Source organism: Pezoporus wallicus, unplaced genomic scaffold, assembly GCF_028554395.1.
Source record: "Pezoporus wallicus isolate ANWC-B61680 ecotype Strahan unplaced genomic scaffold, APGP_CSIRO_Pwel_v1 scaffold_3294, whole genome shotgun sequence".
Taxonomy (NCBI): Eukaryota; Metazoa; Chordata; class Aves; order Psittaciformes; family Psittacidae; genus Pezoporus; species Pezoporus wallicus.
Window position 1 is genome coordinate 13,116,162 of NW_026635478.1, and position 124,629 is coordinate 13,240,790.

At 38.6% G+C, this 124,629-nt stretch overlaps 2 protein-coding genes and 2 long non-coding RNA genes across 6 annotated transcripts; 2 read left to right on the forward strand and 2 right to left on the reverse strand.

The window, feature by feature from the left end:
- Window positions 1-10,946: 10,946 nt before the first annotated feature.
- On the reverse strand, window positions 10,947-18,473 carry LOC130607418 (uncharacterized). Its single transcript, XR_008974262.1, has 3 exons — window positions 17,898-18,473; window positions 13,980-14,167; window positions 10,947-11,059 (listed from the first exon to the last, which is right to left on the reverse strand). It is a non-coding gene; the product is annotated as an uncharacterized LOC130607418 (long non-coding RNA).
- A 564-nt stretch (window positions 18,474-19,037) lies between these two features.
- On the forward strand, window positions 19,038-65,643 carry INTU (inturned planar cell polarity protein). 2 transcript variants are annotated; one of them, XM_057428346.1, is made up of 16 exons: window positions 19,038-19,279; window positions 28,897-29,483; window positions 38,342-38,427; window positions 44,657-44,860; window positions 48,855-48,973; window positions 50,393-50,482; window positions 51,043-51,120; window positions 51,904-52,093; window positions 54,966-55,019; window positions 55,971-56,033; window positions 57,084-57,305; window positions 57,566-57,988; window positions 58,503-58,600; window positions 59,335-59,524; window positions 63,345-63,499; window positions 65,272-65,643. In XM_057428346.1, the coding sequence occupies exons 1-16, from the start codon at window positions 19,191-19,193 to the stop codon at window positions 65,381-65,383; spliced, it is 2,760 nt and encodes a 919-aa protein (XP_057284329.1). In that variant the 5' UTR covers window positions 19,038-19,190; the 3' UTR covers window positions 65,384-65,643. The 2 variants fall into 2 exon arrangements, with proteins under 2 accessions (XP_057284329.1, XP_057284318.1); XM_057428335.1 differs by lacking the exon at window positions 19,038-19,279 and adding an exon at window positions 24,887-24,999.
- Window positions 65,644-77,608: 11,965 nt separating this feature from the next.
- LOC130609402 (uncharacterized) lies at window positions 77,609-79,808 on the reverse strand. The gene is made up of 2 exons (XR_008974778.1): window positions 79,598-79,808; window positions 77,609-78,200 (listed from the first exon to the last, which is right to left on the reverse strand). It is a non-coding gene; the product is annotated as an uncharacterized LOC130609402 (long non-coding RNA).
- Window positions 79,809-80,521: 713 nt separating this feature from the next.
- HSPA4L (heat shock protein family A (Hsp70) member 4 like) lies at window positions 80,522-105,136 on the forward strand. 2 transcript variants are annotated; one of them, XM_057428490.1, is made up of 19 exons: window positions 80,522-80,711; window positions 84,712-84,769; window positions 86,161-86,301; window positions 87,357-87,479; window positions 88,974-89,073; window positions 90,745-90,878; window positions 91,786-92,030; window positions 92,120-92,196; window positions 93,391-93,542; window positions 94,045-94,151; window positions 94,610-94,743; window positions 95,991-96,193; window positions 98,671-98,772; window positions 99,279-99,416; window positions 100,384-100,509; window positions 101,625-101,732; window positions 102,651-102,770; window positions 103,218-103,379; window positions 103,818-105,136. In XM_057428490.1, the coding sequence occupies exons 1-19, from the start codon at window positions 80,605-80,607 to the stop codon at window positions 104,010-104,012; spliced, it is 2,532 nt and encodes an 843-aa protein (XP_057284473.1). In that variant the 5' UTR covers window positions 80,522-80,604; the 3' UTR covers window positions 104,013-105,136. The 2 variants fall into 2 exon arrangements, with proteins under 2 accessions (XP_057284473.1, XP_057284482.1); XM_057428499.1 differs by lacking the exon at window positions 98,671-98,772.
- The last annotated feature ends 19,493 nt before the right edge of the window (window positions 105,137-124,629 follow it).

Consider the following 124,629-nt stretch of genomic DNA (forward strand, 5'->3'; position numbering starts at 1 on the left):
GAAAGAACAAGCCCCAAGGCTTGCAGCTCTGAAAGTGACAATGAGTTACAGCAGCTGACATTTTAAAGTGAGTAGAATTTCAGAGGTACACTTAGAGATAATTTTCTTAAAGCCTTTTTAATATAGTCAATCTCTAAACTTGCAGGGTTGATCTCAAGATTGACAGTCTCTTCAAATGCATTTCTTTTGTTGTCTTGAGACACGTTTGATAGTTTTTTACATTCCTTTGCATAAGATGTGTGCTGAAAATATTTCCCAAAGAGCACAACTGAAAAGCACTTATCTGAATGACCACTTTCCAGAGTTATTCTGAGTGAATTCTTTGTTTTCAGTCACTTAACCAAAAATATCCATTGTTGTAGCTACATTTGGTATCTACTTTCACCTATCTTACTCTTCTGATGCAGCTCAGTAAGAACTACCTTGTAGTATGAGTTTTATTCAATACTTCCTGTATCTGAGCAAGGACTTCAGAATTTGTTAGTCATACCATCTGTAAACACAATATCCTGATAGGATTTGATTGAGAAAGCTGCTGGTTCTTTGCAACAATATCAAGCTTTAGTATGTTAATTCAAGGTTCTCAAATATCTAAGACATGTTGTTTCTTCCTTAAACTTCCTTTTTGACCTTTTCACTGGCATATCCCTTCGCCTTACACTCTTTTCCAAATAATCTCAACTTTTTCTTGACTCACATCCAAAATATTCTTTTTGAACTCTCTAAGCAACAATCCCTCCTCCACACAAGTTTGTGTTATCTGCTCAGTTATTCTTGTTTTCTTTGACATTCAGTAATCAGCAGGCCTGGCCTGCGATCAAATAAGTGTTAGAGCTGAGTACCCTTGAACACATGGAGTGGCTGCTGACATCATAGGGTCAACTGTGGGATAGATTTTCCTGAAGCCTTTGGTATAGGGTATCCTACAGACTGTTAATTGCTGTTGTTCTGCTAAGTTATATCCATATTTGTCCCAGTAATTTCTCATAAGGTCCTTGAAAATTCTGTGGGATTAAATTGATGGAGCAAAAATATTTAGCAATGGAAGAAGTCAAATTACTGAAGTTTTTCATTCCCTAGTTCTTCAGACTGAAGATTTTAATTCTAGTCTGATGAGAGCAAGCCATATTATGACAAATTGTTACGTGATGCACAGTATAGGGTCTTGACCCCTTCTCCCCTACACTTGCCAACACATGTAAAGGTACAGTATTCACCACATAAATCTGCCAGTCACATTTCCTCTCAAGATTATCTTGTCCCAGTCGAATTGTAAACATTCAAGTGTCAGAAAGTGTGATCAGTTCTAATTAGGAACAACTTGCATCTTAAAATTATTTAAGGTCTCATTACTCTGCATATACAAATCAATAGCTCTCCATGGTCAGTTTAAAAACATCCGGAAAATCATCCAACCCAAACAGGCTGAGAGCCTGAAAATTTGCGAGCTAATGTTTTTTCTCCTTTGTTTATCAGGAAATTAGGATTATTTATGTAATTCAAATTTAGGCATGATCAGCCTTTCTGTATACATAAAGAATTAGATCCAATATCCCAGTGGAGCCAAAAGAGATCACATCTGTTTTGTAAAATAAATACATGGCCATTGTATTTCAGTAATAATACAATTATGATAAGGGTTTTCTTTTGCATACACAATAACCATACCCTATGGAGCTACTTTCAGGACAGCTCAACCATAAAAACAGCCTGACAAATTAAGAACTAATGATATTGCACTACAATGAACATCACTGGGAAAGTTTAGGGTGTCTATGCACCCATATTAGAGACTGCAAACTACAAGGAAGGATAGGAACAGTTTAGGTTAATATGGGACACTGTAAATCATAGTTATTCTTTGTTTTATGTAACAGCACCTAACTGCCTTAAACTGTAGGAAGCTGAATTGCTATACACTATCCAAACACAGCACATCTTTGGCCTATTGAATCAGATTGGATGTTGAATAGGAGACATAACAAGTGAGAATAGCATGTGGTAGAGGCTTGCAAAGACAAGGGAAGTGTTACAATAAGGCATACTGCTGTGTTAGCTATATACATATAGACATGCTTCTAAATCATATACAAATTTAGTGAAATGCTATCCCTCTTGTTGATAAATCTGGATAGTAGAACCCCCCACAGACTCCATCTTTTGAAATCAGAGAAGAGAGATAGGGATGGCATAGAGGAAATATTTTCCAACTGTGACTTCTACTGGGAGATTAAATGCTCCAGCAAACAAAGCTAAGGATATTTTTATTCCTCTGGTCATTTACACTGAAAAGAAACTATAAAATATTTAGCAGTGGACAACTGGGAAGAACACAGAGCACAATATTTAATAGGACCTGTTATTAGCCTGGTACTCTCAAGAGTCATCTTAATGTGCAAGAAAGGGGAGCTCTAGTAAAAGATAAAATGAGAAATGGGAAGGGCAAATACTGAGTGTTAGAACAACAAGGAATGAAGATGTGCCAGTAGCACAGTGCAAGAAGTGAATAGAACGGAGGGAGACAAGCTGTTAAAAACTCTGCAAAGGAAGTGAGGGAAGAAAAGGAATCAATACTGAGCCTGGAAGAAGGGTCAATGGAGAGGGGATGGGGGAAAAAAGGCATCTTATTTTTTAGTAGAAAGAAATACGTTCAAGGTTTGGGGAGGAAGGAATAGTCTAGAATAGAAAGCTATAAAATTATGAGTTATGGTCTGGAATTTCAGCTAAAGTTTTGTGACTGGAGTTTCACTGTTAATAAATTAACTTAATAGACCCACCCACTATATTGATAGAAAAATGGCCCCTCAATTTATACTGAACTGTTTATTCGATATTTAATACTCCCTGTAGGTGATGGAACATTTGAGACTGCTGACTGCCAACACAGCAATCTGGCATTTAGAGTTAATGAGTCAATAAATATGCCCTTTTTGTTGTGTACAAAGGCCCAAGATGTTATTCTGTCTTTGATTTGTCCTATTCATTAAAAATACACAGCCTTTCAAAGCATTCCCTGTCAAACAGAGATAATGGAGGTTTCATTGGCTATTGCCTTCCACATGCTGATATATCTTCTAAACAAAAGTGTCAGAATGTTTACACAGGAGGAACCTGGCCAGATGGAGAGCTTTATTGAATAATAAAATGTAAAATTAAAACATTTTTAACTATTGCATATAACATTAAAATCTGCAAAAAGTAACGACTGGATGGATGGGTAATTTAAAACAAAAGCACCAGCAGTCAGAGAATTATAACTAAAAGTTAGCAAGGGGGATTCTTGTTCCAGATCTCTGGAGAGCATAGTTGGAATAGGGTGTGTATGTTTTCAATACAAAGCAATTATGGGCATCTCCAAATAATAAAAATCCATAATGTGTTCTGGTGTTTTGATTCTTTTTTTTTTTCTCATTAGATAATGTTGAAAGGTTACAGGATTCCATTGCATGCCAACAGCTCTCCACATCTGAGAGGCACACTGGGGAGATATAAGTGCTTATGTAATGAAATGCTGTATATATATTTTTAAATGTACTCATTATGATTACTACAGCATCAGGAAAATGAATATATGAACTTGTAAAAACTGAGAACTGTATTTATCCCTTAAAAAATCAAATCCAGTGCCTGTGGACATGCTGAAACAACTCAAAATGTGGCCAGTACAAGATGTGAAACATCACAAAATAAAACTTGGCGTGTAATAAATCATCTAAATTGACTTTTGCAACCTACTGTCAATGGTGACCACATCCCCCATTGTGGGAAAGTCATTAATTTTTTCTTTGCATTCTGACGAAAACTTTAAATTCACATAAATTTGAAAATAAAAAGGATTTCCAGTTATTTTGAAGACCAGCATGTCCTGCTTCCACACTCAGTCTATAGGGGCTAATCCATAGGAAATGCTACTTCAAATCTTAAAAAATTTCTTCCCATTCAAGTTAATCAAGATGGGTTAAGCTGTTTAACAAAAAAGCCATGGCATGGACAATGGCTGAAGCTGAATGAAGACAAACATAAACTGGACACAGGGCACAGATTTTTAATTGTGATTAACTACTTGAACTGTTTATCCAGGGAAATGGAGGAATTTGTATCCCCTGATATAGTTACCCTAAGACTGGAAATGATGGTTTGACCAAAAACATTATTTGGCTTGGCATGTCAGTAAAACAGAGAAATGAAAAGGACAGTGGTATGTAGAACAGACTGAAAGATGCAGAGGAGTATTCTAGAATTAAAAATAAAAATAGAAATCTCTTGCTCTGTCCATACTAGAATGACTAAACCTATGAAACATCGTGGCCAAAATAGGGAACACAACTGCAGTCACCACTAGATAACTGTGAGCCCAGTCTGCCCAGTGTTCTCCAGGGTCTCAATCGGTGTGGAGGTAAAAGAAGCACAGAGCTAAGGTGATCTGGCACAGCTGTGGCAATTCACACTGTTTTAGCAGGGCTCCCTCAGCAACTTCAGAGTACATGGCAGTTGTAGAAATTGCTGTGCAGTCAGAGATGCGTCTTTCTCCTCTTCAGCAGCTTCCACATCCCAGTATCGGGACAAAAGAGCTTAGCCTGCCCCCACTTCAAAACTGAAGTGTATCTGTGCCTCTCTGCCTTTTATCAGTTTTATTTCAGTGTTTTAATTTTTAATGGCTTCAATACTAAGTGCCAAAATAATTCTGAAGATTAGACTTCACTGTCTGTTGCTGATCAGAAAGACATCTAGACCAAGAGAAAGCAGAACTTTCACAATTCCTTAGAAAAACTGAGGGAAGAGGTTGAACATCTTAAAATATCTATAAAATCCTCGCCGGAGGAAGGAATTAAAACACATAGCATAATGTAAAAGTTTGTCATTCTGTCTCATTGCTGTCTTTTAATACTTGTTTTATATTTTGCTATCTAATAGCATCTCACGTCTTGATTACATGTTGTCTCTCATAGCTAAAGGAGTATTTTACTACAATGATATACTGAGTGAGCTCAACATAAAGAATGTCTAGAGCAGAGAGATGCCATTCCTTAAACTTACTTGCTATACAAGATGCATCAATTCTTCATCTGTAGAATTTGTACAAGTTGTTCTGCCTCACTCAGCTCATACCTCATTAGTTCACAGAATTCAGATATAAATCTTCCCACTGGAAAAAGAGATTTCTATAGTATAGTAGTATAAAATGTAATGCTTTATACTTATTTTGGTGGAGGAAATACAGAAATTTTTATATACACATCTGAAAACTTTTGTGATTACTTCATAAACACTTGAGAGTACCTTTGTAACTTTCTGGTTTAAAAATACGTATTGCTCTTTGATAGAAAACAACTTAAAATAAATGTGAAAACAAAATATCTACAGTGGAAGCACAGATACCAATCCCACACATAACATGCTCAAATTAACTGGAACTGATTGTCCACTAATATCCCAAACATGGTCTGTATACTTAACACAATTGAAAAAATTCATAATCTATCAGTTTTATATATGTTTTCTATATGTGCTTCATAGCTTTAACAGTGATAGGCTCAGCAATTATAAAACATACTTCATAACACTAATGAGTTTATTATTCTTAACTGTATAAGGGCAGGAAGGTAAAAGTATTGTTCTATTTATTTTCTTAGGAGTTCTTAAACTGCCGTTTTATAAGAGTTAGAATGCCAGCCAGCAACTAAAGGGATAGCATATGTGTAAATCAATAGTAGGACATAGTGCATCCCTGGCCTCATAGACAAAATGTTAGAGAGAGAAAATTGCTTCAAAAGCTAGTCAGAATTTCCAGTGGGAAAAGGTGAACATACCCAGACAGAGTAGCCATAACTAACGATAAGAACATGGGAGTGGGAATCAGATCTCCTGCATGATATTCCCTGGTATTGAGGAGCATAAGCAAACATTTTGTTTTCCCTTAGCCTCATTTATAGATCTGAAAACTGTAGAGCTGGATCATTTAATACAGCCAAGGTGCTTAAATAAAGGGAGCACTATGTCCATTGCTTTATTCTGGCAAGATATTGCTATTAGTGTCCTATTCAGCACAAATAACTTCTGATATGTTAGGCATATTCCATTACAAAGGTCTGTGCTTGTGCTCCCAAAACTTCCACTGCAACAATAAAACACTTGCCCTTGGCTTCAACAGAGGTACAAATAAGTTTGATGTGTTTTTTCTGACAACAAATAAATATTAAATAATATGGGATTAGGCATGTAACAGAAGTATTCCATGGGCATTTTCACTATTAACAAGCACGCTGCTTTTGCAGGATGCTCATCATCTTTTATTCCTGCTGTACTGGCATGAAAAGTCTTTGGAATAAGTGGAGTTAGTTAAAAAAAAAAAACAAAGAAACAACACTTCTCATTTTTAATTCACTGCTAGGCAAGATAGAGGTATCTTCATGTTGTTTTACTAAAATAAAATAGTCTAGAGGTGAGAAGGAGGGTTAGCTTATTTTGGGAGGTTTAGGATAATTTTACATAATTAGGTAAAAAAGACACATGTTTTGAGTTCTTCCAGAGGAAACCATCTTAACACTTCTACCAGGCAGATAATTCTTTCTTTTGCTCAGAAAGCACTGGTCCACGCAACAGCAGTGAAAGTCGCTGTTTCAAATCTTGCTTAATGACCCACAGCACAGAGAAAGGATATCAGGAACTCGTTACTGTCATTTGTATTGCAAAAATAAACTTTAACATATGAGGTGTAAAATAATTCCAGGCAATTCTTGTTGAATGACAATATACAAAACAATTTGCAGCCAGTTGTTTCTTGGCCTCTCTCCTGGCTCGGTACTCAAGCAAAGTTCCCATGATTTCTGGGGAAGCAGCTAGCTGGGACTGCTTGCTGTTCAGATCTGCAGATTAAGCAGAATTTGCTCCATTAAAACCTGTACTTGACAAAACATTAATACTGAGTGCAAAGCACAAGCTGGAATTTTTTATTTTACTTCAGATAAAAACAAAACTTTTCATATACAGAAATATTATTTAGAGCTCAGGGATACTGTAAGTTGTTGTTAGGTATAATGATTTGTAAAAATAAAAATAATTAATTTTAATTAATGAAATAAGTACCATTTTTAAATGCTCACTCTAATATAGATTCAAACTGCACAACAGAAATTTTTTCTTTAGTCCTTTGTAAAATGGCATTGTCTGCATTTTTCAGCCTTTAACCAGTAACACCCTGCTGTTACTATTGGCCTCTTTTGTGAAGAAGACCAAACTGGGATTCCCTCCAGAAACAAAATTCCTTAACCTTTGCAGAATTCCATAACCGTCTAGAGGGCAATTCTTACTGTTCTCCCTTTCCAGAGCTGAAAGAGCTGCCTCTGTTGCCCTGCTGAATGATAAAAGGGATCAGGGTACAACCACAGCTCAAAAGGATTCTGAAAAGTAACTTGTTAGTATTTTTATGTTCTTTTGGGGGTGCAAAAGTACATCCTGATCTTTCTCTCTCACTCCATTCCTCAATGCTTAGGATGAAATCAGAAAAATCCTTCTACAAGCCCTATCTGTTAGTCAGATTCTGATCTACTGTTTAAAAACTTGCACAGATTCCAAAATTTTACTTAGTACGGAACCGAAGAAACATAAATTACAAAGTTTTCTTTCTTCATGGCAGACCTTAAAGCTGAGAAGCCAGTTCTCCAGGTTTAAGAATGTCTTTTTAATTGCACCCACCAGTGGCTGTTTTCACAGATCTTTACCTATTTCCCTCTGTTCTCAATACATGTGTACAGTGAGATAAAGAAGAAAACTGGGTATTTTAAGAAATAAATAACCGAAGGCATGCACAGCACTACTGTGGTACTTGTCAATTAAACAAAAGGTTCCAGAGCTAGTAAGATCAGGGAGTTTTAAAGTGTTCATACACTAAATGACTTTTTTTTTATTTAGAAGCATTTTAAAAAACAATATCCACTCGTAATACCAACAGAAATAGTCTAAATGCTTTGAATAATGCTTCAGGAAAAAAAAACAGGTGCACTTTATAGTTTACTTTAGGATGGAAATAGTGCATAATCTAAACAATATGATTACACCTTACTCTTCTAGTGATCACCGGTAAATTCATAGTCTGACTCCATAGGTTACCCATCAGAAAACATAACCCTAAGCTACAGCACAGCCTTTATTGCATACCTCGTCACTGATTTATTATAATCACCAAGGCCTGTTACGCATCTTGACATAACTGGGCATTAATAAAGGAGAGCTGCATTAGTCCTGCCTTTATAAATGTTTCTGGAATGCACTGGTATTATTTTGGCATGCTGTTTCAAATTGAAGATATGTGCCCTGCTGTAATGCAGTTGAGCTTTTCTTCATATAAACCACTTGTGCTTAAGAGAGCTCTAGCTGAACTTAAGCTGGTTTGTGCAGCAATTACCAGATATTACAGACAGTTTTAAGTCAATCTCTTTCAAGTCCCAAATTAACAGAAGATTTTTCTTTCTCACTATACAGATCATGCCAGTCTTCCTCAACACACCGTGGAGTTCTCATATTGCTTTCCTGTTTGGCAATACGCTGATGTGGTTTCGCAAAAGCTTCCCTTTTTCCTCCCTCAATAAACTACTGAATATTATCAGGCGGTCAGACAGGTCTTTTGCGCACGTTAAAGATATACAAATATTTTGCAGATTCCAGCATTAAAGGCCCTGTCTTAAGATTCTCCTGAAAAGGAAATGAGGCTTTATCTTAATCATCTAAAACTATAATTACATCTGCATTATGTACACTATAACTTTACTGTTCAACTCATTACACATCTTTTCCTAGTGACAATGAAGCTATTATAATCAGGTTAGAGAGCAGCAAGAGTCAATATAAAACGTTTTACTCTAATTAATTATGGCTAGGGTCCAGTTATGCATCTGCCTCTTCAACCTGGCTGCAAATACTTGTTCCATGTTTTACTTCATCTGTGCCACTAACATGCCAGAAACCCCGCAACAGCGTGGCTCAGAGAGAGTAATACTATGTCTCAATTTACCACAACAGACCTTGAATGACAGCTGCAGTGTCCCTTGATATGGAAGTCTCTAAAATTCCTAAGAACAGTTCAGGTGTGACAGATGTCAGAGCTACGTGGGCTGGGTAGTTTAACAATACACAAAATGACTAAGGAAAAAGCTCACACTTAATAATTTTTTATTAAACACAGAACTACATACAAGTAAACCAGCAATAAATGTCAATATTTTGGCCTCTGGCCTGTGATGATGGAGTTTCGCAGAACTGATATGAATCAGAGAAGCAGGACAAGGGTGCATCACTTTGCATCATTCTGTCAGACATTGAGGCAGCATTTTCCCTGCCATATACAGACACATACAGCCATCTAAAACAGATATAAACATAAGGGAGGGTAAGTAACCCTTCTCCTCACCAGAAGATACTCCTCTGTCGTAACCTACACACACAGTTCTGTCTCAAGAACTCCTTGGAATTTTTCCTGCACTATTATTTCCAGGAAGAAAGATCAGTGGCATCCTGAATTACAGGGCAAAGAAGTTTCTGAAGAGCTTGCATTTGTTGCAGGAAAATCAAAGAACCATCTTGCAAATTCTGCTCCTGTCACTGACGACTGACTACTGAACTACTCCTAAAATCCTCCCTTTGTGTATGCTCATTCTGTCTTTACTTTCCTTCTCTCTTTATAAGAAAACATGCAGTTTAAAACTCACTTAAAAGAGACCCCAGTAAAATTATCTGTATTTTTGTTAGTTTGAACAAATTTATACAATGCATGCGGGAGAAACAGAAATATTCTGTTTCTCAGACCAGAGATAGGCTGGAATATATAACCCTACCAGCTGCCAGCACCAAATTCTACAACTCCTTTTTCGCAAATGACTGTACCTAATACTGTCCGCTTTGATTTTCAGAGAAACCCATGTAAAACATCTTATGTCGGTTTGCATTGTGTATGCTGCATGTGCTTGATGCCCAAAGCAATAATTGTTATTTAAGTGCCAGAAGGGGTTGGGATTTTTTTCAGTCTGCATATGGTCTCCACAGCTTTTTCCATCATGTTAGTAATCTCATATTTGTTAATCACGTTGAGAAGACTGCAGTTAAAAGCAGAGCACTGTGAAGTTATCAGAAGTATGTGCACAGAACTTGCAATGCCCTCTAGTGTTTCTTGCTTGCAAATCAAAATTTATAGACTGCAAATTTGTTAGCATGGTTGGTTAGTTGGATTTGTAAGTCCCCCTGTAGATACTGAAAACAAACCAATTGTAAATACAGCCATACCATGAAACATAGAAGTTTCATAGAAGAACTGTCCTCAACTGAGCTAGGCTGCAGAATTTTTTTGGTGTTTGAAATTAAAACAGTGAATAGCAGGCCTCCTGACTTCTCTTGCAAAGACCCTGTTTACCGGATAACCCATGCATTCATGACATGCCAGCACAAGAAATGTGATGTATCAACAGTCACGCAGTGAGAAAGAAGCCATGACACTACCTATAGCTAAGGAGTGGATCTTCCAGGGGGTTGGGAACAGGGTTAGACAGCTTTGTCTCTGCAGTGCTACAGTCTTTCAGCTCTGCGAATCTAGGCACTGGATCAAGATGACCAAATGCACCTGCTGTACAGAAAAAAACTGAGGATGTAGGAGACTGTCAGATCAAAGTGACTTGATAAGATAGATGGCAAACAAATGGCTGAGGTTTCAGAGACCAGAAGAAACTAAAGTTACACTACACTAAGATTTCATCAACTAGTTAGCAACTTAAAAAAAAAACACTTATTTTTAGAGCTGTGAATGCTTTGATTTCCTGATACGTTGCGCCGCAACAGTAATGTATCATTACAGCCCTATGCCCAAGCTAACCAGCTTTGATCATATTTTTAGGGTCAAAGAGGTATCTCATACAGTAGAACTTTTATTGTGTAAGTTTTTTGGTTTGGCAGCTGAGAGATCTGTACCCTCCTGCTGTGGGCACTCATGAAGATATGCCCTCAGTAACTCCTAAGATGAACTTCCGGGTCAGCAATTTCAGATCATAAAGCTGCTTAGTTCTGCCTCATTAATCTGAAAAAATACCAATTTTAGATGGTTTTAATACTTCAAACACATACAATGAAAACAAATAAAAAAAAATCCAAACTAATCTAGTGACAAACTCATAAGTAATCATTCATGTCCCAGAATCACATACAAATTTACCTAGCTACTGGCTTCTTTATTTTATGAATGTATCGGTGTTTATTTTACAAATGTATTGAGTTTATGAAAATAATTTTCTTACTTTAAAATAATTCTAGACAAGCATCTTTGAAAAGTAACATAATCAAAACAGTGACACAAAAAGTGATGTTTAATGGACAAAGTGATCATAATGTTACTATCGGTCACCAAGGAGGAATGAATGTTAAACTGCAACATGCTCTTCACAGTAAGTAAAGTAACAGTCACCACCAGTTAACCCTTTTGGCAATATATAAAGTTTTATGGCAATTTGTCATTCAATAGCTTCAGCATTCAACAGTTTCAGCAGGAATAAAACTAGGCTCAGTGTTTTTCCCAAGAGGTTTTATTTACTGCTAAAGGGAAAGGTAGGTTAGGAGAAACACAGCTAAGCTGTGGGGAAAGGAATTTCTTTTTTTTTAGTTTTAATGCTGAGATGTCAGTTTCCTTTTATTGTTTGTGCAGTCCTCAGAATCAGAAAGCCTTAAGAGTGACAGCGCAGCTGGAGACTGAAATCTAACCTGTAATTCGAGGTAGCTTCGAGATGCAGCTGGAAGTTAGGCTTCCTCCTGGGATGTCACATACAAAGGAATTTTTATACTTTTCATGGGCTTCAACGGAGGACTGTATAAATATCAATCAGGAAACAGATGACTTAAATACAAGATGCTATCTTTAATTCTTTTATTTGCAGAAATAAATATATAATGCCTAGAAATTGAGTTCTTGGGGATACACCCTCAGGCACTGAACTTCCCATTGATTCTGACAGGTTTTAGGCATCTGAAGTATTTTCAGTATGTAGGTCTTAACCTCAATTATGCTTTCAATTCCAAGCACCATGAGGAAGGGCAGAAATAATCAGAAACAAAGAAAAAGAGCAATGAAGTTCACTTTTGGGTGTAGTTCTTCATCATCCTTAAATCTACACCAGCTGAGGAAAAGTCTAGAAATCAGATTTTAATTGATAACTTTTTACACATGCCCAGAATTTTTAAGTTCAAGAACATGTTTTAATGTCCCTAAAACTCTGTAAATAATAAATATTTAGAAAAATAAGAGCCTATAAGAAAGAAGGGTCAGGAAGCATAGAGACAGTGAAAACGTTAAGTCCTTAATCATTTGACCTCAAGTCGTGATTCTGAAAGGTGGTAGTTTATTTATACATCAATAATGTCCAGAAAGTGATTGGAAATGATCGTTAAAACTCTGCTCAGCACCAGGTGGTGCTATTCTGCTTTTTTTAAAACTTCCGAGCTACTAAAATATTTACATGCGAAAAGAACAACCTCTGATGAAGACTAAATGAGTGAGAAAAGCATGTTTTCTTAAGCCAGAAGTCAATTGTGACTGCCTTCAGTGTTTACACTGATTTACACATTTAAGAAGCAGAGGATACTCAGCACACCTGATAGGAAAATTAAAAAGGACTTTAGCCTTTAAAATAATCCTACTCACCTCATGAGTAAACTGGTTACATAAATTGTTTAATCCATAAAAAACTCTACATATGCTTTCTTGAGAGTCTCTCACAAAAAAGAAAATTCGCTTTAATCCAAAAGTGCTGCCTGTGAGATGGCACATACCAAGTACGTGATTTTTTTAAATTACAGACAGGCTGTCTAATCAATGTTCCAGGATTTTCCTTTCCTTTAGAGTTAAATAATATTGAAATGCAATCTCAGCATTGCTATTACATGAATATATGACAGAACGGCTTTTGCCGGGGGTTGCTGCCAATGATATACTGCAGTGTCAGCCCCAAATATCAATTACCGTAAGTCAGACCATTAACCATTAGGTTTTAATTATGAGATCTGAAAAAAATATAAAAATATGTTTTTGCCTTCTCAGTAGAATCAATAATGTTGAATTTTCATGTTCTACTTTGAAACCAATAGGATTAGTTACAGGAACAATATTCTTCAAAATAATTTTCACGTCTCTGGGAGCTGGACTTGCAAAAAAAAAAAAAAAACTACTTTTGTAAAAACAACAAAAAATCAAGAACAAACACTCAAAAGAAGTTTTTGCAAACAAAACCACAATGCAACACCATACTGCTTGCCTTGGGTGAGACAGGCAAACAGGCCTACTTGCTGCTTGAAGGAAGAAAAGAAGATGGAAGGAGTGAACGAAGCTTGAAGGAAGAAAAGAAGATGGAAGGAGTGAACGAAGTCATTGCCTCCAGAAACTAGACAGGTTCAGAAGGTGGGGATAAGAGGCAGAGGGAGCCTTAAATCAATTCTAGAAAATAAACCTGAGGTCAAAGTTCAAGGATTTATTTTTAATTTAGCATGTTTGCCAGACATTCTTATACTTTGCCCAGATGTTCATATAAAACATAAGTTGCCCCTTTTTATGGCTCTCATCTATTTCTCAGAACCAGATGGTCACAAACCATATTTATAGACAAATTTACAAGAACTTTACCAGCTTCAATTTAACAAAATCTAATTATGTTTTATGAGACTTTGCAATAAATCAATAATCTAATAATTTTTAGGCTAGCTTTTTTAATGAATTTAAACTCCTCATTTGTACCAAAAACTTTCTTAAAGGAAGTAATAAGAACCCAGAGAATTATTTTAAAGGTCATGAAGTAGGCACATGTTGCCACCCTACTCCCACTGTTCTGCATACTGGAAAGCCTTTGCACAGAGGAACTGAGAGACTGATATGAAATGAGTGACACCATCCTATGCTGCTCTTCAGTTCATCACTCTTTGGGCTAATGATTTACTCATGGACTATTAAGTCTTACTTCCAGGGGTTCTTGTATTGCTGAGTCCTTCAGGTTGTCAAAAGCATTGCCTTTTGTGGCTGGCTTTGCAGAGATCTCAGAATTACAGCAAATTTGTTTGACAGATAAACTGGATCTTCTCTCTTGCTGCTAGAAGGCTGAACTGAAGGCAGACTTGACAACTGCGCATAGTGTTTAGTGCCCCTGCACTAAAGAAGGACAGATCATTAAACCCAGCATGGCTGTGCTAAACATCCTGCTCTCTGTAGTGCAGAGCTGGTACAATACAAGGGATCTAACAGGAGGACAACAGCTTGGGGAATCAAGATAGAGGCAGAAAAGAGTTACTGATGCAGTAACAACAAAATCACTGTTTGGTGAGCTTGGGGGTTTGTTTTTTTTCATTGTTTTGCTGTTGGTTGTTTTTTTTAGTATGCATCTAGCCTCGATTAGAATGAAAAGCAAATCCAGAGCTGGATGTCCATATTTGACCCTGTCAGAAGTGAAAAGTATAATATTGCCTCTACATCCTGTAACCCTGATAGCTGGTTGTAGAAAAGAGGCAGAGCCTGGAATCATCATGGCAAAAATACCCTACAAACTCCATCCCTCAAGCATTTACACACAGCAACAGACAAGCAGCAGCAGCCTTAGTATGCATCTTCTGGTGAGAGCCTACCCTGTTATCTAAGAACAAATACTCAGTGCACAAAATTGCCATCACTCTCCATTATTAATCAGGAGAAGATCAAGTAATACTAGAAATAAACCATTATAGGCTTGAAGAATGTTTCTACACAGAATGGCAGAATTTACACATATTTGTTCTTTATGGGTCATGATTCTGAAGAACTATATTCACTAATGCAGATCACTGCTTTTGACTAATCTTTGCTGTTATTTTTCAGTTTTAAGACAGTGGAAGCAGATTTGTTAATGAACCCACTTACCAGAGAAGGTAATACAACACAACACAGGCCAAGCCAGTGTCAATTGAGCAGTTTCTTTTATGAGTTTTCATCCTTTGTGGCAATGTGGAGCCCTGCTTACCTACTACTTCCAAAGATAAACAACATCCTATTTAAAAGTAAAAGGTAAACTACACATGGCCCTGTCAGATTAAAAAAAAAATAAATAAATAAAAATCCTTAGGATGTCAAATCTCTGTATTTTCAGATTAGTAAAAAATGTGGTTCATCATTCCTGGATCCTTTCAGTTACTGTAGCTTAATGCAACAGATATGTGAACTTGACACTCAGCTGTCAGAGTTCATAGCTAGGCATAACAAAATAAATGGAAGTAGACAGGGGTTTAAGTTAATACGTTGGAGTATGAATTGCAGCTGGTAAGATGCATTCTCAGTGGCTGTTCTGCTGCCTCTCAAACAGGGGCAGCTTCAGAAGCAAACGGGTGAGGAAAGATAGAACAGCCAGGACTTGCACTCAAACAACAATTTGCCTTAGCCCTTACTTTGGACACTGAGTACATTAAGACGTGGTCTCCTTTACAAGCGGGGGGGGGAACAAACCACCCACAGAAAAAAAGCAACTTTTTATTCAAATTTATCACCAGGACAAAAAATGTCACAGGCAAGAATGATCTATAAAACAAATACCTCCCTTTGTTTTATAAAACAAAGCCTCCCTGCTCAGCACTCCTAATTTCCATTAAATTCTTACAATCTTCTCATGCCTTTGGTCTTGTTCAGTTGGAATCACAGTCAATTCACTTTCATTCAAGCCTCATACTTAACCCAATACTTGGCAAACAACAGCCCCCAGTTAGCTACTACCAGGGTATTGGACTAGGAAGTATGTGTTGCCTCAAGAGGAGGGGACTGATAAATAATTATCTAATATTTCCCCTTCCAAAATTCAGTGGAAGGACCATCTCATGGCTAATGATATAAATGACAAATCATAAAAGTGAAATAATGATAACCGGATTTCCATGTTGTGCAGCCAGTGAAAGTGGGTTAGTCTTTGATTCCTAGGCATGATAAAACTTACTAGCCAAATCAAGGAAGTCAAAGGTCTTCTAGTATAGCAAAAGTAGCTTTACTACCTTTTTTAGCCTTTTCCAAAAGGGGATTATGATTCAGAAACTTCTCACCCTGTCAGCATAGGAAATAGTTTCATAATTCAGAGCCTAACAACTGCTTCTTTAAGAAAAAAAAAACACATTACGATCTCAGAAAGAGATCTCTGTCATATATCACAGCCTCACAATACTTTAATTTTTTTTTCTTCATTTTACATTAGAAACTGTTCTTCAGCAAAGCAGAGGGCTTTCATAAGGCAGTTCAACTGGCAGGAAAAGCACCACAAATGGAAGGGGAGCCCAGGCATACTACAGTTATTTGGTGTGCAGGGTGCCTGTTTTTTGTTTGTGGGGGTTTTTTACCATTGATCTGGTTTTAACCTGGTTACATTTCCTTCTTCCCCAGTCACTAAAGGTTTTCTTTCTCTGCACTGCAGAACCTTTTAGTCTTTCTCCAGTTGCATGTATTTCATTGGATTCAGGAAATATGCTCTAATGCCATGTTCTCTATAAGTCAAAGTTAAATACAAGAGCTGACAGACTTCAAATGGAATGGTGACATTCCTTTTGCTATGGCCTACTGCACCCACACTAAAATCCTGCAGAAAATACAATGAAATGGCACTTTGTCTTTTAGTGAAACTTCAATCTGTAAGACTTGACTAAAATAATTTTTGTAAATGTCAAGGGCTGGGGGATTTGCAGAAGCTGAGTTAGAAGATTAATGCTAGCTCAGTACTCTTTCTTCTGTGTGGTTAAAGTAACAAATACATTCAGGAAAAAAATATACGGCTCTGAAAGTATCACTTTTGATTTTCTGCTCCTTTTCATTTCCCAGTTGTCATCCACAAACATTAAGCCTAGGCATACTAAACATGTTAGAAGTTGCAATTCATACCTAGGAAAACATTCTATTTGATATTAAAAGTAGCAATTTTGTCTGTTTTATCAGCAGCATGGTGTTGTTGGATCTGCTATTTCAAAAGCTGCACAAAACCTAAATCACCTTTCTTCATTTGGCACATTTTGAGGCCCTCTTTATTTATGTTTACATGTTCTAGTTTTGCTGAGCTGTAAATAATTCTAATAAAGATCTTCACAATCGATGTGAAACCCATGTAAGAGTATCGTATTAGTACCAGATATCATTAAGCTCAGCATTAGGTCAGTAGTTGAAAGGAGCACCAAAAAACCTCCCCTGAGAAAGAACCCAGGGACAAAGAAAAGCTGACATGCATCTTGGAAAAGCCTTCTGGCAATGCACTGTGATTTCGATGGTAATGTTTGAGGGTTTTGTTGTTTTCTACCAACAAACGCCAACCCTAGAGATGGGTTTTGTGTTGTCCTAAGCAAGCTGGGAAAACACACCCCTGTTGTGGCCAAAATTACACATCTCTGCTCTCTCAGGGCATAAAAATAGTACTAAGATTGAAAAAAAAAATAACGAAGTAAACCTCTACAGCGTTTTGCCCTGCTGCTGTGACATAATGCTGTTCTGAAAACCACATTGTACAGGACTGACGCAAGTCAAAGCCATCCAGATAAACTGCTGAAGTGCCAGATCTGCATGAAATTCTAGCCTAAAATTTATAGTTTCAGTATGCATGTGTAGGGACTTTTGCCTCTCATTTGCATAAGGAAAACACACACAGCACTAAAAGGTCTGGCTAGAAGTTCTTCACTCAGTGCCCACTGCGGAAGCATTATGCTTATTTTGATACTGTACACCTCAAACCCCTCCAGCTACTCTCCATTGCTCGTTAGACACACAAAATCCTGGTATACCTTCAATTTCCCTGGCACACCTTAAGTTTCCCTGCCACCATAGCCCTGGCACTACAGATCTTCACAAAGGTTTTATGGTCATAATCCTTGATAGTACTGCTTCTGTTACTCACCTCAGTGGCTGGTGGTGGCTCCCATGTCTTTGATAGGAGTAAAGTTTAGAGGAGACTGTCCTTCTCTTAAAATTTCTAGCTGCACCATAGAAAGCAAGCAAGCAAAATTTGCCAAAGGAAAAATGTCAACACATCTAAATATTAGAGACACACTACTTAGTGAGAATCCCAGCCACAGATTCGTGGTGATTCTGCATTCACCCCTTCCAAACCGAGCTGTTGCCAATGTCTACTCAAGTCAAAGCCTTCAAGAAAGCTGAAGCTTTTATTCCATGTAATGGCCAACATCACATGGAGTCGGGTGCTAAAATATTCAATGGCTTCCAATTTGTTGTCCATTCTGTATTATGCTAATTGTCCTCCCCTTATGGGTCTTTCCGGTAAACAACTTCATTGATGTGTTGCTAGAATTCTCAGACACGATGACTTGAAACTAAACCTGACGCTTTTAATAACTGATTGCAATACTTCATTAACTATTGATCTTAAATTACATATAATTTGGAGGAGATCGATAACCACATCATGAAAAATTCTGAACATTAGAGAAAACACATTTCTTTGTAAAAGGGAGCAGAGAAAATAAATTATGGCAATCCGTGGGTAAGAAATAAAAATGAAGATATGGGTCACACCACTTTTACGCACTCACATCCCTAATCATTCAATGTATTGTGCCGGAATTTTACAGATGGGAAACCAGTAGGGAGTTCTGTAACTCAGTAATGATCTGAAAGCACTTGTTAATTACTGTATTGTGAAAAAGGGAAACAAATACTGGGTGATATTTTGTGGGAGTGATAATTTTTCGTATTAATACTTAAGGAAATAGAATCAACTGGGCAAATCCATTATTTTAGTCAACAGGACAGTAGGCGGGGAAAACTCGTCTCACATAATGGGAGCTGGGGATGGAGCTCTGGGAAAACAAACTACGGCCGCAGTTACGAATGATTTCACTGCGTTTACATGAAACTTGTGTTTTGAGGGTTTGCTAGTTCCTGAGAAGCAATACCGCGCAAGTGTAAGGCAGCCCCCTTCGGCGGCTGGCAAGAAGCCTGGATCAGATCCCGCGGCGGGGCTGGCGCAGCAGACCCCGATCTCTTCGGGACCGGTCCCACCATCTCCCCACCGCACGCCCGGCCCCCAGCGGCGTGAGACGCGCTTCCCCCGAGCCCCGCGGCGTGGCGCCGGTGGGTTTTCGGACCCCGCGGGAGGCGCGGCGGAGGCGGGCGGGTTGAAGGGCTCGCACCTGCCTACGGCCGCCCGCACTCCGGGGCCGCGGGGCAGGCGATGTTCGGGGCGGGCAGGTACAGCATCCCGCGGCCCGTCACTAGGAACCTGGAAGACCTGGACTCGGTGCAGAGCGTCCTGCTGCACAGGTCAGTGGCGAGGACGGGGAGGTGGCTTCTGCTCCGCGGGCGTCGCTGCTGAGGGTAACCGCGGTCTGCCTCCCAGGGGGCCGGCAGCGAAGCCCGCGGGGCTCCCCGCGGGTGCCTTCTATTGTGGAGGCGGGAAGTGAGCGGGGCCGGGTCCAGCCGCCTCTCACCTTCCCCGGGCGCCGGCGGGGCGCGGGCGGGGGGTGGCGGACGGCGAGAGCCGGAGCCGCCCCTGTGCTCATGGGACGGGAAGGGGGGCTGCCAGCCGGGCACCTACTCGCCAGCGGGTTTCCCTCCGTCGCTCCCTGAGCAGCGGGGACCCGCATGCCCCCTGGAAAGGTGCCCTGCAGCCCCAAGGCAGGACTACTGCTGGAGCTCTAACGCGCTCAAGGAAACGGGCTGACAGAAGGAAACTCGGCAGCGTCAATTCCGTAATGACTTAGAACTCTTAGAACCCTCTTTAGGGGGAGAGAAAAGAAATCCTAAGTGCACACAAATTTACTATGGGCAACGCAGGAGGCAGGCTGCATGAGAAGCAGCTTCTTCCTGCCATGCTTCACCGTCCCTAACGTGCAATTCTCCACGGTGTCCCCCTACAAAGACATCTCAACTATAAGACCGTGCCCACAGTCAGTGCCATTTTCTTTGTGCTAGGCGAGAGCCACTTAAACTTGTCAAGGAAAACCCCATCCCATTCAGCAGTGCCCAAGAGAAGCGCATCTCCAGTTGTTCTGTAAAGTGTTCATTTCCTAATGTGTTTTCTCGGCTGCACTGATTTATCTCTCACCCAAAGAAGTATGCTTTCTTTTAGTGCTAACTCCAAACAGCTCTTGCTATGGGAACTAGCAACTATTAACTCAGCTTCTCTCCAGCTCAAAGCATCAAACTGAATAGTCACTTAAAATCCATTCCTGTGAACATTGAGGATGAAAACGCTGAGTACAGCAAGGTGGGCACACCGGAATCGGCCTGTTCCTGCATTCCACTCTGAAGCTGCTTTATAAGCAGTAAATGTGCTCGGTTGCTTACAGGAGACCCTCTGAAGCCCTGTGCAATATGTTTGTCAGTGACTTAACTGAGAATGTTCCACTTCAAAGGAGGATTAAAAACATGCTGACCCATGGTACTGCTTATATTAGTATATTCTCAGTGTAGTATGGTTCTATCATACTCGAAACACTTGTATGTTGACTGACTGCAAATAATGGTTCTCTTTCATGCTTGACATGCTTGCTATGCAGAGCAGGTGATCCTAAAAAAGCCCTGTAGATTTACAATGAAGTAAAAACAGTAGGAAAAAAAAAATCTTACTTGAAATAACAGCTGCTTTTCATGTTAGAGGGAACTCAGCGCTGTAAGGCTGTTTTCCAAAAGAATGGGATGGGTTGAGCTCATCTTCCCAAATGCTTCCTGACTGTCTTCTGTTGGTTCTGTGTTCTTCTTGTAAAATACTTTCTCTCATGCAATTGCATAGAGGGAAGTTCATACAGAAAGCCTGGAAAGTCAGAACAGTATATTTTACATAGTGAGCACTGGAGTGTTTTCTCAAATGATTTCTGTTCCTTTGGTCTGAAGGTAGCCTTTATTCTCCATTTAGTCTGTTTATATGTAAATAACCCAATAAAAATGACAGTCCAGCATCACTATTCAATCATACCATCTTGCAATATTGCATGTCTCTATGCAGCAATGTGAGAAAAGTTGTGAGCAGAAGATCTTTTTTAATCTCAATCTTAATTCATGTAGTTTTATGTAAACCTTGTAATCACAAAATCTTATTTATGAAGGAATGCCTGTGAAATGTGCCTTTTGTCTCTTAAAAAAAAGACTTTGACGGAGTAGGGGAAAGCTGTATGGCTGTCATTAATCTCTAAAAAAGAGAAACTTCTGTCTCATTTTTCTGATGTTGTGCACTGGAGGAATAAAAAAGTCAGTAGGAATCAATGGCTGAAAAGTTCGTAATGTCACTCTTTAGCAATCCAATTTTTTTCTTAGTTTTTCTTTAGTTGTTTGAGTAAATCATGTGTTAGCTGCAAGGAACAGACCTGTTACATAGACATGAAAATATTTTCCTCTTAGTTTTATCTGCTTGTGATATATCATGTTAAATCTGTAACATCTCATGTTCTGTCTGTCCAGTTGTTGGTGGAGCCTTTCAGAAAATACTATCTGCTTGGAAAACAATGAAACAATAAGAAGTCAATTCTTATTTCTTTATCAGTAATGAAGAGCTGTAATTTGAAGTTTGGAAGGAGAGGGAGAAAAGCAAAGGGATGCTTAGATCCAGCCAGTATAAGTTAGATTCAACTACAGTCCAGCTTTATCCAGTGAGATTTGTCTTGCAGTAGTACCGTGGCCTGTTTACAGTGCCTGCACTGTACAAAAGATCTAGAAAGCTGGAAGATCCAGTTGTTGAACTCTCCCTGTTTGCAGCACTGCACTCTATGCTCATCCTCACCCATGCTGGCATTAAGCAGGGGAAATGACCCTGATGAAGAGCGGGAGATTGATGAAAAATGAGAGATCTGATATAGTTCCTGGCTAGTGCATTGGCACCTCACAGGCATAAACCAGGCACTCCTAATTATCAGGTAGCATTCACTTACAGCAGAGGGAGTGTTAGTTTGCCTCAGTGTACCAGAGGTGTAACGCTGCCCCTGTTTTCAGCCATGTTGGGAAGAGGTCAGCTACATCCACGCCTGCTGATTGTGAATCAGTGAAATCAGTCTAGCACATCATCAGTGAATCATGGGTCCCAGTAAGATTGCTAAGATCACGCCTGATTGTACAAACATGACAAGTTAGTCATAAATACTAATCCTAAATTTCCCTGTGCTCTTTCATCAAGCTGCTAGGAAAGACTGTAACTCCAGCCTTGTTTCTTCATTATCAAGTCAAAAAAATCAGCTTTCAGTATGTAACAATATGAAAAATGCTAGTAGCTTAAATTGGACAGTGATTGGAGTAGGGATTCTCAAGTATCCACGGAACAGTGCTAAAAAGTAGAGTTATGCTCTAGTTACTTTCCTCCTTTATTAGAAAGGACCTGTGTATCTTTCTGGTGTGTCCTATACTGTCATCTTTTAACTATGATCTCTTCCTGAATATCAGTGTGGATCAAGGCAGAGTGTTATTTTTAAAATGCACTAGATTCTTGAAGCATGTTAAGCCAAAAAAGTAAAAAGGAACTCTTGTTCTGAAATGAATTTCCACACATGGATTTAGTTCCTTGCAGGAACAGCTGATCAGAACAACCTTAAGGCAAAAGAGAGTGTTTTAATTATCCACTTTTAAATGCTCATTAACCAGTTGTCCAGTAAAGGTGAGTAGCAGTATTGATGCCAATAATGCCTTGTGGCAAATTTTTACCATCTGCTTGTTGATAACAGCAACCTCGCATTGAGAGTTCCTTAGTGAGAAGCATCAGCCCAACTTTTGGACTAAGTGTAAAGAATCTGCCAGAAGACAAATTATTTCAAGCCTTTTTCTAATATTTATGCACAATAAATGAGAGGCTTTCCTCTCAGGAGGGGTTGTGTGGGAAAATCTGTGCCTTCACTAAAATAAAATCCTGCTGTGTGAGATATGTCTTGCAATCTTTAATTGTTCCCACAGCAGCAAAAATTCCACATTTATTTCAGAAGAACATTTAGGTGACTCCCAACTACCTCCCAGAGGACTAGGATCTTCCATTGTCCTTTCCTTCATGATACGGTTATCCCTAGAAAATAGCAAGTAGTGTAATACTGCCACCTCCTTTTTAGAGAGCCTGTTTTTCTCACTCACAAAGCAAACAACTGGAAGCAATTAGCCAACTCTTGAACTCAGTGAAATTTAACATAACTAACACGGGACCATCTGGCACAGACTATCACTTCTCTACAGAACCACTTTAGTGTGCTGTTCAGTGTATCAAAAATGCTTGCAAATAGAAGCAGAATTAGGGAGGGTGGGACTGTATCTCACCTACCTCTATTAAAATTCTAACTCCTGCAGTATTCCTCTTAGAAAATCATAACACGTCAGGCTCTTTGGGAAATGCTGTTCATGCAGACTGTTTTGTTTTCACAAGGTATATTATCTGGGAAGTGAGGGTACTTTAAAATATTTTTTCCACCTGTTCTTCTGGAATCAATAGAAAGAACAAAAGCTGGTGCGTATCTTGTGTTCTGACACTTGGAAACAACCACAGAGCTCTCTTTTCTTAAAAGAATTGTCTATCATTCGTGGATTATATAATCTGTGTGAAATGATGGCTGCCAGCTCAGATAGGAAAAAAAATATCTACCATATCCTGTCCTAAACTGAGTGAAACCATATTAGAACAAACACTTTTTTTTCTTTAGGTAGGGAATGTTTCTGTCTCCTCCTTTAGATACGATTTTAGTCTTAAAATCCACACAACAGCGATTTATCTGTAAAATCAGATCTTTTACAAGCACTTCAGAATGGCCACAAAATTTAATACAGGTGACTCCAGTTGAAGCCTTAAGCACATGGGAATGAGTAAAAACATTTCTGTCTGTTAATTCACTTGAAATCACACTTATTAATGAACGCTTCCCTAAAACAGTTTTAAGCACAGAAATTTCATACCAGATTTCTATGCCTCCTACATAGTGCTGCAGTAGCATAAAACCTCTCTGCTGAAGCTGTGCATATATCCCGCTGAGCAGAGATTAAACCGAACACATTAAAAATGTTCCAACAATTATTCTCCATCCCTTTCCTCGTTCACCATGCGTGTCCTGATGGGTTTACTGACACAGCTACACAGCAAGTTGTCTGCAGGGTTGTCATGGGCTTGTTTTTCAGGGATGTAATTTAAGTCCTGAAAACAGTTTTTTTTCCTCTCTCGACTGTCCATGATTTCTCATTCGTAGGCTGCATCGAGTGCTTTAAGGTGCCAGATCATGTAGCTTGTTTGGGTCGGTCTTATATCCTTGCTTCTCCTCCCTGACCTAACTGCTCTCTTGGCTACCTCAAAGAGAAGTTACCGTAGTGCCTCACCAGTCCTTAAAAAGACTATAGTGTAAAGCACAGTAGTGCATTGCTAACCAGCAGACTTGATGAAAATTACTATTTACCTCATGTTTCCTCCTCCTCATCTTTTTTTTTTTTCCTTATAAGCAATGTTTTGAGGCATTGAGGACCGTGAATTTCATCACTAGTCTCTTTTATGGGACTGTTGCTCAGACCTTGGTATCACACAATGAAATAGTCTGTGCTCCATTTTATGTTTCATATTGGCCCAGTGGAGGATTTTCAAGGGGCAGCTGTTTGTTACGAGGAAGTAAACGAGGTGGTTGGGTACTGCCAAGTGTTTATTATCACTGCCAGCTAGCGGAGGCAGGTGATGCTGCACTGAACACCCCCCCCCCCCCCCCCCGAGCAGCGCAGCGGTAACTGGTGCTCATCGGAGCCCCGTGCTCCGAGGCAGGGTCCCGGAGGAGCCGCCGCCACCGTTTAACGAGACACGGCTCCAGGCTTCCCACTCCGTCTCCACGCAGCCGGGTCGGGGCCGCCAATGGGAAAGGCACGCCACATATCACGTGACCTCGGTTCGCTGGGGTGCGGGTGTCATGGCGTCCGGGGGGAAACGGCGGGAGCGGAGCTGCTGAGAGGATGGAGCCGTCGAGTGTAGAAGACGTTGAGCCTGCGGGCAGCGGCGGCAGCAGCACTGACGGTGGCTCCTGCGCCACCTCGCTGTCCGCCAGCTCCGAGTAAGGGCGGGGCAGCGGAGGGCGAGCTGCGGAGCCACTGGGGCGGGGCCGGTGGAGGGAGGGAGGAAGCGGGCTGGGTCTTTCCCCACGCAGGAAAGGGGGCCCTTGGGTTGCGGCGCAGCGGGACTCTGTCACTGTTTGTTGTCTGTGTCGTTGTACTAGTGGAGAGTACGGTTTGCTTTTCCAGACCGTGTCTCTGTGGTGCAGCGCTGACAGTAACGGGGCAAGCTGTATCCCCTGGGCTGCTTGCTGACACCCAGGTGGGCGCTGCCTGGAAGGGACAAGGGAACTTAGCTCCTGTATTATAAATGTGTTAGTATTTGAGGGGCTACTATTTAAATGGCCTGTCTTTTGGGAAATGAGAGGTGAGAAGAGAACTCTCTAATGCTGATGCGTATTTAGTAATTTATGCAATCACGCGGGATTTTGTTTGGTTTTTAATTTCATATAAAACTCTCTGTTCCTTGCATTAAAGAACTTTGCTTGACAGCTCAAATGTGCGTTTCAAAGTCTATTCAATGGCGTTTTATTTGGCATGTCACTTTCATTGTATAATGCAGTGAAAAAGAACAAGAAGATTTAAATGGGAGAGTTTTGAAGTGTGTTTGAGAATGTGTTTTGTGTTGTAGTGGTCCCATACTTGTAGCTCAGAAGGACAAAACTGTTGGATGTACACCCACCATATTTTGTTCCTATGTTTATAAGTAAGAACTCAACTGTTACATTTCTGCCTGAAGCCATGCCTTATTTATTTATTTGCCTTTCTTCTCCCCCCCTCCCTTTTTTTTTCCTTTTGTGTGCATTAGGGTTTTTTTCTTTCATCAAAAATGCCTATTTATTGGTGGGTTTTTTAAGTGTGTTCAGGGGATAAAGCTGTCTTCCATGGTTTTCAACATGGAACATGACGTGTAATACCATTGGATATATTGAAATTCATCTTTTTTTATCTCTGCACCAACAGAACTGTGAAGCTTTAGTTTTAGGTCCCATTTCTTCTGTTGAACCTGTAAGACTCCAGCTATCTAAGTACAGGAGCAAGAGGTTAAGATGTGATTTGTCATGAGAAGGGAAGGAGAAAGAGTGCAATTTTGTGAAGTAACAGACACAAAGATAGGACTGTTAGTTGTTTCAAGATAATGGCTCTATAGATGATCTGTCATTTTGCAGCCAGCCATATTTGATTAAATTGAAGATAGCAACAACACCTTAGGAAGAGTTTTCTGAAGTAAAAGTTACTGACTTCCAGAATAAACTTCCAGCAGTTGAAACTGTGCTGCTTCAGACCACAGCAAATGTGGACAAACCAGGATATGCCAGAGAACATTCACGCCAGGGTAGAAACAGGGATATGTCAGCCCTGTGATTTTGTGCAAGGCCTATTTTCAGACAGCTGTGAAGTGAATGCCTTTGTGAAAATAGCATGTTTCTGTGTTTGGCTTTGCTTTTTTTTTTTTTTTACAGTTTTGTCTTTTAACAGAGTTTAACATTCACTAACAGTGATGGGTCAGAACCCCTTTAGGAAGCCTTAGCTATTTAGAGGATGGCGGCTTTGCACATTCCAAATAGATGCTGCAATCTGAAGCTATACTTTGTCATTGCATAGGCAGAGGTTGGGAAAGATAAAGATGATGATCTTCTGCAAAGTATCATATGGGTGAAATTTAATCATACAGTTAACCCTTGGTTTGTTGTTGCTTGCTGTAAAACAAGGCTAATAGAGGTTGTTTATTGCTTTTGAGTTTCTTTGGGGGAGAATAGTCTTCTATTACTTAAGAATCAGAAGTTGGATTCTTTGTTTCTACTATGTATTTCTTACATACATGGATGATTTCAGTTGGCACAGTTTTTCAGACGGTTATCACAAAGAAATTCCTGTGTAGGAGCAGTGAAACTGCTCTTAGAGGAATGTGGATTTTCCAGATTTTTATATCCTTCAACTGATATATGCAGAAGCTCAGGTTATTATGTAGGTGCTTGTCTTGGCACAAGGGAAGAGAAATGGGAATAGAGATTTGGGGGGGGGGGGGGGGAATAATTTTTTTTTTTAACTTTGTTTAAATCAGTTATGAATGTAGACCAGCCTTTAGGTGTTGTTATAATTCTGATACTTTCTTTAGTAAGGCACTTAAGACATTGAGTAAGAGGAAACTCTGACTTACCCATGACCATCAAATTACCACAAGTGGTAGCTCTTCTTCTAAAACTATCAACTTGGGCAAAGTAATTAATAAATGAAGAGGAAGTACATGATGTCTGTTCCTGTCTGTAGCATCCCTAGACTTCTCCAAGTCACTGGAGTTCCAGGAAGAGCGTAATGCCAATGTTTTCTACATTCTTAATCCAGCCAGATCCTCTTTTTGAACCCTTAAAGGTGCTATGGTGCAGTGTCTTTGTATAATATTGTTTGTTCAGATAAACTCTGAAGCCGTATCATTTATCTGTGTATTAAAATTCATGCTCTATTTTAGTTACATACCAGTTTTAAACAAAATTTACATCCTTTATTTAGTAGAATTAGCTTGTTCTAGTCTAAAGTATGTCTATTATTTTACACTATTAATGATAATAGTTATGATGTAAGTCTTCATTCTAGTTCTCCCTCATTTGATTTTTCTCAGTGTGGTTTCAGATTGCTAGAAAGGAAGACCTATTTGTCATCTGGTCATCAGTCAGGAAGAATGAATTGGTCTTGTCTGTGCCTGAAAAACCTTCTGGGGTGTAAGGAACACCCCAGGTGTTCCTTACATTGCCTCCTAACACTGTTTTTTGTTTTTTGTTTTGTTTTTTTTTTTGTGTGTGTGTGTGATCAAAAAGCTTTTGTAATTCTTGGCTTAAATACTTCAGTAAATTAAAGCACTAAATAGTTCTGCTTTGACCGTTACTGATCTCACTCTTCTCTAAGTAATTTTCTCTGTGGTTCGTCTTAGGGTGGGGGAGTGGACCACTCGGCCTGTTGTCTCTCAGCTATCCTTTCTTGTTTGTTTTTTTTTTTCTCAGCCAGAGGAGTATGATTTTCTTCAGTCTCCTTCCCTTTAAAACATGTTTATAAACTACTTACTATTTGTTTCTGTGCTCTGGGCTTGTTCCAGTTATTACATCTTTCTTAAAATGCACTATCCAAAACTGGACATGGTTGACATGCTGCCATTGCCAAATTAGGACAAAAAATTTGGTGTGCTGTGCAGATGCTACTCCTGTTAAGACATCCTGTAGTTGCCTTTTCATTGCAGCAGCTCGTTACAAGTGACTTCGTGATCCATTCCAGCTGCTAAAGTTTTTTCTATAGCAGTGCTGCCTCTTTAATTTTTTGTTGTGCATTTTTGCATCTAAGCTTGAGTATGCTGGTTTGAACTTGTCTTTTAAAAAGTGTAGCCTAGATCTTGGTCTTGGGTTTGTTTGCTTGTTTTTGTTATAATGAGGTGATTTTGAAATGTTAATCTTGTCTGTCCAAAGGGCTTGCAGTACAATCTGCCTTACAAATGAATAAGGGAAAAAATAATGGGAGAGAACAACCAAGATGACATTTTTTTTCTCAAAGAGAAAGTCCCATCATGCCCATGAATGTTATTAGTAATTAAAACTTGTATGTGTAAGAAATGGTTTGGGGCTGGGTTCTTGTTTGTTTTCAGAAAAGGGAATATTGCTTTCTGCAGTGGATGTTTTCCTTTAAGACATTTGAAGAAACTATTTTAACATCTGTGAGAGATGATTTTCTTTGCTGTATCCATCATTTGTACAAGAAGAGCTCTTGCCCTGATGGCAAAGTTAAAGCATTTAAGCTTTCAATATTCAGGATGCAGCTTTTTACCCCTTTATATTTTTTTATACACTCTCCGTATTCTGCATTGCAGTCTTGCTTATCAGAGGTATCACTGATCATTCTCCTTTCTTTCCCAGTGACCTTGAGCCTGAATGGTTGGATGGTGTGCAGAAAAATGGGGAATTATTTTATTTAGAATTGAGTGAAAGTGAAGAAGAAACTCTGCTTCAGAACAGCTGTCCAGAAATGCCGGCAGTGAATCATGTCAGGTTTCGTGAAAATGAAGCTGAAGTTATTCAAGAGGGATCACGAAAAGAAAGAAAGTACGAACTGAAGAAATTGACCAAAATGTTAAAAAAGAAGAATCTTTTACCAAAGCATTCTGGTAAGAAAGGCAGTGGAAGCTGCAGTGTGCATTCCACTGGTCTTACTTCCATCTTGAAACACCAATCCGGTCAGAAAATGGGTGTCACTGTTCAGCAAAAGTACAAAGATGTGTATGTTTATGTAAATCCCAGAAAACTGCAGAGTGCTGGAGAAGATGAGCAGCACAGGCTTTTGGAGGCCTTAGTAGGGATTGTCCATCAGTCTTCGTGGAGCAGCAGAAGAACAGAAAAACACGGCAAGAAGGATAAAGTCACCAGAGGAATTGGTGAAGAGAAGCTTGTAGTACATGGATTGGTGCCAGGTAGTTCAGCAATGAAAACAGGTCAAATCTTGATTGGTAAGTAATTGAATGAGTAGTTAACTTCTGCACTCTTCCTTTAAAATAAAGATTTTGGGGGTTTGGTTGGATTTAGTTTTTGAGGCAGTAACTTAAATATTCCTGAGACATAAGCAATTGATTACAAATATTATGGCAGTTCTTGAGGAATTATTTTAAGTAAATGTCATTGCATCTGATGTTTTGTTACCTATTCAGTTTTACTGTGTTAGTGGTTTTAAAAACGTGACAGAAACTAGAAGGTGTTACTGTGGTATGACTATCCTTTTAAGTGTACAGAGAGTGAGCAGCTTGAACTTGGAGCAGCTGCTCCCCCCACCAGCACCACCTTTAATTTAATGCAGAATTTGCTCAGTAGGTAAGCAGGACTGGAGAAAAGCTGTAGTTTTCTAAATACTGTATTTTGTTTTCATTCTGTCCTGTACCATCTCCCTTAAATAAAAAGCTTTACTGTATATGCTTTATATGGATTTTGTACTATAGAAATAAGGAAAAAAATGCTAAGATATATTCATGTTACAAACTTTCTGGACAGCCTTGATTAGCTATTCTTCTGTTTAGCAGGTATAACAGCTGTTGCTTCAGCAGTTGTGATCAGGTAGCCTCCAAATACCTAGTGGGGCTGCAGTTTGAGGAGGCAGTGAGTTAGTGTAGCAGCTCCCCTCTGTGTTTGTTTGGCTCATCAGACACTTCCATGAGCCGATACAACTAAATAACCTGTCAGAAAACTAATGCAGAAGAAAAACTGCCTGTCCAGTTTTTGCTGGTGTAGTAAGTTAACCTGGGTCATGGAAGGTCTGACAAGCACCCAAGTGTGAATAACAGATGGGAGTGAACTCCTGTGGCTGGTAGTGAAGGAGCAGAAATACTTCCACTTCCAGTATCAAGAGGCCATTAAAGGGACTTGGCACTTACAAGACCCCAGCCTCGGAAATGGTACATGTGAGACAGCTATCCTACATCTGTAAAGGGTGAAAGGTTGTTTAATTACCCTTGAATTTGGTCCCTCAGAGAGAGAGAGCAAAGATGTGATGTTGGTTACAAGATCATGAAAAACTTAATACCATAGTAGCGCAAATCCCACAAAGTCAGCATGAGTGCTTTTGAAATTCCAGTGTTGTGTGTGTAAAAAGGCAAATCGTGCTTTGAGTAGCTGATTCTTATAGCACGTGTTTTTGGTAGGGATGCTAAAGAATACTCCAGAGGGAAAATTGGATAACTTTCAAATTTTACCAGAAAGAACTGATTAGTCGAAAAGTGGGGGGTGCAGACTGAGGGGGAGAAGACATGGAGTTTCATCTTGATCTGCTTATGGTATTTAATCTGATTGGTGCAGGAGTGGGAATTTATTTATAACCTTTAAGTTAATTTTGGGACACAAATTCGTATATAACTGCATGTTTGTATGAAGAAGTGTAAAGTCAAAACAGTGTAGGCAAATACCAGATCCAGGGGATAAAGCTAAACTTCTAAATGGAGATGGTTCTTCAGCTATAGCACTTAATGCTTACCGGAGCAGTGAGGATAAAAACTGTGGGGTTCCTGTTTTATTTTAAATAGAAGAACATTTAAATTAATCTAAAGAGTCTAGCAGATTAATATGTCCTAGGCTATCACTGACTTGCATTGCCTTGTTTTTGCACAGCGGAAACAGATACTTTAAAGGATACCCTAGTTACTGATCTCTTAACTGAGAAAATTAGCTGTGTTCTGTGCCAACAGTATAAAATGTATAATTTCCATATAAAAATACTTCAAATTGTGTATCTGTAGTGAACACTGAGTACTCTGGAATTTTTATGTGGTGTCTAGAAATAGGGATGCTTTGCATAAATTATATGCTCAGGTTTCAGTGCTGTCTGCATAGAGAATGTCCAGTTTAAAAAAAAAATAAATGAAAAATCTGTTCCTGTCAAAAAAACTGGTTTACTACTTCTGTATTGCACATCAGAGAGCTGGATGGCTACGGTATACACCCAGAGCCTAATTTAGAAGTAACTAGTTCAATGGATAGCTTCCTCACGTCCTCACAGGATCTGAATTTGAACAGAAAGTTCAAGAAAAATACAAGTAGAGCTTTGTTTGTTGTATATAACAGTAAGTTTTTAGGAATCCTATTGTGAATTGTGGAAATGGTAAAGAGTATTTCTGTGGTCACTCCAAAACAAGTATTTGCACAAAAGTCAGCAGCTTTTGAGCCATAACAGATGAGGAATACCTGATCAGTATGGCATGATGACTGCTGGCTGGTTTGGTTATAACATTTTCATCTTCACTGAACAGCATATGCATAGATATTAACCTGTTGATGTTTTGCATTTTAATATTTTAGTAATCTTCAATGGTGCATACCATTTTTAATGTTTTGTAGTATAGACCTTTGTGAAGCAAATCCTAAGTGTATTTTTAAAATCCATGCTTTGCAATGACGTCACAGTCTTCCCAGTGACCAGTTTGCAGTACGCACTGCAGGCAAACGATCTTGACTCAGTGTTGTTACAGAATTTATGGTTTTGCCAATTAATATAAAACTTCACTGTTCTGGGTATTGAGAAAATGAAACCAAGACCCCAAACACATTTTAAAAAAAAGCCTCTTTCCCTGCCTTCTTTAGGCTCAGCTTCAGCCAAACACATCTCTTTCCCCTTTCCCTGCAGGCTCAGGTACCCTTGCCCTTGAGGTGTAGTTCCTCTCCGTGGGCTGCAGCCCTCCCCCCAGTGACTGCTGCTCTTTTCTTGAATACCTTTGGGCAGAGGTGACATGGCTCCCCTGGCTAGGGGATGTTTTGGTACACAGTGAGCTGCTTACAGCAGCTTCAGAACTGACTGAGCAGTACAGGGCAGCTCATGACCTCCTGCCATGCAGGTCCCTCCTGCAGTACTCTGCTACCAAAACTGCCAGTTGCACCCAACCAAGTGTTTTAATTCTTCTGTCTTTAAAATTTGAGCTCTCCTGATTATTTTTCCCAAGACTTGGGTTTGTTGATTTTAAATGATAGCCAAGTTGCTGATTACTTTGTGTTTTCAGTGGCAAATTAGTTAATCTGCAAATGATAAGTACAGTAGCCACTTAAATGGCTACCAAGGTTGAACTGGGAGACTAAAATCTCTTCATTTTTCTTCATTCTGAATAAACAGTACAAAGTGGTTATTGCTTTAACATATTTTAGTAAAAATAACTGTTCCCCCCCCAGTAATCACTCTCCTCAGGTGGCTTCTTCAGTTTATTCTGAAATGTGTATCCCTTATAGCTTTGAACACTTAAAACATCTGTTTATTATTTGTGCACTACACTTTAATTTTTTGTTTTAAGATTGCATATGGAAGTTGTAAGCCTTGTTGCTGTACTTCATTAACCAAGTAGAATGCAGGCACTGACCATATGAAAGTAAATACAACAGTTTTGCAGGCTAAAAAAACCCTGCCTCTTTGTAGCTCTCTAGAAAGATGCCATTCTATCCATGCTATCCATGTGGTGTTTATCAGCTCCTTTTCCTTCCCTTTCCCCCCCCTTATATTTAGCGGTTCAGTATCCATCTTAAATTTTCAGAACAAAAAAAGCCCTCCTTGATTTTTAAGTCCTTGCTGTCACTTTCATTTTGGTTAGGATGAAATACAGTTACTTTTATCTCATGGCTTTTAAATGTCTTTTGTATTTTTGGCAAAACTTTTTTCTTGCTGGAGTTCATTATTAACAGTATGCAAAGCTTGGTCTGCCGTATAAAAATCTGGCGTCTCATGTTCAAGTGTATCTTCAAAGATAAAAAGCTCCACTAAGTAATCACTTTTAGCTCCAGACAAATAAGGGTTGTGATAGGAAACGCCATTATAACTTTTCCCTCTCTCCTCCCCCCTTCAAATTGAAATGGATCCCATTCACAGCAAGGGATACTTCTAAATATTGCTGATCATCATCTTTACTATAGTGAAAACGAAAAAGTAATTCCAGTGACGCTGAAAATACAGGCAAGCTCTTTTGCAGAGCATCCTGTTGTTACCCTCTTCGAAATTACCTTCTGCTCTTACTGCTCTCGTCACTGAGTATCTGAAGAGTTTGCATGAATTCTCTCTCCTGATCAGTTGGTATGCTACTCATAAAAGTGTGAAAACTACACAGAGGTAGGGATTAATCTTGGATGGCTGTGAAGATGGGCTGAAATAACCCAGTTCTGAGCAAGTACGCCAAAGATGCAGGCTGTTGTTGAGAGGTTCAGTTGAAAGGTCCAATCCCACCCTCATTTACTGACAAGTCATTTTCTGTGGGTTTCTAATCCAATGTAGTGTGTTATGTGGGAGGATTATTTGTCTTCCCTGAGTAAAAATATGTTTAAGAAGTAAACTTTGTTTCAATAGAAAAACACAGATGTTGCCCTTGCAGTTCTGAAGTTTTGATGATCAAGAACATCACTGGTAAACTTGGCTTTTGGTAAACAAAGCCAAGTATATCAGTTACATTTCTATAGCATAGACCACTGGTTTAAAACAGTAATCAATTTAAAAAAATTAAGCATCTTGCAGTCATCTTCCAACAGTCAAAGTAAATGCTGGTTTTGTCCTTTGCAGACCATAGAACTAAAAGTCCTGTCAGAAAAACATCCTTGAAAATACCTAAATACTAGGAGAGTTAGAGATTTTCATTAGGAATTGCCATATACAGTGTACTTGTAGAAGAAGCTCTCCAAAGTAGAGAGGTTGGGCATGCAAGCAAGAAATACACAGTTTGCTTAAGCGTTGCTGTGTTCTCACTGTGGAGTTTGGGATGTTGTTTATGTTCTTTTAATCTCCTCTTGAAGCATAACAGCATTGGTTTGGGTGAAAGCAGCCTGCTAACATATAAAGCAAGTAATTGATCTGGCTTTCTTCAGAGGAATGTGTTCTTTGCCTTTTTTGGAAAGGAGTATGTGAACGTTTGTAAGTACTTCCACCAAGGCACTACCAAGAACAGAGGAAACCAAGTATCAGGATTTAATGAAAAAAGTGTCTTTGGTTGTCTCCCAGTATGGAAGCAGTATTAACTTATCAGGCAGCATCCTCTGGCTTAGTGCAAAGAGGCTCTACTTTCAGAAATGGTGTTTGCAGATTTATCTTTAGGGTATGGATATTTAACAAATCTAAGTCCTGTATGTCCTGGCAAAGTGTCAGGCAGTTCTGGAATAAACGTTTTAGGGATGCCAGCAGCCCCACAGACTCTTCTAAACTTTGTCTTAAAAAAAAAAAAGAGGAATAATTTTATCAGCTGTGTGCAAACTCGGTGTTTGAGATAATAGACACTGTTCTTAACTACTACTGTAGTGGATGGGACCAGTCTTTTCTAATGAGAAGATGGAAAGACAGCAAAGAAAATAGGAAACAACTCTGCCTCTCGTCTCTCTTCAGTTCCATCAGTCTAGTAAAATTCAGTTCTGCTTGGCATTGTGTGGAGAATGTATATAGACATCTTACAGGGTTTTTTTGTGGACTGAAAATATTCTTATAGTAAGTAACAGAATGCAAAAGCCTGATTATTCATTATAAGGGGATTCAAAAGAAAAAAGCATGCTTTATTGCTTAAAGAGAAGGACATGTTTTTTTCTAAAGATAAATCTATTGACTCAAGGTCTGATATCCTGGAGCTGTCTGAAGAAAATTTATTTCCTCTTGCTGTTGCTCACAGTGTTTCTAAAAATGGAATTGAGTGAGACTTTGTTCTAATTTTCTTCACCTTTTGACATATATGCTGGTGACTTTCCTGACAGAAAATAGTGATCTTACTGCTAGTAGAATTGCAAGCCCATAGGAGCACGTCAAGTGCCATTTTGTACAATCAAATTTTTGTATACAACTGTATTGTTGAAAAAGAAAAAAAAATTATTTTACATCAGGCTTGAAAATGACAGTTTATACAAATGTCTGCTTCTTGTCTATGTCAGTATATACATCTACTTCAGCAAAGAGTTCACTTTGATGTCCCTGCTTAAGAAAAGTAGTTGGAGGTGGGTTTTCACCCACCCATAGAGCACAAAAATAACTGAAAAGTGTATTAGCAGTACTATCTGTACAACATTTTTTCTCTCCACTAGTGAAATGTCTCTCTACATCTGAAATTCAGTAATGTTTTAGTTTAAGAAAATTGGGCTTAACTCTGCAAACCATCAAGATAGAGCAACAACTGAAAACACTGTTCACTCTCATTTTATGTAACCTAAATAGATTAAGCATTAAGTGGTATTAGACTAAAATTTACACATTTGTGCTATTCTTTTTACAGACTTAATGTCTGAAGTCGGCCTCACTTTCTGTAAGCTTTTCACACTACTGAAGGGGAAAAAACAATTCTCAAAGCAAGTACATGTGAAAGTAACAAAAGAACACTTACATATTTAAACTTGTTCACTGGCATTAATCATCACACTGGATAGATCCTGCGGTCATGTTCTGCTTCAAGATATCCTGTGTTCATCATTTACATACTTCCTATTGTGTCAATGATGCTTTTCATTCTGTTACTTCATAGTCTCTAGTCCTTGAATGCTCTTGTGTTTTGCAAAAAATCACCAAAAAAAAATCACAGAAGCACCCCATCACTATCTCCCACCTCCAATTCTGGAAAGTCTGTACTGCTAACTACAGTTTACCAGTATAATGACAACATTGTCTCAGTTGTACATCAAGTTGCAGTTCTTTAGTAGTGATACAGCATTTTCTGGCAAACTGAAGGCAGCCTTACCAGCGCTGCTTTGGCTTGGGGGAAAAAGTGGCTCTGTGTCTTTGGGAAAGCTGTTCCATTTATGGTACACAATTACATTTTTACAAATAGAAGGCAATATAAATATTTACTGCTGCAATTCAAGTTTTACCTAGGTACATTAAGACTTGAATAAATAAAACACTTTGAGTATATAACTTGTAAATACTGATTCCTTTCAAAGTGTCCTTATGTAATCCACCCTGGGAGATGCAGTTCAAAAACACCTCTGTAAGCTCTGAAGTGCGTGCCTTGCAGAATATGTGCAGCTCCTTTGAATGGCTTTGTGAATTAGATGACTGTTGTCTTTGCAACAGAACTGTTAAGGTCTCTAGTAAAGCAAACAGAGCACAAGCCACTTAAGTTTAAACAGTGCTCCAGATGAGTACAAGAGCAATTTATGCTTTCTCTGGTAGTTATGAATGATGATCTTTAATACAGTGTTCTTCAACAAAGGACATAGTAATTCTGTTTATAATTTTTCTTTGTATTAGAGTAGCTTGAATGCTCTGCTTTTGATTACTGATTTTCAAGCCCTGGGGCTCTGGCATGGACTTACTGAATTGCTCTTAAATGCTGGTTAACTTTCAGTTTTCCTGTCTTTGAATTATTGTTGTGTTGAAGATTTGATAGGCTAAAACTTTGCTGTGCATCAAGAAATGGAGAGGTTCAGCTACGAATACTTGAGCTAATACAGAGCTACTAATACTTGAAATAGAAAAAAAGCAATTAATTGCAAGGAGTGATAACATTTTTGTGTGTAATAAAATTTAACCATTTTTTTTTCTTGGTTTTGCTGTAAGAAAGAGTAGGAATGAATTTTCCTTCAATGTAAAATAACAGTGAGCAGTTGGTTGTTACCCAGTGTATTAAAGAGGATTGTTGCTTGCATTTGGTGGGAGATTTTGCTTTTCTTTTTTGTCGTGATAGTTAGTCACAAAGAATATTCTTTATCTCATTGGCCTTAATTGTGTGTTACACCAATTTTGAGCTATCAGCCTAGTACCTGGGAGGAATTCCAGTTGTATTTGATAGTATTTAACAAGGTAGAAGATGGAATAATAATAAATAATCAGAATTCTTCTAAACTTTCAGCTTCTATTGTCGTTACGAGATTCTCAGGAAATTGAGAGGCCGTAGAGACACAGATTCTGCTTTTCCTTACTATGCATGTTATTTTCATCCCTGAGTTAGTCTGAGCTGAGCAAGTCTCCCAAGAAAACCTGAAATATGTACTGAACCTTACAGTTGTTCAGTGCTTTATTTCTGCAGTTGAGCACATTTTTGTTGCCAAGTCAAGGCTTAAAGTGTTAGGTATTCAGTCCCAGGTGGCTGGAGAAATACTCTGTTTTGAGACTACAGAACCCTCTGCTTTCTACTCTAGCTGCTTCTGCACCTAGCCATTACTCACCCCATCTTTAACCAGTATACATGGGTTTTCCATTTCCCTGGTCACTGCAGTATTACTTCCATGTATCTCATCACATGTGATTGCATTTTTATTGCGCACAGATGAATAGAATTGTAAGAAGTACTCTGGATGGGATTCTCTCAGGTCTTATACTCACATACATTCAAAGGATATGCTTTTCCTAGTGCATCCAGGTATTGTGTTTTTCTTTTTGTCATGTAGTGTTTCTTGGCTACCTTCTTGAGAATTAATATACTATTAATTCTGTTAATCATGGCCTAGAACTTGTAAGCTGCTACAGGAAGGGGTGAGTTTTGGTGTGCTTTTGGAAACAGTAGTGTTTCAGCGGAGATAGCAGTGGAGAAGGATTGGCAAGTAAACGGGTGGTTTTGGAGGGAAAAAAAGTAAATCTTGGGCATAACTTGATGAGTGAAGTTGTTTTTTTTTCTGATCAAATAACACCAGTGACGTAAGCCTGGATGGAGGGGGGAGGCTTTGACAGTTACTCATGTAAATGATACTAGTGTGGCAGTAAGGCCTTAAAAGCATTGAGGTAATAGACTGTTTCTAAACATACTAAATGTTTCACATAGGAACCATCTACATGTAACAAAAGGACATTTATGATAGTTTGAATGTCATATTTTTAAGACAAAACACTTGGATTTGTATTGTGTAATACCATCTAATTTTCTCATGCTTTTTGTCTTTTTTTTATCTCCAGGAGATGCTCTAGTTGCTGTAAATGATGTTGATGTGAATTCTGAAAACATAGAAAGGGTTCTGTCTTGCATTCCAGGTCCTATGCAGGTACAGTAGTTGAACTTTTACTCCAACTGTCCTCTGTAAAAACTGATATTGTATCTAACCCTTTTTCTATAGGAAACAGAATTTAGGTGGTCTTTTTCTCAGAACTTCTTCATCCACTCTTTGAACACCTTGGTTGACTTCAGTCAAACTTAGAATAGAAATTTCGGAGTTTAATTCTGGTAAGTTTTGTGAAAAATAAGTAAGTGCAAGTAAGTGACTCGAGCCAGTGTCCCATTAAGAGACATCAGGCATAGTCCAGCAGTTACATGCTCTGTCATCAGCAGAGTCAGAAAGTACGTGCAGCATTGTACGAGAGGTAGCAGCATACTTGTAGGTTTAGACTAACTATAACACCTGATTTTTTTTGCCCAGTGAGAGTATCAAGGGATTCTGTGCGTGCAGGATTCTGAGTATTTATGTTTCTCTGTGCTAACTAGTGCATACCTGTGTGGAAAAGTAAGTTTTGTTACTTTTTCTGCTCAGAAAACAATTTGATTATTACATTGCCACTTGCATCAAAATCAATTACTTGTTGTTGAATACAGGGAAATAACTCCTTCGAAACCTGCACAAACTTTTAACCAGTGATAACTTGTAGTTCTGGGTAAAAATGTCAAGAATGGTTGTTTTGAGAGTTGTTCATTCGCTGAGAGCAGAGTGTTCAAAAGAAGGACAAGGTTATCTAATACTATGATGTCTTGCTCCTGGTGGGTAATGAATAGTGCTGGAGATGTGCAGTCTGGCAGCAGCATGTCTGAAACAAGATACTCATGTCTAGCTTAAAAATATGTCAACTGCAGGATAGTAGTGGCTGTTTTTGTCAATTACCATTCTTAAAATAGTAATAGTTGCTATGAAAATACTTCATAAAATAAATATCTCATCATCAATAGAAGAGCTTACAGACCACAGGAGAGTAAAATGAAGCCTGGATTAATAAGTAGTGCTATTAAAGATATTTAAGAGCATTTAAATGGAAAAACTAGTACTGCTTTCTTATTTAAATAGAAAAATAAATTCTTGGATATTTAAAGAGCTTTTAGATTAAATGCTCTTTAAGATCTTTCAAAACTGAAGAGTAATAAAGATTGATAGAACTCAGGATTAAAAATTGATAGGAAAAAAAAAACCAAAACCTGACCTGATGAATAGTGTTCCTTCCCCTAAACCTTCTGCACGTATCTTTTTCTTCTAGCTGAATTGGAGCTATGATGAAGAATTAAGTAATAAAGAATTAGATAGCTAGTTCAGAATTAAACCAGGAGAGTATTAATTACCTTGGTTGTTAGTAGCATAAAATTAAGTCTTTTGAATTACTCTGCTTAAATCCACTTCCTGGATTTAAGGAAGGTAGAGTAAAAGTTGCAATTTAGGAGATTGAGCAGGTTAAAATTATCATGTCTCTTACAGTATGCCTGTAAGCTCATGGTAGTTTTTTTTCAGGTAGAATATATGAGGTGATGATAATAATAGAAATCTTTTACTTTCCAGAAATGAGAACAAGTTTTTTTAAAAATGCTTCCATTCACAACTCACATAGTGCCTGTAGAACTACATCTGCAACTGCAGTATGATTATTAGTATGTCAGGTCAGGAAGCTTTCCAAGATGTTTGACAGTACAAAGCTTGCCTAAGCTACCAGAGTTGTGGTCAGGTATTGGCAGAGCTCCGTGGTAGAAAAACCTTGTCTTGCCTGTATTTGACCAAATATGGAGTTGTTGTAACTGTTATTAAATACAGAATGATTAAAAAAGCAGAGGTTATATAGTTTATGTAATTGTATCTTTGCTAGATTAGAGTATACCTATTATTTGTTGCTAAAATGCAGTGCAACCCTTTATATAGTAGTTACTCTTAATGTAGCATTAATGTTTACATTGTCAGTAAATCTGTCAAGTAGACAGCGATTACTTGAAATGTGTAACTTTGTCATGTTGGCTTTCCAAAGCCTTTTATTAAAGTGCAATTATTCTTTTTTTTTTTACTGTGCAGTTTGAGTCAAGCCAGACTGATTGCTGAAATACACCAGTGAAGAATTTAAATACATAGCTCTGAGAGGGTTTTGCAGTGTAGAACACTGCTGCTGAAGAAAGAGAGGGTAGTTCTTTCTAAGAATTAGTAATAAAGATGGCCTTTATACAAGCAAAATTGTTAATGTATTCTCATGCATCACATGTTGCAAAATATCAAAGAAAATGCAGTTTAAAGCAGTTTTACTGCAGTCAGAAGTTATTTACATAAGTGAAGTGCTTTTCTGGGCTCAGTATTAAAAATTACTGGAAGTAATTTCAGAAACTGACTACCTAGATTATCTCAGTTGCAGTATGTGGCATAACATCTCTCATTATTATATTTCCAGAATATTGTTAACCTTACCTCAGTTTAGGTAGACTAGCTTCTAGGCATGCAAGATAAAGTGATATGCTGCAGTCTATACAGTTTTAAATTCCAGTCATCAAAACAGCTGCTGTTTCCTAACACCACAAGACAGAGAAGACAGCATAGGAAAAGGAAGATATTTCAAATAATATATTTTTCCTTACCCTTACACTTAGAAGTTGCAGAACCATTTTACCCAAAACTTTCTGAAAATACTCAGCCTAAGGCAGACATTCAGAATCAGAAATTTCAGCTTGAAATTTTGAGTTAAGAGTTGTGCAAACCATAAGCATATGGAAAACAGAGACTTAACAACAGGAAATTGCAGGCAGTCTTAAAAGGCAGGCAATGCCACCAGCTCTGGCTGTAATAAAATCCATATTCTAAGACATACAGCTTTCTTGCTGATATACAGAAAGTACGCCTTTTGGCGTCAGACCAAGAGTGTCACAGCTTCGTCTTCTGTTTTCTTATAGGGGCAAACGTATAAGTAAAAATCATTAAGAAACAAACTGTAGCAGCCTTCCAATACCTAAATGAGGCCCACAGGGGTGATGGAGAGGCATTTAGTGACAGGACATAGGGGAATGACTTTAGTGGTGAGGCACTGGCACAGGTTGCCAAGAGAAGCTGTGGCAGGGGTTTGGAACTGGGTGAGCTTTAAGGTCTCTTACAACCCAAACTGTTGTGTAATTCTATGAAATTAAATACAGAGTGACCTTCCCATCCTACTTTTCCAGCTTACAGCAGTCAATAGTTACAGCAGTCAATAGCGACTTGTTGGATCACATACAAGTTTGTACCTTCTCCTTTTTTAATCTAGTTCTTAAAATTCCTTTGATCTTCACAGCATCCTGTAGCTGTGATTTACAGAACTGATTTGTGTTACGTATGTTTTCCTTGTTTTTCAGGCTGCCATCTAATGAAGTACATTTCATACTCCCAGGTTCCTGCATTATGAGTAGTTAACTTCCATTTATCATTCCTTGACTTCAGAAAGCTCTGTCATGTTCTGCTTCTGTCGCATCTTTCCTAAGTAGAAAAATTTCCATCCGTGTACCTCATAGTTTGCTGTTACTGTCCCTTCATCAGCGCCTTCTTTCAGGTTGATTAAATTCTTTTTTACAACTGTTCTAATGTCATAGTGTGCATGCTGCATAGAGTTAGAATACTAATACATTTTGTGCTTCTCCCATTCTTCATTTCCTTTCCTTTTCCATTTTCTGCTGTGCATGGAACTGATTTTCTTTAGGTGAAATGAAATCAAAGTTGTGAAAGACTTCATCATCAGCATTTACAGAAGGATACTTTAGTAGTTATATCTAATCAGATCCAGTGTACTGCTCAGGATGAAGACTGATTTCTCCACCATCTTAAAAAAGTGTGGGGGGGAGGGGGGTGTTAGGATACATAGAAATGTAGTTTCTCAGTAATTTTCTATTGCAGTATTTTCCATCTTAGATTTTTTTTTTTTTTACAGTATTTTTTTAAGGCAGGAAATAGATTAGAACTTGTGCAATAGTAGAGAGGAACAGAAAATGTCATGTTTCAAGCTATTAGAATCAAGATTTGGAAAGGAACTTGTCAAATTGTGGAGAGAGATATTTCTCAAAACACAGCGATTTCCCGTCTGAGTGGGGCAGTATTGTCCACAGAGGGGTGGGAGGCAACGTGGATGCCTGCAGGAGGAGGAAGAGTTAAAGTTCGTTTTGTCCCCATTTGTTTTGAGCTCTTGCTTGGACAGCTATCTGGTTGTGTCTCTAAGACAAGACAGATTCAGTTTGGGTTGCTTTATTTTTAATCAAGGGACTCAAAGATAGACTGCAGCAAGAATTACATCTGTGCGTCATTAGTGTAGAGGCTGTAGCCTAAGTGTCATGAATGAGTGTCCACAGACAAGATGTAGAAGTTAAGAGAAGTAACTATTGAGCCTTGAGGAAATCTGCAAGAAATTACACAGGGTATGAGGAAAATCCTCTGAAATACATGCAGATGGCGTGACAGAGAAAGAGAACTGAGTCACTGAATGCCAGAGGAGAAAACATACATCTATAAAACTGTGAATGATCAAGTTACTGGGACTTAATAAAGCCACTGCTTTTAGCTGGGTGTTTCTGCTCCTTGAATCCTGTTAATATGCAGTGTAATTAATCAAAACTGAAATAATGAGGAGGAAGCAAGGGATGAGTTACTGTCAGAGAAGAAAATGGTAGCACATGGCATGAGAGAAGCATTGAATGCACTGCTGTTACAGGGAATGGGAAAAGAGGAACAAGCTGACAGCAGCCAAAATGGGAGAAGAAAAGATTAATGAGAAGTGTTGGGAGGGAGTGAAGTGGGAAGGCAGCAGCCGATCCCGTAAATGTTGTAACTGGAAGAGCTGATGATGGCACTTCTGTCTGATCTAGGTTGACAGGCAGTGGGTGTTTTAAAGCATTATTATTTCTTGTTGGCACTGCTCACAGTTATGAAAATGTAAATTGTCTGTATTTAAATGTATAAATTACCTCTGCTTGGGCTTTTCAAATTCGCTGCAACTGGGAAAATATAAACCTTTTTTGTTGCATCAATCATTAGGCTAAACTGTCACCAGCTTTAGAAAGAAGCAGGATTTAGTGTGATGTATTATGTTTAGAACTTCCCAGTCAGTAGGTATGTTAAGGGTACTTCAAGGCAGACAAAAATCTTGAGTAAAAGCATACGAAGGAGGGAACTGAGAGTGTGCCTGCTTAGTCCAAATAGATGCATTTTTACTCACTTTGAGCAATGATGAAAACTAAAGTTATCATCCAAGAAAATAAATCAGTTTATTCTTTCTGAACACTACAATTTCATGATCAGTCAAGAGCAAGGTATTTCTCACAAATCCTTTCATACTTAGAATTAAGTGTTCATTAAAAAAAAAAAAAAAGACTCTTTTTATTTCACCACTGCTGGAACACCTACCACCAAACATAATTTTTCTAAGACAGCGCTCATAAAAAGGAGGTCTGTAAAGCAAATTTCCATGCCAAGTGTGGACATTGTGTTGCTTGTGACCCCCGAAATACAGACTAAAATTCCTAGTGGTCACTTTATTTGTGAAATAAAGAACGCTAAACAAGTAATTTTTTGACAAAGTAACCTTGATTATCGGCACTTTGTTATTTTAAGAGCGAATTCTCTGTGCTTTGCATTTTTTTCCATCTGAAGACAGAATGCAGCAAGTGCTGTAAATAATTTTTATGCTTCTTGCTAGTTGTGTACAGTTGTCAAATACAGCAGCAGAACTTACTTGCTGACTTTACAGTTTAAAAAAAAAAAATAATCTACTGAAATATGGGCACATGGAAAGAATTGCTGCTGAGTGCTACAAATTAGCAGACTTCCAGTCTAATGTAAATTGATTTCCCTGTGCAAATGTACCTGTCAGTGCACTCGAATAGCAAAGCAATGTTCATGAAAGAGCCCTGAGGATAAATACTTCGAAGTGCTGACATTCTGAAAGAAGTCAAATAACGTGTGTATTTCCAAAGCATGGTAATAGGTTTTGTGTTCAAACGAACCGCAGAGCAGTAAGTGTATTTTTCCATTCTCAAACCCATAAGAATTAAGTATGAAAACACACCAAACCACATGCTTACTCATATGGTTCATAGAACATGTGATAGCTGCCTTTCTTCTTAATAGTAGGTGGCTCTGTAACACTGAATATTTATCTGGTTTTCTTCAAACAGCAGGAATTTTTGAATGCTTACATCTTTGTCAGTAAGACTAAGAAAACTTAAGGGCTCAAACTGCATTTATTCCATCTGGGATTAGAACATAATTGTGAGAGCCTCATTTTCACAATAATTAATTATCTTAATAGGTTAAACTTACATTTGAAACATCAATATTTGAGCCTGAAGAAACTTCTCAGCAAAGGTATAAACGGGCACAGTCAAGTATGAACAATCTGGTTCGGCTTTTGTGGGGAGAAGATAGCACGGACCATCAACAGGCTCTGCAAGACGTGCCTCATATTGTTATGTTCCTCACACTGAAACTGGACTCTGAAACATCTAAGGATGAGGTATGTGGCCAACTAAATAAAACTGAAGATGAAAGGTAACAGCTGACAACAGCAACTGCTACACCTTTTGATATGAAATGAAAATAAATCTTATCATTTTGAGTCATGAATAGTCCATAAAGTGTCCACTTTGACAGAAATAAGGCTTGAAATTCTGGGGTGGGTGGGAATTACCATCACTGTTTACAGACTCCGGATTTGAAATCTCTTTGGTGCTGAATATCTGTACATGAAGAGCCTTGAGGTGTTAACAGGCAAAGCAGAGATCAATTAAGAAGGTCATGATTGTCTCTTAGATGCTCACTGAGCTGTTTTCAATACGCCTCTCAAACTATGAAATCTGCCTAATCAAAAAAATTTTCCCCAGCAGGAGCTGTTGGCAGGCCACATACATAGTCTGCCTAGCTCCTCCTGTTTTGAAATGCTGATGTGCCTTTTTGTAGAGGACTCTCCTATGTTTACTGTTCGCAACCAACTGTGGATTTTCACTTGAGTGACATTTTTGAGCTACTGGAGTTCTTTTCCTTTGTCCTGTAAAGCTTCCTTTCACATCTCTTTCCTTTTCATGTTGTTCAGGAGAATACTGCCAGTGTAGGTATAACCCATTGTAAGTTTTTGTGTAGATGTTGTTTGTGATGTAGCCATAGCTACAAATACTCCATTCAGAATGCAGGGACACAGAACAGAGGGGAGGGCTTAGTTTGGCTTCTTACCCCCGCTGAGAATGACAAATGGACAAAGTGGACTTTTGGGGAACAGACATTTGGAATAAAACTCTTCTCCCCTTCTGTCAGTTCAACTTAGATTTATCATACTGCACTACTGATATTATTTGATACATTATTTGATACGAAGACATCAAACGAAAGACAAGTTTTGCCAGTCCCCAGGGACTGGGGTGGCAGGAAGAGTGATGGAGTGAGAAGCAGAAAAAAGACATTTTCCTTTCACTTCCCTGAAATTAATCCTTAAATCCAGTCAGTGTCCATCCCCTCTTTGAGATGTCTTTTTTTTGTTAATTTTTCAAGAGAGAGAAGTCTGTATTGCTCTTTTAGCATTGTGTAATACAGAAAATGTGTTTCAACCACACATAATGGAGTTTAATTTTTTAGAGACAGGGCTGGGGAGGAGAACCCTAGAAAATTACATGATGTCATAGAAAACTGTCATGATATCATATAAAAACGGTTGGGAAGTTTGCAGAATCAAGTGGTTGAAAGCTAGGAAATGACAGATTTGTGGCTACTTGTGCAACTTTAATTCAGCCCTTTCGTACATCCACAGCATGAGGTTGTCTTGAGTATTACATTTTTTCTGAAAGATGCCTGTCTTATGCAGAGGACAAGGCAGACAGATGAATGTGTATAATTAAAGCTTATTAGGTAGCCATAAATCCAGTACTTCCTATCTCTGGTATACTTGATTTTACAATATAAATCATGCTCTTAATGTAATATTTTTAAGGTAGCATATGCTTCATTATATATTACAGCAAGATACTACACTGTAAGCTTTGGTTTGCAGCCCTTTCCAATCCCATTTAAGAGACTACATTTTTTCACGGGAGGTACCTTCAGCAGAATAAGTTTACACAGGTGTTTGTCATAATTACTACTTCTTTTTTTAATAGCTTTGCAGCAAGGCAAGGTCATTCTGTGCTTTTCCCCACCTGAAGACTGCTCCCATTAAATTGTGATACTGTGGTATTTTTCTGCTTTGGTGTTTCCCTATAATAAAAATGAAAAGAGCTCATTTTACTGTGAGTTAAATAAACCCAAGATGCTTTATGAAAGTGAACTTACATTATTGCAAATAATTCTCTTTTTTTTCAGTTTTAAGTTTGCAGTGCAAGACTGCTATGTTATGTGGCTACAGCTACGGACGGTTGTTGTAGACCTAAAGACCAGTGTTTTCTTGGCCACATGAACTTTATGAAATACTAAAAATATGTATTTCAGGGCCTCTGGCTCCTCTGTTGGTAGGTGATAGATATGCAAATGCCTAATTGCAATTCCTGCACTTCGGAGTAAATGCAGGAAGAGAAAGCAGGAGCCCTGCTTTCTTGCCCCATTATTGCTTTACACTCTCCCAAGAAACAGGATTAACCATGAATGTTGAGCGGAGGTAAAAGAGGGATTGTAATGCACTTGTTCTCCCTTCATACCATGGAACAATTGTTTCTTAAGAAGTCCTGGCAGCTAGGGAGCCCCAGATGGTCTCTAATGTTGAGAGATGCTTCGCTGGTGCAGTCAAGCTCTTTTTTTTAACATTTCTGAACAAAAGAATGCTGCCTTCTTCAAGGCAGTTGTCTTTAATTTTATTTGGTGAGCGGTAATAGACTTTTATCCAGTAGATGTCCTGTTCCAGATTTAGTTTACAGCAGTACTTCAAATTAGCAGTGAAGATACTATACGCCTATGCCATATTGCGCAATAAAAATACAATGATCCTTTACTAAGCTGCTTTATCCATGTCCAAGGGAGACAGGGTATGTGGATCACATCCATGTAAGCAATGGCAACTAAAGCTAGTAACTAATTCTTCCACTTGTGAGCTTTTGGCACCTAAAAATAGAGTTAATGAGCTCTAAGAGTTGTGAGCTCTAACTATTCAATTGTAAAGGAAAGCAGTATTAGAAATCATTTGGGATGTGGGGGTGTCCCATATGATAATAGTTTCAGTGAGTATGGCTATCTTTTGTATGTGTTAGTTCAAGGTAGATATTACAGTTATAATGTGTGCTGTTTGTACCAGCATACAAACTACACATCTTTATATGTTTGAACTCATTTTGGTAATGCCATGTTTTAAAATGAATGATGTTCCTGTTCCTCCTACGTGATAGTATTTTCTGGAAGTATGAATTTAGCATACTTGCAAATTATTAGCAAATAGCTGTTAAGATAGCTTGGTTCATGCAGACACTGACTTGTACTTCCTATAGCTTTTCTCTCTGGTTTTATAATTTCTGAATTAATCTTTAAGACTACACAGTTGTCTTTCATCTACTGTTTCTTTTTTAATTGTACTTAACATGCAGTTTAAAGACTATTGTCAGTGAAGTGTGTTTGAAGATTATAGGTTTTTAGCTGGTTGGCACCCTTTTGATGGTTTCTTTTAGCCATTTCTTATGTTGTCAGGACTGCACTAACACATTTTTTAAAATGCTCTTTAGACTCAGTTTGAGAAATGGATAAAATAAAAAAGCGAAGCTATTTGATAAGGCATTAGTTCAGACAGCCTGTCCAGGTTTGAGGTTTTTTTGATTGAAGGAGGGTTTATACTTTTGAAGAAATTAGCTACTTCTTATGTATTAATTCCATTGTTATTGTCCTATGAACTTTCGCCTTGCTTTGAAGACAGTTGATCTTGCATGGTGATGTGTGCTGAACCTTGCTAACTCATTAATGTATATCTATGATACAGCAATGACCTTTTGTTACAGTTGTCTTTTCTTTCCCTGGGAAATGAATTTGTGTAAAGGCCCCAGCTCATAGTGAGGAGAAAGAAAAGCTGTTTCTAGCCCTTTGTAGTGCTGTAATTAGGAAATGGCAGGGTTTTTTCCATCTGAGGGATTCATTCAAGAAAAAAAGATCCTTGTTACTAATGAGTATTTGAAAATAGAGCTAATTAAATTGGGTAAGAATGCAAAGTTTGCCAGGTCCTTCTGTAATTAAACTTTATATTCTTTTAATCTTGATGAAGGAAAATTTTCTAACGGGTATTGGCACTGGCTGGATGTGCTTAGTGACATAAATAGGAAAGTTAATCATGTCTGTGTTTCTTTTGTTTATGTAGAAAGATAATTTACTGTACTCTGCACTGGATATGCTTAATACTGCATGTATTATTTCTGGCATGTCACAATTTAGCAGAAAGTAATAAATGTGGAGGAACATTTTGATTGTTTGGGGTTTTTTTTTTAGTTTTGGGTTGGGTTCTTTTGGTGACTTTGGTTTTGTTTTGCTTAAGTAACAGCTAACTTTCTTCACAGCAAGAAATCCTTTATCAGTACCCTGTATCAGAAGCATCCCAAAAACTGAAAAGTGTGAGAGGAATATTTCTCACACTGTCTGACATACTGGAAAGTGTTACCGGTACCCAGATTATCAGGTAAAAATATTTGAAATTTAATGTGCTACTACTCTTATTATTTTATACATATGTGTACAGAAAACCACACATGGGTTGTGCATCCAGTTCCAGACAAAAAAAAGAGTGACTCTACCTGTTGGGCAAGAATATTTTAACTAGAACAGCGTGCCTGAAGTTGGGCTGCTCAGCCAGGATGTACGTTGATTTAGAGGAATTTCTCATGGGTGGCAATGACTAGGATTTTTAGTTCAGTGAAATTGGTTTTAGATCCTTCCTTAAATCTCTTAAAGCACCCTTATCTAAGCTGGGATTCTGTGGCACTGTAGTATGGAGACTGGAAATTCTGCAACAGCTGCAATCCGATTTCTAAGAGTAAATTATCATTACTGTGTCTGCATATGTATGGTGTAACTTTTGGGGTGGGGATGTTTATTTCTTTGTAGTATTTGCATTGTTTGGAAAGCACTTTTGGTAACATGAAGGAGAGGAATGTTTTGGTGACCTGCAGAAATACTAAGGTATTTCTTACCTAATGAAATAACACTGTTGTTTTATTTAGCACCATCAGTTTTACTGTATGAGTGAAGAAAGTTATTCATGGAGCCATATCCTAAAAATTAAGTTCCTGAATCTTTCAAGCTTAAGCTTGTTACACTTTTTTCACTTTGCAGCACTGTCATGTTGTTATTTAAAATTTCTAAGGTGAAAGTAAGAAAGGTGGGGGTTTACTATAAATTTAGTGTTTGAGATATTTATAGACCTCGTTTTTAGCAGCAACCAGTACATTTAATGTGATAACCTGGTGCATAATATATGATTTACTGCTAATTTGAACCTTGGGTCTAATTCAGTTTCATGTTCTAATTCACTCTGTGGTTCAAATGAAAGTTCTGTTGGTCTTTCTGGGATTGCTGTGCTTCATGGAGCAATTTTCTATACAAGGAGGTAGCATGAGAGTTCAAGCTTATGTTTATCACTCAGGTAATATGTTCAAATACCTCTTGGTCTTGTTTGCAAAACGTGGAGTCTTTTTAAATGATTTTGTGAGTGACTGCTATGTTCAGAACCTTCATTAGTACCTCTAGTTACCTCACTGTGATCTGAAATGACATTAATTTTGTAAGTTGATTGTGTTAAAAGCGAGGCAGGAAGACCTTTAGAGAGCATCTGAGTGATTCAGAAGATGACTGTGGCGCTTCAGTAACGGTAGTTCACTTGAAAACATTGTTAATACTGGTATGATCTGTTTGGAACCAAAACCAGAGAGACTTCAAGTTCTTTAGTAACATCATTACCTAGGCCACTTGTTGTATGCATGTGATTATAGACGAGCGTTAAGTCTGCATATAAAATACATATAAAACATTCTGGCTCATAAAGGTCGTGTTTTGTAGCTTCATAGTGTTAACAGAAGTACTTCTCGTTTAATTTTTCTAGTTCCTCCCTTTTCTTATGCGAAAAACTGGTTCAGGTTGTTTACTGGAAAGAAGCTGACAAGTTGCTTGTAATTGGTCTTCCTGAAGAAAAGTGAGTTTCAAATAAGCTGCTTTGTTTTCCTTTTCATTTCATTTCCTATTGTGTGTCCTCAAATTGTACTCTTCTATCAAAAAAGCAAGAAAGAGAGGGCTTACAATGTACTCTTTTTACTATAACTAGTTCCTATTCCCGTGATTCCACTTTTTTGATTTACCTTATTCACATCTTTTATATATTCACTGTTACAGTTTCTTTTTCATTTTGTCTAGAAGGAATAAGGTGTCATTAGATCTCAGAAGTAGGTGTAGTCTAAAAAAACAGTGATTGTCAGTGTTTGGTAAAGTCTTGATTAGACACTACTGAATAACAGCAGTAATATTATATTTTTATGTGTTCTAGGATTTCCCTTCCCCTCCCAGCTTTACTACCATCTGTGTCATTATGGGCAAGTCACTCAAAGGAAATCTCTCACTGAGTCTAATGAAGAATTTTTTGTTTGCACTACATTATTAGTTAAGAATAGAGCTCTTCAGGAGATGCCTACGCTTATTCATAGTAAAGATATTATAAACTTAGCTGTACATTTGAATTGCTTTTTTTTTTTTTTTTAGTGTTCCACTTGCTCAGCTGAGGAACATGATTGAAGATGTTGTCAGGACTTTGAAATTCATGTACAGTTCTTTAGACAGGTGAGTTCTTTCAAAAGCATTTTAAGTCACTAATTTTTCATTGATGCTCACTGAAGACAGCTAGCAGTGGTAATGTTTACATGGAGTTTCTTTGCATGTTCCTTTATACTTGCACAAAACCCAAGATTCTGTTCTCCTTGCCTTTTTGTTTCAGTCTTAACACACATTAAGACACTTTTTAAACAGTCTGTTGATTCAGAAAGTTTTGTCCTTGATTAGTTTAAATCATTCACATAATCGAAGTCACTGGATGTCAGCAACACTCTGCAAATGTGACCCTTTGTGTTAAAGCACTTTGTAAAACACAAGTATGAATCAGTGGTTTGTTTTTAAGAAAGTAAATGCACCAGACTTTAGAACCTCATTTGGCAGAGTGACTTGTCTGTCTCTGCATTTGGAAAACACACAGAAAACGTTCAGTCTGACTGTAACCTAATGGCCAAGGTAGGCTATTCACATGCTTGCATTCAGTTTGGGGTTAACGTCTGTGTGCCACAGAGAAAGAAAAAGAATAATTTCCAAAAGGATGAAACCGATCGTTGTTGCATCTTAAGTTGCTCTAAGATACCTGCTATTATACTGTGCTGCTTTAGCTTTTCCTTTGGTTGTAGGTACTGCTTGGATTAGCCTACTGGGTTTTTTCATGTTTAAAATGACTGTTTAAAAAAAACCCTGAATCCAAATGTAGTATCATGCTGTAGAGAGCCTCTTTAAGCACAGCAGGTTATATAGACAAGCTACAAGTTTCTCTGTTATTCTAACTTGGAGTTCATGTTTGTTCAGTGCTTTTTGCCAGGTGGAAAATGTTTCTCGCCTGGATCATTTTTTCAACCTGTTCTTCCAGCGGGCGCTTCAGCCTGCAAGACTCAAGTCAAATGCCAGCCCCAGCACTCAACACTATGATACTTGCAGTGCGTTATTCTTAAACAGTCTCCCAGGCCTGCGCTGGCTGACATTGCCTCAGGAAGTCAAGGTAATGTGTTTTTTCAGAGCTTTCTAGAAAAATTTGTATATGAGAGGCCAGAAAATTGATGCAGGTGTCTCTGCTGTTAGCATGTAATTTGCTGAAACCCTTTGCCCATCCCAGACCACCCCTCTTTCTACTGGATCCTTTATTTCAGTTTGAAATTACACAGTCATTCTCACAAGAAGCAGATTGCTATTATGAGCATACTTTGGTGACTTGTTACCTAGGAAGAGAACATGATGACAAAAAAATTAATTTTATGTAAAATATATATACACACACCTCTCTACCAACCAGCATATGCCATAGGGAAAGCAGGCCCTGGCATGTAGCTTTATGTTCGATTTTGACCATCTAAGGTTTTTTTCCAGTTAGAAAATATTACTCCAGAAGCCCTTGTGTAACTTATAATTTAAATGGCTGTTACAGAATCAAAATAAATATCCATACATCGTTTGTTTGACACTGTAAGAGGTGCAGTTTTTCAAGTCAATGGAAGAAAGATTCAATGCATTTCCATTTTCCATCCTCTTGAATGTTAGTGAATTTAGGATTCATTTTTGCCTTTGTGATTTTAAAGTATTTTCAACTCTACAACTAGGAAGTTATTTTCTATATCACGTGGAGAGTGCATATTATATTTGATTCAATACATGTATAGCATTTTTTAAAAAAATTCATAGGGGAAAAAAAAATCACTAAGATGGAATGATGCTTAGAATATGTTAGTCTTGTCATGGTGGAGTTTGGTTTTTAATGAGTATTTCCCATGATGTAGTGCAAATGAAACAGCTGGGAAATTTTAAACACAAGAGTTTTCCTTCATGGATAGACCCAAACTATTTGTAAGTTTGTAGACAGCATAGTTAAGGCTAGCTGTAAGTATTTGACAATGATTCTAATCTGAGCTGACAATAAACTCCATTATCCAAGCTTATTTCATCAGCAACAACAAAAGAAATGAACATTAAACCAACTGAAAGAGGCTGTATGGTGGAAAATTGAAAGTGCTTTTCAGAATGGGTCTGCAAAAGGACAGAGTTTGGATGTTAAAAATTACCTTCTTCAGTGGCATGTTCTTTAACTGATAGGGTCTTTGAGGATAATATTAATTAGGACTTTCCTAGTTTTCAGATTTTTCCATTTAATAAGGCCTTGTGTACAGATTTCAAAAGTGTTTTTCAAGGAGAAGGGATGAAGTGGTTTCAACTCTACTGTTGTCAGGATTTGCAGTTATTTCAGGTTTGCTAATGTTCAGTAATGCAAGTTGCCATGGACATTGCAGCACTGACAGATGCAGAGCTTGCTTGTTACCAAACAGATTTCTGTCTGCTGGTGTAGTCGTCTCTCTCTTTTCTCCAATATATGGATTGTCTTCTCCTTTACCTTGAGCAGCACACTGAGAATGATTTAGTTCTTTCTACCTTGACCCATAGGATGCTTGAATGTGCTTGAGGCCAGTATGTTTGTGACGATTTTAAACTTCTGCTTTTATAATATGCATGTATGAGCACCCTATTAAATATGTACAGAAGTACCTACAACTATCTCAGAAAAGTTCATGTCATAACTCCAGAGCTAAATCTGCTATCCAGGTGACAGATGTAGAGGTATTCACATAGTCCTGTAACATGTCCATCCACTCACTTGCAAAATCCTTGCTCCATAACCAAAATGTGTTATTCACATATGAAGAGAATGTTTATGCAACACGTTGTTGTAGAATGTGATCAGTCAGCAACCTAGTTTACATTTGAAATACAACTTAATCCACCTCAAACTGTTGTCAGCATTTTTGTCCTATGCAGAAAATGACATTTTTTCTTGCACTTTTTAGTGATCAATTTTATTTTCCTCTGTGCGTCCTTCTTTCAAGTTTCTATAGAAACACTCTGCTACACTTTGTTCTCTAGTTTAGGTTGTTTCTCACAGGTTGTTTCTCAAACAATGTAGTTGATATTTATGATACAGATACTGCTTTCCAAAATTGTCTGAGATCATCTCCTTTCCCCATAAAAATTCGTCGTTGCAGAAGATGAAAGTTCCAGTCAAGTTTTAGTGAAGATCTTTATATTCTCTAAGGAATATAAAACTAGAAGTGTCAGTTCTTTGTTGGGCAGAAGGCTGTTTATATTTTAACTGAGAAAAAGTTGAGACTGGTTAGTTGTCAACTGCCAACAGCCTCTCTGACATTTCTCTGTTTGAAAACTGGCTGTATTTCAATTAGAGGCACCCTGTTAATACATCCCAAGAAGTCTGTAATGATGGATTTTAGGCTCTTTTCACTAAGAAGCACATTTATGGCAGGAACGTCTTTCAGTGCCTAAGACCATATTGTTTAAAGGAAAGTACTTTTAGTAAAACCTATATTAACCAACAGCTCTTGTAGTTACAGAAATAAGCCAGTTCAAAGCGTTTTCAGTAGAACAAAGATAATGTGTGAGAAAGTTTTGGCAGTTTCCATAGAGACAAAAACTACATCCACTTGAAAAAGATTTTTCTAATAACTCAGTTGGCTACAATAGCTTGCCAGATTTCAGAGCTTTCTCTAGCCCTCATATTTTAAAGCACTCTGAAAGTAGGAGTAACATCTCCTTTATACTAAACCATGGGTTCAGCAGGCACACAAGCAGAGAAATGTTACAGCTTCAAGAGGGAAACACACAGCCATTAAGAAGGATTTTTCTTTAATCTGATGAATTGAGGTGTTCCTGATACTGGATATTACTGCTGAAAAGTGTGTGCAAATTTTCATCCATTCACTTTGTACTCATGAATCATCATCTTCTGAGACTAGCAGGATGGTGCACAGCATGCTGTTACTGTAAGCTCATGTGTGGGAAATCTCTACTAAAATTCACTGCTTAAATTATTTCAGATGGAGATTGACACAGCACTGAGTGACCTGGAAGCAGCTGACTTTGCAGAGCTGGTAAACATTTTATTTTTGTTGTTTGCCTTGTACAGGATCTCTTTGCCTTGGTGTCATGTTCAGTAGTTTAAAAAAGTACTAATTCCAAATTAATCCACTCTTCTTAATCAAATATGAGCTTTCTGGAACTCACATTCCAGAATAGTTATTCTAAATTTATATTCTTCATAGGCGTGTTAGAATTGAGCATAAGGATACTTTTTTGATCACATATATAGCATAACAATTTGGGACACATATATTCTTAATTACAAAAAGTTACTTAATGACTCTTAAAACCTAAAATACAAGGTAGGCAGACATACAGTCCATCTTGCAAAAGAAATGAAAAAAATAAGTAAACCCACTGTGCTAAACAACTTGGATGATTATTTACAGAAAGCAATGTTCATAAGTTGTGGTTCATGGGACAGAAATTGATTGCACCCACTTGATGTAAAATACGCTATATCCACCTAAAGGTAGTTTACTAATCTGAGAGTACTGGACTTCTAGATGAAAAGATCCAAGGAATGGGTATATTTCGGGTAAAACATCAAATTGGGGGGGGGGGGGGCAGGGGGGCTGAACGCTTTGACTTGGAAATTTTACTCTAGGAGGGCCTCTGGTGTCGATACTTACGTTTCACCTGTTTTGTTGTTAAGAACTCAGAAATAGCATATCCTAACAAAAATAGCTTATGGACAGAGTAGATCTAAATAGGAAATCTGTTATTTTTGAGCTGGAAATTTTTAGAGAAGATAGTAGTGACATGAAAATTGACAATGGAGGGTAAAAACTTAGTAATTCACTGAACCGTTCAGTATTAACTGTTGCACTGATAAGAGGAGGTCAAAAATGAAAGTACTACATGGGATTCTGATGACAGTTGACTGGAATTAGGTGACTTGCATTTGGTAACTAAAGCAAAAATTCTGAATTAAAAATGATACTATGCTTTCTTCCCCACAGTCTGAAGATTATTATGACATGAGAAGATTATATATGATTATGGGCTCTTGTCTTTTCTACAAGGTAGTATCAGTGATTAAGGCCTAAAGATTTAGAAAATGTGTCTGGAAATCTAAGGCAGTCATGGAATAACTCTTTTAAGACCCTCACAAATATGAGAAAAAATGTATGATGGCTTTAAATATGTATTTCTAGTATGAGACCTACAACTCAAACACCATAACAGAAAAAAATCAGTGTCAGAAAGTGGTAGGTGCTGTATGATAAGAACAAAATGCTTGTTTGAAACTGTCTCATGGGAATTTTGCAGGTTATGATCCAAGGAGAGACGGCAGTAAGAAAGTAGTAAGAGTCAATTCAAGAGAGACTGTATGAGATTCTAATAGGAATTTTTTGGTTCATTGCCATTTCTTTAATAAAGGTAACAGGTGATCTATCCTTAATCTATCTTTAAATCAGAGACTTGAGGAATTGTATTGACAGCTTTTTTCACTTGGGCCTCATTTGTAGATTTATGTATTGTTATTAAATATAGACAGTATATTTAACAATATAAATAGGAAGGTAACAACCTTTCCTTTAAGAAAATTACATTTTAAGGATTTTATCATGCTGTTGCTCTTTATGCTGTAGCGTTATGGAACTAAACAGTTGGCACAGATGGAACTGATCAGTATCTACCATGGCAGCTTTTTAACTATAACACCCTTAGTGCTAGAAATGGTTTTATACTATATATCTTCTTTGGAAATTTTATTAATTCCAGTGATAACTTAGTATTTTTGGAGAGGGAATTAAATGAGAATTAAAGCAGCTTAACTCTGTAGCTGGTTTGCAAGTTGTTAAAAATAGTGTTTCGCAGCTTGCCTTTGGGAACTTGCATATATGCTGATGTTTTCTTTATATTACAGTATTCTGATTCTTCAGATGTGGTTCAAAAGCTTATTGTTATCTGTTGTACAAGGTACACCAAAAAGACAGTCTCTGCCAGAAAGTTTTACAGTCTCAATGCATGTGGAGTGTGGATATCTCTATGCGAAAAGCACTCTTAAGTGATAAGTGGTGATGCTGTATTTCTTACTGAATACACTTCCTTTTCTGTGTTCAATTAAGGGTTACTTGATTGGTAATCACTTGCCAAAGGAAGATCTTACTGACATAGGTTTATATTGTCGGCACTATTGTCTGTTACCCTTGGCAGCAGAACAGAAGATCAGTCAGTTAGTGATATGGCGGGAAGTATTTCCACATCATCATATCCAGCCATGTGAAGTTTCTGCTATTACAGCATACAGGGAACCTGAAGCAAGATACTTTTTACTGATAGTTGGCTTGGTAAGTTAACATCTGCAGTGTGTCTGTTCTCCAGTGCTCTCTTCGGCTGTTGTGTGTTGTCTGTTGTTCAGTAAGATCAACACTTTCATGCATTTTATTCAGTAACTTTACAAAATATTTCTATTGTAGCTGTCTTGTGGGATAGAACCTCTCAGAAAGTAGCACTATTTCTATATCTGTAAAACTTGCAAGTTTGAGTATAAATTCTCCAAAGGCTAAGTGTAAACCAAACTCTAATACTGCTACTTCCATATTTACAGAGATACTTTATGCTGTGTGTCCTGCTAGAGGCGGGAGGCTGTGCTTCAAAAGCAATTGGGAATCCAGGACCAGACTGTGTATATGTAGATCAGGTTAAAGCCACTATACTTCAACTGGAAGGAATAGATGCCAGCATAGAGGAAAGGCTAGATTCTCCTTCCATTCCACCTTTATCTTGTGCTGACTGGTTCCTTCCTGCAACACGTGACAAATCCGAGAACTTGACCACCTCACCCATGCTCAGCAAGCTACAAAATACTTTGAAATCAGGAACCACTCCAGCAAGCAAAAGGACCCTGTTTGGTGACTCATCTTTAATGACACGTAAGCCCAGCCCGACGAGGAGCAGTGGAGGACCTGACCATGGTAATGAAGGTCCTGCGGAAGATGAAAGCAGTAATCCACAGTCTGCAGCGGATCAGGTCTGAGAACAAAGACAAAGAGTATCCATAAAGTTCTGGTGGGCTTGGGAGAGGTGGCAGTTCTTTTGAAAACTCACTCAAGTAACTCTTAAGACTAAATTAAAGAGCCCTGAATTCAGTAGGAAATACTTCTGTTGCTTTGGGAAGCTTTGGGTCAGCCTCAAAGCCATCACATTGCTTTATTTTATCATTGCTTGTAAATTTGGGGGGGGGTTGTCACAAGTCAAAGTGGGCATAGTTGCATTGGAAGCAGCAGAAATGATTGGGGAATACCCCAAAAATAATAATAGTGTTAATAATAAGTTACCAGAACAAAGTGCTGCACAGTTGTGCATGCTTCTAACCCATTTTAGTCTAAAATAGGCTGCAAAATACACTTATATAAATTAACTGTTTAGGCCTTTAAAAAAGAAAATGCTGGGGTTTTTTTCTGAGCAGGTGATTTGTTTGTTTGATTCTGTTCTTCTGTTTGCCGCTTTTTCCTCTCTTAGTTCATATCTATGCTTTTTTTCAGGCCACTAAAAAAAAACATACCCTACCAAATCCATTTAATTTAGGAAGCCTGAAAAAGAACCTTTCAGAGAAAGATACAGAACTTCTTAATGCTGTCAAGTAAGAAATGACTTTTTTAAATATTTCATTTTTAAGGCCAGACTTGGATCTTTTTTAAATATGCACAGATCACTGAAATTCCTGTGTCGTTTTATTCTAACCAAAAGTTTGCTATGCAAGGATTCTCAAAAGTGAAGTTCTTAAATGGAGATCTTAATTAGAAAAGACCACTATTTTTCAAGAATATGTCAATAGAATGTATGTACTTGTCTATACATATGTGACCTCGGAAGTTCAAATATAAGAGGTTTTGGACCATACATGCACCTTCTTGCCTCCCTGGTATCTCTACGTAGTTTTACATAGGACAAAAAATCCATGATCTTCCCAGGTCTCACTTGTTGCTTGTGACAGCACAGTCTGCTCTGGGGTTTTGTTTGAGCTCCAAAGAAAGGTTTGCTTCCCTGCCCCACTCCCCCAAAAAAGAGCTTTTATTTCTCCTTTTCTTTGTTTTTGGTGAGAATTTTTGAGAACACACATGCAATACCTACCTTGTACCATAGTTTTTTGCTTTATTTTTAAATTGAGTATTAACAGTCCAGATTACCAGGATTTCCTTCATGTAGAAATAAGCACCTTTTGAATGTCTGTTTCCATTTTTGTACTGTACTGCAGTTACCAGAAAAACAATTTGTCTTAAGAAACAAAAGTATATTTTGTTTAACTGAAATTTCTTTCAAAAATATTTTATTATTAAATGAATACTCCTATTTATTTTTATGTTTAATTTTAAGGTTGACATCTGGTCCTGAGAATACCCTCTTCCACTATCTCTCCTTGGAAACGATGCAAGGAATCTTTATCACTCCAACTCACAAAGAAGTAGCACGGCTCGGTGGCTCCATCCACCGTCAGTTAATTGAGAATTTCTATCGTTGCTGTCTTTCAATTCGAGACATTTTTCAGCAGTCCATGAGGAAAGAAGTATGGAAGCTTTGTTTTCTGGTTTTCTATTTACAATCTCAACACAGTATTTCACTTCATTATTTAAGTAGCTCATTAACAGGTGTATTTGCATGTGTGTGGTTGTTTTTAAAGCTCCTGATATTTTTAATTATGGGCAGGTTCTTTCTCTGACCATCCAACCAAATTTGCATGCAATTATGGCACTCTTTCCCGCTAAAGATGCCCTCAAAATAAGTAGTCCATGTCTCCAGTATAGTATTTTTTTACTCAGTATCATATTAGGACTCTTGTTTGTAACTTAGCTAAAAGTTTCACACTCTGATTTCAAGACCTGTAAGTAGTAAGAGAGGGGTTTTAGCCATTTTAATGCTGGGACAGGATTTCAGATTGGCAGCAAAAGGAAATTTAGGCCCTCTTTTTTCACAGAAAATGTTAAACGTGAGCAGTGACAGTGCAGTCTTCCCTCACTGTGCAGTCAGTGTCTGAACAGTGACCTCAAGAGGGCTTCTGACAATGAGATGGTTGGTCATTCTTGGTGTCTTTGGTCTCTAATACTACTCAAGATTGCTTACAGGTTCACCATACACTAATGTCTGTAATCCTTTGTTCATGGGGATATTGGTCTAAAAGAAGTCTGGCTATAACCACTGATTCCTCTTAATTATGCTGCCAGATCTCTTGGATTTTAGATTAGGTGGGATGCCAGAATAGTGAGGCTGTTTCCCTTTCTGAAGACACTAGTCCAAGACTTGCTCTTGGCTTGGGCTGAAGTCTGATCCCAGCTGCCAGAGCTTTATGTGGGTACTTAGATTAGACTTAAAAATGGACAGATCGGATGTCAACACCTGTATTGCTTTGTGTTTGACTTTACTCCCAACAATCCGTCTAGAGTAAGGTGGTAGTAGTAATGCAGAAATCTAAACAATAGGTATAAGAATCCATTTATGAGATACTCCCTTCAGCTCAAACACTTTGTGTTCAATGTACACTGTTTTGCTAAAAGTCTGTGTTGTTACTTGCAGAGTTAATTTTTACTGACATCAGCCAAATTAGGATAACATTTTGTCCCTGCTAAATTTGTGTCCTGTTTAGTTATTTTGTAAAAGAGAAATAATTAACTACAAACCTAAATGGAGTACTGTTTATCAGTTGGAATAATTGCTTATCAGTTGTAATTTTTAGATCCTAAAGTGACGATCCAAGTAAACTAAACGAGAAACAGGAAGTAATAGTACAAACTGAATGAACATCATTTGCAAACAGCAGTATATTTTTTTCTTAATGTTTTCTTGAAGTTACCAAAAACGTTACTTCTCATTAGACTGATGTGCCTTGTAGATCCTCTAGGAATTTTTAAGTGTTAGAAAAATAGGGAATTTGGTGAATTGTTTTGTTAACTTCTTACAACCCTGAGGTTTGGCTGAGAACTTTGGCATTGAGCCATTATTCTGGGCACTTTTGTTGGATGATGTACAAACGCAAAAGCAAGCAGACAAAATACACAAATACTTCTTACCACCAAAGTGCTTTGGTTATAACTGTTAGATAGACAGTTTACAGTTCAAACCAAAAAATCTGAAGAAAGAAATCATTCAACTATTAAGGATAGATCATAAAAAGTGAAAAACTCACGCCTGAAAGTCAAAACTTCTGTTTTGGCCACAGCTATCTCAGCACATGTTTTCCTGGAGGCTTAAGAAGCGAGTACAGTAGGCAGCAGCTGGGTTCATTTTGCTCTGAAAATCAGAAAATCACCACATGATGAACATGTGTTGCAGAACAAAGTTTTTCTTTTTGAGAAATTTGGGGCAGTTTTTGCAGGTTGGCTCTAACAATTAATACTGAAATTGGCAGGTTGCATGAGGAGAATGTGAAAGAATCAATAGAAGTTTTCCTTGTTCATACTGCACAAGAAGGTCAAATATATAAATGTACAATAATACTGCTTATTCTTTGACATCAGCTAAATATTGTTATAGTTTAGGATTTGTAAAATTGTGCCAATAATGCAAAAATATTGTAAACTGATCAATAATTGGCTTTGCCTCACTTTCTGAGACTTGAAGATTCACAATTTAACTTTTAAATGTGTACAGAAATTTTGAAGAAATTTTAAATTGAGCAAAAACAAGGTCTGTAGTCTTAAACCCTAAAAAATATGTCACTATAGGTATTAAGCAGCCCTGGCCTCATTTCCTTCATCATCACCTTAGTATTTTCTTACTCCTAAATAAAATCAGAAGAAAAGAAGTTTTAATGTATATGAAAATATAGACTCTTGTAGTCCTGTCAGATATCCCCCCTTAATATATAATTTTTCTTCAATATTTTCAGTATGAATAGCGTAATATTAAGATGTGCTAAAACATAAACAAATGTAAGCTTGGAAATTGCATGGCAACAACCCCATGGTTTTGGTGGTGAAGATTATCAGACTGAGTACTAACATATTCCTGAAGTCTTTTACAGTAGCACTATTGGCAAGAACAGGGTTTGAAACCATTTTACGTACTAAGGAAAGATACAGGAAAGGTTAAGTTGTCTATCTTGAAATTTCTTCCACTCTATGAACTAGCAGTCATTTAGAATATACTTTATGAATTCAATCCAAAGCATGTTTAGAGAAATTTAGAAAAAGATATTTTCTCAGGGGAATATTAGTCATTTTGTTTCTCAAATTCTGAGGTTCATGTCACTACTTCTTCTACCATTTTTGAGAAATTAAGATAGTTGTGATGTTTCTGCTGTCTTTTCCAGATCTTCCGGGGGGAGGGGGAATGGGATTGGGTTTTTGTGGGGTTTTTTCTTCCTCAAGAAAAACCCTTTCACCCTTTCTTTCACCTTTGAAGCAGCTGTTTGGAACAGAAGTTTCATTGGCAGACCCAGAGATGCCCTGGTTTAGCAACACTCTTAAAACAGATTTGTTTCAAAGGGATTTCCACTCCTGTTTCCATAATCTCATCCTACTTATCATGCTTCAAAAAAGAAAAAATTTAAAGCTTGTTATTTTCATTATTACATAGACATTTACAAAACAGTAATAAACTTCCCTTGATTTAAGTGGGAGAAGAGTTAAACTAGTGACAAGTGTCTGAAATTCTGAAAGAATTCCTTCTCTGTTTATCTCCATGTTCATTCTGGTCTTTTTTCCCTTTCACCTTCCTGGTGAAAGACACCATGGCCTTACTGGATTCACAGGACTATTGAGCACCAAGCCAGGGCCAGAGAGTAAAATGATTTTTGTGCATGCAGTTTGATCCTCACCAAAGAGGTACCAGGAGTTCACTTAAAAACCACTTTTGCAAGGTTTATTCAAAAGCTTTGTACAAAATATAGTCCTAAAAACTCAAATGTCTTTTAAACAAAAATGTCTTGATTTTCTGTACGTCTTACGCACTTAAGCAAAGTGCTTCAACTGTTTATTTACAAAAAATTCCTGCCTGGCCAAGTTTATTCAGTAGACTTTTACTATCACAGTTCATAATTAGGGAGGCACACAGAGAAATAAAAATAAGACCTTTAGCTGTTGTAACACGCTTTTATAAAGAACCTGTATTATCTCAGATGTCTTATTAGAGAAACTGTTCAGCTAGAAGGAAAAAAAAAAATGGGGGAGCATGTGTCTACCTCCAATGTATAACAATGGAAAGCCTGTTAATGCCAAAGTAACAAAACTGGAAAAAAGAATCATGTAAACATGTTAGTTCTACCTTTTGAGTCTGGCTTTTTGAGAGCAATATCATTTATTAGAGATTCCTGAAGAAATCACAGTTATATTTGCTAGTGTTTATGTAAAAATATTTCAATCTATGCTAGCATTTCTCCAATTGTTTTACAGAATAAACTAAAAGCAGGCAGTGGGATTTCAGAATTCAGTAAGGCAGCCGAGGACCTAGATCTGATAACAGAACACGGACTTTTGTTTGAGTGCTCTCCTGAAAACTGGACTGATCAGAAGAAACCACCACCAACAGTGAATTACTGGGTTGTGGGGTGAGTTTAAAGGCGAATCTTATTTTTCCCAGAGTTTTTTCCATTTTGAACATACTGCTGTATTCTTTGAGAATTAATTTAACTGCAGCACACCACAGAAACACTTGAGCCCAGTGAGGTGGCTTTGATTTGGTATTTGGGAAGTTGCACTGGTGTGCTGTTGCACCCACTGTAAAGCATAGACGTGTTGGTTAACTCGGGAGCACTACACCAGCGTGTTAACATCACAGCTGGCAGCTTCTGTCGTGCTGCGCTGTGCTAATGCAGACCTGTGGGAGCGCTCTCATTACCCTCTTCAGACCCTTCCCTTGTGCTCCTCATGCACCTCCTCACCTCTCCATTCCCTGCAAGTCACTCCCACCTGTCTCTCCTCCACACACAGCGCTGATTTCAGTAATACAAAGAAGGAAGGTGAGCAACTGTAGTGGTTGGTTAGTTGTTGGGGTTTTTTTTCCATTGGGAAGATTAAACCAATCTACCAGTCTTGGAGATATTTTAGAAAGGGTGTTTTCAAAGTTCTGCCATTATCATTGTGGTTCATGGTGTTATTTAAACTTGATTTTACGTGATATTTATTAATGATGCATATAGTTACTGCTACATAGCTAAGCCTTATTTGAACAGCATACTGCCCTAGGCATTAAATACTAAAAATAATACATTTTTGAAGCAATTAAAGTCAGGTGTAATGAGAAAGTAGTATGTATCATTTCTTTGCAACTCAGAATGAATCAGAGCTTGTAATTTTGTAAGTCCAGGCCAATAAGCCCTATTCTGTAGCCAGTGCTTCTATGTTGCTCTTTCCTCCATCTACTGTATTTTGTGTTATCTACATTTTAGCTGCAGTAAGTAGACCATCATATCAGGAGTGTCAGTCAACAGCACGCTTTCTTTTCTACATTTATCTTCTTTATTTGGTATTCCTACTAGATAAATAGAGAAAAAAAATTAAAATGCCCAGTTAAATGGAAGTTGTGATTTCACCATATGAAAAGAAATTCAGTATAGGCAAGGGCTGAAAGGAAGATAAATGATGACACTTGATTAATTCATTGGGTTATAATTTTCTACTAGTTCAACTATTGCACAAATAGGAAAGTCAGAAAACAGCAAAATACATTTCTGAATGTGGCCTAAGAACTTTTTTTCTGCTACAAGACGAGGAAATGTCATCCACAGGTAATTATATTAGCCAGGAATAAAAATGTAGAAATTCTTTGACAGAGCTTTTGTTCAACCTGTTTGCCTTCAAGTCAGATGTTTAAAAAGAAAAACAATTGTTTCTCACCGGGAATGTCCAGAACTGCAGTTTGTATTACCAACTTTCCTATCTTAGCTCTTCCCCTGAAAGAGCTTACTAGATTAACCTGTGGGAATGTATCTACCCAGATGTATTAAGTCTAAAAATGAGTAAATATGTGAATAGTGGGGCTTGCTCCCAGATACCCTTTTGCAGCTTGTAACCTGGAAATGTGGATTACTGCAAGCACACCAACTAGTTACCATACAAATAGGTCCTGAAAACCTGAAGTTTCTTCCATACACATGCAGTCATGAGAAACCTGAGCAGAGAATAACTTTAATTTAGAAATCTCATGTATTGAAAGAAGTAAGGTGATGAAGGAGAGGCACAGGTATTTCCTGTGTTACACAGTAGTTGTTTTTAACATCTTACTGACACCTCAGAGTACAACCAGAATATATCAAACAGTTAAGGAGAAAAAGCTGACACATACGATAATTTTGTTTTAATACTTTCTTTTTTTCCCCAGGAGACGCATTCTGCATCCCAAACCTCAGGAGTGTTATGTCTGTTTCCATGACTCAGTCACAGAAGCTGCTGTTGAACTGGCCTTTAAACTGTCCTTTGGTTTAGTGACATAGATGAGCTTCCTGAACACTCAGCCCACCTCATGATGTTGTCGTCTCTTGAAAGTACTTCAATATAAAGAAAAACTACTTAATTGTGGTGCCCACATCCTTGAAATGCTTTTAAAAAACATAAATCTACCTTGTGGTAGGACACAGGTAAAACTTCAGTGATGATTCTGATGATCTCATCAACTGAATACTTAAAAAGAATTCAGAGAACCAGAGTTCTTATTTTTATATACTGGTGAATTATTTATCCTGAGCATAACTTTATTATAACTTTATTAGATGAAAACATTGCATAATTTGTACATTCAATGCTGTTCAGTGTATAATATGAAATGTAACATGATAAGCTGATATCCCGAAAGTGCTCTCTGAATATCTGGCAATTGGTGATGGAGGGAAAAAAAGTATTCCAATTAATTAAAACATTGTTCCCCTAAGGGCATGAAAAATAGCAAATGTTTTCAGTAACACTGTGGTAATCAAAACAGAAAGAAATCTTTTAGACAATTCGTGGCAGTTGGCTGCCCAGCGCTAATGGCTTACTGGTTTTGACAGTATGGTCTCCTGCACACTCAAGGACTATAGTGTGCTTGATGTTTTACTTGACTTCATGAGTTTTAACTTGTGATATAAATAATGGTTATATTTGTTAAAACATAATTTTGAAGTTATAAAAGAAAATGGGGCAGGGAGGATGAGGGTTTTAAGCATGGAGCTGGCTTATTTTATATTCAAAATTTCGTAATAAAAATTATATATTTGTTAAAGACTAGTAAAGCACTCTTCTAGTTTTTTACTTAACACATTTTCTTATTTAAACACTGTTTGTTTAGCTAGATCTTCCACAGTTTGCAGCTGGATTTACAAAAAATGTGAGGTTGCATCTGTATAAGGCAAGATGTTTGCAAAATCAGAAGTCTTCTACAAAATTCAGCTTTCCTATAAATTGTTAAAATGTTTTTTTTTTTAACCAAAGTTTAGCTTAAAATGAGAGATTTTTGGGTGTCTTTTTGCCCCCCGCCAGCACATTTAGATCTGGTCATCTGCACAGCATTTTATCAGGTTCCTTTCTGCTCATTTTACTTACTTTTTCTGAGTGCTTTTCATAAAATGTATGACTAAAATTGCTTTTTAAACAATGGGATCAAAAAATTCAAGTATTTAGGGAAGTAAAGGCAGCCCCATTGGCTCTCATGATCAAATCTGTAGATTTTGTTTTCACTAGTAAATTACACTGTTTAGAGTACTTCTAAAATAGTCAATCCAATGCTTATAACAGCCCACAACCCCAGACTGATTCACAGCTTGCCTTGAATCACCCACAGTTGCTTTAAATCCAAGCAGTAGTAAAAGTCTTAGGTCTGAAGTTAAAGCATATGATACTGTGTGGAAGACAACTTCCTTCTGCAAGTAATAGAGGAGCCAATAAGGAGAGGTGCTATGCTTGACATTGTGCTCACCAGCAGGGAGGGGCTGGTTGGAAATGTGATGCTCCAGGGCAGCCTTGGTAGTAGCAATCATGAGATGGTCAAGTTTGAGATCCTCAGGACAGTGAGAAGAGCATGCAGCAAGCTCACTGCCCTGGACTTCAGAAGAGCAGACTTTGGCCTCTTCAGGAAGCTGCTTAGTAAGGTTCCGTGGGATATAGCCCTAGAGAGCAGAGATGCCTAAGACTGTTGGTTGATATTCAAGGATCACCTGCTACAAGCTCAGGAGTGTTGTGTCCCAACTAGAAGGAAGTGCAGCAGGGGGGCCAGGAGACCACCTTGGATGGATAAGGAGTTGCTGAGGAAACTTGGAAAAAAGAGGCGTATAAAAGGTGAAAGCAAGGACAGGCAGCCTGGGAAGAATACAGGGATGTTGTCTGGGAAGGTAGGGACCAAGTCAGGAAAGCTAAGGCCCAGTTAGAATTAAACTTGGTTAGGGATGTGAAAGATAACAGGAAGGGATTCTATAGGTACATTGTGAATAAAAGACAGACTAGGGACAAGGTGGGCTCTGTCCAGAAGCTAAGAGAACTGGCTACCCTGGATTTGGAGAAGGCTGAGATTCTTGGTGACTTCTTTGCCTCAGTCTTCACTGGCAAATGCACCACCCAAGTCTTGGAAGGCAGATGCAGGGACTGTGAGAATGAAGACCTTAGGCCCAATGTAGGAGAAGATCTGATTCGAGATCATCTTAAGAACCTGAATGTACACAAGTCCATGGGACCTGATGAAATCCATCCGCAGGTCCTGAAGGAGCTGGCAAATGAAGTTCCTAAGCCACTGGCCATTGTATTTGCCCAAGGAAGTTGTGAATGCTCCATCCCTGGTGGTGTTCAAGGCCAGGTTGGACAGAGCCTTGGGTGGCATGTTTTAGTGTGAGGTGTCCCTGCCCATGGCAGGGGGGTTGGAACTTGATCTTAAGGTCCTTTCCAACCCAAACCCTTCTATGATTCTATGATTGAAGATTTTATTAAATTAGCCTTCTCCAACATTGATGATTCCTAGAAAATGAAAAGCAGAATTTCAACTTGAAATCTACAAAACTGAGTTATGTCAATAGTGCCTTAGATTTGTTCCTCATCTGTAAATCAAGTGATGCGAGATTTATTCTGTTTGAAAAATAAAAATATGTATTGGTATGGATGACACCTGAACAGCACCTTTTAGAAGTCTAGTATTAGATATCGTAGTAGATGGAGGAAGGCACATAGGAAAGTGAGCAGTCTCTGCTGCACTGCTTTTACCCAGTTTAACACCTTTTACAGAACTTGAAAATGTGTTTGTGCACAGAAGCGTTTCTGTATGGAAAAGGGTGGTTTTGCTCAGATTTGTCTCGTTTCAATTTTTTAAATGCTGGGTTATATGATTTCAGTGCTAAAAAAAAGATTATTTAAGTGTTTTAAAAAGAAGACAGCTAACTTTTATCTAGATCCTTGTGTTTAGTCAGACTGCCCAGTCTGCTGCTAGCGTACTGGGTTGAATTCAGCTGGGTCAAACACACAACTGAGTCAATGCAGAAGAAACAGTGTGAATGCACAGCTGCGTGTGAAGAAAAGAACAACCGAAGGAAGCTGGGACTCCTTCGGAACCCAGGAGCTATTCAGATGGGCTTGCTCCTTCACAAGAAACCGTACCTTAAACAGTGTTAAGGGCATCTGAATACAGTAAAACTTTTATACTCAAAGCAATGTAGTTCAAAAACAAAGCATTGCAAAATTTGCATTAATCATGTTGATACTATACTGAAGGACATTTTCAGTGGTTACTTTGTTAGTCACCTGAGCAGACACTCTATTTGGCAGATTTTTTCAAGAGTATGTTTTAAAAAAAGCTCCAAAGGATGACAGGATTTCATTTCCCACAGAACACAGACTTTTATCAGGTATCTTGGATACAAATCTTGTAGCTTTTTAGTTTTCAGCAAGATTACAGACACTGTGAATCAGTGTCTAGAATTAATGTTAAAAGGAACAGATACTACTGTTCCTACTACTACACAGAAGCTACTAAAGGAGTTAAAACGGTAGCATTAAGACTCACTGTTTAGCAAAGTCTAACGTTGCCATATTTTCTCATAATCCACATCAGATTTGCTCCTGCACTACCTCCTCAGCTTCATCTAGCTTCTTATCCTTGAGTCCAAAGGGATCCTTTCGTTAATTTTTAAGAAGAATATCATTACAGAAGCACTACCAAGTTTAACACCCGTATACACCGTTCATTGTTTGTTGTTTTTTTTTTTAGTATGGAGTGTGAGCACCCCCTATGGAAGCAATAAAGAAATAGGAGACTACTGCAGGAAAACTTCTACACAGTTCTCTGAAATATTCTTCTGTTCTGCACTTGCCATAGGTATCCCTAGTCTTAAAAATGTATGAGGTCAGGAAGTTGAAAATCTTACATAGTTCTCAGCATTATTGATGGTTTCACTTGCAGTTTTAGATTTTGTCATGCTAACACATAATGCACGTACCTTTTAGTAAGTGTCAGAATTAATCCAGATTTCAAGTACCAAATGCCTGAAATATAAAGGACCTGAAAAGGAATGCGTTTGACCTTCGTTACAGCTCATACTGAAGTAGAAACAATAGAAGGAATATCGTATAATATACTTGGTGTAGTATAAACTTTGGAAATGTTAAAGATGTTTCTTTTTCTATAGGATTTTTCTGTGTTTGGCATGGCAATTTGCAAATGTCACACAGACTTTCCCAACACAGGCTCTAAACTTTGCTTTTAAGGACAAATGCAAACAGATTTTTTTGCATCCAAAGTGGATAAAGAAAAACAGGTAAATAATGTCTTGTGTATTAGTTCTGTTTAGTAAACTAGATGTGGTCAGGAGCTCTGCAATTCTGTGAGTATGACTGGTAATCAGTAGTAGTACAGATGAAATTTTGTAATGGCTTATTTTATAACGAGAAAGCACAAACATGGGTTACTGTAAATCTTGCTATCGAAGGTAATGAAATCTGGGCTTTGATCTTCAATAGTTCTGTGAGATGTGCGTACCTAACTGCAGTCAGAATTTTCAAAGTTGTGTTCAGGATGTATAATTATTTTGGAGTTAATTGGTGCAAGTATTAAGATAGATACTAAAAATCCTGGATTCAGACACTGGGCTTTGTCAAAAAGCCTGACTGCCTTTTCATATATTGCATTAACTGGTACTCTAGTCTCCAAACTTAAACAGAAGTTTAGATTAAATAAGTTCTTTACTGTGAGGGTGGTGAGGCACCAGAACAGGTTGCCCAAAGAACTGGTAAATGCTCCATCCCTGGCAGTGTTCAAGGCCAGGTTGGACAGAGACTTGGGTGACATGGTCTAGTGTGAGGTGTCCCTGCCCATGGCAGGGGATTGGAACTAGATGATCTTAAGGTCCTTTCCAATCCAAACCATTTTGTGATTCTATGAATTCTATGTTTGTAATTTCACTCACGTGAAATTACAGCTGCTTTTATTCTAATGGATGAAGTTCTTGGGTTGTGTCCCTCAACCAGGAGTCTCTCATTTTATTTTTTTTCATAGTATTTTTGTGATAAACATTAGTTTGCAAGTGTTCAAAAAACTTACAGATAATACAGTGCATATTACTGCTGTAGATAAGTGATGCTTCACATTGAAAACTGATTTCTTGCTACATGTAAAGCTAGAAATGTTGTTTACCAATGATTAAAGCATTTTAAGAACATTTAAGTTTAGTACAGTGCATCAGAAAGGGAGCAGGATTAGGCTACAGTTCAAAAGGCAATTAAGGTTTTGGGCTATGCTGCCCTACTTTGCAATTTTGTGTACTTAGGACAAGTTCCCTAATTTGGATGGATTCTTAGGAGATACAGAGAAATACATCCATGGAATTAATTACAAGAAATCTTGGTCTTGGAACATGAAATGTTGATATTGGCATTTGACAAATTACATAAAATTAACTCATATCAGCAGAATGGAAAATAAGTGCTTCCTATTTAATTTGTTGTGATGTGAAATTATCTGAAAATCTGCTTTATTTGTTCTCTTTCTTAGGTTATCTGGTTTAGGATTTCTTTGGTTTGGTTTTGATAATTTAAACAAAAGTCCAGTGTTTTGTGCTTTCTCTTGTTGGCAGTTTTTTCCTGCAATGTCAGAAACTTTTTGCCACAGGCTTTTTGGGTGGTGCTGACCACAAGGAATGCTGTCAGTCATTAAAGTTTGATTAATCTCCTTGTATTGCAAGCCAATTCTTAAGTGGTCCATTTTCCATTACAGTCATTTTGTATGTAAAGAGTTTAAGGTTGCTGTTCTCCTTCTTTCCTTCCAGTGGAAAACATGCATGATGTAAATAACAGTGTTTATAGTTCTTCAAATCTCCTTGCCATCTCCTAGAAGTGTTACCAGATGGTTTACATGTGTATGAGCTTGTGACTAAAATTTTAGAAACCTTCCATGAGTAGCACTCAAGATTAATTTCTTCAGAAGTACAGCATTTAGCAATGTAGGAATTCCACTCCTAAAGCTCAGAGTCTTTGGATGCTTTCTTATATGTTCTGTACAGGGTGGGACATGGGAAGACATTATAGGTATTTGTGTTAGATTTTGCTTAGCTGGATTATCTTTAAAACAAATAATAATTACTAAAACCTTTAGACTGTAAAGTACATGGGACTTTCTGTTAAAGAAGATAGTTTACATCTACGCACCAGACACTGTATTGAAGGTAGTATGGGCACAGCCAAGCATCTTGAGGTTGCAGCTGCCCCCTCTGCTGCTTCTACAACTAGCAACTGTTCATACAGCAACATGAGCTAGGGCAGGTTGCAAAGCCTTCTGTACAGCTGATAAAATATTAGTGCAGTTAAGCTACGCTGGACTCCACGCTACTACAGCTACATCACTGCTGTTACTGAACCAGCAAATAAAAATTGATTTGGGGTACATCTACACAGTCTGCATTTACTATACACAGTGTACCTGAAATGCTATTTAATCATCACAGCATTTAATCATCAAAGCATTTAAGCATCATAGCTGTGATCACCACCTACAAATGTGATGCAAAATGTTTCTTCTGCTGTGGTAGGCTTTTTTTTTTTATTTGATGAACAGTATGGGCCACAGTGAAAGTAAGTATATTGATTTTTATGTTTTCTCATTCCCTCATCATGGAGAATTGATGCACAGTTCTATCAGGGAGATCCATGTGAAGGACTGGATGATTACAGATGCAAAAGATGTTATCAGCTATCTGGGTCACAAGAGCACACAATAATCCCAAAGTTGAAAAAAGAAAATGGCTTACAAATACATTTTTAATAAATATAAGAATAGCCAGAGAATCTTCAGAAGTGGAAATTTTGAAATACTCCAGCATAGGTCTTACTTTAAGACTGTTATTTTTAGATTCTATATAGAAAAATTTACCTGAATTTTGCCAATTGTGGATGCCAAAAACTAGAGGAGTTTATTTTTTGCTAACTTACGGTTTTATGTGGTATCATTTAAAGAGCTAATGACCACTCTGTGTTATCAAGTGAAGATTTTCAACAAAGATTTTTGGTAAAGCATATGTCTTTGGATATATGTTTCATTCATTCAAAGATAAAACTAATGTCCCTAAAACAGTGCCTGTAAGGCCCTGCAGCAGAGAGAGAAATCTCTGTATTGTTGTTGGCTTTCCTAGTGCACCTGCAATGGGACAAGGTGACTTTAGTTGCTGTCTGTGCTGCGCAAGGTTGTCCTAGGAATTGGCAGCTTGAGTTTACCCATTGCTTTTTGTGCCCTGTACTTGTGCTGAATTAATATTTTCATTGTATCTTCAGTACAAGAAGGTGTACAGTTTGTAATTCTTCCTTCAAAGACTAGCTTATTGCTTGCTGTGTTTTCAGCTGTAGAGAAAGAATGATAAGAGCTTGGGTGAAGTTACCCATTGTATGCAGAAACATATGAAAAATCTATGGATATAAGTGGATTTTTTTAAGTTCGTCACAGCTTAGGGCTTGTGATCGACTACAGCAAAGTGCTGAAATGAGAAATTCTAATAAATGAGTAAGAATGTGTGTGGAGGAAGTGAAAGCATGGTATTACACAGGGGAAAAAAAAAAGTCTTTCTGGAGAAAGAGCAGGAGAATTCATACATAAGCATTCTGCTGAATGAGGACAAAACTGGAATAGCAGTTACTCGACCTGAAAGTGCTTCAGAAACTGGATACCACTATCTGAATAAACTGTCTTCATCCATCCATGTGGCTGTATTTCTTTATGCTTTCTTCATAAGTGGCCAAAACAATTGTCTGTGCTGTTTACGTTTCAGTCACGTGAAGTAGTTTGTACTAAAAGATCTTCTGTAATGTCTGACAGTGTGCATAAATTTCTTTTACATTAGGTGCTGGTGAGCAACAGTTCAAGGACTTGGTGACTGTATTGTTAAAACTGGAAACAGAGATGGACTTTCCTGGCCTGCATTGGGGTTTTGGTGTTTCAGTGCAGAGAATCATTGTATTCCAAGCCTCCTATTTTGGATGTTTTGCCACCATTAAAGTTAAAAGTGAAAATGCACACATTTAAAATCTTTGTCACGGTATTTGAAATACTTGTTAGTGTCATGGTTTAAGCCCAGCCAGTAACTTGGCACCATGCAGCCACTTGCTCATCCCTCCCCTTCCCCTCCTCCATTAGCTGGTATGGGGAAGAAAGTTGAAAGAATATAAACCCCATGGGTTGAGATAAGGACAATTTAATAACTAAGGTAAAATAAAGTGATAATAGAATACCAATAATAATAGGAAACAACAAAAGAAGACAGGTAAGTTCAGAAAACACAGGTGATGCACAATACAATTGCTCACCACCCACCAACCGATACCCACCCCAAACTAAGCATCAATTTGCCCTTCCAGGTAACCCCCCCAGTTTATATACTGGGCATGAGGTGCTGTGGATGGAATACACCCCTTCGACTAGTTTGGGTCAGGTGTCCTGTCTCTGCTCTCTCCTGGCTTCTCCTGCCCCTTCTCACTGGCAGAGCATGAGAGTGAAAAGTCCTTGATCGGAGTAAGCATTACTTAGCATCAACCAGAAACATTGGTGGTTTATCAACATTGTTCTCAGACTGAAGCCAAAACACAGCACTGCAGCAGCTATTAGAAGAAAAATAACTGTTACGGCTGAAACCAGGACAATTGGGAACTAGTGAGAATGTTAGTTACAGCTTTTGTCTTGACAGTTACTTGTGGTCAATAGAATATATGGCTGAAGAGCCAAATCATTTTACAGTAGAATTGAGAGAAATTATCAAAATTATACTAAAGATGCCCTGGATTTGGCAAACATTTTATAGAATTTGTACAGGTGTCCATTTTTGGTTTATTTTGGATTCATTATTGCCAAACCCAAAAGAAACTCCATTGATTCTTTCTTTTTTCATTGCTCAAGTTGTGACTACATCCTCCAGAATGCTGTCTTCTTCTTTGTCAGGAGACATGATGATGCACGTACGGTCTAGCTTGCAACCCTTTTCTGAAAATTACTTCTGAGATTTTAGAAGTTGGTTGTGGTAACTGAAGCCCTGCCTAGCCTTACAGCAGATGAGACTCTACTGAGAAAAGTGGAAACATCTCCAGAAAGACAAGAAGTAAAATGAAGTAATAATATTGTGGGAGCCTGGTAAAAGTATGTTCACAGCTTGGTGAGAGCTTTTAGTAGAAAAACAGGATCTGTTTTCTTTTTCCCACTCAGAAGCCAGATATCTGGAGTAAGACAAGTTTGTGGGTAGAATAATATCCTTTATTATCTCAGCTAATGGGGTCGTAAGAACAGCCTTTGTGGCACACAGCTGCTCCCCAGGTGTGAGGTAGGATCAGTGATCTTCAAAGCTCAGTACAAGCTGAGAATTACTTCTGAGCATGTGATTGCTATTACACTGCGTTATGAGCAATTAATGTTGGATCTTGTTGCAGCAGGTAAGTTTACTAGGTAGTTCAGAAGTACACTTCAGAATAAAAATTCTTGCTATGAAGATCATCCTCAAACACAAAATAAAAACCCCGCAAATACACTACTGAAAAATCAGGACCTTGTCCCCTGCATCCCTAAGGACGCTGTGCCATCTGGTACTAGAAAGGACTTGTGAGTTCCAAAGAAGTGTCTCTACATTTTGTTTCAAGAGTATCTTTTCTCTTGATATTCCAGAAACTCAAAAGAAAAGCATAATATATGTTGGCATAGAACTTGTTTAGATGCTTTCAAAAATACCCCAAGGGATATTGGGATTATTGCATAATGCCTGCATACCACTGGTAATCTGTCCTAAATAACAGGAACCTTGAAGCTCACAGTGAGCAAAGACCATTAGCACCATTAGAATTCTTTTTTTCAGACTAAATATGATTTCACTGTCTTCAGATTCCGCTTTATCTGCTTAATCAGCAGCAGGCCCACAGTTAATGCTGTCTTTATTCCCAAGTCCTGTGCCTCTTGAGACCTTCACAAAGAATTGCCTGCATTTCTGGTAATCAACTTTCCATTAGGATAGTGGATAGTATCAAGATTATTAAAAACATAAATTCTAATCATCTGAAGTAAGATAATGGGTTTACTAGCACAAAAGGTGAGAATGAGAGGACGAATATATGTTGTGGATGTATAAATATATTTCATGTGGTGTCTCATGTTGTTCTGAAGTTTCAGGTACAAATAAAGCTGATTAGTATGATTTTTATCAATTTCTTATAATGATGCTGCTTCTGATTCAAGAGCAAGCCCTGAATTAAATATAGCACCTTTTATTCCTTGAAAGTGTATTTGCCAGATGGAGTAACTTCCTGAAATAATAAGCACAGTTACTGCCTTCAGCAAAATTGATTTCTCAACTAAGCAGTAACAACCAAGTATCTTTTAATTTGCATATATCATGTCAATTCAAACCAACATATTTAAAATGTTTTTTAGCTATGTTACTATGCTTATTTATATTGATTCATGTGAGTATTTACCACAGATTTATTTCCTATATGCATTAAATTCAGGAAATCTGTAGTGATCTCATACCTTAATTCCTAACAGAGGACATTATAAAACATGAGACTTGCTTCATCAGAAATTTCAAACATCATGTTATTAGCTGCAGAGAACATCACAAAGGCCTAAAGTAGGCAAGGTTATGTTTCTGACATTATAGACAGTCTAAAACCTTACTTTGACATTACAGGTGGATTCAGCTTACAGTGTAGCTGATTTAAGTTAAAAAAAAAATAAGTAAAAACTAGTGTCTTCAGCCGAATTTCACATGAAGAGAGGGATTTTAGTTAACCACTCCAAAAAAAAGAAAAAAAGTGTACGTGTTTTTCACTAGCGAAGACAAGAAACAGTGCCAGTTCCTAACATAGGTGTCGGATCCTGAAGAGACTGCAGTTCCAGAAAAGGAATTGTTTGACAGTTTACCAAGTACATCTACAAAAAAAATGCTTTGTCAGAGCTGTGGGGTTACTCAAGAGTATCTGAAAGATTTGCTGTTTTCACTATGCCAGCTTCCAGAGTGGGCATATTTCATAGAATCCCAGAGTGGTCTGGGTTTGAAGGGACCTTAAAGCTCATCCAGTTCCAAACCCCTACCATGGGCGGGGACACCTTCCACTAGAGCAGTTTGCTCCAAGCCCCATCCAACATGGCCTTGCGCACTGCTAGGGATGTGTCAGCCACAGCTTCTCTGGGCAACCCATTCCAAGCACTCTGCTGTGCACAGCATGGCCACACATGGTTCCTCTGGGCTGTCTCTGGCCCACTGCTGAGATTTTCAAGACTTAAAGCAGCTGGCCTGGTTGTCACTCCCACTGTGCTTGAGAAAAGCTGAAGGGAGGGTTAAGTTCCTTAGCTCTAACTTGTACAGAAATTATGATGTTGTGTGCATGTGAGCATTCACTGCTTGTCACCCATTAGTTCCTTCATCTGTAAGCACCTGAAGCAAGTTTTAGTGAAGATAGTGCTGAGATCTCTACCCAACAAACCCTCCCTTCTGCTTTGTTTTTATTTGTCAGGCAAATTAATGCTCAGAAACAAGGTGGGCTAGATGAAAACTGAACTGTGCTTCATCTTAACCTTCCAATAACATAAATGTTATTGTGCTAGTCAAGACCTTAACAATTTTTAGAGGACTCTATTGATTACTAATGAACTGAACTCCACAAGGTGTAAAAATATTTCAGTGGTACTAAAGAAGGAAAAAAATGAGCTGTGGAAATTTTAATAGCATTGAAACAATTTAGAGCACCCTTAGGACTGGCTGGGGTGACCTCATTTAATTCCTAAGCCTTCTACTGGCCCAGTAAAGCTTAAAAGCAGCATTGGAAGAAGGATCACAGCCCTTCTAAATTTAGCTATAGGAACCAACTAACAGAGCACTACATCAGATGAATATTTATTAGGTAAAAGATCACACCTTTGCAGTATGAGAAACATTAGGGAAAAGTTCTCTAGTGCTCTTTACTAAAGAAAGATAAATTTTGCTAGGCATCTGAGTTTCCTTCTCGGTGCAGTGATGATTTGTCCTTGTTATTTGCGTGCAGAGAGGGGGAACTGAATGTCAATATAAAGGAACCACTGACTGCTTTATGAATATACGCACATGAGAGGGGCTTAATGCTTTCTTATGTGGAGCACCCTCCAATGTCCTTTGCTAGTCCTTTATGACAAAATTAAGGATGTTTTTAACTACAATGTTTCAGGGAGTCCAGGATCTGATTAAAACAGTGAGTGAACATTTGTTTGTTGAGTGTCCATTTTAGAATCCTCATTGTTTGCATAGCATATTTTTAGTTTAAATGTTATGCAAACAATACCTTAAAGAAATCATTTGGTGTTTTTGTTACTAAGAATGTACTAAATTAAATAATTTGTTTTCAGGGAACTAAAGACCACTGTTTTCACTTCATTCAAGAAATGCAGCCAAGAAAATACTTGCCTCTTGTTTAGAATTCTCAATGCTCTGGCTTTATTCATACTAAATGTTACGTATCTTGACTTTCAAATCATGGCATGTACCTGAGTATAGTTTGTAAACAGCAGTACCCCTAGCCTGTCAGCAGAGCCCACTGTTAAAAATGCATAGGCATCAGCTTGCTACCGCTTCTACCTGAACCACACTATAAAGAAAACCTATTTCTAGCTTGTGTTTTCATGGTATTCTAAAGCACAAGTCAAGACAGCAAAGGAGGTTATATTTGGTTGGTTGTTTTTAAGTTTGCATTAGGAAATACAGCAACTCACTTTTCTCTCTGTTCCATCACTCAAACACCACTGAGAACATTAGCCTGGCTGGCAGCATTTTAAGCAGAAACAGCACAGAAACGTAGAGACCCACACACCTACACAGAACACTCAATACATTATTTCTTTAGAAAGTTTAAAATGGTTGAGAATTCTTCTCAATATTGCAGTGTACGTAAATGAGGAGACTCCTATTTGTATTTCTTACCTAATAATTTTCAATGGGGAAAGAAAACAGAAACCAAACCTTGTGGAATATTGGTATCTTGGGGACCAAACAGAGCATTTAGGCAGCCTTTATTAAAATGCTTATGTTCAAAGAAACTGAGGCTAGCAGCATTCCTAACATTTCTCCACAACCAGTGAAGTTTCACAAAAAAAAACCTTAGTTCCTTTAGTACAAATCTCTTTTAGCTGCTAAAAATGCAGATGTGACCAACATGCCAAGAACTGGAAAGACTCAGACAACCCCAATTCTGAGATTGCTACAGTGACAGTAGACGACTGGGGGGATACGCTCAGGCAAGTCTGTGGCTGATGTGGCTTGACCATGTTTTGTTCATACTCACAGGCTGGGCAATCAATACGGCACGGAAGCACACACGCAAGACTTTCATGAAAGACTTTACTGGCTTATCCTGCTTACAATCTCACCTCCAATTCATCCCAGTCTTACTGTTGACAAAGCAAATAAAGTCTGTTGGCGCTTTCTTGTTGCTATCGTGAAAGTCTACACACATCTGCGCTCCTGTCTGCTGCTTGAAACCAGCTGGCTTGGCTGCCAGAAATAACTCTGCAGTGGCAGTAGGAAGCTGCACACAGTCTGATTTATTCTACTGAGATGTGAGACACGCCAGTGCTTCTGCAGCGATGGCTGCAAGGTTGCACAATTTCTGCTGGGTCTGGCTTAGTAATGTTGCATAGCTACACAAGAGCATTTGCATACGATCTCTTGGCCCAAGGTTTCTTTTCTGTCAGGAGTTAGCCTTCGGTGATGCCACAAAAGTGGGATGCTGCAATACCCTGAATTACTGAGAACTGGTTTTGTAACAGGGACTGAAGAAGCAGAGCAGAACCCTGAGTTTGGATTTGTCTCCTTAGCTACTGCAGATGGGACTGAACCTGGTTTACCTTTCATATCCTAATACTAGTAAGGAAAATGAGGTGGTTCATTGCTTGTACTGATAAACAGCAGTCATGTTACAAATAACTCTCTAGCAGCGGCTTGTCTTACTCCTGCAGGTTTGAGAGGGAAATGGCATCTGTCATCTTCAGTAGGAAAATTCTAGTCCTGCAGTAGACCATTGAAACAGTAGCAAATGGAGAGACAACTAAAACTCTTGACCGAAATATGAATCCAGTTTAGTGGCTGAATGCTTATTTTTAGCCTCTCCAGAAGAACCGAATTGTGCAGCAATGTCACATGCTGTGTCAGAAAGATGTCATCACTGTGTGAAATTCAGAATGGCATTTTTAGAAGCAAATACATACTTACAGAGCTTTTCCAGCATATGTCTTGTAGAGATTCAGCCTGCTGTAAAAATGATACCCATAAAAAATGGGGCAGCTGCAGTAGAGGTAACTCAAGTTTCATGACATCTTTTTTTTCCTAAGAAAGAAAAATTACAAAGGTGAGTGTGCTTCTGGGATATGTAGGCACAAATTTGGGACAGCTCTTCTATGGGAGAAAGACACAGCTTGAAGGTTGGAAGCCTCCGCCTCTCCCTGGCACCTGCAGCAATCCCCACCTGTTTTGGACATGGGGCTTATACGCAATGCTCTCTAGGCTTTTCAATGCGGGGTTAAGCCCATGCCTTGAAGCCCTGGGAATTTCCAACTGCCTCCTCCAGGCCACCGGGTCAATGCCCCGCCCCTCACCTCAGGGCGAGCTGCAAGGCCTTGGCCTGGGACCACCAGGTGAGAGAAAACTGGCCAGCCCCACTCCTGCGGGCAGCTCCAGCTGCCGAGGACGGTTGTATTAACCGGTTTAATAATCTCCCAGCACTAATTGCTCTGAATTGCTATAAGCACATTAAATTACACTGTGTTGCAACCAGCGCTTACATGTAGTTGGTCAAGGCGGGCAGCAGTACCCACCCACAGGGACATCCTTACGGATCACCGTCACCTCAGGTGCTACGCGCGCCCGCCGGGCCCTTTAAATGGGGGCGGGGGCGTGGCCCGCCGCAGCGGTGACGTCTGCGTACGGGGTGTCTCTCTAGATAACGCCTTAGTCCCTCCCTTTCCAGATCTTTCTCGAATGCGCTTCGCCCGCCGCGGCCGCAACCCGAGCGCTTCCGGAAAGTGCCGAAGTCGCGCCCGGCGCCCGGCAGATTCCCCGCCGGCCGGCTCAGCGCGCGTGCGCAGAGGACGGTAACTGCCGGTTGGTGGCCGGTGCTCCGCAGTAGGGAGAGAGGAGGGTGAGGAGCTGCGTTCCAGCACCTTAGACCGGAGCCGCTGCCGCTACAGTCGCAGGCCGGCGGGGAGTGCCCAGGTGCAGCCATGTCCGTGGTCGGCTTTGATCTCGGCTTCCTCAACTGCTACATCGGCGTCGCTCGCAGCGGCGGTATCGAGACTATCGCCAATGAGTACAGTGACCGCTGCACCCCGTGAGTATCGGCGCTCCTGGGCCGCCTCCGGACACTTTTTGCTCTCGTTGCCTCAGCGGCATACCCAATCGCCCTTTCTCCCCGCCTCCCCCAATCCTTTCCCCGGCGTCCTGGGTTCCTGGAGCGACCGGGCGGAGCCGCGTGTATCCCCGCAAGGCCTTGCTCTCTCCGCGGCTCGTGGACGCTCCTCGCTTGGTCTTGACCGTGCTGAGGCGGCAGCCGCTCCTGCTTCCTCTGCGGGCGAGGAGAGGGGTTCTGCTGGCCGGCGCCCGGACCTGTCAGTGGTTGAGGCCTGGCGATCGGTCGGGAGCTGTGTGCGGCCCTTCTCGCCGGCCGCCCCGCTCCCGGTCACACGGGCAGTGTGCTCAGTAGGCGCAGAAACGCGTGTGTCGGGGCAGGCGACTGCCCGAAGAGCAATTCCCTTCCCCCCCCCCCCGCCTCCAGCTTTTGACTCCTCTGTGTCCTTGAAGGACCGCGGTGTGCTGGATGTGCCACACGGCTCTCGGGGCACAGTGGATTTATGGGGAGTTGTTTTCTACCCTTTTAATACTTTTAGTTTATTGTCGATGTGGATAAGAGCGTGTGTTTCCCCAACTCTAGAGCCGTTGTCGGGGCTTGGAGCATTTTCATTAACAATTTTATGATGGAGTGAATGTGAGACAGGGTAGGAGGGAGGAGGACGTTAATTCTGTGGGAAACGGGGAAGTGGAGCGATGATTCTCCGTAAACCTGTTCTTACTCGCACCGTTCTGCGTTTGTTGGCCGTGGAAAACCGAGGTCTTGCAAGGAAGGGGGGGCAGCGGGCAGCGGCCGTGATGATGGGATACGCAGGAGTAGGTGGAGATTCTTTGTTTCTATGGGATACGTCTAGGGGTTTTGGAGCTCCATCTGTGCGTAATTTTCGAGAAGTCAGGAATTCGTATAATGCCCATAAAAATGGGGTTTGGATGGTGCTTTTCTAAAAAGAATTTGTAGACAACAGTAGAACGCTGTTTTCTGCTATGTGAGGCTATACAACTTTAGCATTGCTTTCTCTTTGATCTTGGAGAAATGTAGGGCTTGATTTGCTTTCTGAAAAGTTCTTTTCTAAAAGAACAAAGTCGAATGCTAAAATGCATGTTTTCTGTATTAGGCATATCTTTAATTACTACTTAAAATATATATATACTGTCACCTTAATTCACAAGAAGGCATTATCTTTGTGCATCCTTTAAGAGCCAGAGTTCTCGCACCTTCCAAGTTTCTGTGCAAGGAAGCCCCTGAAATTGTTGCTTCAAGAATCTTCAGGCAGCTGCAGTTTTCTGCCCCTGTATGATGAAGAGCACTTCTAATTCTTAGGTACTTTTGGAGTGCATTCTTTGCAGGGAGGCTCCACACAGGTTTCTCTGCATTTAGTATTTCTCCCAGTAATGCTGGAGCAGTTATACTTTCAAAATATTTGCAAAGTGGTTATGAAATGGGTTTAAAAGCACAGTTAGCAGGATAGCATCTGGGGTGCACAGATACTTCAAGGCAGTAGTTATCTCCCTTGAAGTGACTTTTTTCCTGGCTTTTTTCTTTTCTTTCTCCAAAATGCACTATAGGAGAATGAGGAGCTTCCTTTTTAATGCTGTTGTCTTGAGGGAAACTAAAGAAGTTAATGGAAATATAGCAGGTTTATTACTGCTGTAAAAGTTTATCATAGTAACTAAACCTTACTTCAAACAGGATTTGACTGATGTAGGCAGATCAAACTTTTATGCTTACTACACACAGTGACACAGTAAATGAACTCTTTATTTATGTGTTCCTATAGAGGCACTTATGTCATTTAGATATTTAATGTTAACAAATAGTTAGCATTGATTAGATATGTCACAAACATTTGGGACTTACTCCCAGAAATACAAAGCATTAAGATTTGTTGTGGCTGTGTAGCATGGCATAAAAACACCTGAACTAGCTCCTGATGAGTACATTTTCAAGTGCAGTGTGTTGCTATTAACCCATGTAAACTGAGTTAGGCCCTAAAGATAAGGCAGTCCTGGCTGTGCTCTGTCAGGCTGATTGCTCTTTCTGGGCAGAACAAATTAGTGCAGCTGGCTTCCAGTTTCTGAGCTGGTTCAGGTACCTGTCAACAGTACAGCAGTAGTATAAGCACACTTCAGTGCTACAGACTAAAGCAGTGAAGATTTATATTTTCACAATTTAATACAGCACTAGTAATTCATAAATCCAGCATTCCAGTTGTTAAAATGTTCATCTTGCCTAAAACCTACGTTCTGTAATCTAAGGTATGGGATAGTTAGCATTCCTTAAAATGTGTAATCTTTAAAGTTTTAGCACAGGTAATTAGAAAGGAAAAAGATTCTGCCATTAGACCTTCCATTTCAGTAGACCTTGCGCTTTTTGAGGGCTTTGGCCATAGTGTCTCTTTGGATGAGAACTGATGCTTGGCTTTTTCAGAACTGGGAACTCCAGCTAGTCTGTTTCATGTGTTTCTATAACACCTGGTCTGTTAAACTAGTGGCAAATGGCCCTTTCAGGTGCTGTGCCTCACCACTGTGGTTTTGTGAAAAAACAGTTGATCATCAATAAGCTCATAATTCTTCAGTAACTTTTTTCAGATAGTGTGTAATTAGTGTAATCACAAACTAAGTAAAATGACATGGTAGTGGCTTCTCCAAAACAATGCTGAAGAGTACTGAAATGTCCTTTAGCTGAAGAGCTGCTACTTTAGAAAAGTCTGTGTACTGTTCCAAAGCTCACTTTAGAGCAGGTTGAGGGTAGTAGTGGGGGAGACAGGCCAGTTGAGGCATGTGTATCCTTGTGCTGGATGTGCTTCCTAAAGGACTGCCATGGATATAATTGAAGTCTTCAGAGCCAAAGAGAGCATGTTTTATTTTTTGACATCTCTGCTTCCCAGCCAAGGAAGGAAGAAACCACCATTCCCCTGTACTGGAATTCAGTGATTGAAGTAAACCATGGCAGGAATGTCAGTGGGCTGACTTGGTGCTTCATCCTCTGCATAAGGGTATTTGCAAGTGATGCTGTTTGTCGACAGATTCAAATTCCAACACTGAAAAGGTGTGATAGAATAGTATTAGCACATTATCCATAAAATAAATTACTTGTAAACCATTTGCTCCTTTCTTAATTTCCTGTTATCTGACTTTTCTTATTAATAAGCATAATTGATAACTATAGTGTTAAGTGACATTAAAAATTGTAAAAACTGTTTGTGAAAGCTGAACTGCATATTTACAAATGTAGGGCAGTGCATTGTCTGTTTGCAGCAGTTCAGTCTGGAGAAGGTTTTGTCTGTTCAGTGTGGTGTTACAGCAGAAGAGGTTGCTAGATAATACTTTCAAATTACATACAGTGCCCTCATTGTAGAGATGATGGAGGGGAGGCAGGAAGCAGTCTACTGTGGTGACCTTTATGCATTCATTAAATAATTAAATTTGAACATTAAATCCGGGTTGCATCTCTTATTTACTGCTGAATGGTCTTAGCCAGATCAGTTCCCTTCTGGGGATTTGTATTTCAAGTTGTATTTCATACCAGTGAAATGAAGGTGTGGACCTGGGATAGCCTTTGCTAAAGCCAGAGGCAAGGCTGAGAGGGATGCTCAGTAGTACCTGTGAAGCTGCAAGAGGCTGTGCACTATGCAGCTTCCCAAGCCGCCTGTTGCTGGGAGCTGTTCGCAGACTTTTGCCTATTTGCAGTTTGTTCCTGGTAGCCTTCAGTCATGGGAAGCACTCAACAGTTTGTAGAACTGAGCTTACATGTTCTTTTTTGTGTTGTTTTTGTTTTCCCTGATTATTGTTGCCAGTGGCTCTTACAGTAGGAATGTGGTTGTTGAGTCAAGAAAACTCAACTGGCGCTTCATAAAATACTATTATTAAATACCACATTTATGTTCTGCTACTTTAATTTTTGTGAATGTTTTAAACTACTGTGGAATTATTTCATTATGTTTTCTCTTAATGCTGAATTTCTTTTCCTTGTTTTTACTTAGAGCATGTATATCTTTAGGATCCAAGACCCGGGCCATTGGGAATGCAGCAAAGAGCCAGGTAAATGGATCGAAATCTCTTCTGTTGCTTATTGACTTATTTGCTGTTGAACCATGGGAAGAAAATGGATGAATTTGATGTTTTTCTCATTGAAAGTAAATGTCTATGATAAGTGTACATGTTACAGAATTAGTTACTGCTTCAGCAAGTATGTTCCTTGTATTAAAATTGAAACTGTATTCTGTATTTTTTTGTCAGAGTAAAAAATGGGAAGAAACAAAAAGCTCTGTTAAAAGATACTTGTTTTGTCTTGCATACTTTTGACAGTGAGAGGAGAGTTCATAATTAATTCCCTACTGGGGTGAGGAGTTCATGTGCTTATGTTTTAGAAAAGTTGAAGTTGAAAATGGCAGTTAAGCAGCAACTTGTATCTGCACTAATGTAAAGGGGGTGAATCATACTACCTTACTGTCTCAATTTGGGACCTTGAACAGAACTAAAGTTTCTCTGATCTTCTGTAAATTCACTTGCAACCTGGGAAAACCTTCCTCTGGAAGGAAAATATGTAAACCTACACACTGAAACTAGATTGGGTCTTGCCCTCTTTCTGTGCATCATGTTTGCACCCTGAGGACTTCCTCCCCTTAGTGTAGTGTGTAGGCAACTGTAAATTTGCCTGGAGGATATCAAAGTAATAGAACCTTACCGCTGGTACCATGAGCAGTCAGTACATGCCAACAGTGTATCACTTCCATTCAGAGAAACTTTACACTCTTTATCTGAGCTCAAGCCCTGTACTGTGGTAGTGGGAAGGTGTCCTGTCAGTACTCTTCCCAGTTTATTTAGACTAGTAAACTAGGTTATCTTGGAGAAGATTATCCTGGAATAATTGCCTTTGAGTGCATTAATGCTGTGCTTATTGGGATTTTTTTCTGGTCCTTTCTTTACTTAAAAGTCTGTGCTTAAAGTAACGAGGTTGAAACACTGAGTTGTCAGGAGGGTTTATGTCCAGATGGGATCTGAATTAGAGGAGAACTTAAAAGGAAATTAAATGACTTCGTTTGTTGAACCTTTGTTTAAGGTTAATGTAGGTAATAGCCTCATTTGTTCTTGCATACAGCCACTGCAACAGTACGTAACGTGGTCTCAAATATTGCATACTGTATCAGAAAACTCCTCTAAAATAAAAAGTTGTGAAAATTGATGGTAGCAAGCTAATGGATATTAAAGAGGGAAGTAAATTTGATTTTTATTTTTTTTTCAATGGAGACCATAAATTAAAAGAAGATGCTGCTTTGTCTCCCCCCACTCTTTCTATTCCAGTAAGTGTGTGGCCCTTGACATGGGTTTTCAGGAGGTGCAGTAAGCCCAACATAACAAGAGTTCCTTTCTGGATGGTCTTCTATGCATGTCTGGTTATGTCATGGGTAATTAAAGTATCTTTTCCACAGATTGTCACAAATGTAAAAAACACATTGCATGGCTTCAAAAAACTGCATGGAAGAGCATTTGAAGATCCTTACATAGAAGCTGAAAGGGCTAGGCTTCCCTATGAGCTTCAGAAGATGCCAAATGGCTCCGTAGGAGTAAAGGTGAGTTTGTGCAGAGTATCTTGAGTGGTAGAGATGAGCACTTCTGACCTTTGTCACTTAACTTCCTTTTTGAACTGACTTACATTTCCTTAAGAAAACTCGATATATTCCTATCATTTTGAAAAGAAGTCTCAAGTGATAACCAGTACAGTAACACCTTTTATTTTCCACAGAGCTTGCCTTAGCATGGTTTTGCTGTGCTTCTCACTTCTTGCAACTTAATTCTCTTCTTTAAATGTTCAGGAAGAGCTAGAGTACTTATTTTGTATTACATACTTGTTCTTAGTAATCAAGTAGTGTGAAAAAATTGCATTGTCTCCCATGTAGGTATACTATAAAATGTTAATATCCCTCACCCCAAGAAAGGTTAAGTTTGTTTCATTTATCTTCAGGAAAATTGACAGAGTTATAAATCTGCTGTTACTAAGAGATGAAGAGTATCTTATTCTCTGAAGTAACATGTGCTCGAGTACTGTACTTTCTCAGAGATGGCCATCGAGGTTTCTCATCAATTCTGTTAGCTTTCTGCAGTCACATTGGTAGCTTTTCACTTTAACTTACTCCAGTGACCCTGAATTATGTCCACAGTGTATGGTTTTTAGTGTCATCTGAGTTTAGGTCTTGGGAACATGCAGAGACCAAGTTTCAGGAGAACAGGATGTAATCTGAGTAAGCTATTTTTCATTTTACTCCAAACTGAGTAGCTGGAAACTGCTCTTCTCAAAGTTCAGGCTTTCTGGCTTCAGTTTCTGAATGTGTCTATGTTTTACAATTTTAATTTGGACCAGGATTGCACTGCTGCAGCGTATCTCCCAATCATTCCCACTTAGTGTACTTCAAAGCCCTAGGAGAAAGCAATTCACCACAGAAAGTGAGCTTTTGTTCTGTATACCTCCTCATATCATACTAATTGCCAGGGTAAATATAGCTGCTGCTCATCTTTATGGGTTTCCCTTCACAGGAGTGCTTGGGATTGCTGGAGAGATGGTGGCCTGTCAGGAAAAGAGTTGTTCAGTTGAGATGTTTTATTACAGAATTGCAATTCTCTGTTTCAGGTGAGATACCTAGATGAAGAGAGACTGTTTGCAATTGAACAAATTACAGGGATGTTATTGGCCAAACTTAAAGAGACTTCAGAAAGTGCTTTGAAGAAACCTGTGGCAGACTGTGTGATTTCAGTAAGTTGGAATATATATATTGCAATTCTTCTTACAGAGATGTTCATGTAAGCCAGTATTAGTTGCACCATGGTGTGCTGGTGAGAGATACCTGTAGTGGATAGAAACTGCATCCCCCTGAAAATGGGACTTTATTAAAATGAGAATACTTTTGTAATCACGTATGAGAAGATGGCACATCTGTTAAATCAAGAGGGTGTTTTCAGAAAGAACATGCTACCTAAGCTGATCCAGAGTGGCTGACTCCAAGTGCTATATAAAGTAATCCCAGTCTCTGCAGTTCCTGTTACAAATGGGATCTGTAAGCGTAGCTTCCACAGTTCCAAAGAACCTCCCAAATTTGTGTTAAATCTCTGTTGTTATGTGGTTTAACACTGAGTTGTAGTGTATATGAGAGTTGCCTGAACTCTTTTTCTCTGAGGGTTGTATTGGCAGTCTGAAAAGCTCAGAGTTACCTGTATGTTTAAAAACGGCTTTTTATTTGGGTGCTTTACTTAGGTTGGTTTTCTTTAGCTAGTGTCCTTACACATGGTGGGGGAGTAGGGAAGGGGAGATTGTAGATGAGGTTTTGTTTCTGATCTAAAATTCTAAATGCCTGCTTTTCACATTCTCTTTACTGTTCACTTCTGCTCTTTCTCTGGTGAGATGTCTGGGCATGAAATATTGTGGTTATTTCTTCTGTCAGACACATGGAAATTGGAAAGCTGTGTACTTTAGCTGTTAGAAATCTGGTTTGATCTTTTTCCTTGCTGCCTTATGGTATATAAACACACAGAGAGTACCTCCCACACACAGGGAGGATCCTGGGTAATGCACCACAATGGCAGCTAACGAAATACGCTATGAACATACTTCTAAGTCTTAAGCTTAACTGGAGTTGAAGATATGCTAGCTGATCACAGCCAGTTTCTGAATGAGCTCTGATTATGCTTTGACTGTTTTTGGTGGAGCTGAATAATGTCGTACACTGTAAGCTGGCATTGTGGTAGATGATAACTGAAAACTGGATACAGGTTCAGTTGGAACACAGATTTTCCCACTGGAAACAGCAATAAGTTTAGTTCCAGCACCACTGTAGTACTTCTGCAGCAACTTATTGTTAGGCTCTGTTTGAATATGTATTGTGTTGAAAACATTTGTGCAGCACAGTCAGAAATTGGTAATGATTTTTAAGAGCTAATACTCATCAGAAGAACCTGAGAAAATATTTTCGGGTTTTTTTCAGTGCTTAAATCTGCTTTGTTTAAGAAAAAAAAAAACAAACAAAAAACCTACCTCTCATTTAATTTTGGTTGTGTTGTGTATTTAATTGAAATATGCACTAAAATAAATTACCTAGCTGTTACATTCAGACTGCCTATTAATCTGAGGTTAGTTTTTAACAGGTTTTTGTGGTATTGAAATTTACAGGGTTGCTTAATGGGTAAGTCTAACTTCTTTAAATTAGAAAGTCCATATTTCACAATATCCTATGTAATTATTTTTTGGAAACAGGTACCCAGTTTCTTTACTGATGCTGAGAGAAGGTCTGTAATGGCAGCAGCACAGATTGCAGGATTAAATTGTCTGAAGTTGATGAATGAAACTACTGCAGGTAAAGGACAGCATTTATTTTATTTCACCCATTCAGGCTGTTGAATCTGTGAGGGTGATGTCATATTCGTGTTACACAATTTGGAGCCTGGGAAGAAGCTATCCCAGCTAGTACTGCCCGATCCAGCTTGGGAACTGGAAACTCAGCAGCTGTTTTGATGGGGTGGTGTTCAGCATTTAGGAGACAATAAGAGTTCGAGTTTGCTAACTTGACTACAGTACCACTTGAAAACAGCTACTCTGCTTCTGAAATAGAGCTGGTATCTTTACCTACCTCTGCTGTCCCGTGGAGCTGCAGCAGCAATATTGGGAAGGCCTGAGCTAACTTCAAAATCTCCTCATGATCCAGCTGCGGTGTGCACCTGACCTAGATTCTCAGCACTTGTATTAAATAGTAGTATAGGACAGTATTATCAGATGTAACCTGCATCTGACAGATTACAGTAAATATTTAACGTGGTGTTTGGGGAGGATTTTTAGGTTTTTCTTTTGAGCTTACTGGAAGATGGGTGTGTTGGAGTAAAACAAAAATCATGGAACTATTAGAGAATTTTTTTTATCATAAGCTAATATTTATTTGAAGTGAGATACATTGAAGGGAAATTGGAAAATGTGTAAGTTTCATTTTGAACTACATAATCTGTATGCTGTAAAAGCTGCTTCTATATAAACTGTGTTTTTATGGAGCTTTTTTTGGAAGCAAACTTGCTGATCGTATTTGGAAATGACTTGAACTGTGAGGCTTTCCAAAATATCCAAATTAAGTCTGTAGGATCATGGCAGCTTAAATGTGTGGAAACCATTTCAGCTCTAGCATTGGCACAGCTGTTGTTTCTATAAAGCAATTTGTTTAGTGCCCTCCTCTGGGTTTGGTCAGTTCCAGGGTAGAGTACAGAAGTATGTTATACTTCATGGGAACTAAAGGTGGAGCTCTTAAAACTGTACCTTATTTTTATCTGATTTAAATATTTGCTTTTAGGAATTGTCAACCAACTTTCCAAGAGAGCATGCTTTTGAGCATAGTTGAATTTTTTAAATCTGAGCTAAAAAGCACTGACAGGTGTTTCAAAGGAAGGGTGTAGGCATAAGGCTAATCTGTGATTTCATAGATGATAATGTGAATTGGGCTACAAGCCAAACTGAAGTGCCAGGTGATGCTGTAGCAGTGTTAAACCTTCACATGACATGTTTCCTCCCTTTGTCAGTGCAAAATGTTTTCAACATATTAACTTGCTTTGTGATGAGCTGCTTTATATGTGAACAGACTTTCTTAAGCAGAAGGAAAAGTAACAAATCTGCTAACCTCTTAATCTAGAAATTTAAATTTATGATGGCACATACACTGCTGACTTAAGTTAGTGCTTTGAAGGTGTGCAGCATGTGGTTGTTCTTGGAAAGATGTTAGATTAGACAAAATACTTGAATGTCAAATGAATGAAAATGAGGTAATTTACAAGTAAAGCTAGAAATCAGAAATAAAAACTAAGAAGGTGGCAACTCATAATGGTCTAAAACTTGTGACTTTTGATCCTTATGTTGTGTTTGAGCAAAGTAATGGAGGTATGCAGAATGAATAAATGTAAGTAGTGTTTGTCTTCTTTTAGTGCTTTTAGTGCATATTTTACAGATGTGCACAGCTGTCCTCTAACTTCTGTGGCCTGGTGTTTTTCAGTTGCACTAGCATATGGAATATACAAGCAGGATCTACCAGCCTTGGAAGAGAAGCCAAGAAATGTGGTCTTTGTAGATATGGGGCACTCTGCATATCAGGTTTCAATCTGTGCTTTTAACAAGGGAAAACTGAAGGTAATATTTTTAAGTTGTACAGTCAAATCCCATATTCCTGAAGTATTTAATTGAACAGTACTCAGAATAGTGTTCTGTGGAAGTTGTTTTGTTTGTGGGGTTTTTTGTTTGTTCAGTTTTTTTAACTGAATAAATGTATATAGCAAATGCTGAATACAAAAAAATTTTGTTATCTTTTGCCTATTCCAGCAAACCCATTTTTAGAAAATGCAGTAATGATGTATCCTGGGGTGTATTTTGAAAAGCACTTGACAATTAAGCATACTCCACAGTTGTTGTGCCAAGTTGTATCACTGAAATATTTGCATATTCTGGTAGTCTCATGAGCATTGTCGTGCAACTGACTTACAGGAAATTGTTGAACTCCCTGAATTGTTCTGTGATATTTTTTTTCCTGCCATCTGTGACAGTTCTGAATCTAAATTCAGTAGGACGTGAAGCAAAATGGGACAGTCTTCACTCCCTGGTTTGGAGATTTCTGTCTGTGAGCTGCTGATAGCTGAATGTTTTTATAAACTTGTCTTTGGTAGCAGAATGTTGTCTGAAGTCATGTAGAAGATGATAGCAAGTTTTTCTGCTTTGAGTAAATGACACAGAACTAGTAATGGCGTGACAAAATAGCTATTGTAGTCTGCCTTTCTGTAGTCAGCTATTATACTGGGTAGGGGCTGCAGCATCGTAGAAAATAACAGGGTAGATGTTATAATATTTTATCTGGGGGGGTAGAAACTCAATAATTCAGCTGTTCTGCCTGGCAACTGCATAGAAGATGGTGAGAAAACCACAAAGAATTTTTCACTATCAAACCTGTTTTTAAAGGTGTGACCTTCTGAAACCGGTGTCTATATGAAAGCTATCTCTAACCAAATGTTGCCTAATTAATATATGTTCTTTATCATCGTTGCAGGTCTTGGCTACTACCTTTGACCCTTTTGTAGGTGGTAGGAATTTTGATGAGGCTTTGGTAGACTACTTCTCTGAGGAATTCAGGACAAAATACAAGCTGAATGTAAAAGAGAATCCCCGAGCACTGCTACGATTGTATCAAGAATGTGAAAAACTCAAGAAGCTTATGAGTGCAAATGCTTCTGACCTTCCACTCAATATTGAATGCTTCATGAATGACCTTGATGTCTCCAGTAAGATGAACAGGTACTGTATGTTAACATTTGCTGAAGTGTGCAGTGAACCATGGCCTCTAAGCTGTCTTGTAATGCAAAGCACTTTCCCTGTTCCTGCAGAGCTCAGTTTGAGCAGTTGTGTGCTGCCCTTCTGTCCAGGGTGGAGCCTCCCCTAAGAGCAGCCATGGAGCAAGCTAGTAAGTAGGAGCTAATTTAGGTACTGCTTTTGGTTCAAGAACATAACTAGTAATCCAGTTATCCTAGATCTCTTTAATGATTATCTTTTTAATGTATTTTTGTATTTATTAGAATTGCAAAGCTAAGTACTGAAAAGTTGAATGTAAGTTCCATTCGTATGCTTGTCATGTATGCATGATCCCGTTCCTGCCTCATTTAGTGCACATACCACTCTGCAGCCTTGGTTTATTGACCCTCATTCACCCTATGCAATGGAAAAGGTTGGCACTCCAAAAGGTTATTTTAGTTAAAAATACAAAGCAACCAATTCAAAACCATGATGGGAAAAAGTATTACTCTTTACTGCGGATCACCGGCCAGCCTGTTCCATATGTGATTCATACATGTCCTCACTGACCCGAGAATTTGGCAGCATATTCTTGAAATAATTTATCTGAAGCATGTACAAATAACATTTTATTTTTTAATATTTTTTGCCTAATATAGTGTAAAGGAGAGTTAGACTTATGGAGGAAAAGGGTTTACACCTAATTTCAGCATCTTCAACTAGAAGGGAAGAATTCTGCTTATCTTTATTCCTTGTCTAGATAGGTAATACAGGAAGAAAGGACCTGAATAACTCCTGAGCAGAGCTGGTTCAAGGACTGACAGTTGCTTGTGATTATTTCATATGCGTATCTTGAATTTGAAATTAAAAAGCTACCCTGCAAGCACAGTCTAATGTTTGTTAAATACTTTTAGTTAAGGGTTTTGCTTTTCTTCATTGGCAACCGAAATAAAACCAGACATAAAATGAGGCATACTTGGGTTTAGTTTTGTTGTTAATGTTTGGGAGGGGTGAGATACTGTCCAGTAGTGCAGGGCTGCAAAAAAAAAAACGAATTTCACACTCCTGAGTTCATGCAAACCAGGAAGAGGATGCATTTTAAAGACAATGCATTTTAAAGAAGAGCTGTCCTCGTTAATGCTTGGCTTCTGTATTATCCAGATTTATGTAACCAGAAAACTTTGTAATCTGCAGGAGGGACAAAAAGGTCATGACAAACCTAGTTTAAATACCTTGTTGGCCACTGAGTATATTCAGTACTTGTCACAGTGTCAAGATAATAAGAGAACTCTTACCCTCTTTTTGGTTGTCCAAAGACAGCTTTTTGATGTCTTGATAACTTAAGGCCATGCACTTTGTTTTCTAGAACTTCAACGTGAAGATATCTACAGTATAGAAATAGTAGGTGGGGCTACTAGGATTCCAGCAGTGAAGGAGCAGATCTCTAGCTTTTTCTGTAAAGAGATAAGCACCACGCTAAATGCTGACGAAGCTGTTGCAAGAGGCTGTGCCTTGCAGGTATAGTTACTGCAATACAACTTGAGTATTGCTTCTTTAACATCATGAACTAATGAATACAACTAACCAGAAGCTGAAATAAGATGTAGAATCTTGCTTGTTCTTTCAGCAGTTGATGACAGTGGCCATGTCATAAATGGTTGTTACATTCTAATAATAACATAAATTACATGTGCATAATTTGTTTCCTGTTAGGAGGATGGTCTCTTTAGAGACCTGTTAAATTTGGTGACTCAAACTGCCCTCCACTTCTGTGCAGCCATTGCTGTGTATCTTTACTGACAGTCACTGGAAGTAGCATCTGTTACTATTATTTTAGTTATATCAATCAGTTTAGTTAACTTTCTACTAAGCATAAGAAGCTACTATTAAAAATTGTCATAAGCAGGACCTCCATGTGATCTCTTTTAATTGTAACCCTTTTGCACTTGGGTATTAGTTACTGTACCTGCTACTTATTTGACTACATGGATATAATAAAATTCTGGTCTTTGTTTTCTAGTGTGCAATTCTTTCCCCAGCTTTTAAAGTGCGTGAATTTTCCATCACAGATGTTGTTCCTTACTCTATAACGTTGAGATGGAAATCATCTTATGAAGAAGGAACAGGGTAAGTTATATGGTGCCTACTAGAAAGTATGTCTGTGTATAGAAAGAAATCTGTTGAGCTATGGAAAAGACAAGGCTTCAGCCTTTGAAGCTGTCATCCACTCAAACAGTTTCAATTCTTTTTTTTTTCCTGCATTACAAGTTTTGAATTGCAGCTAATAGTTAGAAAGATATTTAATAATTGCTTATTAATAATTGCTTAATAATTGGAAATATGTTTAATTAAATATAATTAAAAACGTTTGTGTAGAGTTGCTTAATCTTTAAGTATGACACAGAATGCTTAGTCCAGCTTTGGGAACTACAGGCCTTCAGCCTGCTACTCTTGTCGTAAACTGACTCAAACTAAACTATGTATCTGCTTGGTTAATATGACTGCTGATCATTAACATCCCTTGATTTTGATTAATCATCTTTATGCTCAGTGGTTTAACCATACTTAATATTTTAATGCTTTAGGGAGTGCGAAGTCTTCAGTAAGAACCATGCTGCTCCATTCTCAAAAGTCATTACTTTTCACAAGAAAGAACCTTTTGACCTGGAAGCTTACTACACCCATCCACATGAAGTGCCTTATCCTGATTCCAGAATAGGTACGGACATCTGAATAAAACCCTTACACAGAACTACTGTTGATAATGAAAGTGGTTCTCCTGTTTAAAATCTAATACTTCTGTATTTCCTAGGTTATAGAACAGCCTAGGTTCTTTAGAAAGGCTCAACTTTGCTGCTTTGGTTTAGATGCATTGATCAAAGGGTATTGACATTTTTTTTCGGTAGTTCCTTAAAAAAAAATAATTCTGTCACTGTTTGAATGCTTTAAAAATCACAGAATGGCTTGGGCTGGAAGGGACCTTAGAGACACTCTAGTTCCCAAAATGTATGTATGAAGAATGTAGTGCTCTATTGCCTGCTTTTTGGGTGCCTTTGTTTTCTTGGTTTGTTTTTTTTTTTCCCCACCTCTGTAAAATGGATAAGGTGGCTGTATGCCTTCCAGCCTGGATTTTTCAAAGAAATTAGATGAGAATAGATATGTTAGACTAGATAGTTACCTGTTCGGACAGATACCTGGCATGTCTCATGCCGTTAATCTGAATGTACAAGATGAATTCAATAGGCATCTGTTGTAGAGTCTATAAAGTGTTAGATGGTATAAGTTTCCTGGTAGCTGATACTACCTTACTTGCAGTTATAGTATATTCCTAAGGGTCTTTAATACACAATTTTATTTACTGATTTATGAATTGGATAGAAACTTGGTGCTGCCTATTTAGCTGTCTACGCAATAAGTCTGTTTTTAGGAAAAAAACATTCTCTTTTGTGTATGCAGTCTGTGTTGTTTACACTCAAATTTTCAGGAAGTTGCAAGACGAAGTATCAATCTTGCTGCTTCTAGAAGCCTTGATAAGCGCTGTTCATGCTCCAAAATGTGTAGTGCATCAGTGCTAACTAAATTCAGATACAGTCTTTTATCTCTGTTAACATTTTTTATGGGGACAAAGGACCTGTTCAAGATGGAGTAGGCTCTTTAGAGCAATGGTTAGAGAAGAACAGAGAAGTAGAGTACCTAATAAAGTCATAGCTTGGTTTTAAGTTTTTTTTTCTAAAATACAGATAAAGCAAAACCATCTTAACTAAGCAGGCTCTAGTTTATGTAGCTACAGTTCATGTTGTAAAATCGATAACTAAGTAGAAAGCTTCCAAATATAGTTTAAAGTTACATGAAGTTACTATGTAAATTAACACCCTTAAGGAGTTATATTTTATTTCCTTTTTTTTCTCTTTCACTATTTTTTTGAACAAAAATTAAAACCATCTTTTTGTTTATTTTTTTTGCAAGGGCGTTTCACTGTTCAGAATGTGGGTCCCCAACATGATGGTGACAATTCCAAAGTGAAAGTTAAAGTGCGCGTCAATATTCATGGCCTTTTCAGTGTGGCTAATGCTTCTATAATAGAGAGGCAGAACATAGAGGGAGATCACAGTGACACTCCTATGGACACTGAATCATCAAGTAAGAACCAAGGCAGAGATGATGAGCTGGTATGTAAACTTGTAAATATCTACACTCCTTGTAATTCTGACAAGAGCCAATAGTAAGAGATTAAATCATAGTGTAAAGCTTTAGACAGTTATTGCTTCTCCACCCTTATATTATTGTTTCAGTTATGTAACACATTTCTTCACATTATTAAGCTACTGGTGACATGTGGCACTAAAAGCAAAAAATGTTAAACCAGATTCTAAAAAAAAAAAACAAAAAACACCTTTTTTTTCAGTGTTCTTTACCACCTCTGTACTAGTCTTAGTGTTATTTAGTGATGCTATAAAATGGCAGGTTTGTTTTTCCTCAAGTACTACATTTTCATTTGGTAAAAATATGTGGTATTTCTGTATATGTGTAAAACTTGTTCTTGGTAACCTTTCATTCACTAAAGGCACTTCTACCAGTACTGAAGTACATTAAGTTCTCACAGACTGATTTGGTAGCTCATAAGGGAAAATTACTGGAAATAAATGTGCAGCACCTTTGTCATTAATACTGAGAAATTAGCAAGATAAACTTCTCTTCATTCTAGTGTTAGGAGGATCAACTTACTTTATAGTGCTGGGTGTCAGGGAGTATATTGCAGCATGCCATGGCCTCAGCAGCCTTCCTTTTTTTCCCTTGTGCCCTCCTACAGCTTGGGATTCTGGTTATGTCACAGCTCACAGGGGAGAGAGATGACAGTGTAGAGAAAAAGAGGATAAAGCAGTGGGCAAGCTGCTGCCTCGCATTCCTGCTGTCCTGGAGATTGCCAAGCGCTCAGCAGAGTGACCAGTCTCACAGGCTGTCAGGCATATACTGAGGGTGTGTGCCCTTGAGGAGTAAGGTTGGACAGAAAACAAACATTGGGCAGCTTTATTTGGAGGAAGGGGTGAATGCATTTCTTTAATTATCTTTTAAAATGTCCTTAGCAGCTTTTCCCACTTTAGGTGCATATACTACAGGAATTGGAGCAAGTGGTTACACAATTAGCATTACATAATTGGTGTAAGCAACTCCTGAAATACTATACTGCTTTCCAGGAAGTTCAGCGTATTTATAATGCCAAACATGATGCAGTTCCTTGTGGACAAGTGCTCTGCCTCTGATACTTGTTTGGAAGTGAATAACAGTTCAGAGTGACAGCTGGCATGTAATGCAGTAGGTGTCCTGCATGTGGACATTACTAGGATGAGTGTGTTGAGTACAAGAGTAACCACTTCCATCTTCAGGCTTTCAGTCTGTAGTACTTGCATTCAACTAACACATCTTCTGTTTTACAATGGTGCTTGTCAGCAATTACCTTTCATTACTGAGGATGATACCCTCGACTCTGAGGAGGAGGTTTGTGGTGTATATATGTATTATTCCCCCTCCCCCCCCCGCTTTAGCCTTTCTGTGTAGGCAAAATAGATCCTTCCAGTTGTTGCCTCTTCTGTGTGAACAGTAAGAACAGTATACGAGGCTATTTATTTTTTCTCCTACTCTGAAGTGACAATGTGTGTCTGGTAAAATTAGTCTTCTTGATTTCAACTTTTATCATTAAAAGATTGCTGAATCAGTTAATATAGCTAAAAATTAACACAGGCACCTGTGCTTGAGTTTGAAATCCTTAAATAACTATTTCTTGTGTCTTGCAGAACTAAGTAAGTTATTTTGCATGCGTATGTATTTTGTGAATCCAGTAGTTCCTTGTAATGGAAGTAATCTTACACCTTTGAGACCTTGGCTACAGCTCCTTAGTCATTGATACTCTGGATGTCCCAAGTATTGGAGTCATCCTGAAAACTTTAGGCTTGTGTTTGACTGTGTTGTTAAAAGTGTTTTGCAACGATGGCAAGGAATTGTATTACTTAAACTAAACCAAGTGCTCAGCGCAATAATTGGCGATGTGTTTAAGATCCTTAAATTTAGACTAACGCATAGGTGAATTACAGATAAGTTTAAGTGAAACTTAGTTAATTTTGAGTGACAGGGAGGGAAGACAGTTGGTCTTGTGCTCCAAGAGGCTACTACAGAAACTAATTTTTATGGTCCCATGAGACAGATGCAGCTAACAGTTACTAAATTCTGCTTTGGATTACAAACTTTAAAGTTTAGATTGAAAATGGTACGAGGTAAAAGTTCTGTCTGTTCCATAGAGAACCTATTGCTGTTGCCTGTGGTGGCGGTATGTTTCTAGAATGTTCTTTGCTTACATTTTTATTTATTTCTAGTTTAAAGTGGAGTATTCACAAGGCTTAATGTAATTTTATAATAAGGACACATGGCAACTTAATTATTTCAAGGTGGACAGGCAAAACAGAACTTTCATGTAATTTGGGAAAGCTATGAATACAAGTACTCAAATCAAAATGCCTGTTTAAACATAGTAATTCAGAAAGTCTTAAGATTGCCTTGTACGTCCATATGTTGTCTGTGATCTACTGTATTTGACATCAGTCATAAATCTTACAGCAAACCCTTGCATTCAGTTATGTAACTCTTTTTCTAGGATAAAATGCAGGTTGATCAAGAGGAAGGCATTCAGAAAAGTCAAGCTGAACAACAGAACCAAGCAGATGAGGAAACTGAAAATGCAGGAACAGAAGCAAAAGTGTGTATTCAGTATTGATAAGGAAATGTAATGTGGCTTCCCTTAGACTTGTTTTGCCTGGTGTGGTTGCTAATCTTACTAGGTGCAAAAGATGGGACTTTATTGAGAGAAGTACAGCTATATTGAAATGCCTAAGTTAAGAATCCTATCTTAGAGCTTTCATTTTCAACACAGTATGTGACTAAGGCTTTGAAGTAAGCTTGTTTAATGTAGTTTTATAATGGAGATTGAATATGGGGAAACATTATCAAGGAGAATATGCAGTGTCTTTAGCTGTTGAACAGGTTTTCTCAACAGCTCTTTACCTAATGTTTAAAGAAACTAAATTCCACAAATTGGTTCAAAACTAAGGTAGTGGTGATTATGAATAGCAGAGGATTAATTAGGGGCTTCATTTACGTATGATTAATCTGTAGCTGTCTTACTATTTTTGTCTTTTTTTTTTGAGCACAAATGTGGTCATATTTCTATTCTTAAGTTTCTTAATAGTGTAAGTGTTTCTACAGGTTGTTTCTGGAGACGTGCATGAACATCCATCCCAGCCAAAGGCTAAAACAAAAGTCAAGAGTATTGACCTCCCTATACAGGCAAGCCTCTATAGACAGCTGGGACAAGATCTTATCAATTGCTATATTGAAAATGAGGTAAGCAGCTTAAAACAGATGAGTACTCAAATGAATGTCCCTGGAAATAATAATCCAGAAAGTATATGAAGCCATAAACTTTTTGCCTAATTTAGAATTCTTTGGAGTTTGTTTTGGTTGGGTTTGGGTTTTTTTTGGTTGTGTTTATTTTTTTGGTGGGTTTTTGTTTTTGTGGTTTTTTTTTTTAGTTTGGTTGGTTAGGGGTTTTTTGGGTTTTGGTGGGGCTTTTTCCTTTTTTTTTTTTGTGAAACTCTCCAATTTCACTAGACTGAACTGCCCAAGTTTGACCTATTAGCCTGTCAAAGTGTCAATTCTGTCCTCAGGCAGGCAGACAGCCAGTGAAGGCTACACAGTATGTTACAGGAATGCTAATTGTTGCTGACTGACCTGATACTGGTCAGGAGTAGCACTTTTACACCTTTTGGTGCTCTGCAGAAACTGTGTGCTTCACTAGATCATATTTTTGCCCATGAAGTCCTATATCAGTAGGGAAGTCTTATAACATGCAGAAAACTTGCCTTTTGGAAGGTCCTTTCTGAACTGTGTAGCTATCATGTTTGTGAAGATCCCACAAACATAAGCTCTTTTCTGAAACATGGTCAGTCTGAAGAATAAAGTCTTAAATAATTTTTGTAGGGCAGAATGATTCCTAGTGACTGCCAAACCACAGTCGAGACTTGCACTTTACTTTGAGTCCTGCCTGTTGTGGTCGGATCATTATTAATACTTGATCAGTTTGTTGAAGCACTTGCCAGACAGCTTCCAAATATGAACTCATTTTTTAACCCCGTTCCAGTTCTGCTTGCAGTAAGTATGACCTACACGAAAGTGAAAGTTATAATAATCAGTAACTGTGAAGTAGCAGGCTGCATCTGCAGAGTTCTGTGGTATAGTGTCAAGAGAGTAATCATTAAGCTTGATACTTGAAATGCTTTTAATTCTTATGTAAGCTTTTTTTTTGCCTTAGGGGAAGATGATGATGCAAGACAAGCTTGAGAAAGAAAGAAATGATGCTAAGAACGCTGTTGAAGAGTATGTGTATGACTTCAGAGACAAGCTGTGTGGAGTCTTTGAGAAATTCATCACTGAAGAAGTAAGACTTGCCTGTGTTTCAACTGCTGTAAAAAAAATGCCTTTGTACTTGTAAGTTCTCAGCATGGGTTATGAGGCTGCAGGGATCTCTTAAATATGTTTGGAATATAAAATTGATCAACTTCACAGAAGTTAAGTTCAAACTGTGCTTGCACCTGATACTTGACATGCTGACATGCAGAGTTCTTCATTGAGAAGTTTTTCAGTAGCAAGGAAAGATTAGAATGCAGGTGGAAAATAAAAACCCTGTGGTGGGTAGGAAAGCAAGACAGATCACTACGAGCTTCTAAATGGTGTGAGTGGACAGCATTAAAAAGAACAGAAATGGAGTGCCTGTAGCTCTGTGGTTTGTCTACTTTCAAGCAGGGTAAGTTACTGAAATTTCAGGTAAAGGTAATGAAGGAAACTGTACGCTAGGCCTCTGCAAAAGCAGCATTGAAAGAACACATGTCCTACAGTTGTGCCTCTGTAACAGCCATCTAAACGAAAGTGGCTGGTACACAAGCCACCAGCTGAAACAGCTAATGTCCAGCAGCAGTTTTAAGGTCTGCTCTCTGGATTACCTGTTCAGCAGCACAGCACAGATGCTCTTCCAGTCTAAACTCAAGGGTGTGAGGCTGTCTTTCCCATACCACTTTCAAAACAATCTCTTGGGTAAATTATGGGGATAGGTAAGATCCTTTATTTCTGAACAATTAAACATCTCTGTTTATAGCCAGTGGAGTCCAATTAAAACAATTTTGCCTTCAACTATGTATATAGTTTCCAAATTTGTCTAGTCGTCTTCATCCTGTGATCAGAGAACCTGAGAAGCAGTACTTCCCCTGTAAGGATAATAAGCAAGAATGTTGATGTCCTTTCTTCTAAAATCAGTCCTGAAGCTGTGTAACTCCCATGAACTTCAGCTGCAAATCAGATTAGTAAGGGTTCTCCTATCATACTGTAAAATCTTGGCTTTGAAGTAGGTTAATTACTGTTTTCTTTCACTGTGACTTTGAATACCCTGAAGTGATGAAACAGTCTTTTTTGAGCAGGGGCTTTCTTTGTGTGCTGAGAGGGTAAGGCTCATTTGTCATGATCTCCTCTGACATAGCATGTCCCTAACTTGCTTCACAGGATGCAAACAAGCTAACCTTGATGTTGGAGGATACAGAAAACTGGCTTTATGAAGATGGAGAAGACCAGCCTAAACAAGTGTACATGGATAAGCTTCAGGAATTAAGAGTAGGATTTTAAGATATTTTCTAGAAAAATATGTGTCTATTTAGGGGTGGGGGCATTTACATAAGCATATGGCTAAGTAACCAAAGCTCTTTTAATGATCGATGTGTGTGTGCACACCATGCATGAGTTTTGTAAATCCCTTAACTTTTAAGTATGGACATTCAGGTTTTATCTGAATGTAGCTGAGTTATGAAATGAACAGAATATTTGGAACTAGAATTTAGCTTTAATGTCGGGTGTGCTCCAAATTTGAAAACAGTCAAAATGAAGCAGACTGTCACTAGTGACAATGAAGTAATTGCTGTTGTAATTCTCTGTCAGTCTTGCTACAGTCTGAGAGAGGCTTTTGAGTAGTTTGACTCCTCTCCCAGGTATCCAGAATTGCGCTCCACAATATATGCTCTGGTTTTCCTTTTTTTCAGTGGTCTTTTAAACCTGTATCATAAAACTAAATTTTTGGTCTAATATCTAATGATAAAGGTTGAAGAGTCAGATTTCATTTGGGGGAAGACTAACTGATGCAAACAGCAGTATACCTCCTGACGCCTGCTGCCTTGCCTGGGTTGCCAGTATTCAAGGGAAGAGTTAAAAAGAAGAGAAAACCAGAACATTCCAGGATAACTACTTCAAAATTAAACCATCTGTGTAAATCTTGCCTTGTTTCTTTTCTGAATGCCTTGTTCCAGATGCTAATTTTGGTGAAAATAACTGCAAAATAAGAAGCCAAACAAGGAGAGTCACTTGTGTTAAAACATCTGGGATTTTTTTGTGGCTCTAAAGTAAAATGCAGAGGTTAATCTCTTGAATGGGTGAGAAAAGGATTTAAAGGCAGCCTTCCTTCCAGTGCTGTGTTTTAGTATTAGACCCCAGAGTAAAGTAAACTTGTTTTTTTATCAAGACCTCTGTGCTTGTTTCCAGAAATTTGGACAGCCTATTCAGGAAAGATACATGGAACATGCAGAGAGACCAAAAGTTTTAAATGACCTGGGAAAGAAGATTCAGCTCCTTATGAAAGCAGTGGAAGCATACAAAAATAAGGTAGGGCGAACTCATCGGGGTATGAGCTGTTATGGGTGTTTCAGTTTGGCTGTAGTTTTTTGTGTTTAAAAAGGATCCTATAGGATTATCTGTTAAGCTGCTTTAAAATGGCTGTTGTGCTTTTCCTCCTGAGAACTTGTAGAACTGTTCTGAGCTGCTAGCAAAAATGGCTTCTTCATGAGAACATAAATTAAACAGTCACTTTATTATGGTCAGTTTTAAAGCTTCATTACTGTCCTGCACTTGAACAGTATGTACTTAAAATCAGCATTTCAAATGTCTAAAAACAGAGTCCTGTCTGTGGTGTTCTGCAGTTGCTCCTGCTACTGAGCTTGTTTAAAAACTACTTCTATCAGGTTGTAGCAATGTTACCCTATTTTATTATGTGTCCATGAAATACTTAATTGGGTGAGAAATGTATATTAATTACTATACATCTTTCCTTAGGATGAAAAATATGATCACTTAGATCCTGCTGAGATGGAGAAGGTGGAAAAATACATTAGTGAGGCAATGAATTGGCTGAACAGCAAAATGAATGCCCAGAACAAACTAAGTCTAACTCAGGATCCAGTTGTCAAAGTGGCAGAAATAGTGACAAAATCTAAGGTAAAAAAGTTCTTGTACTTCTTGCTTTCTAGTAAGTTTGTCCTTAAATGAGATTCTGGCCTCTGTATCGAGTAAGAATATTATATCTGCAGGGATCTTAAAGCTATTAAAAAGATCCATATAGAGGGAGCAGTAGTTTTACTGATCTTCAGCTGTGGTTCTTGATTTACAGCAGTACCTCTTTAAAAGCCTTTTTAAAATAGCCCAAGTTACAGCACCAGTCTTAATAGAAATTGCACTGCCATACAGGCTTTTAACAGTTTGGCAGCTCTTTAGCTAGTTGAAAGCTTTTATTTTAAGCTGATATAACTGAAAAGTTCTAGTCCTTGAAAATTAAATTCCAGGTCATTAAGAAGCAGAAGCAAATTTAGGACATTTTAGTTGAATATGATTCCTGTGCCACCAAATAACTTACTGTCTCACTTCTGTTACAACTAGGAATTGGATAACTTCTGTAACCCCATTATATACAAGCCCAGACCGAAGATAGAGCCTCCCAGTGATGGGCAGTCAAAAGCTAATGGTGAACACAATGGACCAGTGAACGGACAGAGCGGTACTGAAACAAAACCTGAACCAACCAAGGACAATTCTCCGCAGACCAAACCCCCTGGAGAAATGGAAGTGGACTAAATCTTGCATTTCTTTTACCCAATTAAAATAGTGCAAGTAACCACAGGGTCCATTCTTTTTGTCTGGTACACACTTCGGATGTTCAGTTATTCTTAGTCAACCTTCTGTCATTTGTTGCTGAGTAGTTTTGAAAGTGTTTTATATTAAGTACATCTCTGATGTTCATTTCCACTGATGCTGCTTATGTGGAGCTTTAGCCAAATGTAGATTGTATAAGTCAGTTTAAGCTTTCCCAATATATTTTATATCAAACATACAGAATTGATATATAAATGGCAACAATCTACCTTATTTAAAGCTTTTATTGTGGATAAACCTCAGCCCCTTTATTCAGGAAAGGATACTGTATTGCACTACTGATGCTCAAGTGTAGATCTAATTGCATCTTTATTTTGGAAAAATATTGGAATTGAAGTGGCAAGACTTGTCACTTGAAGCACTGACCTTTTCTAGTTACTGTATTGTTATAATTTAAACATTAAAATAGAGGTTAGTTGGCATTCTAGTCCATCTCATTGATGTACCATGAGAATTGTTTGGTCTTTTTCATATAAACAGAATACAAGCTTAAACATTTGAGATTCCCATACCACTACCAATATTAGTTACAAAATAATGCAGCATAATGGCTCTGCCACATGCTGAACTAAGTGAATGGTCTCGGTGCACATTGCTGTACATAATGTACTGTGCTTATGATAGGATGATGCTAATGATAATAGTACAAAGGGGTAGAAAATACAAGGACTGTTGGATGGCTTTCCCTTGAAAATGACTTACTGCACATGTTACTATTTCACTTCTGTTGTTTGGAATGAAATCTACATCTTGATTATATCTTGTGCTGGGAAGGGGAAACAACAAAAATTGTGTTATGTGAGCTGGGTATGGGCACCCTGGTTTTGAATTTGCTTAAATGCTGTTGCAAACTTGAAAGATATCCTGAGAGCTTAATCTAAGCCTTAGTACTTGGTGTATAAACCTTTTGTTCAAGGAGCTAAACAAAAGAACTTAAAAACTGGATATTATTACCCCAAAGGTGGAATCTACTTGATGAACTTGCATAGCTTACCAGTTATCTTTGGTCATTTAGTTGACCTAATGAAAATGTCTGTAATGTATTACACAGTTGAGTCACTGTTTTCTTTGATACGTGTTGGATGCACATCTGGGACGTTGTCATGGTCCAGTGTATGTTCCTGTATACTGAATGCTTCTGTCAAGTCACCAAGGTGCTGTAGCACTTGCCAGTGCAAGTCACTTTTGACTTCAAACAACTCTTCTATTACCAGAAGAGTAATAGACTACTTCAGCCACTTTGAAGTGGTTTCTAAGCTGGCATATGAGACCAAAACTATTTGCAATGTAACATTTTAGTGACTTGAACTCTGTTGCCCTATGTATTCAGGTGTCAGGCATTATTGTAGCAGTTCTGTGCAAGCCTGTTAACTGTGAACAAGTGAAGGGTTGTGCTCTTGTTTCCAGCTTTGGCAGACGTTTTATCTCCAGACATGCCCTTCATGTTCCGCTGCTGGTCATGCTGCAAAGAGTAGTCTGTCACCCAGGCTAAAGTGGGTAGAGGTGAACTGTACTCTTAAATATTCTCACAGGAAAAGGAAGCATCATGTACAGCTGTATATAAAACTGCTAAACAGGCTCAAGTGCTAGAATTGTACCCTCATGATTGACATTGGGTGACAGAGATGCACATACTTTGCTCTAATATTCCTCTGTGCATTCAGTTGTGGAAGGTCTGGTACCCTGAGTTTTTCTATTTAAAGCCCTTGAATAAAAACTCACCTTGAAGACCTGCAGCTACTCTGCAACCTCAGTCCTAAATTTTGCTGTTCCAGCCACACATCTGTGGCACTGAAGGGGGTGACAGTACTTCAGTGTCCGTTGTCCTAGGGGTTAGTACAGGACTGAGCTACATTTGGTCCTTTAGGCTTCAACAGTATGAATATTTACCACATCAGTATAATGAGCAGCATTCTGAAGTATTGGCTTCCTACACATTAATTTGTCTAGTAGATTTGCTGATACCTGGCAGAAGAGCTCAAACACTGGCAATGTCCAGCATAAGCCCTCCCGTAGATAAAAGGTCAACTGTAGTTCTTCTGCTTGTGATCATCAGATGTTTAATACTACATTACAAATAGTTGAGGAAATTCTTAGGTATAAAGGCTAGAATAATTACACAGCAAGCTTAAAACCAGATACAACAAAGCAGTATCTAAGGTTTTCTTACTAGAATAGGGCTTTCTGTGGTGTGGGGTTTTTTTCCCCTATGCATTTGCTCTGTCTCTAAATCCCTGGTGAAGAGGGATAGTATTGCCCACAGATTGCTCATTGCAGCTGGTTCCTGACGTACATGTGAAGAATTCCATTTGGCAGGGCGAAGTTGTTCTTTGTACAGAGCTTCACATGAACATGTGAACACATAACTTGTTAACATGTAATTTGTTCTCTGCTACAATAAGAAAATCCTACCAGGGCACAGATTTAAGGTTTTCAAGTACTTACGTAAGCTATGCACAATTCTGTGCATCAGACTCAGTGAGTTGGTACCTTGTGGCTACCCCAACAGCCCCAGAATTAGTGTCTTGCAACATAAGCTAACAGGTTTTGTTAGGGAACCCACAATTGCAGTTACTGTGCATCTGGTGTATTTTAAAAGCAGGTATTTGTCCCTAATTATCTTAGTTGAAATTTTAATAGAGGATAAGATATGTTCAAGTGTTTGAAAATGTTCACTCCATCCCACACAAAAACTGGGTAGCAGAACTATTGGTAAAGGTGGTACAGTTTTGGGTTGGGTTTTGGGTTTGTAAAAGCTTAGTTACAAAACAGTATAAATACTTTGTTTTATTTACCACTAACATCCTCTTTGCTTTAAAGAGGGCTGATTCCCTCCTGTCGGGCATTAATGCTTGCTCAAGAAATGGCTTTAAATTTTACTTGCTTTACTAAAGTGGCTGCTAAGCTCTTTCACAACTGATTCATGGCTTTCTTTCCATGTCTTTTTATTACAGTAGCTTAAGCAGCAGTTTTCTTTGAACTTCAGTCAGATAAAACCTAAATAGATTTTTAACAGTCTCTTGAAGTTAATACTCCCTTTAGAATGACAAGGGTGCTACATGCTCAAAATAACCCAGTACAGCTGTCTGCCTTGTTTGGCCTGAATTTGAATGCAAAACCCTCTTTCTTGCTTGCCCCTGGCATTGTCCTCCTTTCTCTGTTTAAATGCTGCCATTGGGGCATGATTGCAAAACCTAGGTAGGCAGATGAATTCTGAATCTCCCCAAGTCTTTTGGGTGAAGCACCTAACCTGTATTGCCACTTTGGTATCCCAAGAAGACACGGCAGAAGGGGAAGTTGCCCTTGTCTCCATTGGTATGTCAGCACTGGAGGGGAAAGCAAAGTACATGGTCCTGAAACTAGTGTTCCGCATGGGCAGCCAGAGGGTACATGGTGAACTGGGTGAGGTTTTTGGTTCTTCCACTTACAAGTGAAGGCTGTTAATCTAAATAATTCAATCTGTCCACTGATATTATTTCTTGGTAAATACTGGTATGATTAGTAAATGAAGTTATTTCATATTCTTTTGAAGCATCTCAGTGTGCTGAACTCTAACCTGCTACAGATTGTTCCTGTTAACTGTTCTAAATACTCCATATTTCATGTTTTTTTTTCTGGTTAAGGATTACATTTAAGTTAAATACAGGAAACAGGCAAGGAGCTGTCAGGAGACTTTGCTTCCTGAGTATTTTTGTCTCAGACAGTGGCTTTCACAAACACGATCCATTTGACAAATACGCTGCATTTGCTGATCCAAAGCACCTAGCCAGCTGCTGTAGGAAAAGAAGCTAAATTCAATTCCCATAAATTAACATCATGAGGAATCTCATCGCTCAAAACAGGATTTTCATTTCTGTGTTACCACACTCCTTTTAATATGTTAACTTCTAAAGTGAACCCCAGACTTCAGTTATGGGTCAGCACAGTTTTACCTGTTCTGAGGATGCTTACATTGGCTACCACGAGCTGTGAGCTGTCCTTAACTGGATCAAAGAATGTTATGCTGCCTCTGAGCTTTCTAGCCTTTCAGGCACCAGAGGATACAAACTCACTGTCAAAAGAGGTAGTAAAAACTATGTTGCATAAAAAAAAGCAGTTAATCCCTCATCAATTTTAATTTCAACTCCCAAGATAACATTTGGGCTATAAATACAAACTCAGTTGCTAGAGAAAGCGTATGGTGGCTGACTGAGCCAAATTTTTAATTCTCCACAGTTGAAATTTGAAGGCTTCAGCCACTTATTACACATGTAATTAACAGTGAAAACAGCGAAGGTGACTGTTAACAGATACTAAACCAGGAGTGTGCTCATGTGACCTACCTGATCCAGATACTAAACCCTATTTTCCATCTTTCCTGGTTAGAAGGAAAATAAGCAATGAAAAGCAGGAATCGCAGCAGTGTAATCTAAGAATAATTTTAATTGTATATCTTATTTTAGGAGCTTTACCCACTGGCCACCTCCACAAAGTGCTGGAATGATATAATTAAATTGAGTTTTAAAAGGTGGTAGTCCCTGAATGTTGCATAGTTGGAAACATTCATTTACTAGTCTAAATATAGCTCCAGAGAAGAGGGGGAGGGAAGAGATGGGAGTGTCAGAATTGAAAGCAGTGTTTTAAGTATGCAAAAAGTTTACTCTGTATGTAAATGGGATTCTTATTAGTGACAGACCATGTGCAAATTGACAATACTTCAATTTATTTTTGAATGGCAATATAGATTGTCAAGGTTGTGTATAATTATAATAAATATATAAACTGCTACTTGAACCATAAATGAGCACCCAAGACCTCATTTTTACATCAGTGTTCTTAAGCATTGTCTGATGTCACGGATTGATGTACATTTGTTTGTTCAGCTGACTACAGGTAAGAAACACGTTTCTGGTGGCTCACCTGTCCTGCTTCCTTAGATATGGTTTGTCCCAGGCTTCTCTGTCCTGATTAGCTGTGTGGACTCTCTTCTACTGCCCAAATCCACTAGATGAATTGCCTAGGACACCAGGACTCTGCTCCACATGGTGCACCCCAAGGATAGTACTGCTGTACCTCTGGGGAACTCCAGGCATGGTCACATCTCCAGTCACATTTGTGCACTTGGATGAGCACAAATTGCTAAATTTCAAGTAATTCATCTCTCACAAATGATTCACTGCAACATACAAACAAGTTCAAAGCAGTTTTCTTGTGTCTTGAACTGCTTGGGGAAGTCGATGGCTCCGGGCACTGTTGGCTCTCTGAGACCTTAGAGTGCAGCAGTCCATGGTCTTCCTCCAGGAATTCTTTCATGTCTTGGCAGCGCAATGGGAGTCCCTTCACCAGTATGTAATGACTTAGAGTACCTGCATGACCTACAAGAATAGATCGAAACAACATGACTCCACATGCTTATATCCATCTTCCTCAGTATGCCACTGGAAGCTTCACAAAGTCTGCATTTCTTCTAGGCTTTGGATCTCAATAAATAAAAGTATAATAAAAACAGTTTCAATGACATCATTAATTTCACAGACAAGTTTGGAATTTAGGGGGGAAGAGAGGTCCTGCCTGCTGAAAAAAAGTACACACATGTATCTACATATACATACATATATGTGCATATACACACGTGTTCATATGTAAAATGTGCGCTCTGAAAATCAAATCCATGTGCTTAACAACAGCACAGGGGAAAATACTGCCCTTAACCTACTTTGCCATCAAAGCATCTCAGACTAGTACACCAGCTGGTTACAATCCACTATTTACCAGGATGCTGTCCATCAAAAAAAGAATTCCACAGTTACGCTGCAGAAGAGGGAAATTCACTACTCCCACAAAATGAGGTGAATGTGGGAAGAAGCTGAAGGTAGCTACCTGAAACACTCAAGGAACTGAAGACGTAGCCATGAGGTCACACTAATGACATTTGCAGCACTACTGAAACAAATTGTGAGGACACAAATTTCAAATTTTGCCTGAAAATCAGCTCCCCTGGTGTTGCAATGTCCTAACACTATCTCAAGTTGATGACTTGGTGCAATTTCAGGGAGAAAATAGCTGCTGGCAGAACAAAACCAGCTTATTCCCAGAGACCGGGTTGGTCACAGGGTTTTGAAACAAGAGTGTCCCAGTGATGAACAACGTGACTGCAACCAACTGGAAAAAATGCATAAATTACATCTTATGCTCAGGTGACTTTCTGTTTTCATGGATAATGTCAATAAACCAAATTTCAAAGCCAAAGAGGCAGATGCATGCCCTGATGGTGAAGTATGAACTGAAAAAAAAAAAAAGGGGGGGGGGGGGGGGGAAAACCTCCTGTGATTAGGATTTCTTGCAGGCATATTGCAATGTAAGTGATACTTTGTTGAGGAAGCTTTCAAATCTCTTACTGCACCCTTTATTATGTTCTTCAAATCCACCTGAATGACCTTAGCAAGTATCACTACCCAGGGGACCCAGCTTTCTTGCAAATCCAGCTGCCTGCTCTGTAACTGAGTACTAATTACAGCTGAAAATACACAAAAATAGCTTTAGAGTCAATCACAATTTCTGACATAATAGCCTAGGGAAATACTGAATGGATTTTTATTTCAATTGGTTATTAGCTCTAGGTACCCAAATAGCAGTGTTGCTGTGCAGAAAAATCTGTCCTGAATTTTAAGTTTGACTTTACAAGTGTTCTGGTTTTGGCTGGGATGGAGTCAATTTTCTTCATGGTAGCTGGTTCAGTGCTGTGTTTTGGATGTAGTCTGAGAACAATGCTGGTAACACACCAATGTTTTAGTTGTTGCTAAGCAGTGTTTATACTAAGCCAAGGACATTTCAGCTTCTCATGCCTGGCCAGCGAGCAGGCTGCAGGTGCACAAGAAACTGGGAGTTTGTGCATTCTAATTATTTTATCATTATTATTATTAGCATTATCTTATTCCTTTTCTGTCCCATTAAATTGTCTATCTCAACCCATGAGTTTGAGGCTTCTGAGCCTCTCCCTGATCCCACTCAGGGTGAGGAAGTGAGCAGCTATGTGGGGCTCTGTTGCTGGCTGGGGTTAAACCACAACAGGCAGAACATCACTCCTAAGGGGACATAATGCAAGTGCTAACTCAGAAATACCTGCACTGACTTGAAACTCCTTCGTCTGTGTTGTGATGATGTTACTTTCACGTTGGTGTGAGGTATTCTTTTCATTTGGTAAGCAAGGTTCGTGAAGACTGTATGATGAATTTAATGCCAATTCTAGTGAGAAGCAGCAATACAGCCCCTAGCTCTGCTAAACATTTCCAGTCTGACTACGAGCAAGTCTCCTTTTTTGCAGGTCTATATAGAGCAAATTGTGCAGGGAAAATCTCAATAAGTATATGCAAAACACCAAGCACCGTTGATCTCTGCTATTTACTGTTGCACAGTTAAAGAATAGAAATGTTGTTTCATTTTTGAAAGATACACAGATACGCACATAAGGCACTTAATTGCCATGGAGAAGTCTGATGAACAGAAAAGAAAGGGGAAACACAACTACTCTGTAAATCACAACTAGTAATAATTCTTTTGTAATTGTGTTTGCTTTACGGCAATGACACAAAAATCATTTATCATATATCCACTGAGGTATGGAGTTCTGAGGTTGCAAACAAACATTTATAGTCAAGAGTGGGGAAGTCCAATCAGGAAGGTATGACTTCCAAATCCAGCAGGCTAACATTCTGAGAAGCTGACTGAGAAACTGAGCTTCCAGAGAAGACAGCAGAAAAGACAGTGTCTCAGTGATTCATGTCTTGCTTAAGAACCTGGCACAGTCTGGCACTATGTTCCATGCAGCAGCAACTATGGGAGACACTTAACAACCAAGGCATCAGCTTAAATAGCGAAACACACCAATGACCTAATTGTTTCCAAACACTAAAGGCATGATGTCAACCTGGCTCTGGTGGTACACCAGTGACTAATCTCACACTTGGTATTTAGAGACAGGACTCAACTATACCACACACAGTTAAAATACAGTAACACTACTAAGGTGTACAAAAGATATGAAAGGAAAAAAGCTCATGCTGGTATGAACGGTGAAATTCCACTGAGTAGTATCACTGCACTCTCAAATGCTGGCATTGTAGTCTGAAACAATTAGCAAAACCAGAATAATATCCACATGGCTTTGACAGCATTTGCATAAGCAACATAATATTCCTGTAGCACACACTTAGGAATACTGCTGCAGGGCCAGTAACTTGATAGGAGGGTTCAAAAGCTGGAATGTCCATAAAATATGCACTAGTCATTGAAACAAAGCCGTATGACATACCGAGCATTTTACTCAAATCAGATTATATTTAATAACAGTATCTCAGAAACCATCATTCTTTGCACAAACTTTTTTCTTTCCCTTACATTACAAATAACTCCCCTCCACCCACACTCCTCGGCTAAGGATGAAACATGCTGTCAGATTTCACAGATGAGTAAACTAAATCCCATGGCTGACAAGTTTGACTGGTTTGTTAAAGATAGGGATTGAAATTAAAAAAAAAAATAAAAATCCTTCTCAAAATAAATGGATTTTCACTAGCGCAGAAGTAGGGTAAGTGAGGAAAGGATTTTTCTCTTGATCAGCATAGCAGTGGCAGGGTCACTTGCAGAATGAAGAAGTTTTCAGTTCTTTTTTCTGCCTCGAAAAGGGATTCCCTCTGGAGAACTCAACATCAGACAGACAAATGAGAAGCACAGCCCTTTCCTGCGTGAGGTGAAGCATCAAAACTACACAGGTCTCCAGATACTTGTTCAATTCCCAGCCTCTCACAACTCAAACATTCTGACATCTGAATTCATAGATCTCCTCTGAGCATGCTTAAGCAAAAAACTGTCATTCTCCTGAGCAGCCACATGCAGAATCTGAAGTGAAAAAAGCTTAAAATCCCACAAAGCTATGAAAGGCAGAACAGAGACTGTACTGCACTGTAGTAACACTATTGTTTGCCAGCCTTAAGCAATAAAGTATCTTGAGCATAAACATGCCATGGAAAATTCTCAAGGAAACCAGTCTGGTTTCTTAATGATAGGACAAAGTATCAGGGAGGAGAACCAATAATTAAAGCTGAGCATGGGCTTTTGTTTAAGAAAGGAGTTTCAAAGCTAAACCTACATGGTGCTTCATGTACCTCTAAAATTAGTCACATTGTAAAAATACCCCAGCCAGTGTATGACTGCCTTGCCCAAGTACTAGCACAGCCATACCAGCGCAAAGCTCAACACAGGCTTACTGACCCTCAAACACAGGCCCAACCTCAAGCTTTAGTAAAAACTAGGCACGCAATGAAAGGAAAGTGCTATGTATGTGAAGCCATTGGGTCAAAGTACTCCTGACACTGGAACATGCAGGACAAACCCCCCAACCTGACAGTATGTGAATTTTACTGGTGAAAAACCCCACTATTGCTATTTTTCCTCCTCTTCACTATGAGTTTACTACCGAGCTGGAAATGTCACAGAAGAAATGCAACTTCAAATCTTCACGGTTTTGAAAATTTTAAACTCCAGCCGAGGAATCAAATTGGGCTTTTGCACAAAGCAATAAAACTTAGCTCTAATTTCAGTGGAACTACAACTGCTTATGTTTAGAACTGAAAATAGCCCGCTACAGTTTCTGCCCTTGGAAAATGCTGTCCTATGGTTGCTTCAGAGGAGCTGCATGGTTTAAGCAGGCACTTCAAATTTGTTTTCAGTTGAATTGGTGGAAAACAACCACATTCATTTCGTTAGTGATTAGTTCTGTTACTAAAACTGACAGGAATATTATTCTCTTTTTGCTAAGCCCCTTCTGTTTTAGAGAAAGCTGAGGATGTTATAGCTGGGCAAGCCTCTGCAGTTACATGAATGACGCTGGTTGTTTTGGATCCTGGGAATACAGCAATGGTCACTTCAGATTATTTATTCACTCAGAGAACTTCTAAGCTTCATATGGCAGAAGGCAATATTTGAAGGCTCAGTGGATGATCATAAATGTTCATAATACAAATAAATAACCTAATAATACTATGCTGTATATGACAGGTAGGTATGTGTCCTCCTACAATTCGGTTAGCTTTACTGCTAGCGTGAAGCATAAAGATGGGGTAAATCCTTTCATTCTCTTTTGACAGAAAAGCAGAATAAACAGTACATTCTACAAAGGCAAATTAACTCTTTTTTTTTATCCATGACATCTTAAAAGAATCCCTATACTCAATAAGATGGGGAGGGGGGTTAACTTTAAAAAACTGCTTCTATATGAACGCTCCCTTTATTATCAAAAGTAGTGCTTGCTGTGATACTGTTTCCTGCATGGAGACATTGAAGTGCAATTCAAAATCCAGTTGTTTTCTCCTCAGTGGCCTTTTTGCATTCTATGAAACAGATGCAAACTTCATCTGCTTACAGTAAGCTCAGCGTACAGGTAAGTGTAAAGACTGGTGTTCCAAAAGCACACGTAAGGACAAATTAGAAATTAGAAAAAGGATTAAAATATGACATAAGACGTTAGTTACTCTCATGGCTGTTGCATAATTCCATACGGCTTGGAAACATCCTTAACAAAGGAACTGTGCCTAAGGGAGCAGTCTACGTTTGCAAATAAAACCAGCTGTCAACACTGGCAGTTACACCCACTGCTGGGAATTGAATATTCAATGGGGAACCCCAAAGAAACCTCTAGTGAAAATCTAGATTAATATGTTAGGCAGTGTATCTGGAGAGGGGAAGAAATGATTCTGGCACTGGGTGAGGATAAAAACAGGCTAGTGAACCTTCAGATACCAAACCACACTGCGCATATGCTTCAGCCAACATGTGCGGCTGTGGAGTTGCATCTCCAGTGTATCAAGTTGCTCAGCTGTCAAGAGAGAAAGTAAAGAAACACAGGGTGAAAAAAATTACAGAGCTGAAGGCAAACAGCTGCAATTCCACTGCCTATGAACTGAAGGCCAGTGTCACCTCTGGATATCAGGATGCTCAACACAACAGAAATTGTAGACTGAAGCCTTTAAATGAATAAAATGCATCTGCAACAAATTCATGCTGCAGTATTCCTCCCAAGGCATCTGGCAGGCTGAATTAAGCATAGATTAAGTCTGAGGTGGAATGCCCCTTGCATAAGCCAAAAATTACTAGCTTTTTGGTTTGAGTTGTTTGGGGTTTTCTTTCCCAGATTATCTTCTGAGTCATAGGAGAACACTAAATTTTTTGGACAGTGTGAAACTTCGAAAACTAAATTTACAGTCACTGAAAGCATGCGTAACAACCAGAAGGAATAGGTCATATGCTCCTAATTGAGTACAGGCAGCACCAAAGCTTTTAATGAGATTAGCTCCAAACTTAAGTATAATCAAGACAGAGATTTTGTTCTCACAAATGCTGGCATGGTGCCTTTTAAGATAAAGCATGTAAGTGGCAAGACCTTTTTATGCTTATCTGCAAGATGTACTTACTGCAGTTATTAATTACTATGTCTAACATAAGAAGCACGATGTGAAGACTGGGGACCACTGTAAATAGCAAACACCCATCAAGCACATTCCAAACTTCATGATCAAACTGTTGAAATGTCGCAGTGAGAGAAATGCCCAGTAATGAATTGTTACTGACAGAAACCTTGCTTTTCACCACTCAAATTTTCATCAGACTGATGATTTTAAATAACAAGAACAAAGTTTCTCATCTCTGAAAGCAAAGCTCACTTCTCTTCCTGAAACGTTAATGCATTTGTGTGGGTGGGCGGTGAAACAAAGAAAATTTCCATTTGATCAAATTTTATATTCTTTGTAGAAACACAGAATTTTATTTAGGGAAAGAGAGAGGCATCCAAGCCTCCATGATCCCATACTTTCCCTTGAATAAAATACATGAATAAAAATACACAACAAAAACCATTGCAAACATAATCCGGATTTTATTTAATTTTATGTTTAGGGTAAATCAGTGCTTCCCTGCCTTATTTTCCCAGCATTAAAATCCAGAATGTAGAATATGGGAGTAAAATACCTGTGTAGTGTCACTGAGAGAGTAACTGGAAAGGGGCTTTTCCTTCACAGGGCAGTCACAAACTGGAAAACTAAATACACACCTCAGTGGTGTTAGGCCAGGAAATGCCCCACTAAAGTTTTGTGACTGTACAGTTACAAACATCAATTTTTAAAAATAAGTAGTTGTTCTTGACAGCTGCTGAACTTGGTTTCCAGTGAAGAAGTCTTGCAGAATCACATTTACTTTATGATGTTGCTAACAGGCAGACTTGTAGGACAAGCCCTGGTCCTTGGATTGCTTTTCTTGCCCTTCTTTGCTTCACCAGCTTGTAGTGCTGCTGCAATACCCTCCCTGCACAAGCATGCTGCTGATGAGCTCACTCCCTGGCAGATCACAGCAATCTCTTGTGCCTGTGAAGCTAAGGCATAATTTATTTAACATTTAAAATATAAAGTTAACACATCAAAGCAGCACAACCGGACAGGGATCAACACCTTCCTGTGCCACACCTTCATTGTCTTAAGAGAGTGAATGATGCATTATGTGATTTATTTCCTTTCCTTCTTCCCTTCACCTGAGCTGACCACGTTATTTTGAGCATTCTTGCATATTAAAGCAGTCATAAGTGAGAGAAGTTATGCAAACTTAGAAAAATAACTCTCAAGTAACCAAGAACTCACTTTGCCATGTCATCTAAAGGAGCTTTCTTCAAAAGCACAGCCACCTTGCCAGTTCTCCAGGGGATGAGGGAGGATGCGACTGAGTCACTCTCCAAACAGTTTGTGCCTTCTTGGCAAAGAAAATACTTAGTAGAATACTGTAAATAGGCAGCAAACCTCCACTACATGCAAGGCTTGAGCTTGACCATCTCTGTATTACACCCTAAAAACTACAGACTTTTAACATAGAATCATAGAATAGTTAGGGTTGGAAAGGACCTCAAGATCATCAAGTTCCAACCCCCCTGACATGGGCAGGGACACCTCACACCAAACCATATCACCCAAGGCCTCATCCAACCTGGTCTTGAACACTGCCAGGGATGGAGTATTCACAACCTCCCTGGGCAACCCATTCCAGTGCCTCAACACCCTAACAGGAAAGAATTTCCTTCTTATATCCAACCTAAACTTCCCCTGTTTAAGTTTTAACCTGTTACCCCTTGTCCTGTCACTACAGTCCCTAATGAAGAGTCCCTCCCCAGCATCCCTATAGGCCCCCTTCAGATAGTGGAAGGCTGCTATGAGGTCTCCATGCAGCCTTCTCTATTCTCCAACACTAAGGAAATACAGTAATAGGAGCAGCTCCAGCAGAGTACTACTCACAGAGTGCAACGTTTCCATGAAAAAAAGAGATCTCCTACAGTTTTTAATTGTTCAACTGGCCCACTGTTCTTAGGTGGGGAAATAAGACAAGTTGAAACAAAATCTACCTGGGTATCTTCATGGGAAACTGGACAATTTTTAGGTTAAATCCTAGATTAAAACCCCTACTTATCAGAAATTGCAAGTGGTGTATTTGTCTCACTGGGAATTCTCTGTCCAGAAGACTAAATGTTTTTCATTTATTATTAAAATGAAACTGAGCATCTGGTTTGGCTCTAGACTTAAAGTGGAGGAAAATAAAGAACAAAGACTGGAACTTCTCTAAAGCAATGAAACAGAGGACAAAAAATAATTACAGGTTATTATCTAAATGACTCCACCTCCCCATTCTTTCAAATACATATGATTGAAGAGATTATTCAAGATGCTGAGAGTTATGGAAGCCTCAGATAACAATTAAAACCCTAATATTGTAATCATATTTTTAAAGGGTCAGAGGAAAAACCTGAGATATGGATGGATTAATCGGACATCAGTGCAGACCGAAGTGGAAGATGTGAAAGAGTTAAAGGGTATTAGCACCACAAATACCAGTCACACAACGTCACAGGTGTACTCCTTTATTCAGTCAGAAATCCTATTACAAATCAAATACCACATCATATCCTTAAACCTTTGAAAAGCATCAGACTAGTGCCATCTGATGTTTTTGTTAAAACAGGTTGACAGCTGTGATTTTTATTTTAGCAGAAAAGAAAAACAAAGCTAAATGGCTTGAAGTCAAAGTTAGGTAAACTCACTCCAGAATAAACACATACATTTAAAGTAGGGGTAATTAACCACTGAGATCCTAGCTAAAGGCAAGACAGAATCACTGTCATTTGACATATTTAATATGGAAATGGGATCTCTGAGCTGAGGGCTGCTCAGGCAAACACACCAGTGATCTTCCTTCTCTGCTATGTAGAAAATAATGTTGTTTGAGAATATCTGCTCATGGCAGCTGCAGCAGAGCAACATGGAAATTTTTTCTTTCTCTCTTGGTCTGAGCATATTTTAGTAACACGTTGTCCTGGGTTCAGCAGTAGCAGTCATTTCTCTCCTTCTTAATAGCTGGTGCAGTGCTGTGTTTTTGACTTTCAGCCTGGGAACAGCGCTGATAACATCGATGTTTTTAGCTGCTGCTCAGTAATGTTTACTCTGACCAAGGACTTTTGAGTCTCATGCTCTGCCAGGGAGAAGGGGAAGCCAGGAGGAAGCAGAGACAGGACACCTGACCCAAACTAGCCAAAGAGGTATTCCATACCACAGCATGTCATGCCCACTATATAACCTGGAGGCAGTTACCCAGAACGTTTAGATCACTGCTCGGGTCAGGCTGGGTATCAGTCGGCAGGTGGTGAGCGGTTGTATTCTCTTCCCTTGTTATTTCCCTTATCATTATTGATGGTAGCAGCAGTGATTTGTGTTATACCTTAGTTACTGGACTGTTCTTATCTCAACCTGTGGGAGTTACATTCTTTTGATTCTCCTCCCCATCCCTCGGGGGGGGGGGGGGGGGGGGGAAGGGGGGGGAATGAGCGAGCTATTTGCATGGCCGAGTTGCCAACTGGGCTTAAACCATGACACACTGGCAAAAGGCTGGTATAAACTGGTATAAACTTTAGATCCCAAAGGACAAACATCATTTATTAACTCATGTAGAAGTTCCAACACAACTGATTTTGTTGTTGAGCCTGTACAACATGATGATGTGAGACAGCAAATAAAGAAGTACTACAGATAAAATAGGGCCAGGTCAATTATGGGAGTCTGAACTGAGATCCAGATACTCCACTGAGGTAGGGTAAAATATCCAGAAGAGAGAGAATCAGATTTAAATAAGGTTAAAGTGTTCTTGTACGATTAGTCATAAAAGGAGTAAAGTATCAAAAATGGGAAAGACCATCAATGGTCCTGTTATAAAAACAGGAGGGATGCAGGAATAAGCTTTACCGATAACAGAATTAGAAGCCACCGGAAAGACAGAGCTGGGTATCACAGATGATGGATCAGATGGCCTCCAGAATTTCTATATCAGAGATGAAATGAAATCCAGTCATACACAGCAAAGCGTCTCATGCATGTGCTGATTAACCAAAAAATAATTATTCTATTAGAAGATGTTTCTAAATTTGAAAAGGGAAGAAAGTGAATGCAGTAGCTGATCACATGAAGACTATAAAATGCGAGTATAACATGACTGAAAACGTAAAATGTGATCTTCTGAAGTATCAGAAGAATTTCTAGTGAAAGAAAAAGAATAGCATCATTAAGTGTTAATACCAGCAACAGCCCTAACAGCTCATGTTGAAAAAAAGATGATCACTATATAACAAGTACAGAGAAAAGCTACAGATTGATCTGGGAAACATAGAACATATCTTTGTTGTTCAGACTGGCACTGCACTAAGAGATACATCTGAGAACACTTCCCTGCATCTGTCAAAAGTAGCAGTAATAAATACATATACGTGTTAGAGATGTGAAGCTACTGGTGCCATGAACCTTACTGCCAAGATGCACGAAACATCTGCAGAACTGCAGAACAACCAGCAGACAGATTATAATTTGTAAACTCTATGCCCTGTGGTCAAGCACTCTCTTGAGTGTTCCCAGTGCCAGTGTGCAAACATGTTCATTATGTAAACACGTATTCTTGCCTATATGAACCCCACAGGTTCATCCAGATACCGGATGAAGATTATCTGGATACACCTGTGTATTAATACAGCTTTACAAATGCAATGGCTGTTTCCCAGTTTTACAAGTAAGTCTTTCTTACTTAAATGGTTTGGCCGAGAGAGTTAGGTCATTTGGTTTGTTGGTTGGTTTTGTTTGTTTGTTTTTTTTAAATACAGAAAATTAAAATTAAAAAGTCCTGCTAAAATAAAAACTTTGTTCTTGGTCTGACTTAGCAAAACCTTTTATATTCTTATGTCAAAAATAAAACCAAAACCAGAGTCAATTTGATTACTTTGTGACTATAAAGTACTTCACCAGAAACTGTCCAATTACTAGCTGCTTGCAATCACAGCTAACACACAGAAAGACAATTATATCACACATATACTAATGGTGATACTTGAGTACTGGGACCAGTGGTCACAACAATATAATTAGCCCAGAACAAAGCAACCTCCATACTGTTTGCATGATGTAGTATCTTACATAGACCTGATCACAGGTCAGTGTAAAACAGATCATACCAAAGCAACAGGACTCTTAATTTTTTTTTTCTTTTCATGACAGTGAGATTGCACAAAAATGCCCATCTAGGTGCTGCATGTACAAGAGAACTTGTATCTGCAAGTTGCGAGACCGCACTAAGAACACTCTGCTTATCAGCCTATAGAAAAACTGATACCAACCACACGCAGCTTCTATCACCCAAGTTTTTGACCTGCTTTTCTGACTCAGTGAGAATGCAAACTGAGGCAAAATCTGTCCTTTTTAATGAAGACAAATCAGGTATCAGATGTTCCGAACAAGCAAGTTAATTAAAGACCTGAGCTGTACCTTCATGGACATTTGTGCAACCCACTGACAATGCACCTCTACCATTTTGTTCAAGGACAAGGCTGATTTGCATCATTTGTGATACACATAGATGGCCTTCAAGAGCAAAGACAATCATCCATGCCCATAGAATTAGTCAGTGCAGCCAAGAGACATCAGACTTAAAATAACCATTTTCACTGCCTAATACTGAGTCTAAGACATGATGCACCAATGCATTTGCAGTGCTCTGAACATAGGCTAAACCATCACCCGTGCTGCAAGCTACAGCACTCTTGACAGCTCTTGTTTACCTTAGAGTCAAAAATCTGTTGTCACTCCCTTACTCTCCTGGGAAAGGCTGGAAGAGCCCCATCAGCCTTGGCAGGTTACAGTGTCACCTGAACGAAGCAGAATGGCAGGAGGATGACTTCCCCTCTTTCGCCTAATTTGTGTTCCAAGTACTCTGGTTTGCTTTCCATCATCCTTATTCAGCTCCTTTTTACTCTTGTTGCTAATCAGACTTTTCCACTGATGAAGAACCCTGTAAATCTTGACATTTTCAGCAATAAAGATGAACGGCAGCCTGCTTCAAGAGAGTCCTATTACTATCTTAAAATTATTCTAAGACTTTAAGATAGCATTTATTTCAGCACTTAAGCATGGAGAGCAAGATTAAATATGTATTCACTCTCTGACAAAAAGAGTTAGCAAGGGATTTATCACATCACTAGCTTGTCTTGCAGCCTCCCCTTGAAGCATACATTGTAGTCATAAATTCAACCCAACAACAGAACAGTGATTCAAGTTTCTTTTTAATTAAACAAAGGAAAGTATTGTTTCACTGGGATTTGCTGGTTTGACAATTACTGGAGGACCAGTTACCCAATTCCTTAAAGTCCAAGGCTCTCTGGCTCCCTTTTTAATGGGGACTATGGGACATCGAAGGAAAAAAAAACCAAACAAGACAATGACATCTACTTCCAAATCTTATAGAAGAAACACGATCATCTTCAGGAGGCTTTCTATTTATAACTACTATACAACCCCAATTATGCTATACACTATGCAACAGAACTTCAGAGAAACCAGTACCTGTGCCCTAAAGCACTTAGACATTTGCAACTGCAGTAGCTAAAAGAAAAAAGTGCTACCTCTACTTACAAATGTTGTCTTCTGTACAGTCATGCATCATATTTTGTGTGCTCTTTGCTACTTATTTTGCCCACAACATCAGTATGTATCAGTTATACTTTTGGCACATGAATTCACCCACACAACTTTTCTCATCACTGTTCAGGTTTAAAATCTAGCCTTGAAATTAAACTAAACGTCTTATTTTTGCTCATCTTCCACCCTAACTACCCAAAGCACTAATGACCATTAATGGTGCACAGCTCCACAAACCAGATCTACTTAACCAGTCCCACAACTTCTACTTTTCTTTTAAGGATTCTCAACAACTGACATGTACACTTACATCCATTTTACATCCATTAAGGAGCAGATGACTACATGCAACTTCCTGAGAGCCTCCTTCTTTGAAGGAGAAAGTACAGCTTGGTTACAAGCCACCTTTGCATTTTATTCCAACAATGAAAGCTGGCAGGCAGCGGAGGAACTGTTTATAGTCACAAGCTGGGAAACACTGGAGAAGGTGAAGTGCTAAATCAGTGCAGCTCCTTGAATCCTGGATGTTAACCTGTTGAGCCAGAGTAACTCTTTGGGAGAACTCCCCCGGTACAGAAGTAGCCATCAAACTGTTCATGAGGTGGAGGGATTCCAGAGGGCAGACTAAGCAAAAACAAACAAACAAAAAATCTTTTCTCCAGCCAAAACCAGTTCCTTGATCTGGTTCACTGTGTAGCCACATGAACAGTCCTGCCATGCAACAGAGGAAGAAACAGAGGATGGAAACAGTCACATCTGCTTCAGCCAGCTTAAACAGTACTGCATTTGAATGTCAAACAAGAAATAAAAAACAACTGAACTACCAGATGAAAAATAAGAAATGGAAAAACAAGTATCTTCTCCAAAATTGGGAAAATTTATTCTGTGCAAGCAATCTGCACCAGGTCACTATATGGTACAGTCTAAATATTGTCTGAGGGCATACTTGCACAAAGAGGAATTTAATTTCTAATAGAGTAGCTAGGAATAGAAAAGCACATAAGAATGTAAACAAGCTGGTCTGGTAATGGAGCTTGAGGATGTTTTCTCATGTTTTAAATTCACATTAACTACGAGAAAGAAAATTCATTACTGATTCCTGGTATTAAGTAAAGGCAGCTGGCCCATAAAAACAAATTTGTTACAGCAATGTTGCTTTGTTTCACATTAGACATTAAGAGCTGTTGACCGGGTCTAAGTGCTACTTTGATATAATAAAAACTAAATGAAGGAGCCAAAGGATGTGGGCAATGTAAGAATCTCTTCCCTCTACATAGCTAAAGGATATTATATTCTACATAATACATAACACAAAAAGGTCACTCAATATTTTTAAAGTCATACATGAAAACATATCAGTCAACTCTACAGTGTGATGGAAGGGAAAGAATATAGGGTGCTCTTTGCCCCATTTTGCCAATCTTACTGCTTTCAACCTACCAGCAACATTAGCCCATCCAAGAAAAGGCTGATGCTACTCTCCTGCCCTCCCTCTTGGCACAGATTGACTTAACTCAGGGCACTGAGCAAAACCTAACCGTGCTGAAAGAGAACCCATTTTGAGCTGTTTCAGCTTCTTCAAACAGCTTGCCACCCAGCTGCTAAAGCATCACAGACAGTACATTAGAGAAGATAGAAGAAACAATGGCAGCCCTGAGCAACCTCAGTCCAAGCTAACGGGGCAGCCAGCAGCCTTAGAAAGGATGAGTTTGCTAACGAAGATGTAGGTTTGAAGGTGTGCCATCAGGGATATCACTCAAGGCTCTACCCAATAACACGCTAGTACCTCAGGGTAAAGAAAGGTTTACGTCAAGAAGAGCATGCTAAGTACAGGTGATGGTTTCCTTCACTCATGTGAAGGAACTCTGCTTCATCACACAGCGCAGAAGTTACTGAAGCAGAAAAATACTTGGAAATGGCATTTTTGGAAAATAAAACAATGTATCTAGGAATTAAACCCACAGATGGATTAAACCAGCTGCTTCGCCTTTGCCACTTGATTTTCCCTGAAGTAAACACTCATCACGTCTTCTCATGGTAGAAGACAACTCAAAGAAAAGCTGTGCTATATTCCAGCAATAATTACAACCACCACCGTTGTAAAATTGGCATAATTGGCATAGTGGAACAGACTAACAGAAATTGCAACACTTGAAAAAGGCTAACAACCCAAGGGAAATTTGGCTGCAAAAGCATGGCTTGCACTGAAAGCAGCATTGAGAGATCAGAAACGCAGCTGAGAGCAAAGGTGATGGTAGAACAGTTGTGGAATGACTGAACAGCCCCAGATTTACTTACAGCATTTTACTCAAAGAAACCAAAACATGAACATGACTAGAACATCACAGCAAGGAAAACAACTGAATTTAAATAATTAAATTACATATGACAGGTCAGCTCTCTCTTCTATGCCATTCCCCTTCCAAAGGAATGGTTCAGAAAAATTTGACTACTCCTCTATGGCTTAGATTCTGCTCCACTAAAAGCAATGTAAAATCTTTCTGGCTCTATTTTCAAGACCACTT

Coding starts and splice junctions, on each gene's coding strand:
- INTU (XM_057428335.1), top strand. CDS start 24,902: ATGGAGCCGTCGAGTGTAGAAGACGTTGAGCCTGCGGGCAGCGGCGGC. Junction 50,483..51,042: donor ATTGGTCTTCCTGAAGAAAA/GTGAGTTTCAAA, acceptor TTTTTTTTTTAG/TGTTCCACTTGCTCAGCTGA. Junction 59,525..63,344: donor AGCAGTCCATGAGGAAAGAA/GTATGGAAGCTT, acceptor ATTGTTTTACAG/AATAAACTAAAAGCAGGCAG.
- HSPA4L (XM_057428490.1), top strand. CDS start 80,605: ATGTCCGTGGTCGGCTTTGATCTCGGCTTCCTCAACTGCTACATCGGC. Junction 98,773..99,278: donor ATGCAGGAACAGAAGCAAAA/GTGTGTATTCAG, acceptor GTGTTTCTACAG/GTTGTTTCTGGAGACGTGCA. Junction 101,733..102,650: donor ATAAGCTTCAGGAATTAAGA/GTAGGATTTTAA, acceptor GCTTGTTTCCAG/AAATTTGGACAGCCTATTCA.